Raw genomic sequence first — 144,179 nt, 5'->3', positions numbered from 1 at the left:
TTCTAGGCAGAGTTCCTCTGTCCAGTGTCTGTGTTCTTTTGCCCATCTTAATTTTTTATTTTATTGGCCAGTCTGAGATATGGCTTTTTCTTTGCAACTCTGCCTAGAAGGCCACTCAACGCCTGTTGGAAAGCCATTCTGGTGTGTCTTTGGCATTAATATTTGTGTAATTGTCCCGTTGAAAAAGAAAACTCTATCCCAGGGTTAGGTATCAGTAATAAGGCAGGGTTTCCTCAAACTTTTTATCTGAGCTTTGCTCTTTTCATATTTATTTTGAGCCCGACAAACTCACCAGTCCCTGCTGGTGACAAGGATACCCATAACATGATGCTGCAACCACAATACTTGACAATACAGAGGATCAACAACATTGCATTCACTCCACATTACTGGCCTGTATAACAACGTGAAATGAATGAAGCCTGTATTAAAAAATCCACTTCAAATGATCCATTCATTGGCAACAATCATTGTTAAGTAATACTGCAAGACAACACAAAGAAATTAACTTTGAGGCCTAACTTAAAAACTACAGGCTTGGTTCAAATCCAATACAACACATAGTGAAACCCAACCAAATTTACTGAGCTTGAGCAATTTTGACAAAAACAATGGGTATTTGTTGCCCTGAGAGTTGTGCAGTTGATAGAATCTCATTGTAAAGTTTTTACAACGGTAATGGCTGCCAAAGGTGCTTCCGCAGAGAATTAACTCTGGGGTGTGAAGACATACTTAATCAAGACATCTTTGTATTTATAATTAATAATTATGTAATTTCTATAATTTTTATTGGGCTTTGGAAATGTGGAGTAGGTGTGTACATCAATATAAAAAAAATCTAATTTAATCAATTTCGTTATTTAATTTTAAGGTAGGGTGAATGTGTATTGTGTCTTCCTGTCCTTCTTGGGTCCACACACATCGCAGCACTTCTTCTTGGTGCTACCGGCTGCAATCTAGGATGATGGAATTTTACTAACATCTCACTCACTCACTCACTCACTCATATATATAGTTACAGCAGACCAAGGTAGGATGAGCTCTGGCTTGTTTTTCGTATTGTTCCTACCACCATCAGCTTCCTCTTGAGGAGCTTCTGTCCCAGCTTGAGCGAAGTAAAAAAGGTGCTGCATGTGATGTTGTGGCCACGTGTCACGTCCAGGACAACCCGCAACCCTTGGTTCTTCTCAGGGGCTCCTCCATCTGGCTTCCCTGTATACACTTACATGCATATGATGAAGCAGCATCACAAGCAGCCCAGATCTTGATTCCATATTTTGCGGTTATGTACTGCCTGAAGGCGCAGCGGCCCCTGAATGGCGTAAGCTGCTCATCAACAGTAAAGTTGGGCCCAGGGTTGTAAAACAGGGGAAGGGGGTCCTCCCACTTGTCCCACACTGACCTGATTGCAGCTAGCTTGTTTCTCTGCCGCCGAGCTGGTCTGGTGTCTCGGTTATCAAAGCAGATAATCTTGGAAATAATGTGGAAGTTTTCCAGAGACATTGTTGCACAGTAAAGTTCTCTGCCTGTTTCTTCATCCCACAAGGGTTCTGTGGATTCCCCATTGGATGTGAAAACACCAGCAAGGATAAGAATCCCAAAGTATGCACGTAAATTAGTTTGGTCCATCTCCTTCCATCTCCAAAAACACACCTTCCCTCCAAATTAGTGCAGTCCAGAATGATTTTCTGGATGATGTCTGGGATGAACAGTTCAAAAGAAGACTTTATGTCCTGTACATGAGTATCCGCCATCCGCGTCGGTCCTGGTTGCATCCTTATCACATTGGCAGCCATGCGGCGTGGCTCATTACTTGGGCAAGAAGACCATTCAATTTCAAAAGATTTTGCCATCTATATTTCTCCTCCTGCAGGCTGCTGATGAGCTGGTTGCTGACTGGCTGGTCCTGGGGCTGGCTGCTGATGAGCTGGTCCTGGGGCTGGCTGAGGGTCAGTCTCATCCTCTTCTTCCAACTCACTGTCAGACAACGAATTGACAGAGATATGATACTCATATTCAGAAAAGTCTTCAACTTCCAAAGTGGAAGACGCTCGTTCCACACTAGCTTCTCTCTCTGCAAAAGTTATTTCTAAGGCCCTCTGAGCAGAGATAATTTTTACCATACTGATTGATTGTGGTAAGGTGTCACACCCTGATCTGTTTCACCTGTCCTCATTATTGTCTCCACCCCCTCCAGGTGTTGCTTGTTTTCCCCAGTGTATTTATCCCTGTGTTTCCTGTCTCTCTGTGCCAGTTCGTCTTGTATGTTTCCAAGTCAACCAGCGGTTTTACCGTTCTCCTGCTTTTTGCATTCTCCTTTTTCTAGTTTTGACCCTTGCTTGTTTCTGGACTTTGTACACACCTACCTGACTATTCTGCCTGCCTTGACCACGAGCCTGTCTGCCACTCTGTACCCCCTGGACTCTGATCTGGTTTTGACCTTTTGCCTGTCTACGACCAATCTCTTGCCTACCCCTTTGGATTAATAAACATTGTAAGACTCCAACCATCTGCCTCCTGTGTCTGCATTTGGGTCTCGCCTTGTGCCTTGATAGTAAGGAGTCACACATGCAAAGATGTTTATTTGTTGTGTCCCTCCCCCAATTTGCACCTGGCTGGGGTAGAGTGTGAGAAAATACAGAATAATAATAAGAGTGCAAGAAAAGCATGAGACAGGCAGGGAGACAGAAAGGTTAATGGTGCTAAGTTGAAACAGCAGGCCCAGGGAGGAAGACAGAGTGAAGGCACACAGCAAACCCTTTTGTTTCATTTTTACATGTTTATACCTACACACACACTTTCCCACACTTTTATTACCCCCGGGTCCAGTGGACCCGAACACCACATGTAAGATACATGTGTAGGGGGGTGCACACTCAATGAAAATGTGTTATTTCACGTTCTTCACAGAAAATGAGCCAAGGCCAATAATTAATTGTATAAATTTTCTTTTAGTAAACATTGAAAATGAGTCCCACAGACCTGAACACCACACAAGGGTTAATCAACATCATCAGCACCCAGGGAGTAGTTGTTGGGGGTTAATTACCTTGCTCAAGGGCAGAAAGGCAGATTCTTTTCACCTTGCCGGGTCTGGGATTCAAACCAGCAACCTTTCAGTTGTTGGCCCAACTCGCTTAACCGCTAGGCTACCTACCACCCCTGGGTGGGGGTGAGTCCTCATAATGGAGGCTAACTCTAGGCCAGTTACAGAGGGCATCATCAAGGCAGGTCTCAGAGATCTGCAACTGTCCAGGTCGTAAAAAAGGAATTTATGACCTTCTGATTAAAACATACACAAAACATACAGGGAAAAGGGAAGTTTAAACTGTAATCAAATGGGTAGGGGTCCAGGCACTCCAGTACAGATGGGAAAGAGTGTGTATAAGGTCTTGGAGAGTGTTTTGAGTTTGTCCCCCGAAATCACACATGAAAACTTAAACAGCCTCTTTATAGAGTGCAACGCAAGCCAAGAGGTAAGCAGATACGATGGATTTCCACAAAGTTAGTAAACAGAAAACGCTGAGGCTTGGCTGAGTTTAACTCATATATGTTTTGACTGTTTGTGTGTGTGTGTGTGTGTGTGTGTGTGTGTGTGTGTGTGTGTGTGTGTGTGTGTGTGTGTGTGTGTGTGTGTGTGTGTGTGTGTGTGTGTGTGTGTGTGTGTGTGTGTGTGTGTGTGTGTGTGTGTGTGTGTGTGTGTGTGTGTGTGTGTGTGTGTGTGTGAACATTTTTAGAGAAAGGGGAGTGAGGATTCCAAATACATCCCTTGACCTCCAAAAGTTTGGGCCTTTTTGACAATTTCCTTTGGTGTGGACCCAAATAAAACGTTGAAATGTGAGTGTTTGTGAGTGTAGTTTCCATTGCTTCATCCACTGAGAATTAAGTCGTCTTTGTGCTTGTGTATGTGCGTGTTTACTCTCTACTCTGCTTCAGGGGTCGAAAGTGAAGAGGAGCTGTTGAGATCTAGGTATTATGAAGGATTAATACATTTCTCTAAGTTGGAGGTGTTTATGAGCTACATCAAAGTGTGCGTAGGACCAGATAGTCTGGAGTTAGTGTGACTGACTGACCCCTATGTGACCCTCTGTGTGTGATCCTCCCTTAGTTACCCTGAGAATCACCCCACTTACTCACTGAATAGATTTATCACATGAATGATTAAACTAATAAAGAGCTTGATGATAAGTGGTTTAGTTGAATCAGGTAGGTTACTCCTGGTCAAGAGCAAACATGTGTGAGCTCCCGGGATGCAGAAATCCTGCTGTGTCTAGTCAAGGGGTGTCAAATATAAGGCCCCATTTAGTTTAGATGTTTTTTTGGGGCGGGGGTGGGGGGGATCAGTATACTTAAACATTTTCAATATACTCTCTAACCAAATTGAAACTGTGCAGGAATGATAATGGACCTACATTTATAAAGTTTCTCGACTGTGTCCAGGTCGCTAATAATCATAGAAATTAAAGCTAGACAGTCAGGGAGTATCGAAAATTCCAAAAGCGATGGATAGAGGACCAACTTTTTCAAATTTTGACAGCAAAGAAATATAACCAATTTTCAGTACGGTCCTCTGGACCTTGTTGAAGACTGAATGCGTCCCCTGGGGCAAAATGAGTTTGTCACCACTGGTCTAGACAATTCTGTAACTCTGTCTACATAACCACTCACCACCACACTAAGAGAAAGCATACATTGGGATAAATTAACTCTAGATTTGATTATGAAAGGCGTGTGTGAGGTAAGTTCTCTATTTCCTGTCCAGTTGGGCTGTTCCTGCTAGAGACATGATTCCAAGCAGGGCCATGCATTTCCTGCTCACGCTCAGTGTTCTTGTCATCAGAGGAAAACATTTGCCACCTTCAGAAGGTTTTCACAACCTTTGACTTTTTAATATGCATAACAAGTCACATAATAAGTTGCATGGATAAACTTTGTGTGCAATAATAGTGTTTAACATGATTTTTTAATACCTCATCTCTGTACCCTACACATACAATTAACTGTAAGGTCCCTCAGTCGAGCAGTGAATTTCAAAAACAGATTCATCCACAAAGACCAGGGAGGTTTTCCTATGCCTCACAAAGAAGGCCACCTATTGGTAGATGCGTAAAAAAAAGCAGACATTGAATATCCCTTTGAAAATGGTAAAGTTATAAATTAAACCAGCAGCATACCACACTGCATACCACTGCTGGCTTGCTTCTGAAGCTAAGCAGGGTTGGTCCTGATCAGTCCCTGGCAGGAAAACCAGATGCTGCTGGAATTGGTGTTGGAGGGCCAGTAGGAGGCACTCTTTCCTCTGGTCTAAAAAATATCCCAATGCCCCAGGGCAGAGATTGGGGACACTGCCCTGTGTAGGGTGCACTTTTAAACGGGTGTCCTGACTCTCTGATGTCATTAAAGATCCCATGGCACTTATCGTAAGAGTATGGGTGTTAACCCTGGTGTCCTGGCTAAATTCCCAATCTGGCCCTCAAACCATCACGTTCACCTAATAATCCCCAGTTTACAATTGGCTCTTTCCTCTCCCCTGTAACTATTCTCCAGGTCGTTGCTGTAAATGAGAAAGTGTTCTCAGTCAACTTACCTGGTAAAATAACGGATAAATAAAAATAAAATAAAAAAATTACACATTGGATGGTGTATCAATACACCAAGTCACTACAAATATACAGGAGTCCTTAGTAACTTAGTTGCCGGAGAGGAAGGAAACTGCCCAGGGATTTCACCATGAGGACTTTAAAACAGTTACAGAGTTTAATGGCTGTGATAGGAGAAAACTGAGGATGGATCAACAACATTGTAGTTACTCCACAATACTAACTTAAATGACAGAGTGAAAAGAAGGAAGCCTGTACAGAATAAAACTATTCCAAAAAATGTATCCTGTTTGCAACAAGATGTTAAAATAATACTGCAAAAGATTTGACTTTTTGTACTGAATACAAGGTGTTATGCTTGGACAAATCCAATACAACACATTACTGACTACCATCTCCATACTGTATATTCAAGCATAGTTGTGGCTACATCATGTTATGGGTATGCTTACAATCGTTAAGGACTGGAGAGTTTTTCAGGATAAAAATAAACGGAATGGGGAGAAGCACAGGCAAAACCAGGGAAACCTGATTTAGTCTGCTTTCCACCAGACACTGGGAGATGAATTCACCTTTCAGCACAACAATAACTTAAAACACAAGGAAAAATCTATGCTGGAGTTGGTTACCAAGAAAACAGTGAATGTTCCTGAATGGCCGAGTTACAGATTTAACTTAAATCTACTTGAACATCTATGGCAAGACCTGGAAATGGTTTTCCAGCAATGATCAACAACCAATTTGATAGAGCTTGAAGAATTTTGAAAAAAAATATGGGAAAATGTTGCACAATCCAGGTGTGGAAAGCTCTTAGAGACTTACACAGAAAGACTCACAGGTGTAATCACTGCCAAAGGTGCCTCTAGTATTGACTCAGAGGTTTGAATACTTATGTAAATGAGATATTTCTGTATTAAATTCTCTATAAATTAGCTACAATTTATAAAAACAGGTTTTCACTTCATAATTTTGGGGTATTGTGTGCAGATGGGTGAGAGAAAAAAATATATTTAATACATTTTGAATTCAGGCTGTAACACAACAAAATGTGGAATTGGGCAAGGGGTATGAATACTTTCTGAAGGCCCTGTACATCAGACAACGCTGATCAGAAACAACAATGCTCTGTAACCAGAAGGATCAGCCCCTGTATCCTCTCTCTCTCGCCAATACATGCTGGTAGTATCAGGCGAGTGGCTTTGGTGTAGTGATACTTTCTATGAAGCATTTTAGCACAGGTGCTTCCATTTCTCAGTAGAGTAGCTTCTGGTGTGTTTGAGTTTGCATGTGCATTGTGGGTGTGAGCAAGAGAGAGGAAAAGAGGCTGCGTGTGTATGTGAATTTGTTGGTGTGTGTGGCTCTCTGCATGTAAGTGTGTGTTAGTGTGTGTGGTGCATGGCTCTCTGCATTTTCAGTAAATGTGCATGGTAAGTGCAAACCTCTATTTATTTGTGTGTGCGTGCATGTGTGTGTGTATTCTGTGTGGACTGTGTGCTGCCATATCCGGTTTCGTGAGTGAGGACAAGCTACCCTGCTCTGTCATCAGAGCAGGAAGCTGTGACGGGAATCCTGGACACTTGGGTCACGTGACTGGGAAGAAGGATGCCCACGTCAGAGAGGATGATGGGAAAAGCGTGTCACATACCATAAAGGGGGAGGATGGTATGCCATCAGAGCCGTGTGGTCACTTGGTGGTGGATGTGAAAACACAAAAAAACTCCACTCACTCAAATTAAAAAGATCAGTTACAACACAATAATGAGGGAAGGACACTTACAGTAAACTCAGTTTACTCTGATTGTCCACTCCGTTTCCAGCTCACTTAGTGGCAACTCCCATACATTTAAAGCATATTGGCATCTATGTAATAATAATAAGATGATTATTGTCACATACACCGGATAGGTACAGTAAAATGTGTTGTTTTACATGATCAGCCCTGGAGCAAATGATTTATTTGTATTATTTTTATGTTTAGATTTTTTTATTTATTACATTTCTACTATGTTGTTATTTTTGTATTTAATTTTGTATTATTATTTACTACCATTTTATATTATTATTTGTTATTGTTTATCATTTTATTACAATGTATATTGTATGCATTGTTGCTTTGGCAATATTGACACAATGATTTTCATGCCAATAAACCATCTTGAATTTAAAAAAAAAAGAAGAGGGTTAAGTGCCTTGCTCAAGGGAACATCAGCAGATTGTTTTACTTTGTCCCCTCAGGTATTTGAACCAGCTACCTTTCGGGTTATGCCCCAACACTCTAACCGCTAGGCTACCTGCATGTAGTACTGGCCACCTTTCTCCTCTCCAACCTGGCCAGGTTAATTATATACTGGTATAGCAAAGTCTAATCTTATGACCTCATTATACCTCACACAGTCAGGGAAGCACTTAAGAAAGAGCACAGCGCACAGAAAGAGATTCCAAGAGAGATCAACTAATAGTCATATTGGGATGTCATTGCTTACTCTTCACCTCAGTTGATCAGATGATTTAAGTTGTAAGCAACACAGAATTAGAGCATTTGTTTATCTCCCAGGTATATATATTCAATGTTTGGTGTTTATTTGGTTTGTCATTCAGCACAGATGTGGGTGCAATCAAAAACATCTGCAAGATCTATTCTGATTCCAGCTCACTTAGTGGCAACTTCCATACAGTCAAAGCGTGTAGGCATCTATGTAATAATAATCGGCACTGCAACAGGGTGAAGTTTTCAGGGGTTGAGGGGGATCTTTTTTTAAAAGCTCGCAGTAACTGCTCGCTCCTTGTTCTTTCAACTGGGTTTGCCAGGGACCTGTGCCAAGGGTTTGTGAGGATGTTTTGCAGATGCTTGTCTGAAATCCGATTCACAACATGGACTAAGGTTGGGAACGTTTCTAACAGTTTCCTCTGCACTGCAATGGCCAGGCCGGAATCTGGGAATGGAATCAAACAGGAATTCCCTGACAAGGCCTACAAGGTGAGAGAGATGGGTGGTGAATCATTCACGGATCCAAACAACATGAGGTTTTGGGCATCTGCAGGCCACAACACCGCAAACCCTGACGGCACTTTGTCAGAAAATAGGCGAGCTCACAAGCACAGAATACAACTGGACGAGAGCTTAAGCACCAGTTAGCTTTTTCAAATCTATATTGTGCTTAGATTTCAGAAGTGGATAAGTTACCACATATGGTTTCCATAGTCTCTTTTAATATTTCCATGCAATCCTCCCTGTATCTGAATCCTCTTTGGTAATTTCTTTAATTTTACATATTCCCACATTAGTTTATATCCCAGAACATATTCAGAAGATTAGGTCTTGTGCATGCATGTAAACCAGTGTGGATGAGCAAGCACCTGTCTATCCTCGCCATAGGAGGACTTCTAAAGCCCTTCTTTTGGCAGGGGAATCACTGCATAGCTATCCTGAAGGGGGAAAACATCAGGCCTCAGCATGCAACAACCCCACAGACCAGAGACAATGAATGCCCTGCCAAGCCCCTCCTCCTCTTTAACTCCTCAGATGAATTTCAGAACATGATTGTAACCGAGAACATGATCATGTCCGTAGCTATCAACCCTGGCCGATCATGAAAGGAACCGCATACCAACACAGGAACCGCATTCCAATACACGTCGGACGCATCTGGGAAAATAAAGAATGTGAATAAATAACTCGCAGCTGGAATCAGATGTCCCTCCTCTCTCTGAGATAAAGAGTGAAAAATGGGGTGTGAGTTATTGGACCGCTTTTAAAGGGTCGGCCCTTTTGTAAATATAACTTAGGTTTTCTTAGTATCTGCCAAAGATCAACATGATAATACCCTTGGTATTTTATCTGCTTTTACCTGGTGAAATAAATTATGTATTCATTGTAGCATCATCTACACTGTTAATCATCTTTAAAGGCTCCTTTGCTATTGATCCTTGATGTCTCTCCTTATGGAGCACTAACCTAATGTAGCGGCGTTTCTGGTCCCGCCGGGGAGGGAAAAAAGTGTCTGGGGAGGTTCTCTTCTGCACTGTTGAACCAATCCAGTAAATATGGAGGAGGAGTTAAGATGGAGTGTCGCCTTGTTAAAGTCCTCATTATTCATTTCCCATGAAAACCAGATTTATCCGGTTGTTTTACGAACCCCGCAGAGGGTGTTGGAGCACAGAGCGTGTAGTCATTGGGTCACTATCGCCCTATTGTGGACTGGTAGAGAACAGAATAAGTGCAGGAGTGGATTCACATGGTTCCATGAATTCACATTAAATAAGGGGTTCAAAAAAATTGCATTTATGCCTCAATACAACATTTTATTTTCCATAAACATTATCACTACATGCAAAATAACGACAATATTTGCCATGAGCATTACACTGTTGTGCAAAACAAGTAGGCCACCTTCTCATCACATAATATGAAGATTTCTTTTTTATAAATGTTTGATAACATATTTGGTCCCCTTAATAAAAGTGTTATATGTACACTGTATTCCATCAAACGATATTCACTTAATGAAAAAAGGCAACTTTACCACAACCATACTTCTTCAGCCATCCAGTCTGTTCTGATTTGCAGAGGGAAGTCAACTTGGGCAAGTATATAAGCAACGCAGGTGTGAGATTTACCCATTGAAAAGATGGAAGACAATAGTGATCACCCCCTCCACTCTTCTCATACTGTAGTTAATACAAACACAGTACAGATCTACCTTTCAAAAAGTTTAGGCAGTCGAAGCACTGGAACCAACCATGTTGTGATGCAGACGTTTGCCATCTGATGCTGATGTGGCACCATGTTAGCCAAGCTAACATGGATCCAGTTGAAGTGATTCCCAGCATCAGCATCAGCACCCACTGATCTCAATGGAGGTCCCAGAGGAGAGTGATTAGTCAGTCTTCTTGTTCTGCTCTCTACGGGCCTTTCTCTTCAGTTGCAGGGTCTTCAGCTCTATCATGGTGGAGAACGTCCTGTACACCCACAACGCCTGAGACACACACACACACATGCACAGATCTGTTAACACAGGCCTAGGATCAGCTCTCTTTCACTTGGGATTTAATGGTTGAGAATGACCTTTAAAACTTACAACAATGATGATTGTGTTGAGCAGAAGGGGAATGGAGTAGACCAAAGATATGAACATCCCATTTGAGTCAAAGTACTGGAACTTGGAAAATGACCTGTGAAATTACAAAATAAGTTGTTCCTCACCACACTAACTAAATTACACAAAAAACAGTCAACATATTTTCTCCCAGTATACCATATACTGCAGCTCAATTAGATCTTTACCTCCAGTTCATGGCTGCCACCTCATTCAGATATTCAGCGCTGTACACCATACATACTGTGGAGAGAGGGGAAACAGTAATTCCTGGATGTCATGAATAAATGTTTGTGTATAAAATGTGTAGTGCTTTTCAAAGATACAGATCACATTACATATAACCAACAATATGTTATACAATGCTAGTAGTTGAAACACACATCCACTTACCCATAACCAGGAACTGGCATATTTGCACTCTGTAGAATCTACGTGTCAGGAGAGTTGCGAGGAGACAGACAGCATGGAACCCCAGAAGTCCAATAAGCCACGGCTCAGACCACTGTATCTGCAGACATGAAATTAAACAGTGGTTTAGCTAGCTATCTACATTTCCAAACAACCAACAGCATCGTGTTAGAGGACAGTGGGTTGGCATTGATACTAGCTACTAGATAAGCAGCAAGCTAACTCATAAGCAACATCTGTAATAGTAGCTAGCTAGCACTCTAAATTCACAACAACCAGATAACTGGTCAGACCTATCTTTTTAACTTAATCTATTTTATCTTGTAAGACATTTCTCTATTTTGACTAGCAGAGAAACCAACAAAGATAGCTAGCTCTCAAGCTAAGCTAGCTAGGCTAACTCATCTTTCCTAAGGCAAGCTAGCATCAAAGAGAACGTTCCGAGGAATAAGAAAGACAAACCAAACTTACAGACATCAGAAATGTCCATATTGATGTGATTCGCATATTGCTAAATGCATCGATTGGAATAGAGCTTATATTTTGTGCTTTCTGATCAGTCATCTTGACAAAATACACGTTCACAACTACTGTGTAAACACAAGAAACGAATGCGGAAGAAACGCCCCCTCCGTCGCTGAAACTTGACGTCACCGTTTCTTCTTCTTCTATGATATAGTGGCGGTCCGCAAACAAACGTTAAAGTTGAATGCCGCTACCTACTGTACTGGAGTGTGTGGTCTTCTTCGGTGGGGTTTATCGGTGGTTGGCATCCAACGTCATGGTGCATTACCGCCACCTACTGTACTGGAGTTTGGACCAGAGACAGGGAGAAACTAAATCCTACCTGTCAGCCCATTGCTCTTAAAAATATGACAAAACATTTGAGACTACATCTAATGAAGTTTTACTCAATATACTCTTTAAACTAATTTCCTGTATCCCCTTCTCCCTCATACTAGATCTCAGCCTCTCTCTTTCCCTCTGATACTGCCCACACCGTAGCAATACATGCTCCACGGGCTCTGTTTCCCGGCAATAATCACACTTTCCTGTTGGATGCTTTCCTTTGACATTTAAGGTCCTATTCAACTGGCTGTGTCCCACCCTTAATCTTGTAAAAATTGCTTCCTCTCTTCTGTCCCTTCCTGCCGTCCTCCCCTCCCCGACTTTCCTCTGTACTTGAAATAAATGCCTGCCCTTAGTATGTCTATTCCACTGCTCCTGCCGTCTCTGCACCATCACTGTCCATATCAGCCTTTTTGCCTCTGCCTTGCTCATTGAAACTACAACATCAACATCCCCAATTCTAAGTGCTTGTTTAGCCAGTACATCAACTGCCTCGTTCCCCTCTACCCCCACATGGGCTGGGACCCCTCTTATCTGTACACCCATCTGTCTAATCCTGCCATGAGTTTGTAGCACCTCATAAAGCAGGTCTTGTCTGCTATGTTAGCTAAAAGACTGGACACTCATTAACACTGCACATGAATCAGAGCAAATAACTACTCTGTCTGGCTTGACCTCCTCCACCCACTGCAACGAGCGACTGGAACAAGCTGCAACTAACACTCAAAATTGACCGTTTTATCTCAATATCTTCATTCAAAGATTCAATCATAGCCTAAGAAAGTAGCAGAAATGTGCAGAAGGTAGTTTGAATGGATTTATTGAAGGGAAACAATAACAGTCTTGAATGTTTTTGGCAACATAGTGATATATTTTTATATACTGTACAATGAGGAATTCAACTACAAAATACTAGCCTTCTCCCATTTTTTTAACCATTGCCCCCACCCACAGAGTGTATACACAACAACAATAAATACAATTAAATAAAATAGAATAAAATAAGATAATAGATACTAAACAAAAATGTGAAGAACATAAATCAATCAACTCTAATTAGTACATGTAGGACAGTATGCAAGTGTGTGTGGATGGACTTTGCAGATGTATTTCTCACATGTGCACTACATAGTATTTGTTTTACAGTCTTTCTTTGGAGGGCAGAATTGGCATCTCCTCCTCTTGCCTGCCCCAGCTGCAGCCTCAGGTGGATCAGAACAAGATTCATCCCCCTGAACAGTTTTCACAAGCGCTGCAGAGGTTGCAGTGTGGGGGAGGCACTCCCTTCTTTGAATGTGTGGAGTTATAAGTGCATTTCCCATCTGCTCCAGGAACACGCTCCTCTTGTTCCACCTATCAGGCATCCAGGTAGGGTTGATCTTGTTCCATATCATAAAGGCATTGTATGAGGACACATCAATGATGTTATGGAAGATGACCAGGGGCCAGCGGACAGTCATCCTCCTGCAGCTGTAAGTTCTAATTACCTTGTCCAGGTTGTCCACACCTTTGTTGTGGTTGTAGTCCATGATGATGGCTGGCTTCCTGTACTCACGATCACTGATCTCAGCCATTTTGTGAGGTGTACTCAGGAGGGCCACATTCTTGTTCCTCTTTGGGAGGTAAGAAACTAGAGTGGTGGTGGGGGTGAAGGCAAACTTTGATGAGATGGCCTCTCTCCCCCTTGTTGCGAGAAGTGCAGGGGGCTTGTTCTTTCTAACTATGCCAACCATGGTGATCTTTCTCTACAGGAGCTGCTGGCTGAGTTCAATCAGTAGCACACATAATCTCAATTTCTCATTGTGTGTGTGTGTGTGTGTGTGTGTGTGTGTGTGTGTGTGTGTGTGTGTGTGTGTGTGTGTGTGTGTGTGTGTGTGTGTGTGTGTGTGTGTGTGTGTGTGTGTGTGTGTGTGTGTGTGTGTGTGTGTGTGAGTGTGTGTGTGTGTGTGTGTGTGTGTGTGTGTGTGTGTCTTTGTGGTTTTTGTGGTGTGTAAATGATTGTATAACTGCCGGGTCTAAAATGACTCTAAGACAATTTTTGTACCCTGGTGATGTACAGCTTTCATGGAAATATGAACAAAGGCGATGTTTCACTTATTCTAATGTTGGGGTCACTCTAGGAAAAGTCATCAAATTTCAAGTTGAAAAAAACTAATTTAGTGGGTTTTCTCTGCTGTTAAAACCTCTTGACACTACAGGGGGTGCTGTTTCATTTACATTACATTTACATTTAAGTCATTTAGCAGACGCTCTTATCCAGAGCGACTTACAAATTGGTGCATTCACCTAATGACATCCAGTGGAACAGCCACCTTACAATAGTGCATCTAAATCTTTTAAGGGGGGGGGGGGGGGGGGGGGGCAGAAGGATTGCTTTATCCTAGGTATTCCTTGAAGAGGTGGGGTTTCAGGTGTCTCCGGAAGGTGGTGATTGACTCCGCTGTCCTGGCGTCGTGAGGGAGTTTGTTCCACCATTGGGGTGCCAGGGCAGCGAACAGTTTTGACTGGGCTGAGCGGGAACTGTACTTCCTCAGTGGTAGGGAGGCGAGCAGGCCAGAGGTGGATGAACGCAGAGCCCTTGTTTGGGTGTAGGGCCTGATCAGAGCCTGAAGGTACTGAGGTGCCGTTCCCCTCACAGCTCCGTAGGCAAGCACCATGGTCTTGTAGCGGATGCGAGCTTCAACTGGAAGCCAGTGGAGAGAGCGGAGGAGCGGGGTGACGTGAGAGAACTTGGGAAGGTTGAACACCAGACGGGCTGCGGCGTTCTGGATGAGTTGTAGGGGTTTGATGGCACAGGCAGGGAGCCCAGCCAACAGCGAGTTGCAGTAATCCAGACGGGAGATGACAAGTGCCTGGATTAGGACCTGCGCCGCTTCCTGTGTGAGGCAGGGTCGTACTCTGCGGATGTTGTAGAGCATGAACCTACAGGAACGGGCCACCGCCTTGATGTTAGTTGAGAACGACAGGGTGTTGTCCAGGATCACGCCAAGGTTCTTAGCGCTCTGGGAGGAGGACACAATGGAGTTGTCAACCGTGATGGCGAGATCATGGAACGGGCAGTCCTTCCCCGGGAGGAAGAGCAGCTCCGTCTTGCCGAGGTTCAGCTTGAGGTGGTGATCCGTCATCCACACTGATATGTCTGCCAGACATGCAGAGATGCGATTCGCCACCTGGTCATCAGAAGGGGGAAAGGAGAAGATTAATTGTGTGTCGTCTGCATAGCAGTGATAGGAGAGACCATGTGAGGTTATGACAGAGCCAAGTGACTTGGTGTATAGCGAGAATAGGAGAGGGCCTAGAACAGAGCCCTGGGGGACACCAGTGGTGAGAGCGCGTGGTGAGGAGACAGATTCTCGCCACGCCACCTGGTAGGAGCGACCTGTCAGGTAGGACGCAATCCAAGCGTGGGCCGCGCCGGAGATGCCCAACTCGGAGAGGGTGGAGAGGAGGATCTGATGGTTCACAGTATCGAAGGCAGCCGATAGGTCTAGAAGGATGAGAGCAGAGGAGAGAGAGTTAGCTTTAGCAGTGCGGAGCGCCTCCGTGATACAGAGAAGAGCAGTCTCAGTTGAGTGACTAGTCTTGAAACCTGACTGATTTGGATCAAGAAGGTCATTCTGAGAGAGATAGCAGGAGAGCTGGCCAAGGACGGCACGTTCAAGAGTTTTGGAGAGAAAAGAAAGAAGGGATACTGGTCTGTAGTTGTTGACATCGGAGGGATCGAGTGTAGGTTTTTTCAGAAGGGGTGCAACTCTCGCTCTCTTGAAGACGGAAGGGACGTAGCCAGCGGTCAAGGATGAGTTGATGAGCGAGGTGAGGTAAGGGAGAAGGTCTCCGGAAATGGTCTGGAGAAGAGAGGAGGGGATAGGGTCAAGCGGGCAGGTTGTTGGGCGGCCGGCCGTCACAAGACGCGAGATTTCATCTGGAGAGAGAGGGGAGAAAGAGGTCAAAGCACAGGGTAGGGCAGTGTGAGCAGAACCAGCGGTGTCGTTTGACTTAGCAAACGAGGATCGGATGTCGTCGACCTTCTTTTCAAAATGGTTGACGAAGTCGTCTGCAGAGAGGGAGGAGGGGGGGGGAGGGGGAGGAGGATTCAGGAGGGAGGAGAAGGTGGCAAAGAGCTTCCTACGGTTAGAGGCAGATGCTTGGAATTTAGAGTGGTAGAAAGTGGCTTTAGCAGCAGAGACAGAAGAGGAAAATGTAGAGAGGAGGGAGTGAAAGGATGCCAGGTCCGCAGGGAGGCGAGTTTTCCTCCATTTCCGCTCGGCTGCCCGGAGCCCTGTTCTGTGAGCTCGCAATGAGTCGTCGAGCCACGGAGCGGGAGGGGAGGACCGAGCCGGCCTGGAGGATAGGGGACATAGAGAGTCAAAGGATGCAGAAAGGGAGGAGAGGAGGGTTGAGGAGGCAGAATCAGGAGATAGGTTGGAGAAGGTTTGGGCAGAGGGAAGAGATGATAGGATGGAAGAGGAGAGAGTAGCGGGGGAGAGAGAGCGAAGGTTGGGACGGCGCGATACCATCCGAGTAGGGGCAGTGTGGGAAGTGTTGGATGAGAGCGAGAGGGAAAAGGATACAAGGTAGTGGTCGGAGACTTGGAGGGGAGTTGCAATGAGGTTAGTGGAAGAACAGCATCTAGTAAAGATGAGGTCAAGCGTATTGCCTGCCTTGTGAGTAGGGGGGGAAGGTGAGAGGGTGAGGTCAAAAGAGGAGAGGAGTGGAAAGAAGGAGGCAGAGAGGAATGAGTCAAAGGTAGACATGGGGAGGTTAAAGTCACCCAGAACTGTGAGAGGTGAGCCGTCCTCAGGAAAGGAGCTTATCAAGGCATCAAGCTCATTGATGAACTCTCCAAGGGAACCTGGAGGGCGATAAATGATAAGGATGTTAAGCTTGAAAGGGCTGGTAACTGTGACAGCATGGAATTCAAAGGAGGCGATAGACAGATGGGTAAGGGGAGAAAGAGAGAATGACCACTTGGGAGAGATGAGGATCCCGGTGCCACCACCCCGCTGACCAGAAGCTCTCGGGGTGTGCGAGAACACGTGGGCAGACGAAGAGAGAGCAGTAGGAGTAGCAGTGTTATCTGTGGTGAGCCATGTTTCCGTCAGTGCCAAGAAGTCGAGGGATTGGAGGGACGCATAGGCTGAGATGAGCTCTACCTTGTTGGCCGCGGATCGGCAGTTCCAGAGGCTACCGGAGACCTGGAACTCCACGTGGGTCGTGCGGGCTGGGACCACCAGGTTAGGGTGGGCGCGGCCACGCGGTGTGAAGCGTTTGTATGGTCTGTGCAGAGAGGAGAGAACAGGGATAGACAGACACATAGTTGACAGGCTACAGAAGAGGCTACGCTAAAGCAAAGGAGATTAGAATGACAAGTGGGCTACACGACTCGAATGTTCAGAGAGTTAAGCTTACGTTGCAAAAGAAAATAAATAAAATAAAAGATCTAATTGACTAAAATGATATAGTACTGCTGGCTGGTGAAGTAGCCTGGCTAGCAGTGGCTGCGTTGTTGAAAGTGAAGCTGGCTAGGTGACCTCGACAATTTCTCTAAATTTCTCTAAACTACACAATTATCATGGATACAAGGACAGCAAAGACAACTAGCTAACACTACGCTAATCAAGTCGTTCCGTTGTAATGTAAGTTTCTACAGTGCTGCTATTCGGTAGAAGTTGGCTAGCTAGCAGTGTTAGCTAGCAGTGTTGGCTAGGTAGGAGGACGGCAGCGCGGCAGGCGAAAATAGCTGGCTAGCTAACCGATAATTACTCAAAGCTACACAATTATCTTAGATACAAAGATAGCAAAGAAAACTATGTAGCTAGCTAACACTACACAAATCAAGTCGTTCCGTTGTAATGTAATCGTTTCTACAGTGCTGCTAATCGGTGGCTAGCTGGCTAGCTAGCAGGGTTGACTACGTTATGTTACGTTAGGACGAGAATACCTGGCTAGCGAACCTCAGCGAACCTCGATAACTACACAATTATCCTTGATACAAAGACGGCTACGTAGCCAGCTAAGTAGCTAGCTAAGATCAAACAAATCAAAGATAGCAAAGACAACTGTGTAGCCAGCCAACACTACACTAATCAAGTCGTTCCGTTGTAATGCACTCGTTTCTACAATGCTGCTATTCGGTGGCAAGCTGGCTAGCTAGCAGTGTTGGCTACGTTGCGTTACGTTAGGACGAAAATAGCTGGCTAGCGAACCTCAATAACTACACAATTATGTTTGATACAAAGACGGCTATGTAGCTAGCTAAGATCAAACAAATCAAACCGTTGTACTGTTATGAAAATGAAAATCAGACCGTTGTACTATAATGAAATGTAATGAAAAGTTATACTACTATTGGGTAGACGGTGGACGTTTGCTAGCTGGCTAGCTGCTGGGCAGATAGCAGTGTGGACTACGATAGACGACGAAATACGATAATTACGCAATTATCTTTGATACACAGACGGCTATGTAGCTAGCTAAGAAGAAATTGCTAAGGTTGGACAAATTAAACCGTTGTACTATAATGAAATGTAATGAAATGTAATGAAAAGTTATACTACCTGCAGAGCGAATGCAAATGCTGCAGAGCATTTCAACTTGGACATTTATCGTTCCCAAATTAAACTGCCTCGTACTCAATTCTTGCTCGTACAATATGCATATTATTATTACTATTGGATAGAAAACAATCTCTAGTTTCTAAAACCGTTTGAATTATGTCTGTGGGTGAACCAGAACTCTTTCTGCAGCGAAATTCATGACAGGAACTGCGAAGGTCTGAAAACGAGGCTCTGTTCTCAGATCAGTTTAAAGCTCTGTATGTATCCTATGGGTCGACATGAACTGCACCCGCCTTCCCCTGGATGTCAGTAACCAATGAGAAGTGGAATGGAGTGTCTACGTAGTTCTCAGAGCTTATAAAAGGCCAAGGAACGAAGGGAGCTCTCTTTTCGTCGTTCGTCATTGCGCAAAGCAAGAACTCAGGATGGCATTTTGAAACGCTCAGTTATCGGCCTTAGCTATATCCGTCTGTAATTTAATTCGATATAGGTGTTAGAAACATCATAACGAAGTTATTTTAAACCGAGTTATATCAGTTTATGCGAGTATATTGCTATTTTCGGAATTTACTTAGTATTGCGCTTTGAACATTTGGGCATGTTGTGGCCACATAGCTAATGTTAGCTGCTAATTCCGAAGTTGAAGACGACGTTTTACAACCAAGCAACGATTATTTTGGACAAAGGACCACTTGCCCAAGATTCTGATGGAAGCTCGTCCAAAAGTAAGAGCTATTTATGATGTTATTCCGTATTTATGTGGAAAAATGTAAACGCATTTGTCCGCCATTATTGCGGCACTAACGCACACTGTATGTCTAGTAACGTTAATTTTAAAATTTCTAACTCAGCGGTTGCATTAATAACTAATGCATCTTTCATTTGCTGTCCAACCTGTATTTTTTAGTCAAGTTTACGATTATTTATTGATTAGATTAGGTGCCTTTCCAAGATGGCGCCGGCCAGAATGCATGACCTGTTGCCACTGATCACATTGTATAACCACGATTTGTGCTGCTAAATATGCACATTTTCGAACAAAACCTATATGCATTGTGTAATATGATGTTACAGGACTGTCATCTGATGAAGTATATCAAGGTTAGTCCAATTATATATCTTTTGCTGGATTGTTACGATCGCTAACATTTGCTGCTGGTAAATGCGGTTGTGTTTCTGGCTATTGTGGTACGCTAATATAATGCTATATTGTGTTTTCGCTGTAAAACACTTAAAAAATCTGACATATTGGCTGGATTCACAAGATGTTGGGCTTTCATTTGCTGTACGCTGTGTATTTTTCAGAAATGTTTTAAGATGAGTAATTATGTATTTGACGTTGGTCTCTGTAATTATTCTGGCAGCTTCGGCACTATTTCAGATTGCAGCTGCAATGTAGAACTGTGATTTATACCTGAAATATGCACATTTTTCTAAAAAAACATATGCTATACAATAAATATGTTATCAGACTGTCATCTTATGAAGTTGTTTCTTGGTTAGTGGCTATATATATCTTTATTTGGTCGAATTTGTGATAGCTACTGATGGAGTAAAAAACTGGTGGAGTAAAAAAAGTGGTGTCTTTTGCTAACGTGGTTAGCTAATAGATTTACATATTGTGTCTTCCCTGTAAAACATTTTAAAAATCAGAAATGATGGCTGGATTCACAAGATGTGTATCTTTCATCTGGTGTCTTGGACTTGTGATTTAATGATATTTAGATGCTAGTATTTACTTGTGACGCTATGCTAGGCTATGCTAGTCATCTTTTTTACTGTGGGAGGTGCTCCCGGATCCGGGTTTGGGAGGAATTAGAGGTTAAACATAATGGCGAGTAATTTCTTTACAAGGGTTAAACACAAGGGTTAAACACAAGGGTTAAACCAATCAGATGGATCAACACTCTCCCTATCTTCCTGTAGTCTCTCCAACACTTCTAGATCAACTACTGGAGGCGGGAGTAGCCATGGTGGATTTACAGGAATAGCTACCATTGGACTAAACTCCCTTCTATACAGTCCCATCTCCTTCACCTGGGTATTACCCACCCACTCAAAGCTCGTGTTCTGTCGTCGCTCATGTTCCCAACATGCCTGTAAAATCCCTTTTGCAGGATGAGACACCCCATGTCCCTGTAGGTTGACCCAATAATTAATTGCCAGCTGCTGTCTCCTAATCTGCAATTGCATATCCCCCATCTCCACCTGTAGTGCAACCACTGGGGAGGTCTGAAACTCCCCACTACATATTCTGAGTCCTTGCCCCTGTATGACATCTAGCCTTTCCAATGAGGTCCTGGCTGTCGAACCATACGCTATACTGCCGTAGTCTATTACAGATCGAATCAATGCAACATACATGGTCCTCAATGAGGAACACCCAGCCCCCCACTCCTTCCCTGCCAGACAGGATCAATGCAACATACATGGTCCTCAATGAGGAACACCCAGCCCCCCACTCCTTCCCTGCCAGACAGCGCATCACATTTAGCACTTTCTTACACTTTCCCAGCACTCTCTCAATGTGTTCTGCCCAGGTCAGCCTCGTGTCAAAGTATACCCCAATGGACCTGAAGGCCCCCACCCTCTCCAAGTTTCTCCCATATAACCTCAAGCATACCTCATCTCCCACCTTCCTCCTGGTAAAGAACACTGTCTCCTGGTAAAGAACACTGTACACTTCCTTTACCTTCCTGACTATGTATGGCACATTTCTTCCCCTCTTCCATAAGGCACCATCATCTGCAAATAACGACCTCCCAATATCCGTCCGTACCTGAGTAAACATAATTGATCGTGATTGAGAACAACAGAGGACTAATCACGCTCCACATTGGTGTACCATTATCCACCAGGTAGCTGCCTGATAAAGACTTCCCCACCCTCACCTGGAGAGTCCTTCCAAACAGGAAATCCTTTATCCAGTTGTACGTTCTTCCTCCTAACCCCATAATATCAAGCTTGATTAACAACCTCTCCTTTTACATCATATCAGACGCCTTCTCCATATCAAAAAAGACAGCTACAACAGACTCCTTGTTCACCTGAGCCTTCCTGACCTCTGCTTTTAAGCAGAGCACTGAGTCCGTAGTTCTCCTACCCTTCCTGAACTCACTCTGATGTGGCGATACTAGCCCCCTGCTCTCCAGGAAGTAAGTTAGCTTCTCCATAATCTTACATTCCATAATCTTACATATATGTGATGTTAAAGCTATTGGCCTATAGCTTGTTGGCCTCGTTGGGTCCTTTCCTGGCTTCCGGATTGGTACCACTACTGCCTCCTTCCAACTGCCTGGTAGTTTCCCCTTCTCCCACACTCTGTTGTACAACACCAATTCCTTATCCAATGCATCATCACTAAGATAGGCCAACATAACATAGCACACCTCATCTTTCCCAGGTGAAGTTACCACAGCCTAACCTATTTACCTTTTTCACCTCTGCCATGGTAAATGGTGCATTCATCATTTACATCCTCCCTCCTATCCAGCACTCCAGGATGCTCCTTTCTCTCCCCCTCTTCTGCCAAATCTGCCGAGCTATGCACTTGGACAAACGCTTTGGCCATCATCTCTACCTTCTCCTCATCTGTTACTGCCACATCCTTCCCGATGGTCAACACTGGATAATCCCACTCCCTTCTGACCCCACTCGTCCTCTTAATCATCCCCCACACTTCTCCCACAGGTGTCGCCCTTCCATTGGTGTCACAGAACCGATGCCAACATGACCTCTTTGCCTGACGGATAGTTCTCCTCACCAGAGCCTGTGCCTGCTTATACTGAATCAAATGTTGGATGTTATGCGTCCTTTTCAGTACTCTAAATGCCCTGTTCCTACTCCTCAACATTGAACAACACTCCTCCATCCACCACGGGACTGCTTTCCTCCTCCTCCCTGAACTCTTAGGTATAGCCTCAGTAGCTGCCCTCACTAGCGCTGTTCTCACCCAGTTATTCATACTATCCACATCCACTCTCATATACACCCGAGCTATCACCTGCTCACTCAGCTCCTGAAACGAATCCCACTTTGCCCTTCCCAACACCCACCTGCCTACTCCATCCACTGACACCTCTTCCTCCCTCCAGCCTACTGAGCATACTACGGGGTAATGATCAAATAAAATCTCCTTTTATTTGTCACATGCGCTGAATACAACACGTGTAGCCCTTACAGTGAAATGCTTACTTACAAGCCCTTAACCAACAATGCAGTTTAAAGAAAAATACCTACAAACATAAGAAATAAAAGTAACAAATAATTAAAGAGCAGCAGTAAAATAACAATTGCGAGGATATATAAGTTGAGGTAATATGTACATGAGGTAGAGTTATTAAAGTGACTATGCATAGATAATAAACAGGGAGTAGCAGCAGCGTAAAAGAGGGGAGTGGGGGGCAATGCAAATAGTCTGGCTGGCCATTTGACTAGGTGTTCAGGAGTCTTATGGCTTGAGGGGTAGAAGCTGTTAAGAAGTCTCTTGGACCTAGACTTGGCGCTCTGGTACCACTTGCCGTGTGGTAGCAGAGAGAACAGTCTATGACTAAGGTGGCTGGAGTCTTTGACAATTTTTAGGGCCGCCTGGTATATAGGTCCTAGATGGCAGTAAGCTTGGTCCCAGTGATGTACTGGGCCATACGCACTACCCTTTGGCCGAGCAGTTGCCATACCAGGCAGTGATGCAACCAGTCAGGATGCTCTCGATGTTGTAGCTGTAGAACCTTTTGAGGATCTAAGGACCCATGCCAAATCTTTTCGTTCTCCTGATGGGGAATAGGTTTTGTCGTGCCCTCTTCACAACTGTCTTGGTGTGCTTGGACCATGTTAGTTTGTTGGTGATATGGACACCAAGGAATTTGAAACTCTCAACCTGCGCCACTACAGCCCCTCCTTTTCCTGTAGTCTACAATCATCTCCTTTGTCTTGATCACGTTGAGGAAGAGGTTGTTGTCCTAGCACCACACAGCCAGGTAGCTGACCTCCTCCCTATAAACGGCCAGGTATCTGACCTCCTCCCATTAAAATCCCCACACCACATTACCTTACTTCTATCCTGGCCCTCCACCCTCTCCAACACTTCCAGGTCCAATATCTGACACAGATTATTGTAGTTCACTACCACTGTCACCCCTCCTCTCAACCACACCTCCACCACCACATATTCCTGTCAATACCTTTGTGTAGCATCCTGTAGGAAAGTCCTTGCTTCATGAAGGTGGCACACCCCTCCCCCTACATCTCTGTCTCCACGAACCATTACATATCCCTGTATGATAAACTCCATAGTCGGTTTGAGCCATGTTTCCTGCACACAAATCACATCAGGCTTAGCTGGCATATCTACGATGAACTGCTTGAACTCCTGCCCATTAGCCAACAGGCTTCGAGCATTCCATTGTAGTACTACCACCATAATTAAGATCCAGTAATCAATGACTCCACCCTCGGCTGACTGAGGTAGTCTCAAACCTCTTCCCATGTCAACCCTGTCATACAGCAGCTTTCACTATTAGCTGAATCCTCTTTGTTTTAGACTCTACTTTAGCAGTGCTGTTGATAGCTCATGCTACGAACATCACCAACTTTCTCTTATCATGTATACCATATCGCTGACCACCTGCCCCGTAATCCCCGGTGTAGATGCTCCTACCCATTTCTTCCTTGAACCTGTATCTCCCTGGACCTGGACCACCCTCACTGCCTCTGCATATGACACCCCTCTCTCCACTCTCACTTGTTGCACATCCACTGCCATCTTCATAGCCTCACACCCACTATATGCCACACTATGAGCACCCAAAAAGCTGCAGCTCTTTGGTTGTACACCATCCCCACTCTTCCCATACTCATGCTCCCCTCCACACCCGGCACACCTCTTTTTCTCTTTACAGGCTGTTGCCCAAACCTCTGGCAGTTAAAACATCTTCAAGGCTTCGGTACATACGCCCTCACATAATAACTAATATATTATATGGTTACTTTATTTGGCAGTACCCGGTCCTTGAAGTGTAACAGAATAGACAGGCTATGTACCCTAACTCCACCCCTTGTTGCTTGCAATCTTTGAACATTCACTAGAACTCCTCCTCTCAAGTCGTCGCTTACCTATTTAGTGCCAACACTCACAAGCACTCCTGTTATCACCCATTTAATCCACTGCTTCCCTGCATGATCAGTCCAGCTGCTCGACACCACCTTACACTTCCCTATTTGCTTCACTCTGAGAGCTTTTTCCCTCTGCACCATGTCCTTACAGAACACCAACAAGATCCCATCTCAACATTTTAGCATTGACAACTTCCCCAATCAACTCTTTTACCACAGCTGTCAACCTTATTGGAATCATAGCCACAACTACCCTTCCTCCCTAAACTTTAGAATCACTTTATACTCCTCCTCACCTCCATGCTCCCCTCGTGTCTTATGTTCCCTTCCTCGGCACTTTCTACCTCCGAACTGCCGCTAGCGTTGGAAACTATGTTGGTCTCCTCAAACGTCCTTTTCTGCCTCCTCTCTGCCTCCATAGACCTCTCGCTCCCCTTCAAATCCATACTCCCCTTTTCTCCCGCTTTCTTTTTCTCTTTCTTACTCCCCCCTTTATTTGTATCACTATGCTCCATACTTGCTTTACTTTCTTCTCCATCACTATCTCCTGCCATCTCTGACCCAGTCACAGCACAGCCGTGCCGAACCGTCGCCACACCGAGTAAAGTTTGGTTGTTTGTTTATCAACGATTCATCGCTAGCCACAGCTTTCAGCCTCTCCATCACTTCTCCCTGAGCTCCAAGCCAAGTGACAGCCCGCTGCTTCCCAATCACAACAAAATGTCAGACTCAGAGTCTGTATTGTTGTGTCCACACATAAACCTATCGGAGTGTGTGGTCAATCACAGTTTACAACATTTCGAAATCCTCCTACCTAACTCAATACTTCTAATAGACCCTCCCCCATCCCCAAAATTAGATTTACCAGATGATAAACTACTCAATACAGACAGAGAATCTGAGCATACTATAATTCTAACAGGTTGTATGTCTTCCACCCACTGGAGGGCAACTAATACCGCCAACAGTTCAACTAAGTATACTGACAGTTCATCTGTTAGTCTTCTATATACTGTATCTGCACATCAAATTCAGGAATGTAAACGCCTGCTCCTGTGTACCCACTATCTGGGTCCTTAGATCCATCTGTGAAAAGCCGTAAAAAAACTTCTACCAATTGTCAAACAGTTTCCCGATTTCACTGACTTCTGACCAATCTTTCCTTTTCTCTAGCTAGGTTAGATCAACAACAGGATCTGGGAGTAACCATGGAGGAACATCCCCTATCACCACAGAAGGGCCAGCCTCCAACTCCCTCAAACCACTCTCATCAGCAAGCTTTCCAACTGTCCAACCAAAACAACTGTCTAGTCTACTAGTATATTCCCAACAGTCATCTAGAACAGTAGCAGTGAGATGCTCAACCTCACAGCCTTTCAACCTAACCCAATAAGCGAATGACAATTGTTTACGCCGCTGTGTACTGGATTCTATCCAGCCTTTGAAGCCAAGTCTTCGCCGCTGTTCCATAAACTATACACCCAAAATCAATTGTCGTCCTGATCAGAGCTCTATAAATGTCCATCAACGATTGTCTATCAGCACCCCATTCATAACCAGAGACAGAGCACATAAGATTCACCACCTTCTTACACTTTGTTTCAACATTTATGACATGATTTGTAACGATGTGCGCTGAACAGGTGTGCGCCATAACGAGCAGCCTGGTAAGCTAGAGGCCGGAGAGGGAGCACACGTGACATGATCTTTCCATGTATATTGCTCATTGAACCATAGACCCAAATATTTATACTTAGAAAGCTTCCCATAGACTGTCCATACAGAAACAACTGTATATAATAAGCAACTTTCTTCTTTGAGAGGAACATACAACAAGACTTTGCCACTGACAATTTAAAAACCCCAGTCAATTGACCATCTTTCAACATCCACTATAGCTTGTTGAGTAGATTTGATCACACAAGAGGCATTCCTTCCCCTCTTCCAGATAGCTCCATCATCAGCATATAGGGAAGCCCCAATATCCCTACCTACATTCGAAAACACATTGATAATCATAATGTTGAACAACATAGGACTGACAGCACTGCCTTGAGGAATACCATTGTCTACTCCATAGGCATCAGATAAAATGAATCCTATTTTAACTCGAAAGAGAGATTAAATAAGAAGACCAAAACCTAGTTGCATAATTGCCCACCAATACCAAGTCTGTAGGCCTTCTCTCCACATAGTGTCATAAGCCTTTTCAATGTAAAGTTTTTTCAACTTCATTGATCACCTTTACTAATGCATCCAAAGTAGATCTACCTTTACGGAATCAACTTTGACATTGACTGAATAAACCTCTATGTTCCAGGAAATATGACAATCTGTTGACTATCATCTTTTCCATCAGTTTACCCAAGTTAGAGGTCAGTGTTATTGGTCTGTAACTATCAGCACATAAAGGTTCCTTACCAGGCTTTATAAAAAGGTAATATTACTGCACAGTTCCAACCAGAAGGTATAACCCCCTCACTCCAAATCTTATTAAATAATCCCAGGAGAACATGTATAACCTCATCAGGTAGATGATTAAACATTACATTGCACTGGCTGTATATCCACAGCTTATTAAGGCTAAATGCATCTCATGTATGGTAAAAACAGCATTCAAAGAAGAGTCAACAGTATCCCTTTTCTTATACACATTAACAGGAGCATTTACATTTTCACACCTGTGTTGCTTATATACTTCATCCAAAGTAACCCCACTATGTACCTTATCAAATGTCTTCCCCAACAAGTCAGCTATTTATTTTTCAGTTACAGCCATTTTTTGACCCAGAACCAAAACTGGAATTTGAGTGGACTTGCTTATTCCAGTCATCTTCTTCAACATAGACCATACATCCCCCAGCTCAGTACCCCTGACTATTGTAGAGCAGAACTGTCTCCATGCATTTCTCTTGACAGACTTAATGATCCTACGTACTAAAGCTCTCTTGCTTTGGAAATCAACTAGATTCTCAGGAGTCATATTCCTACGCAACACTCTGTAAGCCCTATTTCTCGAATAGCCACAGTACACTCTTCAGTCCACCAAGGAACCACCTTCCTTTTCTCACACACTTCACTCACTGGTACATATACATTCGCAGACGCAAAATCAGAGGTCACAGAGGCATTACATACATCAACCGTCCTCTAAAGACAACTGTCCAACAGACTTTAAGCAATGATCACCAGACTTTTCCCAGCCTGTTTCATGAAAGCCCCATCTTCTGAATGGTACTCTACCTGGAATAGTACATCACAGTTCACGGTACACCAAATCAGGAAATGATCACTTCCAACAGCAGAATCATTCCTTACATTACATTCACACAGATGCAATAGAGTTAGAAGCCAGTGTGAGGTCCAGGCAGGATGTAACCCCTCTAACAACATCAACTCTTGTACCACACCCATCGTTAAGACATACTAATGCTCTTGTCTCCATCATATATTCCACAATAGTACCATTAGCATCTGTGTGTGTGCTTCCCCATAAACTATTAGGTGTATTGAAGTCGCCGCACCATATCTCTCTAGACCCCAATTCTCCTGATATGTCATCAAACATTGCTACAGATGACAAGGGCTGTAAAAATGTTGTAAATTAATATTGCTACCTGCACTGTAGATTTCCACCATCACACATTCATATTCAGATGGGACAGGTATATTACGATATACAAGACCTTCCCTTAGGAACGTAGCACACCCAACACCCTGTCCTATTGATCTATCAGCTCTGATTGAGCAATAACCAGGATGTAACGATCTTCGTCTGGAGAAAGAGAGGAGGACCAAAGCGCAGCGTGGTAAGTGTTCATGATGAATATTTAATGGAACAAACTGAACACTGAAATACAAAACAATAAAGAAAACGAACGAAAACCGAAACAGTTCCGTGTGGAACACACAGACACGGAAGACAACCACCCACAAAACACAATAGAAAACAGGCTCCCTAAATATGGTCCCCAATCAGAGACAACGACTAACACCTGCCTCTGATTGAGAACCATATCAGGCCAAATGAAAAACCCAACATAGAAAAACACACATAGATAACCCACCCAACTCACGCCCTGACCACACTAAAACAAAGAAATAACAAAAGAACTAAGGTCAGAACGTGACACAGGAATAATAAAATCAAGATGTGGTCTAAGCCATGTTTCTTGAACATATATCACATCAGGTTTGATCTCTAAATCAATTACATATTTCTTAAACTCCTGACCATTAGTAATAAGGCTTCTAACATTTCGCCGAAGGATAGCAAAACCATAACTCTGATTTGCCTAGTTAAATAAAGGTTAAACTCTAATTATCATCATACTGAGACATTTCATCATTAGTATTAATTAGGAGTCAACATATCAACAATCATGGCGACAGTAGCATCTGTTACTCCTAAAAACTCTGTTTCTGCTTCCACAATGATCTTCAACTTGGCAGTTATTCTTTCCAATCGCAGTCAGATTCATAACCTTTCCAATAAAGGCTATAAAGTCCACCTGATTAACTATTAAGGTGTCCTTTGACACAACACATTTGTGAGAACAAGATTTCTGAACAGGTCTGGTATCCGTGTCTGGACCAACATAAACAACATTTCCTACAGTAGGTCTACTTATTCCTGGACTATGCCTATTGTCTCCATCATTCTGCCTAATAGTTCCACCAATCTGCCTTGCAGCCTCTGCATAAGACATATTATGAGTGATTTTATATCTTTGGACCACTCTAGACTTGTTCTGTACCTGGCATCCACCAAATGCGGCATTGTGTCCCCCCCCCCCCCCCCCCCCCCACACACACAATTACAACAGTTGACCTTGACATTGTTTCCACATTCACCATAATCATGTTTCCCTCTTCACTTGGCACATATTTTCTTTCCTTTGCACAGAGCCATTACATGTCCCATTCTTTGGCATTTAAAACACCTTAATGGAGGTGGGACAGTGAAAGTCAGGAAGCCCATCTGTACATTCTTAGGTAAAACCTTCTCAAACATGCATAGTACTGAAAGGCTTTCACTATTCTGCCCCTCTTTCTTAGTGAGCCTTTTGGCTTCAACCACTATGCCCCCCTCTACATTTTATTTTATATTATCAATGGACATACAGTAGATTGCGGAACCCCAGAAATGACCCCTCAGCTTAGCCAAAGCTCCAGGTACATGACTTGTGATTTTCTTCCCATTAAGAGTTTTCATTTTCAGAATCTTCCCTTGCTGAAAATGGTCAGCACAGAATATGAACAGTCTACCATTACCAATGAAGCAGGCTATTGTGACTTCAGCTATCTCTTTCTTAACGGCACTGGTTAATCGAATATGGTGCAGATGAGACCCCGTGGTCACATCAAACATGATTACAACTTTCCACTCCGACACATTACTTTTGTTTTTCACTACCTTCACCCTCTTCACGTTCTCAACACTAGAAGTGCCACCGCTGTCAGCAGCGCTAAATGGAGAAAGCTCAGCACGGCTGCTACTCTTCCTAGGAGTGGCCGTCCTGCAAAGATGACTGCAGGAGCACAGCGCAGAATGATCAATGAGGTAAAGAGGAATCCTAGAGTGTCAGCTAAAGACTTACATAAATCTATGGAACATGCTAACATCTCTGTTGACGAGTCTATGACACGTAAAACACTAAACAAGAACGGTGTTCATGGGAGGACACCACGGAGGAAGCCACTGCTGTCCAAGAAAAACATTGCTGCACGATTGAGATGCTGTGGCATGACCTCAAGAGAGCGGTTCGCACCAGACATCCCAAGAATATTACTGAACTGAAACAGTTTTGTAAAGAGGAATGGTCCATTCCTCTTGACAATTGTGCAAGTCTGATCTGCAACTACAGAAAACGTTTGGTTGAGTTCATTGCTGCCAAAGGATGGTCAACCAGTTATTAAATCCAAGGGTTGACATACTTTTTGCACCCTGCACTGTGAATGTTTACACAGTGTGTTCAATAAAGACATGAACATGTATAATTGTTTGTGTGTTATTAGTTTAAGCAGACTGTGTTTGTCTATTTTTGTGACTTAGATGAAGATAAGATCAAATTTGATGACCAATTTATGCAGAAATTCAGGTCATTCCAAAGGGCTTGCATACTTTTCTTGCCACTGTAGGTACATACACCACCACCCACTTTACTGGTGTGTGCAGCCATTCACAGCCTACCTAAATTAAATTCTTGATATGGTAATACGAATTCGGAAAAAGGAAAATTGCCCTACTAACTATTACCCCTCTCTAAAAAAAAAAATCCACTATTTAATCGTACTCCAGACCAACAGTCTGAGAGGACAGAACACTACCACTCAACACCTCCTGGAAATGTTATGCAGTACTTCTCTGTCGCAGATACCACAACCTCTATTTTCTGTGACTTCCAATCCATTTCTCTAGTACAATTGACAACCATGGCTATGAATGCTAAACAGCCCAACTTACTGAAGCACATTTCTTCCCATCACTCTCTATTGGGCTCTGCCTACTCACATGAATCCTCTCAGTATCCCTCACCCTGTACCCATCTTCCTCTACCACTCTCTTCACTGCTTTGGCATACAACACTTTCTGTACTACTCTAACCCTGGCAAACTCAACCTGCCTTTTTCTAATTGGAAACCGCCAATGTCCAACTCCACGGGCACCCCCACAGCTAACACACACAACTTTCTCCACTGATACTACATATTCCTTCATCTCATGCCCTCCTGCACACTTCTCACACCTAGGAATCTCCCTCCTACACACTGCTGCAACATGCCCATATACTTGACACCTAAAACACTGTAGTATTTTCAGGAAACAAAAGCTCTCATGAGATAACTTACACTTCCTAACTTGACCTTGTTGTGCAAAAGCTCTACATCAAAACTCAGCAGGACAGACAATGTCTTCTCCGTTTCCCCACGCTCTCCACCGGATCTGCGTCGCACCAAACGGTGTGCATCACAGACATTGGGAATCTTCAATTTCAACTGATCCTCAACACTTAATGTCACCCCCGTTATCACTCCTTTCAATGATGCCCTGCTCCAGAGAGCAAAGCAAGTCACATTTCTTGTCCCTAATCGCGTTATGCAGAGCTGCCTCTCCCTCTGGACTGAAGAAACACAATAAATCATCCCTTATCCACTCCGAGTTACTCTCACCAACTGAACGGTCCCCAACCTGTCATCCCATATGGATCAGCCAAAATGCAAGGATCCATTCTCTCCACAAACCTCACTCCCACTGGACCAGAAACATCCTTTTCATCCTCGGGATGAGGCCCGAACTCGGCGGTCCTCTCCGCAGGTAATACATCCAAACTCTCATCATGTTCCATCTCTGAGCTACTAGAGCATGTCTCCCTCTTTTTGCACTTCACGCCAACCCTCCTCACCACACCGCTTCCCTCTACACTCAGCTCCTTCTCGGTGGTCGTCCCTGCAGGTAGGCCCACTTCATCCTGGACTGGCTCAACCTCAGAGTGCTCACCACTACTGTCTGACTCCATTTCGAGATCATTAAGGTTCTCAAAGAGAATGAAGACATGTAAGTCTTACTACTTGGTGTACTCAGGAGATAAATCTCTGATCTTAACAGCACCATTCTTTCGCATCATCGTACCTCCTGGTTCGTCTGCGTTTCAGTCTCCAGCTAACATTGTGGAAAGACCATCAGGTATTCCACCGATGGGTATTCATGAGAAGTTTTATAATATATATAATGCAAAAAAACACAGACATACTCTACAGTAGAGCTATAATACAGCACATAGCAGCCTCAGCCATAAGTTGAAATTGTATTTATTCACATAGAAACGGACTTTCAAAGACAGATATAGGCAATAGAGAGATGCAGTGTGTATTCTTTGGTAGCATATCACTGACATTTTATTCACAATCCATCTCTCTATTTGCACATGAAGATATACTGTACTCACTGTTAACTTCTCGCTGTCAGCTTTCTTTATCATATAAACATACATTTTTCTTTCTATCATATTACATTTAGAAGATATTCTGAAAATATATTATTCTGCTGTAAATCCACTGGGGTTGTGCTATGCCCCTGCTTCTGTTGACTGGCTGGGACAAAAGACAGACTGTCCCCAGTGTGCAGGAAGAGGCCCTCAAGCCTTGATTCAGTTTGCTTTCCTGTTTTGGTTCCCCTTTCCACCCCAACCCCGCTAATTCTTTCCTGTCTCTATCTAAATCCCTTTGTTAACAAGCTCCTGTCCGGTCCTGATTCACTTAATCTGACGCCATAGAGCAAACACACATTCTGTTTGTGCCGCACAATTTTCCTTTTCTCTCTCGCTGTCTCTTTAACAGGCTTTACACAAGGTGATGGTTGCATGGTACAGAAATTCTTTGAGTTGAAAAAGGCACAATGTATATTTGAGAAAATAATTTATAATTGTGCAGTAAGTAACTGTGAAATGTTGTAATTAGAGTTTACAAATATACAAAATATCCCATAAATTTCAAAGTTGTAGTCATTGTAAAAGTATAAAACGTCTGACATAGATATATTTCCTAATCATGTCAACATTCTATCACATAAATGTAATTACAAATGCATCAATGTGCTTCCTACAAAGTTCCTATTAAGTAACTATAAAAAATATAAACAGTTTATTACGTCTTATAAACATGCAAAACCTTACAATAAGAATGAAAGTATTTTTATCATTATTCTACAACAGGATATTGAAATTCTATAATTTCATCATGTAGAGATAACTCTCAATTGAGCGTTTTCAGTGCTGGTTAATTTTGAGACCCTGGGGCCACAGCGATAGAGTCAGTGAACATTAAGAAGAATTACAGATCAATGTGATTGGTCCTCTCAGCCCCTGTCCCTGCCCGCATGAAACTCTGGGACGAGGGCAGCAGCGGCAGTGAGTGGGGTGGAATAGCCTGCTGCCATACTGTGAAGACCAAGCATCAAACACTTCCAGCTGTAGCGAAGGGCCTTGCCGACATTCTGAAAGACAGAGCACACACACAGAGAGCAAAGTCAATAAACGGATCATCAATTAACAACCATCATCAGCAATACAAACCTAATCATCATTAAATGACTCATCCTATCTGCAGATGGAACATACAGTAAGTGTGAGGATGATTTTACAACTTATCAACAGATCTTGAGGACAGAACTAGGTCAAGAATAAGGGATTACGTTATTAAACACATGCTCAGACCGAACCAATCTGCTCCATACTCAGACAATGGGCGCCCAGCACAGCAGGGGGGAAATCACCCCTCCTTTTTATTTGTCTAACTAAAATAAGCAGTGATCCCTGTGTTGAACAATAGGGTACCATGTTTAGTGTTCAGGAAAGGGCTGGCCAGCTGGCGCTATCCCAGAGTGTCTGCACTGGCTGCATCAGGGGATGTTCAAAAACACCAAAACATTTCCCAACCTGTAGTCTTAAAATGTATCACTATCAAGGCCGCAAATAAAACGTCCAAACACCCCTGTCACCTGCAGACCTGTAGCAACTGTAGCATTGATATTAGATGGTTATGTTTACAGTGAATTCATGGAGGCATGTAGCGGCAACCTTGATTTTTAACATGATTCGATGATCTTGTTATTTATAGAAGGCAATCACCCTTTTAATGTTTACTTGTTTCCAAGAAGTTGTCTTACACTCAGGCCTCCTCACATTTTACTATCTACATCCAACATGATTTAAAGCCCAGTCAATAAAATCATAAATTACTTTATCTTTGTGGCTATTCAGACGTTTTAACAGGTAGTGTCCATATACTGTATATAAATAAGGAAGATTGACAGCAATCAATATAACTGATTGGCAGATTGGCAGACTCTTTCCCAGTTATTATAACCTTATACACAACACACACCACAGCATGTGTGTGAGTGATAAAATCTGAACTTTCTAAACAAAGCCAAGACAGATAAGGAAGAAATGACATGTGACTAACTGCCATCAATCAGTTGGAAGGACCATAACACATCCCATACAAAGTACAGGAATAACCAAATGTAGGATTATGGTCACTTACTGCGCCATAATAACACTCCATTTAGTTATTTCTGTGCTTTGAATGGGGTTTGTTATGGTCCTTCCAACTGATTGATGGCATTTAGTCAGCCCTACATTTGGTTATTATTATTGTACTTTGTTTGGGGTTTGTTATTGTTATTAATAGCCAGCAGGCTACCCATATCCATGACCCTTCCAAATGACGTTGATAATCCCTCACCACAATGACAGAGAATCCATTCAGAGCCAGGTGAAGTGATGAGGGTTCAATGACTCTTTGGCAGTGTTTGTCGCAACATTCGCTGACAATCTCTAATGCTTATCCTGTAGCGACATATTTCAGAGGGTTGAGAGGTGAAACTACCTTGAAGCTTTAGGGACCTAGCTGGATCAGAGCTCTTCAGTGATTCAATGAGGCTTAGTCTTGGCTTTGTAATTGACCAGCGAATGTCTGAGCCTCAGCCCATGGGATAGTGCAGAATAGACATCCCAGAGGGAGTGTTGGCCTACTCACCTTGGAGAGGCCGCACACTTTAATTCACAGGCAATAAAGATAAAACACCAGGTAAAAAACTTAGGTGTTATTTTTTTTTAAACTACATTTTGAATCACAGATTAGGAATGTGACCAAAATAGCTTTTTACCACCTGAGGAACATTGCTAAGGTGCGGCCAATTCTCACTCAGGTTGGTACAGAGACACTCATCCATGCTTTTATTATAAGCAGGCTTGACTACTGTAATGGTCTCCTGTCTGGTCTAACCAAGAAAGCCATTAGTCAACTGCAAAACATACAGAATGCTGCAGCACTGGTACTGACCAAGACCAGATGGAGAGCACACATTACACCGGTTTTAAGGTCTCTGAGTTTTAGAATTAATTTTAAGATTCTTCTATAGATTTTTTAATCAATCCACGGTTGTGCACCCCAATACATGTCTGACATGCTTTTAAGTTATGTACCCAGTAGGTCCCTCAGGTCCTCTGGCACTGGCCTTTTAACTCTCCCGAAGCCTAGGACCAAGAGGCATGGAGAGACAGCCTTTAGTTATTATGCCCCCAGCCTCTGGAATAGCCTGCCAGAGAACCTGAGGGGGGCTGAAACTGTGGACATATTTAAAGGAGATCTTAAAACACATCTCTTTAGCTTTGCTTTTCCTTAAGGTGCTTTTCAGTTGTTCAGTTTGTGTCATTCTTTTGTTTTTTTAACTTATGTTTGTTGTGTAGTAAATATTTCAGCTTTTATTTTCATTGTTTTTTGTTTTTTTCCCTGTAAAGCGCATTGCGTTGCATTCCCTGTCTGAAATGTGCTGTATAAATAAAGCTTGATTTGATATGATTTAGAACCTAATACAGCCACAACAACAACAGTGAACCCACAAACACTATTTACATGGAAATGGTTTTAAGAGCTATATTCTTAAACTTGAGTTTCTTGACAGGAAATATTTTTAAGTCAAAGAACTGCACCATGACTGTCTTTTCATGTTTTATGTTATGGTTTAGATATTCCCCTTTGACCCCAAACACAGTGTATCTAGCACAGTGGAACAGACTAACACAGGGAGAGGTCTTAAAACAATCTAAATCTGGAGAGAAGCCAGGCATGTGGGTTGTGGCAAGATAGGAAGATGCAATAAATATATCCACAGTGACGGATTGTATCATTCAACTTGTAGTTCATATTGTGTCACAATACAGGTGGTTTAACAGTAACACAATCAGTGTTGAAATCAAACAGTAAGAAACAAAGTGTTAGAAAATTAGAAATGATTAGAAAACAACAATCTGACAAATGTCAATCACAATAGATTGGTTCGTAATAGCGATTTCTTTCATGAAAAGCCTCTATATTGTAGTCCTATTTCACAATGATCTTTCGAGCTCTATGGTTTGTGTATCTTATTATTGATTTGACATCATTCAGTCATATGATGAATATCAGGCAATTTGATGCAGGTTTGATGGCCTGATGCCATATTGTGATAATTGTATCACGATAATGATATTGATTATGATATTGCCTTGAACTTACCCATATTATGCGCAACTATTACATACTGTGTTGGCAATTATACACTGAATGGGATTCAATAGTTGAAAGTATCTGAAAATGTAACATTGATATTACTGTCTTTTTCCTATTGACAATAGAAACATGTTATGATTATGAACAACTGAAGGTTGTTATACCAGTGTAATTATAACAAAACAGAATACATTTGATTTTCAAAGGTTATGTGCATCATAATGGTTAGTTAAGGATTAATTACCATTGAACAAAACATTGGTTAAAGTTAATCATTGAAGGGGGAAAAAACAAGACCTATTTTTTATAAATATAATAGCACAGAAAATAAATGCAGCAGTAACGTTTTTCACAAAAACTACCTTCTTGACTTTCTTGTATTTTTTCTTCTTCTTGTTTTTCTTTTCTTCTTTTGCTCTTTGCCTTCCTTCATCCTCTTCGACTAGGGGCTCGTACCTCTCCGGTAAAAAGGCAAAATGGATCTCAGTGGCGCACTTCTCTTTCTTTCTCCCCCCATCCTCTACCTGGGGGCCGGGGGTATCATTTGGTGCGGGGGTCTCATGTTGGTCCGAACAGTCTTCTTGTCGGTGATACCTGGATCCTTTCTCCGCTTGCCTCTCACCTAAGGACTCAGTATTATCAAATAACCTCAATACGAGAGATTTGGGCTTCATTGTTGTCTCTCAGGTGGTAGTTACAGTTGTTCTTTGTTGCAGTCATGGTAGAATGAAATCTGTCACTTGCTGCTATGTTGTCAACACAAGGTATGTGCTTGAATGGGCGTGCATTCCATTGGACTGCTGGCACGTTGCCCTTAAAGATGTAGTCAGACTGGTTTGTGCAGGAAGTTGTGTTGCATACACACATGATTTGTCTTTAACCTGCTAATTCATTGTAACATAATCTTGTGGATTAGAACCGCAGATTTATATACTATATAGGCCTAAATTGTGTTAAAAAGCAATACCCATAGCCATAGTGAAATGAGACATATAACGGGCCCATAATGAAGTAAATTGGACCCTCAGGTCCCTGCCTGCCCAGCTACAACGCAATGCCGCCCTCTATCGGGCACATGAAGTAGAAGTAGGTTCAGGTGCATTTCTAGAAACCGATCCACAGTCAGTTTGTGTTTTAATGACAAGAGAGTGGAGCAAAGGTAATATGTAATATGCCCTTGGTGGTTTAGTGGAAATATTACCCTGGTGGTTTAGTAGAAATATGACCTTGGTGGTAAGCAAGTTTCTAGATTTATTAAAGCCTGGTTGGCGCACGACCCACATGACTAGAGAGCGAGCTGTGAATTTGAGAGCTGGTGTCAGACAGTCTAAATATATAAAGTTCTGGAAAACAGTGAACTGAAGCCTCAGGAGCAAGGAGAGGGCAGAGGACACAACAACTCATTTCCTTCAGGTAGGATATTTATTCTTGCAAATTGCTTTAATTATTAAGCCTCGTAATTTTTCATGATATGATCAATGTTTTCTAATGCAGAAATTATATGGGAAAGGACATGTCAGACAAATAAAAGTAGTGAAGTTCTTTCATGGAGAGTGAATGTTTTTTCATTCATGTGCTGTTAAAGTGATTTAATTCCTATATGTTTATCAACCAATTCAATTAAAACACTCTGCCCATACATAAGAATTTGTAAGATACTTATCAGCATTAAATGGACAGAAACCAGTCTCAAAATCAATCAATCAATAGCGTTTATTCTCGAGAGTACTGACCATAGTACAATTTACATCAGGTTATATAATAATAATGATGTCATAGGTTTTAAAATGTCCTTCCTCCTCTCGGATACAATAGCAGTACAGTTAGCGTTCTTATTTTGTCTGCCACCTGTTAGACAATCTGCAACCAACCCAAGGTCTCTCCCCTCCCTGGGTAGAGACAGAATTTCCTGTAAGGAACACATCATTCCAGCCTGTCTGAAGATAACTCCATTCTTTCTAACAAGGAACACATTATATTCAACATTATGATTCATAGGTTCATTCATCCATACAGTAACATAGTAGTATTCTGTTTAGTTATAATTCTAAGTCAAATGTATACATATTTTAGTCATTTATTCATAAAAATCCCGTAACATGTGCCCATAGTCAGTTCAAGAGAACTACGTGAAAGATTTATACAAGTAAACAAGTCCACTTTAACAGTGAGACATAAACAAATGAAATCAGTGTATAAATTATTATATATTTTTTCTACAGGAGTATCAGACGTGGGTATTATGCCCATTTTCATGTGGCAAAAATAATATTTGCTGGATTTGATCTGTAACATACACAATTAATATAAACACAAACATCCTAACTTGAAATAAAGATTCTCAAAGTTGGCATTTTATGCGCTGTGTAAATTCCTGAAAAGCAGTCCTTATTCTTCATGAGAGGCCCAATCGACTTACTTCCAAATACTGTCCATAAAGAGAAACTTTTACCCTGGCCAGTATTTTAATGCAGTCTCTTCTTTATGTTTTTGCAGGAGCTTTCAAAAGAACGGCGGATACAGTAGTATTCCTGGAATGACTATGAACCACGGCCTCTAACAATATTTATTTCAAAGACATCCCAAATTTAGTCTGAAAAAAAAAGATTAAAAACAAAATATGTCTGTTCTAGAATTATTTTCACTAAGTGGCATGTCCATTATGTTTATTACCCTGAATTTAATCATCCTCATTTTCATCATTAATCGAAACACAAACCCTAAGAACTTCCCTCCAGGCCCCAGAGGTCTACCGCTGCTGGGGAACACCCTCAACCTGGACCTGAAGAGACCCTACCAAACCATGATGGAGGTAAGAACCCCTCTTTAAAATCCCTATCAACCTTGATGGAGGTAAGCACCCCTCTATAAAGACCCTATCAGACCTTGATGGAGGTACAAACCCATCCATAAAGACCCCATCAGACCTTGATGGAGGTAAGAACCCCTCTACACAGACACTATCAGTGACCCTGATCTGTTTCACCTGTCTTTGTGCTTGTCTCCACCCTCCAGGTGTCGCCCATCTTCCCCATTATCCCCGGTGTATTTTTACCTGTGTTCTCTGTTTGTCTGTTGCCAGTTCGTCTGGTTGGTGAAACCTACCAGCGTTTGTTACCCTGCTCCTGCCTGTTTCTTGATCCTGCTTTCTAGTTCTTCCCGGTTTTGACCGTTCTGCCTGCCCTGACCCTGAGCCTGCCGCCGTTCTGTACCTTGCCCCGCCTCACTGGATTATTGACCCCTGTCTGCCTTTGACCTGTCGTTTGCCTGCCCCTGTATTAGAAATTAACTTTTGTTACTTCGACACTGTCTGCATCTGTGTCATACTTGAAACGTGATAGTACGATCTGGCATGACTGACCCAGCAGACTCGGACAAGCTCCGCAACGCCCTCTCCTCTCAAGGAGTCACCATTGGAAGGCACGAGGAGTTGCTTCTTGGTCTTATGGAAGTTTTCCAGACCTTGGCCGAAGCCATGACCAAGCATTGAACACATTGCAGGAGCAATTGCGTGGGTTGTCTGTTAGGCAACCTACCACAACAGTAACCTCCTAGCCATTCAGTAACCTGGCTATTAGCAGCGCCACCTCCCTGTCACCCCGGTTTCTCGAGCACTTCGATGGAGAGTCGGGCACCCGTTGGGCATTTCTCACTCAAGAGTTCACTCATCATCAAACTGCAGCCCTCCTCCTTCCCCTCGGACCGCTCTAAGATAGTGTACCTCATCACGCTGATGTCCGGGAGGGCTCTCGCCTTGGCTACGGCAGTATGGGAACAACAGTCGGCGTATGCTTCAGTCTGGAGGAGTTTCTGGCAGAGGTAAAGAAAGTTTTTGATGCTCCATTGTTCGGAAGAGAGGCTTCCCGGAAGTAACTCCAGCTTCGGCAAGGCTCCCTCAGTGTGGCAGACTAAGCAGTGGATTTCCGCACGTTGACAGCTGAGAGTGCCTGGAACCCGGAAGCACTGTTCGACATGTTCCTGCACAGAGTATCGGAGGAAGTAAAGGACGAGCTTGCAGCCCGGTAACTACAGATAAATCTCGACTCGCTCATCACCTTGACCATTCGGATCGATGGGCGACTACGGGAACGAAGGAAGGAGAGGAGATTCGATTTCACTCGTCCGTCCAAGGATTCCACCTCGCCTCCGAGTTATCCCGGAAGTCCCAGACGGCTCTGGGAGTTCCCCCGGGAGCCTCCGAAGACTGCCGATTCACCTCTTCCCGAGCCCATGTACAGTTGAAGTCGGAAGTTTCCATACACCGTAGCCAAATACATTTAAACTCAATTTTTCACAATTGCTGACATTTAATCCTAGTAAAAATTCCCTGTCTTAGGTCAGTTAGGATCACCACTTTATTTTAAGAATGTGAAATGTTAGAATAATAGTAGATAGAATAATTTATTTCACATTCCCAGTGGGTCAGAAGTTTACATACACTCAATTAGTATTTGGTAGCATTGCCTTTAAATTGTTTAACTTGGGTCAAACGTTTTGGGTAGCCTTCAACAAGCTTCCCATAATAAGTTGGGTGAATTTTGTCCCATTCCTCCTGATAGAGCTGGTGTAACTGAGTCAGGTTTGTAGGCCTCCTTGCTCGCACACACTTTTTCAGTTCTGCCCACAAATGTTCTATAGGATTGAGGTCAGGGCTTTGTGATGGCCACTCTAATACCTTGACTTTGTTGTCCTTAAGCCATTTTGCCACAACTTTGGAAGTATGCTTGGGGTCATTGTCCATTTGGAAGACCCATTTGCGACCAAGCTTTAAATTCCTGACTTATGTCCTGAGATGTTGCTTCAATATATCCACATAATTTTCCTACCTCATGATGCCATCTGTTTTGTAAAGTGCACCAGTCATCCCTGCAGCAAAGCACCCCCACAACATGATGCTGCCACCCCCGTGCTTCACGGTTGGGATGGTGTTCTTCAGCTTGCAAGCCTCCCCCTTTTTCCTCCAAACATAACGATGGTCATTATGGCCAAACAGTTCTATTTGTGTTTCATTAGACCAGAGGACATTTCTCCAAAAAGTACAATCTTTGACCTCATGTGCAGTTGCAAATCGTAGTCTGGCTTTTGTATGGTGGTTTTGGAGCAGTGGCTTCTTCCTTGCTGAGCGGCCTTTCAGGTTATGTCAATATAGGACACGTTTTACAGTGGATATAGATACTTTGTACTTGTTTCCTCCAGCATCTTCACAAGGTCCTTTGCTGTTGTTCTGGGATTGATTTGCACCTTCCGCACCAAAGTACGTTGATCTCTAGGAGACAGAACGTGTCTCCTTCTTGAGCGATATGACGGCTGTGTTTATACTTGTGTACTATTGTTTGTTCAGATGAACGTGATGCCTTTAGGCGTTTGAAAATTGCTCCCAAGGATGAACCAGGCCTGTGGAGGTCTACAATTTTTTTTTCTGAGGTCTTGGCTGATTTCTTTTGATTTTCCCGTGATGTCAAGCAAAGATACACATCCACAGGTACACCTCCAATTGACTCAAATGATGTCAATTAGCCCATCAGAAGCTTCTAAAGCCATGACATAATTTTCTGGTATTTTCCAAGTTGTTTAAAGGCACATTCAACTTAGTGTATGTAAACTTCTGACCCACTGGAATTGTGATACAGTGAATTATAAGTGAAATAATCTGTCTGTAAACAATTGTTGGAAAAATGACTTGTGTCATGCACAAAGTAGATGTCCTAACCGACTTGCCAAAACTATAGTTTGTTAACAAGACATTTGTGGAGTGGTTGAAAGATGAGTTTTAATGACTCCAACCTAAGTGCATGTAAACTTATGACTTCAACTGTAACTAGGCAGAGCTAGGCTGTCTCCAGCTGAACGGCTAAACAGGCTTCAGATTAACTTCTTATGGCTGCAATCCCGTTAACGGGATGATATGAAAACAGCCAGTGAAAGTGCAGGGCGCCAAGTTCAAACAACAGAAATATCATAATTAAAATTCCTCAAACATACATGTATCTTATACCACTTTAAAGGTAATCTTGTTGTTAATCCCACCAAAGTGGTGTCCGATTTCAAAGAGGCTTTTCAGCGAAAGCACCACAAACGATTATGTTAGGTCACCACCAACTCACAGAAAAATTCAGCCATTTTTCCAGCCAAAGAGAGTAGTCACAAAAAGCACAAATAGAGATAAAATTAATCACTAACCTTTTATGATCTTCATCAGATGACACTCATAGGACTTCATGTTACACAATACATATATGTCTTGTTCGATTAAGTTCATATTTATATCCAAAAACCTCAGTTTACAATGGCGCCATGTTCAGAAATGCCTCCAAAATATCCAGAGAAATTGCAGAGCCACGTCAAAAAACAGAAATACTCATCATAAACTTTTATGAAAGATACATGTTTTACATAGAATTAAAAATACACTTGTTCTTAATGCAACCGCTGTGTCAGATTTCAAAAAGCTTTACGGCAAAACACAATATTCAATAATCTGAAAACAGTGTTCAACCACAAAAGTAAGCTATACAGTTACCCGCCAAATTGTGCAGTCAACAAAACTCATAAAAACCATAATAAATCTTCACTTACCTTTGCTGATCTTCGTCGGAATGCACTCCCAGGACTCCCACTTCCACAAGAAATGTTTGTTTTGTTCGGTAATATCCATCATTTATGTCCAAATAGCTATTTTTGGTAGCGTGTTTGGTAAACAAATCCAACGTCAGAAAGCGCGTTCACTAAATGCTGACGAAATGTCCAAAAGTTCCGTAACAGTCAGTAGAAACATGTCAAACGATGTATTGAATCAATCTTTAGAATGTTTTTAACATAAATCTTGAATAACGTTCCAACCGAAGAATTACATTGACTTCAGATGAGCGATTGAACAGAGCTCCCTCTCATGTGAACGCGCATGGTCAAAGCATGGTCAGGTCATGGCAGACCTGACTAATTCCCCTCTCATTCGACCCCCCTTCACAGTAGAGGCATCAGACAAGGTTCTACAGACTGTTGACATCTAGTGGAAGCCGTAGGAAGTGCAAACTCATCCATATCTCACTGTGATTTCAATGGGATCTTGGTTGAAAATCGACCAGCCTCAGAATTCCCACTTCCTGTTTGGATTTGTTTTCCACTTCCTGTTTTTCTCAGGGTTTTGCCTGCCATATGAGTTCTGTTATACTCACATACATAATTCAAACAGTTTTAGAAACTTCAGAGTGTTTTCTATCCAATACTAATAATATGCATATATTAGCAACTATGACTGAGGAGCATGCCGTTTACTCTGGGCACCTTTCATCCAAGCTACTCAATACTGCCCCTGCAGCCATAAGAAGTTAAGAGCTGCCTGTATTGCGGGACTACTGGTTATTTTGTCTCCACCTGTCCACTAAAAGACCATGCTCACCGGTAGGAGCAAATACTCTGGTGGGCCATACAGAGAACTTTTCCTCTCCCCTTACTCGCACCCCTTTTCATGTCATGTTGCTGTGGGGGAACCAGTCGAAATCTCTCCTGGTGCTCATTGACTCTTGGGCTGATGAGAGCTTTATGGACGCTACCTTGGCTTCCGAGCTGGATATCCCCACTCAGCCCCTCTCCATTCCCATGAACGTTAGATCACTGGACGGGCGCTCTATACGCTGGGTCACCCATATGCCACCTCCATCAACCTACGTGTGTCAGAGAACCACAGCGAGACAATCCAGTTCCTGCTCATTAAGTCTCCTCAGGTTCCCGTGGTATTGGGATTCTCCTGGCGACACAATCCCCTCATTGACTGGTCTGCCGGTGCCATCATGGGTTGGAGCTCGTTCTGCCACGCCCATTGCCTGAAGTCAACGCAGTCTGCCCCGGGACATCTTCCTGGGTGCTCGGAAGTTGCCCCGGACCTCTCCGTCATTCCCGCGGAGTACCAGGACCTCCGAGAGGTGTTCAGTAAGGCCCTGGCCACGACCATATGACTGCGGGATTGACCTTCTCCCAGGCACCACTCTGCCCCGGGGATGACTGTACTCTCTGTCGGGTCCGGAGACCAAGGCTATGGAGACCTACATTGAGGACTCCCTAGCTGCCGGGTTCATCCATCCTTCTGCCTCCCCCGCCGGTGCAGGGTTCTTCTTTGTGGAGAAAAAGGACAAAACCCTGCACCTGTGCATCGACTACCGGGGTCTCAACGACATCACGGTGAAGAATCACTACCCGCTACCTCTCATCTCCTCGACCTTCGAGCCGCTCCAGGGGGCCACCGTGTTCTCCAAGCTGGACCTACGGAACGCCTACCACCTGGTGCGGATACGGGAAGGGGACGAGTGGAAGACTGCCTTTAACACGACCAGTGGTCACTACGAGTATCTGGTCATGCCATTTAGCCTTACCAACGCCCCTACTGTGTTCCAGGCTCTGGTTAATGATGTTCTCTGCGACATGTTGAACCGGTTCGTCTTCCTCGATGACATCCTCGTCTTCTCCCGCTCTACCCAAGAACACGTGCTCCACGTCCAACAAGTTCTCCAACGCCTCCTGGAAAACCAGCTTTTTGTAAAAGCAGAGAAGTGCCAATTCCATCGCTCCACCATCCCCGTTCTGGGTTACTGTTACGTTCCCCAGTTTCTGTGTTGTGGTTTTGTTGGTATGTGTGTGTTTCAGGAAATGGCTTCCTGAAATTCCCTCAAGCAGCTGATTGGTCGGCCCCCATTTGATGATTGGAGCTGACCCTGCCCTCTCGTCAGAAACAGCTGTCTTCAATTACAGACTCCTTCTGAAGCAATATAAGCCAGTGTTATGTTGCTCAGAAGAGAGCTGAGGGTGATATCCTGTGTTGGTTGTTTCTCAGATAGAGCTGAGGGTTATATCATATGTTGGTTGTTTCTCAGAAGGAGATGATTAGTATGTCCTGTGTTGGTTGTTGCTGAGAGAGAGATTATGGTTATGTTCTGTGGTTGTTGCTGAGAGGGCTAATTGGTATGTCCTATGTTGGTTGTTGCTGAGCGAGAGCTTATTAGTATGTCCTGTGTTTGTCAATAGGACGCCGTTTAAAAAAAATGATTGACATTGTTTGTGTAATTCTGTTTCATTTGTTCCCAGGGGGGAAGGGGAAGGCACCTAGGGAGTGCTTAGGTAAGAGGCCCGCGGGCATACATAACCCGTAGTATTCACTGTCTATGCACACTAGGTAAGACCTGGGCGGACCACCCCCTGTATTTTGGTTAGCGCACCAGGTGGTGCTAAGTTAAGTAGTGGGTAGGCAGGTAAGGTAGGAGAGGGGGCTTTGACATTTACTTTCTTTGCTTTGGTTCCGTTCAGCCCCTTTCCCCCAAATTTACCGTGAGAAGGAATAAATTCCCAGTAAAGGGTCAATTCTCTGCCTTTGTCATCCTTACTCGCACCTACAGTCCCATACCTTTTCACTCCACGGGGAGTTTAGTTGTAGCAGGGTGTTGCGTTCCCTCTTCCTAGAGCCGTACGTAACAGTTACATATTCGCTGCAGGGAGCATACAGATGGATCTCGGGAAGGTGAGAGCGGTGGTGGATTGGCCCCAGCCTACGTCCAGAGAACAGCTGCAACGTTTCCTTGTATTCGCCAACTTTTATCGCCACTTTATCTGGGGCTACAGCACCCTGGCTTCCCACCTGTCTGCACTCACCTCTCCCCAAGGTTCCGTTCACGTGGTCCCTAGCTGCTGACCGGGCGTTCTGGGATCTCAAACACCGCTTCACCACAGCTCCCATCTTGGTTCATCCTGACCTGTCCCGCCTTCGTGGTGGAGGCCGATGCTTCAGATGTCGGAGTGGGGGCTGTCCTGTCCCAGCGGTCTGCCCTGGACCTCAAGTTACATCCCTGCGCCGCCTTCTCCCACCGCCTCAATGCCACAGAGAGGAACTACGATGTGGTAAATCCACTCACTTCATTCCTCTCCCCAAGCTACGCTCTGCCAAGGAGACGGCCAGGCTCAGGGTGCAGCACGTCTTCCGGATCCATAGACTGCCAGTTGATATGGTCTCCGACCGGGGTCCTCAGTTCTCATCCCGGTTCTGGTCATTGGATCGTCAGCCAGCCTGTCCTCCGTGTTCCACCCCCAGTCCAATGGCCAGACCCTACCAGACCTTGTTGGATGGAAGAATCCCTCTGACAAAAAAATACCCTGTTATTCAGCCTCTGTTTGACAAGACAACGGCTACAGCATAGGAGCTGGCTATACAACACAAACATATCTGGAACCAGGCTATGCTTTTTCTGCTTCTTTATCAGAACAATTTAACCCAGGTGCTTTGCTTGAACTATGAGTTCTTGACCACTTCATATCTATCCATCTTTGCCCAAAATGTACTCTCCACTACTCCCCTCACAAAATTCCTGTTTAGGCAATATTAACTGTTAGTTTGTCTCTAAGGATGTACAAAATATCCACGGAACTGGTGCATATTGGAACATGTTGTTGCTTGCATGCCTCGAAGATGATTTTGTTACACTTTAACAGAGATAGGACAAAAAGGAAACACATTATAATGATATATTTCATTCCCATGGGACATGATGTGATATTTGTGTTCCCTCTCACTTACCCCCCCCCCCTCTTCTCCCCAGATGAAGGACAAGTTTGGCCCAGTGTTCAGTATTCAGATGGGCTTGCGTAAGATCGTGGTTCTATGTGGCTATGAGATGGTGAAGGAGGCCTTGGTCACTCAGGCTGATCAATTTGCAGAGCGGCCAGACATCCCACTATACAAACAGATCACCAGAGGAAACGGTACAGGCCAACCCTAACTGACCAAAATCTCTTTAATAGATCAAGAACCACATTATCTGTCTTGATTCTAGGCCCAAGCATGTTTTTATGTCAACCATTCAGTGTTCACAATGGCAGTTTACAGTGACAAGCAATATCTTTTATCTTAACGCAATGGCATGGCATTTTAAGTGGATAACTGCTGGGTAAAATCCATCCCACAGCAAACCTACAGGTCCACATAAAAAAGCAAAGGAATACTTTAGGTACCTACAATTATTCCTTATAACAGAATCTGTGACATTCTGACAATGTATCCTCCCCGTCAAAACAGGAATCATATTCGGCCATGGGGACTCCTGGAGGACCATCCGGAGGTTCACTCTGATGGTGCTCAGGGATTTGGGAATGGGAAAGAGGAACATCGAGGAGAAAATCATTGAAGAGTCAGAAAACCTTGTAAAAAGCTTTGCAGCTCATAACGGTGAGGCCATATTGGATCTGAAGATAAAACTACAAATACATAGATTATTCAACAGCCACACAAAATGCTACACATAGAACAATAAAAAAACACTCTTCAGCACATCATTGAATGAATTAACTTTGATTTTATTGACATTAATTCATGTGTTTTTATGAAACTATTGTGGCTGAGCCAGGTGATGGCTTCCAGACCACCATTCCTCTGAACGCGGCAGCATCCAACATCATCGTCTCTCTGATCATGGGCCACAGGATGGAGTATGATGACCCCATCTTTATGAAGCTCTTGGAAATGAACTACGAAAGCTTCAGGCTGGCCAGTGGACCGTTCATTCAGGTATGATACTACATGACAGTATTTGGGATACTTGTTGTTCCTTTCCGTAGAGGTATTAAAATGCTGAATACTGTGGTGGAAATTCTGCCTTTAACTAATAATGAGGAGAGGCAAAGTCAATAATCAATCAAGGAATTACTTTTATTAAAAACATAATGAGGCTGGTCGCACCACCTACGCAGGTGAAATGGAAAGCCTGCTGTACAAAGAGTACGGAAGCCTTATATAGTCAAGCTATCTTATGCAAGCATCTGCAAAACACGTGATCTTATGTATGTGTGTACAGAAGGAGAGACGAAACTGGGTTACGGGGTACAGACTATAATGAAAAGGTTGTCTCAGTCTGTCGTAACTGAGTGAGGACAATACAGTAGGTGTCAAAGTGACAGGAAGTCACTCCAGACATACTTCCTCTAACAGTAGCTCAACGGTTCCCCCAAGTTGGACAAGCAAGCGTCTTTGAATGTTGGCCCAAATGATGTATGTCCTACGCCCACACACACAAAACACCTTTCACCCAGAAACAGGCTCCAAACAGAACAGTAGCTCTATCACAGGTGTGCAGAATAACACTTTGCCCTGTCTCCAGTTAAGCTAAGAGGAACCAGTTTGTTTTTGTCAACTTTTGGCTGAGCTCCCAGACATCATGGGGTCATACTACACACACAGAACAGTTAGAACAGGCCTCTACTAATACACACACACTATTTTCTGAGTTAGATTCTTTAACCATCTCAAGCCCAATGCCTAGGCTTAAAGAAGGATATTTTAGTACACATGCATTAGTAAGATTTAACAGAAAATGCCCGCACAATACACATTGTCATTGTAACATTGACGGAGTGAGTTGACAAGTCAAACAACTGCAGTGAATTTCTCACATATAAACATGGAATACCCATGCTTGATTCTCCAGCTGTACAACATGTACCCAGTGATCCACCCGCTGCCAGGGCCTCACCACAGAGTGCTGGCGTACCAGGACAACCTGAAGGCCTTCTTCAGGAAGAGTTTCATCCAGCACAGACAGATCCTGGATGAGAATAACTCCCGTAGCTACATCGACGCATTCCTCAACAAGCAGCATGAGGTGAACCCAGGGGTCAATGTCAGTCACACCAACTATGGGTCAAAATGCCCTTTTGTACTTGGAAACCCTTTTTGAGGGGGGATAGAGATGTGCTATAGATTTGCCAGAAATTGATTTGAAATTGCCGCTCCCACAATACAGCATAACTCACTTCCTAATGGTCTCATGTTGTCCCATACCTAATGCCTTTCCTCAACTAAAATATATCCATTAGGAAAAGGATAATCCCTCTTCCCACTTTCATGAGTGGAACCTCCTGTGTTCCGTCACCAACATGTTTGTGGCTGGGACGGAAACCACCTCCAGCACCCTGGCCTGGGCTTTGGTCATCATGATCAAGTATCCTGAAATACAGAGTGAGTGAAACCACGTCATGTCACCAGCCATTTTGGATCAATGAGAAAAATAAGTTAAAAGTAATAGGCTACCATAAAGCTACCACCTTCTCATTCCACGGCATAAAAGTGTAATATGAAACAAACATACAAACTGGGATTGACTAACAAATGTTTAAAATAGAGAAGGTGCATATAAATACAGACAGAGGTGAAATCTCACAAGCCCTCCTTATACTTGGTCTACTTCTTACGTCCTCTCAGGTAAGGTCCATGAGGAGATAGACAAGGTGATTAGTGGTTCCACGCCAAGGATCCAGCACAGGCAGATGATGCCCTTCACCAACGCGGTGATCCACGAGACCCAGAGGTTCGCTGACATCCTGCCCATGGGCCTGCCACACGAGACCACAGCCGACGTCAGCCTCAAAGGCTTCTTCATACCTAAGGCAGACCCACTCACAACTAACTAGCAGACACTAACTAACCTGCACCTTTTAATGAATCAACAATAACCACAGTTAAGCAAGACAGTTGTGGTAAAGCGAAATATACTACCTGTCCCCCATATGGCACCAAACAGCCTTTCCTTGACAATGGCACATTTAAATTTGTGTATGTGTGTAGGGGACCTACATTATCCCACTGCTGAGGTCAGTGCACCGTGATAAGGCTCACTGGGAGAAGCCGGATGATTTTTACCCTCACCACTTTCTCAACGTCGATGACAAGTTTGTCAAGAGGGAGGCTTTCATGCCCTTCTCCGCAGGTAACAGGAGACAGGTTGTGAACGTACGACTGATCATCCTTATGTTCACCAGTTGTAGTAATTCAATAGTGTCCATGCCAATAGCTTAGCATTGCATTGTGTACTACTAGTAGAATTGTCACAAGCAAAAGTGAGTTTACACACTCATCCTCCAATTCCTCTGCCCATCTCTCTTCCCAGGTCGTAGAGTGTGTGTAGGCGAGACTCTGGCCCGCATGGAGCTCTTCCTCTTCTACACCTCCCTCATGCAGCGTTTTTCCTTCCTTCCCCCCATCGGGATGACTGCTGACGACGTGGACATCTCCACCTGCGGGGGCCTGAGCCTCACCGCCCCACCCATCAAAGTACGGGCCCTGCCTCGTTTCCATGACACCTAGGGAATTACCCCAACAGCCTTGTATTTCAGATTTTCCTGTGTTAAGGGCAGTTATCACTTTGAGATGTCAGTAAATCAGTAGGAGACCTCATCTGCCTTGAATCTAAAACACTCAGGACTAACCATTAAAAACATAACTGTACAAAACTAGTTTTGTAAAATGTAACTGTACTGACAATTATTGTAGTCAAGCAATGGATATAAATGTATCAAACTTATCTAGACAATGACAAGGTCATTTCAAAACCTAACAGATGTATAATTTTATTTTGTTAATGTCTGCAGAAACAGAACGATCGACTGAAACAATTTAGCAAACATGACAATTGTTTTAACAATAAAATCTGCACAAATATAACAGGTTGAGCTTCTGTTAGTCACTGGAAAAGCTAATTAAAGACTTCTCAAATCTCTGTCTTGCCATACAAAGTGTATCAAAAGGTGCTATTCCTCGTAACAAAATTAAGTGGGTACAAAGTTAGAAAAGAAAAAAGCATTTACAGAAGTAGTGTTTGGTAAAACATTGCAACACTAACTTAAGCAATAGCAGCATCAATAAATGCAAACTAGGTCATTATTTTTGTGTCTAGAATTTTAACTATAACAACACATTTAACTTAGAACAAATGTGAAACACAGACACATTTAGTGAGGACTTTGTAAAACAGTCTCAGGTTGACCTCTTCCTCACTCCTTCTCTTCCTCTTCCTCATTCCTCTGGCCAAAGGGAAGAGCCGTCTGGCCACGGTCCGGGTCTTTCAGCCGCAGGATCCGGATCAGGTTGTTGACTGGGAGAGAGCTATAGGGAAGACAACCACCAATCAATACATTTATTTTAAGTACACTATTTTTGATAAACTGAATATGCAAATGAGAGAATTAGGCAAAGCCATGATATAAATTAAGCAATAAGTCCCAGGGGGGTGTGGTACATGGCCAATATACCAATGCAAAGGGCTGTTTTAAGCACGACTCAACACGGAGTGCCCGGATACAGCCCTTAGATGTGGTATATTGGCCATATACCACAAACCCCTGGGGGTGCTTATTGCTAATATAAACTGGTTACCAACATAATTAGAGCAGTAAAAATATATGTTTAGTCATACCTGTGGTATACGGTCTGATATACCACGGCTGTCAGCCAATTAGCATTTAGGGCTCAAACCACCCAGTTTATAAAATAGAACAGAGTTGCTTAATGCTTAACACAGGAGGGTGATGGAAGGCTACAATACCTCATGCTCTGTGGGGTGAGGAATATGAACTGCCGGTAACGTTGGCTAGAAGCGATCTTCAACATCATGTCCATGGATATCCTTCGGTTCACCATGTCCTAAAAAGACAGTTACATTTATTGACAGACAGTGTGTCAACAGAACAGAACGATTGACTGAAATAACTGAGCAAAAATATGAAGAACAATGTATCAATCTTAGCCGTCCTCACAGTGTAGGCTACAGAAGACACATGAGCTTAGATTAAAAGTTAATATTTGAAACGTATTTAATTGACTGAGGCAACTCAAAGGGATACTTCGGGATTCAGGAAATTACCGGCAAACCTTTTTTTCTACTTACCCAGAGTCAGACAAACTCATGGATACCATTTTTATGCTAACAATATGCTACCTTCAACTTCCTTCTAACTGCACACAGGGACATAAAAATGGTATCAATCAGTTTGTCTGACTTTGGGTAAGTAGTATTGGACTCTATCTTGAAATATACTTATTCCTGTCACTATATTAGAACGGACTGATCACTTAACATGTATATGTAAGCGGTCAATGAAAGGTGAATAGGTACTGTGTGTATGGAAAGTTACTGAGTGAGAAAGGGAAGGAGAGAAAGTTTATATCTGTTCAAATATGTTGTTGCTGAATATTAATAATGAGCATCAGTCTAGCCTCAGTTCTTGATAATACAGGCCAGCTGCTGTAGAACTAGGTCAAGGAGGGATGTGGAACTCAACTCGATAAGTTCAACAGTTGAAGAGAGAAGAAACCTCTGGGAGGGGGGCCAGAGATCACCCCGAAGGAACAGGAATGAATTGCTTATCTTAGACATCCAAGGAGGTGACTTCTAGTCAACAGGTATAAATATATGCTTGTGTGACTTGTATGTTGTGTTTTGCAGATGAAGAACTGAGTGGGTTGAATAAACTTGGTTTGAGCTTTTCCTAGTCGTCCGTTTGAGTTTCGACTTTGTTTGTTCAGAACCTAACAGTAGGGAAAAAAATGCTTAAATGGCCTAAATCCCGAAGTATCCCTTTAATATGCATTTAAAAATGGTTAAGTCATTCATCCATCCATCTGATGTGGCAACATTACCATGTAGACGTCAAACTCATCGAGGGCGCGGAAGGGGGCCTCAGCGATGGCCCAGAGAGAGAGAACGAAACAGACAGTGGAGAACGAGCGCTCTCCTCCAGACAGAGAGCGCATGTCACTCAGAGCAGCCTTATCCCCCACACCTGGCTGGACCTGAGAGAGGGAGGGAAGATGAGGGAGAAGATGGGTAGAGACAAAGAAGGACGCAGAAAGAGAAGAGTAAAAGAAAGACATTGACAAATGAGAAAGGGGGGTGGAGCAGGGGAATGTGAGGGAAACTTGATTAGGCATACATAGTTTATAACCTAGAACTGCTTTGCATTCAAGAAGGGTACATGAGAAAAGGTATTTCTGTGCATTAAAACTGTAGTGTATTCTTACTGAGATGGATAGGGTTTCGTTCTTGTGCTCGAACATCATCTTCCCTATATAGCCTCTCTGTGACAGCATGGAGTCAAAGTACATCTTGCAACGCACTGAGAGAAACCTAAAAAGAGATACATAGTGGGAAGGAAAACTATTTAAAAACAAATCCATAGTGCAACAGCTTTGCTTTTCCGCTAAATCTAACACCACATCGATAGATCGAGATGGCCTCCCTTCAGTCTTTCAATAACTATTTCGCATAGCTCTATAACAGACATTGATGCTAGCAGTACCATCCAGCTGTTCTGTGATCTCTTATGAGACAGTGAGTGGTGTCAAATAACAGAGCTGATATTCAATTGACAGACAGGAAGTAAATGGTGGATCCAGCTACCTCCTCAGCTCTGTGTAGACTCGGTGTCTATCGTCCATGATCTTACAGAGGACCTGGATGAAGCGCTTGAGGCACTTCACCTGCTGGTTAATGTTACTGTAGTTCTCCAGGGCTTCTTGGTATTGCCTGGATGGGAGAAGAGGGAGGAAGGCAAGCAACATTTACCTTCTGCCCTTAGATTACCCATTAGTCATTTTCATATGGACAGCCCTATTATATGTCAAAACATACTATATAACTATATTTAACAATTTATAAACACACTATATAACAATACCAAAGTAACCAAAATATATATCCAAGAACTCTTAGGGAATCAACCAAAACCAAGGCAAGTGGGAGGGGGGGGAAATCTGGTTGTATTTTGAGTGGAACATCCCTTAAACGTTTGTGTGGGGTGAAGGGTCAGCGGTGGCGGAGGTTACCTGATGACCTCTTCGCGGTCTCCCTGCTGGTCCTGCTGGGTGCTGATCTTCAGCTTCAGACGGCTGATCTCGCTGTCCAGACTCCTGGCTGTCCGACGCACCTCGGACCGCTCTGGACAGATCTCTGTGGCCTTCACTACAGACGCCTGGGACACAGGAGGGTTAAGACAAGGAACACACACATTAAGCAGGGACACACAGGAAGTAAGAGACAACATACACAGAAGATGGCCCTAACTAGTCAGCTTACTGACTCCTCCCAGACGTACCGTGAGCTCCTGCTCCTTGAGCTCCAGGCTGGCCTTCAGGGCCTGTATGGTGTTGATGTGGACCTTGCGTTTGTCCTCGTAGTGTTTCTTATGGTGCTTGCTCTTCTCCACATCCTGGTCGCCCTTACTCAGCTCCTCCTGAAAAAACAAGGGGGAAGGAGAGATGTATCGCCATCTATTGGCTTTAACTTTTCTCTGTTTAATCTGTGTGTGATTGATTATGTCTATGGAGACCCTGTATGGAACAAAATTGAGGACATGGGTTATCACTATTTTACGTCCTTTTCACTCTCCTGGTTCATTCCTTGTTTGCACACCAAACTTCCCTCAGTGTTAATAGAAATTGAAGTCCATATTGATGTGACTGACCTTGATGGGTTCGGCCTCCTCGGCCACGGTGCTGATGGAGTCTTTGTGCTGGCGGTACCTCTGCTCCACCTCCTCCCAGGAAGTCTTCAGCTGGGCCATCTTTCTACGGGCCTCCTCGCTCTCCGCACGACCTGCTGAAATCTTATTGTTGATCTCCTCCAGCTCCTCCTCCTGAAGGCCAGAGTGTGACAGGAGAAACAGGGGGTGTGTGTGTGTGTGTGTGTGTGTGTGTGTCGTGGAATGTGAGTGCATCAGTTTGTGTATATCATATCAGTTGGAATGCGAGAACAAGGGAACGAGATGTTCATGAACGACATTAGCTAAAACTAAATGTTAAAATATTGTCCATGTGCCTAGACGTGTGTACCCACCAGAGGCTTGAGGTCCTCAGACTGGGGTTCCTCCACATTCTGCAGGTCACTGATCTCCTGCTGCAGCCTCCTGAACTTATCCTAGAGGAGAGGAGAGTTGTGACTTAGTAACTCCACATCAAGACTAATCAGAGGTGAACCATTGTGCTCTCCAAAATAATTTCTAGTTGGATCCATGGTACGGCTCTGGAGAGAGATGCTGTTTTGTCACAAAGGCCAGCTTGAGCAAGATGCTAAGATCTTAAGAAGTGCGTGTGTTTTACTTTGGCCCTCTTCCTGTCGTCGTAGGCCCGCTTTAGGAGACCGTTGTTGTTCCTGATGTCCTCCTCCACCCTCTGCTTCTGCTGGCTGAACCGATCCAAGTGGGCCTCCTTGTTCCGCATCTCTTCCTGCAACTGCCTGAGTGAGATACATGGAGATATTGAGAAAAGGGGTAGAGGGAGAAAGGTAAACCACAAAATTTAATTGAGTCAGAAAAACAGAGCAGCAGAAACCTTTTCAAAACAAATGGACGTCTCACACACACACATTACCTGATCTCCTCCTCTACGTCTCTGCTAAGGTAGTCACACCTCCTCTGGTCGTTGGAGTAGTAGCGGTTGTTGTAGCACTGGTCTCCCTCCTTGGTGAAGGCCTGGTAGCAGTTTCTAGGGGGCTGCCTGCCCTGCATCACTCTGCGGGCCTCTGCAGGACTCTACATGGTAGTTACAGAAAGAGGGGTTAGAACCACAGAAATGGAACATTTCTCCCTTCTGTCCTAAAGACTACTGTTTTCTACAGGAAGTGGATTGAAGTTCATTCATGTTGTTTTTGGCATGCAAATCAGTTGTTACATGGGGATAGTTCAAGTATTTCATGTTTTAGCTTATTATCGGCTCAAACTTTAAAAGAGTGAACTCTCCCTTAAAGAAGGTGACACTGAAAACAAAGTAAAGAATCATAATTGCAGTCCCTACTGGCCAATCCAAGGTGACATCATGACATTTGAGTGAACTCTAACTATGGTGGCAGTAGATTCCATGGCCCTACCTTGATGAGCAGAATGGTCTCTATGCCCCTCTGGTCAATGAGGCAGTTGGCAACCACTGGGTCCTCGATCTCCAGAGACTGTAGGACTGACGGGTAGTCAGGGTGGTTCACAGCCCTGACACACACACACACACGACAGAAAACATGTTGGTTACAGAGAACAAAATTAACCCTTAGAGAGGTACAAATAAGCCTGTATATAAGCCCAGCTAGCCTGAAGCGAGGTGTGGTAGGTAGCTAACAGCCATACCGCCTACTGGTGTCATGGACCCTGTTGATGAACTGGCAGGTGATGATCTGGGGTCTCCTACCCCCCTGGTAGTACCCTCTCATGAGGCCCTGCAGCAACTTCTCGTCCTCGTGGTTGTCACAGGTGAAGGCCACCATCAGGCTCCCCAGACATTTCTCCACAGCCAGGGCCTGCTCATAGTCCTTCAGACGGATACAGTACCCTGCATGGGGCACACCGGGAGAGAGGACATTGGAAAGAGCTTTATTTTAACCAATGACAAGGTTACACAAATAACATCCAGAAAGGACAATTAAGAGTAAGATAAGATAAGAGTTTCGCTTGCATGGAAATGCACACACACAGGTCTTACCCAGCGGTCCCACTGGTTTCTTCCTGAACTGGCCCTTCCTGTCAGCGTCCTCGATGGCGGCGAGCAGCGCGGGCATCTTCTCCCCGAAGCGGCGCAGGCGGTCGGAGCGGCTGCCCTCCATGGTCTGCAACTTCCTCCTGATGGCCTCCATAGACCTCTTCAGGTCCTCCTCCTCTCGCCTGAGAAACAGAGACAAACAGACAGGGTTAGGGCTCCTTTCTGCACCTGTTCAACAGCTTTCTTCCTTTCCACATTTTCCTGTTGTTTTTTAAAATTATGTTTCACTGTTTTTTTTATGGCTTCATGGCACTCGCCCTTAATAAAACACAGTTGATATGGTTGAGGAGTGGATATGGTTATATTTCAAAACAACCTCAGCCCTCTCATATGTGTATATATATATACACACACAGTCGTGGCCAAAAGTTGAGAATGACAGAAATATTCATTTTCACAAAGTCTGATGCCTCAGTATCTTCAGATATTTTTGTCAGATGTTACTATGGAATACTGAAGTATAATTACAAGCATTTCATAAGTGTCAAAGGCTTTTATTGACAATTACATGAAGTTGATGCAAAGAGTCAATATTTGCAGTGTTGACCCTTCTTTTTCAAGACCCCTGCAATCCGCCCTGGCATGCTGCCAATTAACTTCTGGGCCACATCCTGACTGATGGCAGCCCATTCTTGCATAATCAATGCTTGGAGTTTGTCAGAAGTTGTGGGTTTCTGTTTGTCCATCCACCTCTTGAGGATTGACCACAAGTTCTCAATGGGATTAAGGTCTGGGGAGTTTCCTGGCCATGGACCCAACGTATCGATGTTTTGTTCCCGAGCCACTTAGTTATCACTTTTGCCTTATGGCAAGGTGCTCCATCATGCTGGAAAAGGCATTGTTCGTCACCAAACTGTTCCTGGATGGTTGGGAGAAGTTGCTCTCGGAGGATGTGTTGGTACCATTCCTTATTCATGGCTGTGTTCTTTGGCAAAATTGTGAGTGAGCCCACTCCCTTGGCTGAGAAGCAACCCCACACATGGTCTCAGGATGCTTTACTGTTGGCATGACACATGATGGTAGCGCATACCTTTGCTTCTCCGGACAAGCTTTATTCCGGATGCCCCAAACAATTGGAAAAGGGATTCATCCGAGAAAATGACTTTACCCCAGTCCTCAGCAGTTCAATCCCTGTACCTTTTGCAGAATATCAGTCTGTCCCTGATGTTTTTCCTGGAGAGAAGTGGCTTCTTTGCTGCCCTTCTTGACACCAGGCCATCCTCCAAAAGTCTTTGCCTCACTGTGCGTGCAGATGCACTCACACCTGCCTGCTGCCATTCCTGAGCAAACTCTGTACTGGTGGTGCCCTGATCCCGCAGCTGAATCAACTTTAGGAGACGGTCCTGGTGCTTGCTGGACATTCTTGGGTGCCCTGAAGCCTTCTTCACAACAATTGAACTGCTCTCCTTGAAGTTCTTGATGATCCAATAAATGGTCGATTTAGGTGCAATCTTACTGGTAGCAATATCCTTGCCTGTGAAGCCCTTTTTGTGCAAAGCAATGATGACGGCACATGTTTCCTTGCAGGTAACCATGGTAGACAGAGGAAGAACAATGATTCCAAGCACCACACTCCTTTTGAAGCTTCCGGTCTGTTATTCGAACTCAATCAGCATGAGAGCGTGATCTCCAGCCTTGTCAACACTCACACCTGTGTTAACGAGAGAATCACCGACATGATGTCAACTGGTCCTTTCGTGGCAGGGCTGAAATGCAGTGGAAATGTTTTGGGGGGATTCAGTTCATTCGCATGGCAAAGAGGGACTTTGCAATTAATTGCAATTCATCTGATCACTTTTCATAACATTCTGGAGCATATGCAAACTGAGGCAGCAGACTTTGAAAATTAATATGCGTGTCATTCTCAAAACTTTTGGCCACGACTGTATGTATGTATGTAAAAACACACACACACGTTATTTTTTTCCCTTTATTATGACTATTTTCTACATTGTGGAAATGTCTTCCACATTTAACCCAACCCCTCTGAATCAGAGAAGTGCGGAGGGCTTCCTTAATCGACATCCACGTCTTCGGCGCCCGGGGAACAGTGGGTTAAATGCTTTGCTCAGGGGCAGAACGACAGATTGTCAGTTCTGGGAGTCGGTCCAGCAACCGACATCAACACTATGAAATACCACATATGGAATCATGTAGTAACCCAAAAAAAGTGTTTAAAAAAATCTAAATCTAATCTTATATTTCACCTGGAATGCATTTCAATTAACAGGTGTGCCTTGTTAAGTTAATTTGTGGCTTTTTTCCCCTTTTAATGCGTTTGAGCCAATCAGTTGTGTTGTGACAAGGTAGGGGTGGTATACAGAAGATAGGGCTATTTGGTAAAAGACCAAGTCCATATTAACAGCTCAAATAAGCAAAGAGAAACAGCCTATCATTACTTTAAGACATGAAGGTCAGTCAATTAGGAACATTTCAAGAACTTTGAAAGTTTCTTCAAGTGCCGTCGCAGAAACCATCAAGCACTATGATGAAACTGGCTCTCATGAGGACCACCACAGGAAAGCAAGACCCAGAGTTACCTCTGCTGCAGAGGATAAGTTCATTAGTTACCAGCCTCAGAAATTGCAGCCCAAATACATACTTTACAGAGTTCAAGTAACAGACACATCTCAACATCAACTGTTGAGAGGAGACTGCATGAATCAGGCCTTCATGGTCGAATTGCTGCAAGGAAACCACTACCAAAGGACACCAATAAGAAGAAGAGACATGCTTGTGCCAAAAAACACAAGCAATGGACATTTGACAAGTGGAAATCTGTCGTTTGGACTGATGAGTCCAAATGTGAGATTTTTGGTTCTAATCGCCGTGTTTTTGTGAGACACAGAGTAGGTGAACGGATTATCTCTGCATGTGATCTCTGCATGCTTCCCACCATAAAGCATGAAGGTGGTGGTGTGATGGTGCTTTGCTGGTGACACTGTCAGTGATTTATTTTAAGTTCATGGCACACTTAACCAACATGGCTACCACAGCATTCTGCAGCGATACGCCATCCCATCTGGTTTGAGCTTAGTGGGACCATCATTCGTTTTTCAACAGGACAATGACCCCAAACACACCTCCAGGCTGTGTAAGGGCTATTTGACCAAGGAGAGTGATGTAGAGCTGCATCAGATGACGTGGCTTCCACAATCACCTGACCTCAAACCAATTGAGATGGTTTGGGATGAGTTGGACCGCAGAGTAAGGAAAAGCAGCCAACAAGTTCTCAGCATGTGGGAACTCCTTCAAGACTGTTGGAAAAGCATTCCTCATGAAGTTGGTTGAGAGAATGCCAAGAGTGTGCAAAGCTGTCATTAAGGCAAAGAGTGGCTACTTTGAAGAATCGCCAATATAAAATAGATTTCGATTTGTTTAACACTTTTGTGGTTACTACATGATCCCATATCTGTTGTTTCATAGTCTTGATGTCTGCACTATTATTCTACAATGTAGAAAATAGTAAAAATAAAGAAAAACCCTTGAATGAGTAGGTTTGTCCAAACTGTTGACTGGTACTGTATATACAGTTGAAGTCGGAAGTTTACATACACCTTAGCCAAATACATTTAAACTCAGTTTTTCACAATTCCTGACATTTAATCCCAGTAAAAATTCCCTGTTTTAGGATCACTGCTTTATTTCAACTGATCTAAGAATGTGAAATGTCAGAATAATAGTAGAGAGAATGATTTCTTTCAGCACATTCCCAGTGGGTCAGAAGTTTACATACACTCAATTAGTATTTGGTAGAATTGCCTTTAAATTGTTTAACTTGGGTCAAACGTTTCAGGTAGCCTTTCACAAGCTTCCCACAATAAGTTGGGCCCATAAGCTGGGCCCATAAGTTGGGCCCATAAGCTGGGCCCATAAGCTGGGCCCATAAGCTGGGCCCATAAGCTGGGCCCATGAATTTTGGCCTATTCCTCCTGACAGAGCTGGTGCGACTGAGTCAGTTTTGTAGGCCTCCTTGCTCGCACACGCATTTTCAGTTCTGCCCACAAATGTTCTATAGGATTGAGATCAGGGCTTTGTGATGGCCACTCCAATACCTTGACATTGTTGTCCTTAAGCCATTTTGCCACAACTTTAGAAGTATGCTTGGGGTCATTGTCCATTTGGAAGACCCATTTGCAACCAAGCTTTAAATTCCTGACTTATGTCCTGAGATGTTGCTTCAATATATCCACATCAATTTCCTTTCTCATGACGCCATCTATTTTGTGAAGTGCACCAGCCCCTCCTGCAGCAAAGTACCCCCACAACATGATGCTGCCATCCCTGTGCTTCGGGCTTGCAAGCCTCCCCCTTTTTCTCCAAACATAACGATGGTCATTATGGCCAAACCGTTCTTTGTTTCATCAGACCAGAGGACATTTCTCCAAAATGTACGATCTTTGCGATGTGCAGTTGCAAACCGTAGTCTGGCTTTTTTTAATGGTGGTTTTGGAGCAGTGGCTTCTTCCTTGCTGAGCAGCCTTTCAGGTTATGTCGATATAGGACTCGTTTTACTGTAGATAGATACTTTGTAGCGGTTTCCTCCAGCATCTTCACAAGGTCCTTTGCTGTTGTTCTGGGATTGATTTGCACCTTTCGCACCAAAGTACGTTGATCTCTAGGAGACAGAACGCGTCTCCTTCCTGAGCGGTATGATGGCTGCGTGGTCCCATGGTGTTTATTCTTGCATACTATTGTTTGTACAGACGAACGTGGTACCTTCAGCCGTTTTAAAATTGCTCCCAAGGATGAACCAGACTTGGCTGATTTCTTTTGATTTTCCCATGATGTCAAGCAAAGAGGCACTGAGTTTGAAGGTAGGCCTTGAAATACATCCACAGGCACACCTTTAATTAACTCAAATGATGTCAATTAGCCTATCAGAAGCTTCTAAAGCCATGACATCATTTTCTGGAATTTTCCAAGACGTTTAAAGGCACAGTCAACTTCGTGTATGTAAACTTCTGACCCACTGGAATTGTGATACAATGAGTTAAGTGAAATAATCTGTCTGTAAACAATTGTTGGAAAAATTACTTGTGTGATACACAAAGTAGATGTTCTAACTGACTTGCCAAAACTATAGTTAGTCAACAAGAAATTTGTGAGGGGTTGAAAAACTAGTTTTAATGACTCCAACCTAAGTGTATGTAAACTTCCGACTTCAACTGTATATGCATAGTCACTTTAACTATATATTCATGTACATACTACCTCAATTGGGCCGACCAACCAGTGCTCCCGCACATTGGCTAACCGGGCTATCTGCATTGTGTCCCGCCACCCACGAACCCCTCTTTTACGCTACTGCTACTCTCTGTTCATCATATATGCATAATCACTTTAACCATATCTACATGTACATACTACCTCAGCCTGACTAACCAGTGTCTGTATGTAGCCTCGCTACTTTTATAGCCTGTTGTTTTATTTCTTTTTTTACCGTACTTTTTTTACCGTTGTTTTATTTCTTTACTTACATATTGTTCACCTAATACCTTTTTGCACTATTGGTTAGAGCCTGTAAGTAAGCATTTCTTACACCTGTTGTATTCGGCGCACGTGACAAATAAACTTTGATTTGCAAACCGTAGTCTGGCTTTTTTATGGCGGTTTTGGAGCAGTGGCTTCTTCCTTGCTCAGCGGCCTTTCAGGTTATGTCGATATACAACTTGTTTTACTGTGGATATAGATACTTTTGTAACTGTTTCCTCCAGCATCTTCACAAAGTTCTCCGCTGTTGTTCTGGGATTGATTTGCACTTTTCGCACCAAAGTACGTTCATCTCTAGGAGACAGAACGCGTCTCCTTCCTGAGCGGTATGACGGCTGCGTGGTCCCATGGTGTTTATACTTGCGTACTATTGTTTGTACAGATGAATGTGGAACCTTCAGGCGTTTGGAAATTGCTCCCAAGGATGAACTAGACTTGCGGAGGTCTACAAAAGAAATTCCGAGGTCTTGGCTGATTTCTTTTGATTTTCCCATTTTCCCACTGAGTTTGAAGGTAGGCCTTGAAATACATCCACAGGTACACCTCAAATTGACTCAAATTATGTCAGAAGCTTCTAAAGCCATGACATCATTTTCTGGAATTTTCCAAGCTGTTTAAAGGCACACTTAGTGTATGTAAACTTCTGACCCACTGGAATTGTGATACAGTGAACTATAAGTGAAATAATCTGTCTGTAAACAATTGTTGGAAAAATTACTTGTGTCATGCACAAAGTAGATGTCCTAACCGACTTGCCAAAACTATAGTTTGTTAACAAGAAATTTGTGGAGTGGTTGAAAAACTAGTTTTAATGACGCCAACCTAAGTGCATGTAAACTTCTGACTTCAACAGTATAAATACAAAATAATATTCCTACTTCTGATATGGCTGTCACATAATGTTTACATTAGACTACACCCTGAGAGTATTTCATAAGCCCTGTTAACACTGTGGCATGGCTCCAGACTCCTATGATGACACTACAGCGCGTGTGTGTTTGTATGTACGTTGTACAGCCAAGTCTTATATACAGGCCTGTATATAATGGAGTTTCCAGTGCCTACATCATCTTATCCAGCTCGTCCTTGGCCCGGGACACAGCCTGCTGGAACTGTTCCATCTGCTGACCTAGGGTGGAGTCCTGGAAGTTCAGAGTGTCCAGGTCTGTCTGCAGCTTCTCCATGCGCTCAACACGCACCTGGGTCTCCGCACCAGACGTCTGGCTGATACTGTGGGAGGCAGAAAGGAGAAAAAAGGGAAAGAAATCCCGTTTGTGACTGTGGAAAACATTCAATGACTTTTCCCATGGCAATAAAAGTTGTATTTTGAAACTGAAAAAGAGGTAGGAAAGGATCCGAGGCACTACCTCAACTTGAGCTCATTAATTCTCCTGGAGAGCTGATCCTTGTCCTTCTCCAGGTCTCTCAGGTTGGTCTTGAATCTGTGTACACTGGCCTGTAAGAGAGACACCACTAAGATGAATCAACAACTAGTGAACTAGAAAAGAGCTCCTTGTTATCGAGCTCTCACATATAGTTAGTGTTGAGCTCTGAGCTGGAAGCTGTAGTTTTTCATTGTGCTGCAGTTGTGATTATGGAGATGTTATGGTTAATGATGTTAAGCCTTATCTCGGTCACTTGCTAAACCCCTGGTATTTAGAAGACTCTGGGGTATTCGGGGGTATAGTAACACTCATCACTGTTCTCTCACCTGGGCTGTGTTGAAGGCCTTGCTTCTGCTCTGAGCCTCGTTCTTCAGTTGAGCACTCTGTGGCTCAAGCTGCTGCACCCTCACAGTGATTGCCTCCAGTTGCTCCCGGATACCCTTGTACTTCTTCTCCGCCTCCACCACCTTGGCCTGGACAGGAAGTGAGGTCATAAAGAACAATCATCAGCAATGACAAACAAGGGAAAATAGTCACTTTGACCTTAAGTAATAGCTGCATTTTTCCTTAATGTGAAGGAAACACACACCAAATTCTTATGGCTATAAAAATAAGAGGGTGATGTTAGTTACCTTCCACTCGTCTACTTTCTGGTCGTATTTGACGGTGGACCTCTCCTCTGATTGGAGCTTCTCTCTCATGGGCTTCACCTCTTTCTCCATCTCAGACACCTGGCGCAGGACAGAGCAAAAGAGATTTTTACATCAGATTGATTATGTATTTAGCTGGGTAGCTAAATCTGCTACACTGTATCGGTTGTGCATGACCCCTGATAAATAAACAAATAGATTTTTAGATTCATATTTTGAAGGTATGCTGCTTCCCCTCACCAGAGCCCAAGCCATCTGATTCTTCAGCTCCTCCAGTTTACTGTGCATGTCGTCCAGCGAGGCCAGGCTTTTGACCCGGTCCTCTTTTTCCAGGTACTTCCTCTTTAACCCCTCCAGACACTGAAACAGAATGATTCACACTTAAAAAGTGCTACTTTATAACAACTCCATTAAGATCTCTTGGTTGTTCATGGACAAGACTTTGCACATCAGAGCTTGAATTCTAGCTTTATAAGCCCCTGTAATCTTTCAGTAATAAAAAATAAACCCACTATGGGACTACATGCTGCAGGGCTGATTGGATAAAAGCATTCAAGAGACTTCGGATGGGTGATTTCATAACACACCAGACATAAGCCAAGTGGATTCGTACCTCCTCGTGTTTCTCAACAGTGTCTAGAGTGACATTTTTAGTCGTTATGATATAGGTGTAATCCTCTTTCATCTGCTCAAGCTGTGTGGCTTTCATAAAGAACTGAGGAAGAAAAGCAAAACACTTAGTCACTAACAAGGTAAGAGCAGTCCTAAAAGGTAGGACTACATTGAGCCATTTCACCCTCATGCTATTTGACACTGAAAACCAGACTGACATTTAACCACTTCCTGAGAATGCAGCAATAAGACGTAGCAGAGATTTGATACCTGGAACACAGGCTGGCAAGATGCATGCTATTACCTTAATTTACACCATGTCCTTCACAAATACAGAATTTCATAAATGAAAAGATTCAAGTATATCAAACTGACTCTGTACTTATCCCCTTCTCCTTTGGAGTGCAGAAAGTGCTTGCTCATCTCTTGAGTTAACATAGATACAGGGTTATCCACCTTCAGAAAAAAATGATTATACAAAATAAATCAATAGTTATTTATCACAGCAACAGTGTTTCCAATCTTTTCATACAGTCTTGCAGGTGGTCAACAGAAGTTGTAGTACCTGGATGTTAAAATGATCCAGAATGGCCAAAAGTTCATCCTTCTTCGCAGACACAAGATGACCTGCAAGACAAAGTACATTCTTATGTGCTCATACTGCATCTACTGCTCAGTGAATAACTTTTTGAAATATAGCCTAATGTTAAGATCCAGAATAAACTATGTAGATTGATTTTAAAGGGACTTTTGCACTAAAGTGTCAGGCACATATCTCAGATCCATAGGCCTGTTTGAATGAAGGGCCCATTTACAGAGTGTTAATCCATACATTCTTATTACATTAATTACCTGCTTTGCTCTTGAGCTTGTAGGTCCTCATGCCCTCACGGGTTATCTTGAGGTCTACTATGATAGCCTGGCCGAACACTTCTGGCTTGTAGGCATCCCTGCCCTTGTTACGCAGTGTTATGGAGATGTCAGCTGAACTGGGAGAGCAGAGGGACACAAACAGGGTTGCAATATGACAGTAGGATAAACGTGGCACTTTTGTATGCATTATCAAAATGGGGCAGATGGCATAGTTAACACATTAAGGAGCGGGAAGTCTGTAGCCACTGACATTTACGGTTTGTCACAAACTCTTGAATCTCTTGGGACATGTTTTATTGTATGGAAATTCCTAAGGGAAATAATAGTTACTCTTGTAAGGATGCATGTTAACACTAATCTCCATTTACAAAGGTTTACTGCCTGAGGTAAGTGACCATGCTTCTAACAGACATCTGGAACCAGTCTTTCAAGGCAGAAATAGTCCCCAAAGACAAGGGAGTGAGTAAATACAATCAGGGAACACAAGTACCTCTCTCCTTCTTTCACAAATCCCTTCAGGGAGGACCCTCTGTTTGTGGTTGTAGCCTTCCCTCCCAGGCCCACCATAAGAGCTGTGAGGACAGCACTCTTTCCACCTGTCCGTCGTTTAGAAACACAATATCAGACACAGACCCATGGCACTGAAATCTTAGAGCATCATCATTGGATCAATACTGAAAAACTGAAAGAAACATGCAATAGAGTAACAGGTGGAGATACTATACAAACAATCTATAATCAGTCGACAATTAAACCATCTTGAGAGTAAAAATATATATATATTTTTTTTTTAAGAGTCAGAAAGAAGAAGTGGTGGAACTCACTTCCATTGTTGCCGACGACAAAGTTGACATTGGACCCAAACGCAAATGGCCCCAGCAGAGAGTGGCACATAAAGTTCTTCAGGGAGATGCTCTCCACTATGCCCACCTCTCCAACAGTCTGCAACAAAACAAAGCAAAGATGTTACAGTAAATCCTAATGTTTTAATATGGAGGCACAGTAATGTTTCAGTTACATCATGTCATTGATTATTTCCCTTTTAATAAAATATATATAAGCAGATTCTGCAGACTGTCAGTGTTGTCACTCCTGCTGTTGTGACTGAAATATGTCAGGCAAATTGAGAGTGAAATAGGCTCAATTTGCCTGACATATTTAAAATCACAACAATAAATGACAACTAGGCTTGGGCAGTATACAGTATATACAGTGCATTTGGAAAGTATTCAGACCCCTTCCCTTTTTTACACATTTTGTTATGTTACAGCCCTATTCTAAAAGGGATTAAATTAAAACAATTCCTCAATCTACACACAATACTCCATAATGAAAAAGCGAAAACTGTTTTTTTGTAATTCTTGCACATTCATTAAAAATAATACCCGGAAATACCTTATTTACATAAGTATTCAGAACCCTTGCTATGAGACTGGAAATTGAGCTCAGGTGCATCCTGTTACCATTGATCATCCTTGAGATGTTGCTACAAGTTGATTGGAGTCTACCTGTGGTAAATTAAATTGGTTGGACATGATTTGGAAAGGCACACACCTGTCTATATAAGGTTTCACAGTTGACAGTGCATGTCAGAGCAGAAATCAAACCATGAGGTCAAAGGAATTGTCCATAGAGCTCTGAGACAGGATTGTGTCAAGGCACAGATCTGAGGAAGGGTACCAAAACATTTCTGCAGCATTGAAGGTCTCCAAGAACACAGTGACCATCATTCTTAAATGGAAGAAGTTTGGAACCACCAAGACTCTTCATAGAGCTGGCCACCTGTCAAAACTGAGCAAACAGGGGAGAAGGGCCTTGGTCTGGGAGGTGACCAAGAACCCGCTGGTCACTATGAGAGAACTCCAGAGTTCCTCTGTGGGAGAACCTTCCTGAAGCACAAGCATTTCTGCAGCACACCACCAATCAGGCCTTTATGGTAGAGTGGCCAGATGGAAGCCACTCTTCAGTAAAAGGCACATGAAAGCCAGCTTAGAGTTTTCCAAAAGGCACCTAGGACTCTCCGACCATGACAAACTAGATTCTCTGGTCTGATGAAACCAAGATTGAACTCTTTGGCCTGAGTGCCAAACGTCACGTCTGGAGGAAACCTGGCACCATCCCTACGGTGAAGCATGGTGGTGGAAGCATCAAGCTGTGGGGATGTTTTTCAGCGGCAGGGACTGGGAGACTAGTCAAGATCGAGGCAAAGATGAACGGAGCAAAGTACTGAAAGATCCTTGATGAAAACCTGACAGTGCTCAGGACCTCAGACTGGGGCGAAGGTTCACCTTCCAACAGGACAAACAACCCTAAGCACACAGCCAAGACAACACAGGAGTGGCTTCGGGACAAGTCTCTGAATGTCCTTGAATGGCCCAGCCGCAGTCCGGACTTGAACCCGATCGAACATCTCTGGAGACCTGAAAATAGCTGTGGCGACGCTCCCCATCCAAACTGACAGAGCTTGAGAGGATCCGCAGAGAAGAATGGGAGAAACTCCCTAAATACAGGTGTGCCAAGCTCATTGAGTCCTACCCAAGAAGACTCGAGGCTGCAATCGCTGCCAAAGGTGTTCCAACAAAGTACTGAGTGAAGGGTCTAAATACTTATGTAAATGTATATTTCCTGTTTTTTTTATACATACATTTCTAAAACCCCCCTTTTTTTTTGCTTTGTCATTATGGGGTATTGTGTAGATTGAGGAAAACAATACATTTAAATCAATTTTTGAATAAGGCTGTAACGTAACAAATGTGGAAAAAGTCAAGGGGTCTAAATACTTTCCGAATGCACTGTACCGTGGTATTTTAGTTTGGGGCACCGTGCAACGCCACTGCTTATAACTAATAAAGTAAAATAAAGGTTAAATAAAAAAACTAAGTTAACTAAGATGTGCCAAATAAATTATCTAGATCAGGGCTGCAGCTATGCATTTAATTTGCTAACTTGTTAGCTAAGTGGCTAGTTTACAAGATCAAGTGTCTTGGTTACAGCTGAGACGATCAAGATCCCTGCTGCCTAAATTTTATTTATTTTATTTATTTTTTTACATTAGGAAAGAAATAGCGCCCCTTGTTATGGTACAGAAACGGCACTGTTTGAAGGTATAAAAATCTGAATATCGCACAGGAGCACAACCCTAGACTGACAGTGACAACTCCAGAGTCTACTCTTATAAGGGTCTCAAATAAATTAAATGTACAGTAGCTAACTTAGATACCGTATGTGATCCTAATGGCACAGGGGGTTGGCTGGGACCCACTTCATTATTTTCATCATAAACCTCTGTGGGTCTGACTCTCTTGTGTGGGCTCTCTCCAATTGAGTTGCTCTTCCTCTTAGACATATTCTTAGACACCCTGTATAACACAGATCATAGAAAACCATCGTTAGAAATATAACAGTTAACTAACTAGAACTTCTTTGCTAACTAGCTAACGTTAGCTACACTTAGCTAGCTAGTAAGTTACTAATATTAGCTCATAGAGATGGATAGAGGACTCATCTTTGTGTCAGTGAGATTTAAAGTAGATAATTGTATTCTTCACGATTGGCTGAACCCTCCTGATGAACCTGATTGGACATGATTCCAAAAGGGTTACCAGGAGGGATCAGCCAATGAAGTTGGAAGTCCCACCCGGTTGACAACATTAAAATGGTGGAGGCGCTGCCCCAATGCTAAGATGGCATTTTGGCCACTAGAGGCCTCTATCATTCTCTATGCGTTAGCTAGCAACCCGGTAACATTAACTAGCTAACGTTTGCTAATAAATACATTCTTACCTGTGAAGACCTCTGTCGGTAAATTAGCAGGCAAGGTTTTTAAATAAACATATCCACAAAAGGGACTTTAGTAGCTAGCTATGCAATGCTAATATGCGAATTTTGGAGGTAGCTAGATATCGAAAGACATACAGCTTGTATGTAAAGTGACCCTATCCACTCAGCTGTTCACTGGATTCCGCGCGCAACGTCAAAAAAATGAAGGACAGCAGCGTGCTGCGCCATCGATGTCGTCTCGCGTGTTTATTCGCTGACACTACCACCGGAAGTAAGGAGGTTGGATTCGGAAGCGTGTTTGTTTTAGCAGGAAGTGCTGCTAAATTAAAAAGTAAAGGGATCAACAAAGTGCCTTTCTTGTGAAATACTGCACATTGATAATTTTTTTACTTATAAAAAGGTAAACAACGATTTTCGCGATGGGTGTGCACGACCTGTGGTCCATTCTGGGGCCGGTTCGGGAGTCGGTGCCGTTGTACAGCCTCACCGGAAAGACCCTGGCCGTGGACCTTAGCCTGTGGGTCTGCGAGGCCCAGCACGTCCAAGCAATGATGGGGAAAGTCACCAAACCTCACCTCCGGTAATATGTGCAGATTGCCAAATGCACATGTTTTTTTTATTCAACTCTGACACTGAGGCATAGGCATTCAAACCTGATCCTATTTCACATTATGTACCTGAAACAGCCGACCTTATTACTAATTTGCACTATATATGTGCACGATACATCAATCGGGCGACTTACTAATGGTCTGCTGATTCCAAATGAAATCCCTTTTATGCAGAGGAACAACAACTGCCTGGAATGACAATTATGGATATTATTACTCTCTTTCAGGAATCTGTTTTTCAGAATTTCCTCTCTCACACTGATGGGGGTAAAGCTAATTTTTGTCATGGAGGGAGAGGCCCCCAAACTCAAAGCAGAGACTATGAGCAAGAGGACAGACATGAGATTTGGGGGGTTTGACAAGTCAGCCCCTAAAAAACAAACTACAAAGACCACCAACAGGGGTCGCTTCAATGCTGTGCTGAGAGAGGTGGGTGGCTGGGATGATGTGCAACAGTCAGATCCAGTTGTTGAGAAGTAGTGGCATTTATCACCCTCATTGAATTAAAGCTGTGTGTGTGTGTGTCTTTCTGAGTGGCTGTGTGTGTAGTTTCGTATCCATACAATATGTGTAGAGAGGCATAAGTAAGTATTATGCGTGTGTTTTTAAGAGATAATCTGTGTGTACCCACTACCCATCTCTCTCTTCCCTCCAGTGTGCAGAGATGCTGGACTGTCTGGGTGTCCCCTGGGTGACAGCAGCAGGGGAGGCTGAGGCCATGTGTGCCTTTCTGGATGCCCAGGGCCTGGTGGACGGCTGCATCACCAACGATGGGGACGCTTTTCTCTACGGAGCGCAGACCGTCTACAGAAACTTCAACATGAACACCAAGGTAATGCGTTTGTTTATTTAAATTAGGTATGTAACATATCATTTGTAAGGGGTGTGACATTGAAGAGAGAAGTATTCAAACTTATGATTTAGTTAATGAACCTCTAGTGGATTCATCCAATCTCTAAATGCTGTACTTGTAGGTTTCTGTTGTCTAAATGCTCAAGAAAAGAATCCCTGCTGTATCATTCCCGCTGTTGTAGGATCCACAGGTGGATTGTTACAGGACTTCTAGGGTGGAGACAGAGCTGCAGCTAGCCAGGGAGACGCTCGTGGGTCTGGCCATTCTTCTGGGCTGTGATTACATTCCTAAGGTATAGGGGAGGGGGACTGCTAATGTCTAGATCGGCTTCTAGGGGTGAAAACATGCATATATACTAAATTACTTTTTTGTTTTTGTTACTATGACATGTTTTGTTTTTTTACCACAAGGGTATACCAGGAGTTGGGAAAGAGCAAGCTCTAAAACTCATACAGACATTGAAAGGACAAACACTTTTACAAAGGTAAGAAACTAAAAATATAAAACATTCCTTTTTCTTTCACCCTCCAGCACACTGATTTAAAAAGTAGAGAGACAAATAGAGAAACATAAACCGTCTGTAATCCAGTAGTTTTAACTAGATCTTATGCAAACATGCAAACATACACTCCCATATGTATTTATTTGGACAGTGAAGCTATAACTTTTATTTTGGCTCAATACTTTAGCATTTTGGATTTGAGATCAAATGTTTTATATGAGGCAACAATACAGAATGGTCATGATGAAGTCTTATGCAAACATGTATATGATATAACAGTCTATGCTTATCCTGTACCGTCTCCTCTTCCATGACAGATTCAGCCAGTGGAGGGAGGAGGGTGTGGTTGCGCCAGAGTGGGTCCTAAAGAAGGTCCCTCACTGCCATTTGTGTCACCATCCTGGTGAGTTACTTTGGCCCTCCGTCAAACTCACTTTAGCCCCTCGTCCTGATAAGAAGTGTAAATCGGGAGGGAGGGAGGGTGGGGAGGGGAGGGGTTTCCCAGGATGACGCGACTCGCATGTGGTTGATCAAGACCAACTAAAATACTGTGATGATGAAGGCACTTACATGTGAGACGCTTTAGTTTGCTATTACGTCTTCAGCATTGTAGCGCCAAAGTAAAGTTAGTGTACTTAGTCGAGATCAGTATTAAATGTCTCTTTATGGTTGATCAAAGGTATCTGCTATGATTATCTGGGGCTGTAGCCTATCAGTCCAGTCACCCTGAATTGACCTCTGATTTTGTCTGTCACTCCTTTTTCTGTTACTAACCATCTCCTAACTAACAAACTACTACTACTATGTTATGTTCTTCTCTATCACACTCTCTTCATTCTCTCTCTCTCTTTCTCATCATACTCTTTTATCTCGTTCTCCTTCTCTCTCAGGGTCAGCCAAGGCTCACGAGCGCAGTGGCTGTGTGTTGTGTGACAGCAAGCACTTCTGTGAGCCTCAAGACTATGACTACCAGTGTCCTTGTCACTGGCACTGCTGTGAGCAGACACGACAGGCCTCTTCAACAGATGCCAGCATCAGGAAGTGAGACCCTGTTTGCACCAAATTCACTCATTCCTATAATATACATATTTATAGGTTACAATATTGATTTTAATTGAAAGGGGGAACAAATATTTCTTGTTCCTTTACATATCTGAATATGGTGTTGATTTGTTTTCAGGAAAACACTGGCAAGTGATAAATTCCCTTTTACAGAGGTAAAGTAAATACAGTTATTATCTTAAGTTATTGAATCTGTGTAATATCATGTATAAAGTATACAAGACAAGATAAGGATGTCATTTCCTGTATGGACATTTTGCATTTCAGATCATAAATGAATTTCTGGTAGACAAAGACAAGCCTGTCCACAATTTCAAAAGGAGGAAACCGAACATGCTATTAATGCAGGTAGTCATTCAAAAATGTACTTTGATTAAAATAAGTGTTCATTTTTAACAGATGCAATTAATACATCATGTATTACCTAATTTATCTGTTAGTCAAAACTTGTAATATATTTTTTTGTCTTCTGTGATCCAGAACTTTGCGTACAATAAGATGGAGTGGCCTAAGCACTATACCAGTGAGAAGGTTCTGGTCCTGATGACGTACACTGAGCTGATGAACAGAAAACATGGAAGAGCGACGTCGTCTCTGATAAAACCTCTACGGTACGGTCCCATTCACACTCCAATGAACTTCTCTGAGTGTAAAAAATGGAAGTTGCTCACTGTGGCTATAAATGTTTCACAATATTACATATTAAATTGTATTTTAAAATCCTCCCTGTTAACAGTATATGGAAGCCAAGAGTAAGGAATGCAATCGCCAGCTTTGAAATCATCTGGAGTAAGCCAGGTCAGTTTGAACAAATGAAACAGTCCTTCCTATGAAGCCTTCCATTTTCAAAAAAAATTATGTTTCTGAATGAGGGGTCATTGCAGATGTTCCTTCTCTTTATATTATCAGCATTGCCCCCATTGTTCTATGATAGTTCCCGTGTTTTTTGTATTGTACTCTCCAAGCCAACTGAAATCACAGTTTTCCAAACCTCTTATTACCATGTACCTGTTTGATGTACTGTATTCCTGTTATGACATCAGAGTTGCGTCAGTAAGGATTGGGGTGACAGTCTGTGTTGACCTATGCAGAGTCTCTTTAAACCTGGCCTTCTCTGCCTGTCTCCGTGTTGTCTGTTAGTGACTTGTTGTGAGGTGGGGTTCAGAGGGGGGTAGAGGTGACAGAACAGCCACAACACCATCAGGTGCTAAAATGGCTTCCTCCCGGGCTGGGAAAACTGTCATATCAAAGTCCCCCCCCCCCCCCCCCCCACTAACAACCTCATCTGATATTTCAGTCCTCTATGGGCCTGAGCTAACTACTGAAATACCATCCCCAAATCTGTATTATTATTATTTTGAGGGGGGTGGGGTTGGCATCTGTATGGTGATTCAGCAGACGATACATATTACACGAAAGAGTGGATCAAATTGTAATGTTTGAAATGTTTCACATATTTCTCGTCTGTAAAATGTTTTGTCATTTTGTTTCCTCCATGATATCCTCCCTGCAGATCACTATGTGTTTTCTGAGGACCACCCTGAGGACAGCCAGGACGAGGTGAGGACGGTGGAGGAAGAGGCTCTGTTCCGCCTGGCCTACCCACACGTGGTGGAGCTGTACCTCAGGGAGAAGGCTGAGAACAAGACCAAGAGTAAGGTCAACATATTATGGCTGGAGAACATAATGTATTCTGCTTACATTTAATTCAGATTAAATAACCTTATGTTATTGATATGAAAATTCAATGAATGTTAATTAATTTAAAATGATTGACATTCTGATATGATATTGACTGACAATAACATATTGATATACTTTATTGACGTAAAATTATACCAAGTTTTTAAAACCGTATTCAATTTGTTCTTGGGGAGAAACGGGACGCCCCTAAACTTAACAGGCCCAACGACTGCTCACCACTTAGTTCAGACAGGGTGTGGATCAAAGGCACCTGGAGCTTTGCGATGTTTTTCAGAGTCTCTCTTATAGAGCCTCTGACACCTGGACATGCAGAGTATGGCAGCTCCGCTCCCTCACATCAAGGCTTTGATGCACCAGAGGTGTCTGTCACACAGAAGCTGCTGTCACTTTAGACAGGTTGGGGCTGGCTCCCCCTGTAGCTCAGAGCTGTAGAGCAGGGATTCCCACAGTAGACTGGGTAGCCCCAACCAAGGGTACTTGGACTTGAGGAGACACTGTTATGGTGGATTTTGTATCTAGCCATTTTGTCTCTTTTATATTTTATGTATTTTATTTTCAGAGAAGAAACCAAAGGGTAAGAAAGATCACTGTGATGTTTCTGACCTCCTGGCCAAGATGTCTTTGCACAGTTCCACTGCTGACAACAACACCCAACAACCCTCTGCTGCGGCAGCAGCACTGACCATTACAACAAGTAACAACTCAGTGTTGGTCCTGGAGGGTCCAGAGTCTCCAAAAAAGCATCTGGATCCTGGTAAAGACCATCCCCGCTTAGAAGTACGTCTTGGAGCTCAGACACAGGAAGTGATGTCACCTCCGTCTTTCACTTCCTCTGGGAAGATTCCAGAAGCAGCGGCCTCTCCGTCTGTTTCCATGGTGATGGATGCTCTTCACCTGAGTGACATCGACTGGGAGTCATTCACGTCCTCCCCGCCCCCGCAGGCTGCTGGCGCTCGCACTGCCACTGACCCCAAGTCACTCCAAACCACAAATGATAGTGTCGAAGAAACTATCACAAAACTGGGCCCCTCTACTGATCTCAGAGCAGCAATGGCCGTACCAGGGCCATGTTATGCAGAGTGTTCGCTGAGGGACAGGGTCCTAATGAGAAACACCTGCAAGTCTGTGAACATGGCAGACAATGATGATGTCACCACCATACACGTAAACTCCCAGTCAGCAGCACCCCTGGATTTAATTGATTCTAACAAGAGTGGCCCCAAGCCAATGGCACTGATACCCATTAAAAGCAGCAATGATTCCAAGCCATCAGAACAGCTGCTGGTGTGTGGCAAGAAAGCCACACTTGTTGATAAGGACCAGAGCATTGCATTGCCCCATAAGCCTCGACCTGCTCATCACAGCTCAAAACCTATCTCATTGAACTCAACACAAACAGGCCCAGTCACAGCAACACAAACACAAGGGGCTAAACAACATGGTGCCGGTGAACCAAAGTCTCCACAGAAGTACAGATTCGTAAAGAAGGCCATATCTTCTTCCGCTCTGCCACAAAGGAGCCACTCTAAACCTAGCGACACACAGCCTGGTCGGGATGACAGGAACATGAAGTCACATCAACAAACCAAGAAGAGTGTGTGTGCCAGTGTGTGTTCATCGAGTGAGGACAGTGACACAGAGAACCAGTGTCGGGGAGGAGGGCAGAGCAGGGCCAAAGTCAAACCCAAAAGCAGGCCCAGGTGCCAATACCTCACAGACTACTCACTGAAACCCACCTCCAAACCCAGCACCTCTACAAAGGCAGCCTGGGACACAGTGACAGCCCAACCCCTCAGGCCTAGAGCTGTGTCTGCCAGTATGGGTGAACAACCAATACTAGGCAGCTCTGTGTCTACCATAGGGAAGTGCCAGGATGTTCCTCCAATTAGAGTTGATGACATTGTGTTCATTCCAAGCCCTGTTTCCCCAGTGACTATGTCTGATGGTGATGACTCAGTGATTTGCAGCAAGAGCCCACTGCCATTGGCAGAGAGGGTGAAGCTGAAGTTCCTGAAATGAGTGATGTGATATACCAGAGGTGTTAGGACAGAGAAAAAGAAATACTATTTCCTAATATTATTATTTAATAGTATTCTATCAAAACTGTATCTAGTTTGTTAAGAAAGTGTATTTTTAACCTTTGATATTGGCCATTCCTTTTGTCTTCTATGTACACAATTGTAGTTTTCTGCTGCTAAATCTTTAATGGACTTACAGTAGGAGATGGAGAAATATTTTACTCGTGCAGTTAGGGAGAGGGCATGTAGAAATGCTCATATGTTCTGTGATAAAGTTTTATTTTTATAAAACCCTATACTTTTCAACGTTTCTCAATGTTTTTCTGTATTTATTTTGAATATCCCACAGCTCTCATGTAATGATTGGACTACTAAGGTACTGATGCAAATGCGCAAAATGTAAAACAGAGTTTGGACAACAAGGCTCTCCAAATGGAAGAGACAATCATTGACCATATAAAGGTACAATAACTTTTATACCTTCGTTTGCGCAAAAGTCGAGCTTTTGTAAGCGAATGAAAGTAGCATCACCGTCCTAATAACCACATAAACTTCCCGACGTGTTGCTTCCTATAGCAGGCAGAGGGGCGCAAAGGTTCTCGCCCGTCAGTGACCCACCAGCAGTAGAGCGCGGTTTTATGACCTGGCCCGTTTTGCTCCCCCTTGATCATTAGTGAGCCGTTTACACACCTATTCAGACATGAAAGAGCTGCCAGGTTAGTGTGTCTTACCCAGCCCCGATGACAGCTGCATCCTCCTTGCTCGTGCGTATTGGCATGCATCGATTTCAGACAGCAGGACTTTATTGGCTAGGCTAATTTGTTGATAATACTTCCTCCTAATGTACAAATATAAGTCATTTCTAAACATTTACTTAGTTATTCTCTGCAGATTTAGCTTCACGTTGCGTAAAACTGATATTTCTTTCAGGTTTCACTTTCTATCTGTCATTGTCTACCTCACACAGACACAACATTAGCACCGTTATATACTTAACAAAAATGTAAACGCAACAATTTCCACGATTTTACTGAGTTACAGTTCATATAAGGAAATCAGTCAATTTAAATAAATTCATTAGGCCCTAATCTATGGATTTCAAATGACTGGGCAGGAGCGCAGCCATGGGTGGACCTGGGAGGGCATAGGCCCACCCACTTGGGAGCCGGGCCCAGCCAATCAGAATAAGTTCCCCAGAAAGGGGCTCTATTATATAGACAGAAATACTCCAGAAGTTTCATCAGCTGTCTGGGTGGCTGGTCTCAAACGACCCTGCAGGTGAAGGAGGTCCTGGGCTGGCATGGTTACATGTGGTCTGTGGTTGTGAGGGCAGTTGGACGTACTACCAAATTCTCTAAAACAATGCTGAGGGTGGCTTTTGGTAGAGAAATTAACATTCTATGGCAACAGTTCGAGTGGACATTCCTGCAGTCAGCATGCCAATTGCACGCTTCCTCAAAACTTGAGACATCTGTGGCATTGTGTTGTGTGACAAAACTGCACATTTTAGAGTGGCCTTTTGTTGTCCCCAGCACAAGGTGCACCTGTGGAATGATCATGCTGTTTAATCAGTTTCTTGATATGCCACACCTATCAAGTGGATGGATTATCTTGGCAAAGGAGAAATGTTCACTAAAAGGGATTTAAACAAATGTGTGCACAGAATTTTAGGGAAATAAGCCTTTTGTGCAGTTGGGAAAATTCTGGGATCTTTTATTTCAGCTCATGAAACATGGGACCAACACTTTACATGTTGCCTTTATATTTTTGTTCAGTATAAAAAAAAGTATTTGTCTGTTTATCTTCTAGATGTTGGAGTACACCTAGACACACGTTGCCCATCCTGTTAATGAGGTGTGAAAAGCCCAGATGTAACAATCTCCTTTCATTCCTTCATTAGAGAGATCACATCAAACTGATAATTGTTGTCGTGCCCATCTAAAGAGCCATTTCCCACAAAAGAAAATCTAATTATTTTTCATTCTGTTACACGTTATCCGTCTATTTCACCTTATTGGCACCTCGGTGACAACGAACGACGTCCTTCGGGAAAGTCACATTTTAGCACTTGAGTTTTCTTTGAACTTTCGCTTCAGCTGTGAACTCATAAACCACAGAGAGCTGCGTCCATATAAAACGGTTTCTCAAGCCGCTTTTCAGAATTTGCTCTCCACGGAGCTGCGGAATAGCCTATCATTGAGGTCACCGTATGGAGAGCGTGTCTGAGGATATTGCTAACATGGATTGTGACATTGAAGTTGTTACCTCAAAAATGCTCTCTGAATGGGATTGGAAGACGCAGGAAAGGGCTTTTGGGAACGGGCATGATTCTCTTGAATCCACATCACCAGAATCATCATTCGATTCAATGTGCTCTTCGCCCGAGATGTCCTCCAGCTCAACTGGGCATCAGAGCTTCGGAAATGTATCCTATGGCTTAACAGGACACAGCCCAACCCCGTGCGCAACGTTGAAACAAACCAAACCGAAGATGTCGACCAAGAGACGCATGAAGGCGAGCGAGAGGGAGAAGATGCGAATGAGGAGCCTAGCAGAAGCTTTGCACCAGCTCCGCGACTACCTGCCTCCAGATTACAGTAAAAGGGGACAACCTCTGACCAAAATTCAAACTCTCAAATACACCATTGAGTATATAAATGAACTTTCGGACATCCTCAACCACGCGTAATGATGTGCTAAAAGATGGCCACGTTTTAAATGATGCGTAACGGGGCCAAACTATTTGGTATTAGGTGTAGACCATTGTCAAACCTTTTGTGTTTGGAAAACTATTTTTGGTTTGTTCATTTTGATATTGGTGCATTGTGGATGATAAGTTAATTTCTCATATTGTATTTAGAATTATTCTGCCCCTCATCTGATGTAAATAATTGTTATTCTGTGGGGACTTGACTTGACCATGTAATTTTCTTGTATGTGAATAGGCTATTCTTGTTTTACATTATTGACATGAATTAAACAAACATTATAAACAAAATGTACGTTTGGGGCCAGATTAATGTTATTTTCTTTTAACTCTGTGATATCCATCATCTTCAAATACTATGGACAGGTTTCAAACATATATTTGAGGTTAGTATTATGCCAATATTATCCTATATATTTGCAATGTTTTCGTCAAATGACACAGGCAAAGCATAGGTCTGCATGACATACACTGACGATACAAAACATTAAGAACACCTGCTCTTTCCATGACGTAAACGGAACAGGTGAATCCAGCTGAAAGTTCTGATCCCTTATTGATGTCACTTGATAAATCCACTTCAGTCTGTGTAGATGAATGGGGGGGATACAGGTTAAATAAGGCTTTTTAAGCCTTGAGACAATTGAGACATGGATTGTGTATGTGTGCCATTCAGAGGGTGAATGGGCATGACACAAAATGTAAGTGTCAAGTGTTTTGTGTCAAAAACTGCAACGCTGCTGAGTTTTTCATGTTCAATAGTTTCCTGTGTGTATTAATAATAGTCCGCCATCCAGCCAACTTGACACAACTGGGAAGCATTGAGACAACATGGGCTCGCATCCCTATGGAACGCTTTCGACACCTTGTAGAGTCCATGCCCCAACGAATTGAGGCTGCTCTGAGGACAAAAAAAAGGCGGGGGGGGGTGCAATTCAATGTTAGGAAGGTGTTCCTAATGTTTGTTATACTCAGTGTGTATATATATCTAATCTTTAGTCTTTGCTTTCTGTACATTTCACCAAACATTGGTTGGAAATATAAATGTTTCCTCTACCAATAACAAGATGCAAATTCCAAAGCGGGTATTACAAGAACAGCGGGTTTAGCCAATCAGAAAGCGACTCTATTTCCTGTGGGCGTGACTCTCGCTACAACGTATTCTTGCCAAAAAATCTGAGCCTTAGATGTAATCGGTTCCGCTGATGCCGCCATTTCAAATCGAAATATAGGGACAGGGTATATATAATATTTTTTACATTTTTTATTTGCAAATCTTTTTATATTTTCTTTTTATTTAGAGTACGTATCTATATTTAGTTGTATTTCTGGACCTCAATAGTCTTCATAACCAGTAAGGTAAGCCATTGCTTCTGCATATTTTACAGCAACATCATTCTATTTATTAATTCCAGACCTCAGTATTTATCTAATATTTCCATCCAGATTTGAACAACCACTGCACCTATCTGTTTCGTTATAATTGTGATTCAGACAACCTTATCGAAGGAACGATTATAGACATGGGAAAGGTAGCCGACTTTCTAATCAGCTTTTGTTGATAAATGGAGGATATTTCCCTGTTTATATCCTCACCAAAGCACCAAGTGGTGTGAGCTTTCCACAGATGATGGTACTGTGCTTTTTAATTTTGTGAAGTCGTGCAGAAGGAAAATTGTGCACTATTTAAAATAAATAAATAAAGGCTATACACATTTTTCAGTAGGAAGCAAAAATAAAACATAAACCTTCGATTAATATTAGATTCTCATGGTCACAGTCTTGATGGTAGTGGGTGTAGGTAATGGCATTTGTAATCAGCTGCAGCTATGTTTAGTATATTTCCATGACGTTTGTCAGGACATAGCCTCCTAGGCAATGTCAGCTATTGCATGTAAACAATGACAACCAGTTATGTAGGCTATTGTTGGAAATAACACCATGTTTATTGACCCGTGGCAGTTTATTTTGAGGGTCAATGAATTATAATAATTGAACTGCTAGTATTGAATTGAAGGAGTTGCCTTTGACAAATGTTGTTTCCCTAGGTGTCCATAACCTGAAGTTAAATTGATATACAAACTTCTTATAGTATCTTAAGAATGCATCTTTATATATATATATATGTATGTGTGTAATTTAAGCTGGGTGCTCTCCAAATGAGGTGGTGCTGAATAACTGATGATAACTCAACTGTAATTTTGATAGCTGGATATCATTTGTGTTTGCAGGATAGATTAACAGATTAATAAAGAATTTATAAGACATCAGGATGAATTTCCACACAAATAAATCAGAAACTCCATTATTATCAGCTTTATATCTCCCACAATTGCCACAGTATATCACAAGCCTCTGGACAGAAAGACCCCATATCTTTCATCTTGCCTCCTTGAGGTATATTCTAAAATGTCACCCCACAATGCAGTAGTGAGATTCCTCACTGTATGTTGGTGCAGGCTGTTCTGGAGCTCCAGGCATGTGGATTGTCCATCAGCTGTGTTGTGGTTTGTGTGTGTTTGTGTATGTGCCCCCTGTCTTCTGCCCCATAGCCTACCCCATCCCCCACTCATGCCTTTCCCCCACTCCAGCCTTGCAAGGGTGCAGGTGCTACATTTTACAATAGGCCCAGGCCTTGGCACTATAAATAATCTCTCATGACCGCCAGCTTTGGCCCCAGCTTCACTCCATGCAGCCACCGTGCCTAACTCCTAAAGCTCTCATTGGCTTAGGATTCACTCTCTCTGTGTTCGTTTGTGCATGCTCAGTCAGTCAATGCCCAGCCATAAACTGGCACTCTCTCTACGAATGTCCAGGTTTAGGTTTCAACCATTGACTGAAAGGGATCACGACTGAAGTAGGGAACTTTCAAGCTCTTTACTCCCCCAAAGTCCATAAACACAAGCCTTAGTATGGATATCTAGAAACTTGAGACTCTTTTCTATCCAATACTATTAACAATATGCATATTGTAAGAGCAGAAATTGATTAAAAGGCCGTTTGAAAATTTGCGCATATTTTCCAGTTTTTCCAATTCGCCCCCTATAGCCCAAACAGGTTAATCAAAGTCTTATTATTGGGGGTTTCTCTGCTATACTGAACATGGATCATGGTAACTCATCATGTCAGAAGTGACCCAGAATGCTCTTGTGCTGTACTGTGTTCTGTTGCTAATCAGTCCGCCTCTCCCCATCTTCAGATCTAAGAGAGAAGCTGACATTTGTCCACATCATGCTTGATTACCTTGTAGCTGTAGGCAACACTTAATTGATCTTTTCACTTATTTATTTAGTTTTAGTACTGAAAAAAATCAGTTTGTCCTTTTTTCTTCCTCCAGTGTCATCGTGATTTCTTCATTCACTGAAATCTGTTAGTTATACCTCTCAAATGTGACTTAGCAGACAGAAATATACAATAATGTTTCACGCATTGTTTTTTGCCTCTTATATTGTTATTTGGCTGATTCAAAGGTTCATTTACATAATTAAACAGGACGTTCTTGTGGTCTGTGTGTTGCTTCAAATATTTCAACACATGTCAAATTAAAAACACAACAAAAATACAGTTTAGTACCATACAGTAACATTTCATTTGTAGTAATTTTTGTGGTAATAATGTTTTTGAGATGATGAAGAGGTATGTATTTAGCAAGCATGTATTTTCTCTTTCCAACCTTTAGAAATGTTATTCCTCCCAACAACAGTGTTGTAACCACCGCATCAGCTACAATAGTTTAATTAGGAATGTGTGAGACTCCTGTAGGGTCTCTATTGTGTAGAAGCTTGTGTGGCCTATCGACATGTGATCTAATTTGAACATGTTAAAAGGCTGTCACTCTGAACAGACGGTAGATTACATGACAGCTTAAAGGCGATGACGTCCCCAAAGCGTTGTTGTACGATCGATTTACACACAATATCAAAATTACGATAGGTTGTATAATGTATAACATACCCAGAATGTATGGGGCATCTGTGTATTACATCCCATGTGAGGAGGGGTCATAGGCTCAGCTCAAGGCTAAGCTTCCAGCTCAGGTTGAAATGTTGAACTTTACGCAAACCTAGATATACTGTACTGCTAGCCATGTCGTGACTATGCTCATAAGTTAACATCAGCTGTTATAACTGTTATAACAACTGTCATGTCAATGTTATGACAGTCTTAAAGCTCTTTAAAGCAGCGTTTAAGACTGTGTAACCAAATTTCCTTCAAAGAAGACTGTGGTAATCATTGCTTTGTAATCCACTACATATGATGTCTTTCTTTCCTTGTGTTATCAGATGGACGCAGATACAGAGCAGGTGACGGACAACACAGAAACTTCCCAAGATGCATCTGAGGAGCCAATATCAGAAAACAAATCCAGGTCGGTCATGTGACTAGATCTTCTCAGGCTGCTATTGATCAGTCATCGTTACCATGTAGAATGTAACACTACATTATGTCCCTTTCTTCATCTCTACAGGGGTCGTGGTGGGTTCAAAGGGCGTGGCCAGGGGTTCCGGATTGGTCGAGGAGGCATGCATGGTGGGCGGGGCCTGATGATGAAAGGATTTGGCCCACCCGGACGAGGCAGGGGGGATAGAGGACGGGGTGGGGACATGAATGGGTTTGGACCCATGAGGTAAGGAATTGATGCTTCTGTATGCATGGGATGGTATCAGTGTTGTTTCAAAGCCAGGGAGCTGAATGAATGACAGGTATTCACATGCTATTTCTGGAATACATTTTCACATTTCTATTGTTTTTCCCCAATTTACATTTTTACATTTAAGTCATTTAGCAGACGCTCCAATGCGTCTGACTCACACCAAATGACTCATTCTCCCATGATGCCTCTATATGCCTGCAGGAGAGGGATGGGGAGGATGCGGCCGTACCCAGACATGAGGGGCAGGAGAGGAGGGAGGGTCGCTCTGATGGGGAGGGCCGGGCCTATGGGGAGGGGCGGTCTGATGGGGAGGGGCGGTCTGATGGGGAGGGGCGGTCCGATGGGGAGGGGCGGTCCTATGGGAAGGGGCGGTCCTATAGGGAGAGGCGGACCTATGGGCATGGGTCCTCCTCCACCCCCACCCATGCACCTGAGAGGCCCCTACCCACCAATGCACAGGTAAAGCCTACCAGCCACATACGAGTCATTCAGTAGATAAGTTGCCATTCATAATGTTATCAAGAGTGTTCATCAGTTCATTATTGATAAACAATCATAAATCAAATCATATAATGTCCTTGTTGTTAGTTGGTGTTTTTAACTTGCCCTTGAAATCACTGAACCCTTCCCACCATAGACACGGCCCCCCTCCTCCTCCCCCCCTGGGCCACCCTGGTTTTAGAGGGCACCCACCACACCCCAGAGGAAGAGGCATGTCCCCCGGACCCCCACGCCACTTCCACCCCAGGGGCCCCAGAGGGTAAGATGTTTATTAACATGTACATCAACCACTCACTCCATTCCTCCCTCCCTCCTTCTCTACAACTGTTATAACACATACAGCTTGTCTCCTCTTTCTTCCCTATGTCCTCTAATTTCCCAAACTCTTTGTCTCAATTGATGTGAATCACATTTAATGCCTCTTCTTCGCGCTTAGCAATGGTACGGTTAATCAAATAGCATCAAATGGTGAATAACAATGGAAAAAAAGGTTAAGGAAACATGAATAAATCCTAGTAAATCTTAAACCCTGCTCAAAGTTTTGGACCCACAGTTTTAAATAGTGCATGAAAGAGATTTGTGATCAACACAGTGAGTAGCTGAAAGGGGGAGAGCCTCCAGTGCAGTGGAAGAGATGAGAGGGGGTACACACTGCTATCAGAGTGTACACCCTGGTGGCAGAGCACGAGAATCCAATGTGTGATTTTATCCTTTTACACAGCTACCACAATGGACCAGCTTCTCCTCCTCATCATCCCCCACCTGGCAGAGGCCAGAGGTGGCCAGGGCCCCCTGGTGGCCGACGGTTTTAACGCAGCCTGCCCTAAAATAATACAGTAACAGAGAGCTTTACAGTCTATAGCAGCAAGCCTACTGGGCTGGGGTGGCTAAACTGAGCTAAGAGCACCTTAATATGTGTCATAAAAAGAAGACCCCTTTTTAAACATCCTTATGGAACACCCTGTAGCCAAATATCTGGATATTGATATCGTATACCAGAGGAGAAGATGTGAATCAACAAGTGGACACTTAAATGCCTCAGACCTTAACAGTACATAAAGGCATTCTCACTTTCATTGTAACTTTTGTTATTAGAAAAAAATGTGCTCTTGGTATTAGGACAAAGTTGTATAGTATTGAGAGAATGAAAATATGATTAAAAAAAGAGTCCCAAAGGGATGATAAGTGTTGATATTCAAATCCCTTAGATGTCATGTGGTCTTGTGGTGGTCACTCTGTGAACCTTAAGGAATATCTGACACTAATAAAAAGAGAAATGACACATTGTGTGTGAGTGAGAAAGAAAAGAAGGTGAGAAAGAAAGAAAGAAAGAAAGAAAAAAGAAAGCAATGTGCAACAGCCCTCAAGCACCAGTTACTAGCACTAGTTTCTTACACCTTGGACCTCCCTAACTTTCCCTTTTGTTACATGGATATACTTTTGTATTACAACTTCACCAAGCAGTACACAACTACAGCAAAAGCTGTTTAGACTCACATACACATTCTTAAGTGAAAGACAATATTTTTCATGTCAAGTATTCATGATTATTTTACGTGACATTTTTATATGATTAATGTGCAGCTATTTTAAGTTAATGCATATTGCTATTTGGAACAATTCATGCTTGTGTTCAGCAATCTATATTGTGGAATGACTAAAGAACTTAAATTAATACTATATTGAAATAATATAACAAATATATAGTATATATACTAGCAGCATTTACAGTATATTTCAAAGCAAATTACGAAACAAGTAATTGCTTCAGTTTAGTCTAAGATACTTACTATTCAGTGTGTTAAGTTTTGAAGTGTTATCATACGTTATACTTACTGTAACTGACATAACTTTGTGGATTTGTGGATGTACTTTTGGAAAACAGTAACAACTATGACGTAGTCGTGAAGGAAAAAAATAAAAGTAAAACTTAACTGAACTGCTCTTTTTATTGTTTTTTTAAAGTCCAAGTCTGAGAGTCAACTTGACACAACATGACTGTAATTTAATAAAGAGAATGGACAACAATGTTATTATACTATAAAGTTACACAGTGGCTACACTGCTGTTGTTATGGTAATGGTACCACTCAGACAATTGCTGAGTTATCACTGAAACACAAACAGCACATTATGAATGAATTTGCTTGAATCAGTTTTAATGCAATTGATATTTTTGCTGCACACATACACATATATAATGCAACACTGATGCATACCTTGACATGAATGTAAGGTCACATTGTCATATTTGCTAAGATGAAGTTGGAGGACCAAGAACTCTTATGGGAAAGTCTTAACTGTAAAAGTGAAAATGGGTCAGGAGAGTTTGGAAATGATCACACAGAAAGAAAAATATTTTATAGTCACGCTGAGGGCTGAAAGCTACAATAATGCACACCATAAATGACTTGAGAAAGCAGTGCAACTATGCAGTAATGTTATTCCGAAGAGCACTATATGCAGTAGAAATGCCTTTGACACATGGAACACTGAATGAGCCAACAAACCCAACCAGGTGAGATTTGACCAACGGACATTCCACTCTAGAAATGTACCGTACTGAAATGTTTCCTCCGTATCAATAACAACTTCCAGACAGAATTCCAATGGTAGTCTGTTTAAAAGGAGGACATTATCCCCCATAGGAGTTGTAATCGGCCAAATTCACAATGTAGAATATGCTTTAGTCTCTACCATAGATCCCAGAGGAGGACAAGGGATTGAGTGACACAAGCACATCCCACTGTTCTATATCTTTGATAAACGTTTTACATAAAATATTTGTTCTCTCTTGATTGTCATTAGTTAATCTACCCCAGTCTGTTGCAGTTGCATGTAAAGGTGCAACACCGACCTCATACATACAGTACACTTGAAACTCAAACGAGATCAAGCACAGTGTATTATCAACATATTGTTATCTAATAAACACTGTTTTACTGGTGCCACAATTCGAGTCATTAAAGATGATAAACACACAGATATTACAAATAAAGTGAATAATCCAGTTGTTATGGATTTATGCTGACTTTGTAGTTTTTACATGATACAATGCCTAGATACAATGCAGAGGTAATGCAGACAGTTAGAGAAAGGTAATGAATATATGCAATCATATGGATAGACATTTATTATTAATGAACAGTACATAATGCTGACAAAACAAGCATATGGCATTACTTCTGAAAAGCAGAAAAAGTGCATACTCAATGAGTCCATGTAGACACAGAGCAGGACCGCGCAGCACCTAATCCAGTACACACACAACAGTGGTAGCTGCTGAGGGGAGGATGGCTCGTAATAATGTCTGGAACGGAGCCAATGGAATGGCATCAAACACATGGAAACCATGTATTTAATAACATTCCACTAATTCCGCTCCAGCCATTACCACGAGCCCGTCCTCCCCAATTAAGGTGCCACCAACCTCCTGTGACACACACTGTGCTTCAGAAAAAAACAGTAGGCAGGTGTTGCACCTTTCCCCCTCTGTACATCTCTATCCCCTTCCTATGAACCAATGCTTCTCTGCTGCCCTCTCTCCCACCTCTCTCCCAGTCTTCTTTTGGAATCCCCTCTGCTTTTAACAGTGATAATGACAGACTGACTGTTGTTGTCTCCAGAAGGGGGGTTTAGTGCTTCGGAAGGCAGCAGACCCCAAGAACTCCCCCACCCCACCTCTAAATTGAGACTCCTGGTGTCCAAATCCCTCCCCTCCCTCCCTTTGAATCTTGGAGATTCTCTTTTACAGGATGGAAATGGAGAGAAAGTCTGGAAACCGTGGTCAATCTACATTCTTTTGAAGCAGGTGAGGCAGAAAGGAAAAGGGAGAACATTGCCTATTGTTTCTGTTGTCTTTAGATGTATTTTGTAATACAGCAATGAATTGCCTTTTTAGGTACAACGCTATGGTATATCTTACATCCAAACATGAATGTACATAAAGGACACTGAAGCACACAAAGAGCCATAAGCTAAGGTATGTTTTTAGCAATATGATAATTATGGTAATAATGATTACCATATGTAAATTACAGGGTTTAAGTGGGTTTTGTTAAGTGTTGATTATTACGTTCAGTCAATGAGGGTGTCGATTAATCGCGGCCGTGTAGGCATGTTTTGCATCGGCTGAAAGTAGATTTCATGGGATTTGTAACCGGGCTGCCTCCCGGGCGTGAGCCAGGTGCCCTGTTCAAAGCCCACGGCGCAATCGGCTCGACATTTAGTGAATTAATTAATCACGTGTAGTAATTAGTAGGATTCTGGGTTTTCCCATGCAAAAGTGATCGCTTTGGATAAAAAAATATTTATCTGCCATCCCAATGAAAAATAGTTAGAAAATTCAAACATTTATTTTATGTAAAATATGTATGTTTCTGGACGATGCACCATGCTGCCTTGTTGACAAAATTATTGAGCTGCACAGATTACTGTTCGAGTTCAGAATGGCGCTCCTCCCTCCCCGCTTTCGCTCGATGACGTGCCAGGCCATTGCCCGGTGCCCTGCGGCTCCACATTATCGTAATGGCCTAATCGTCAATAGATGATTTAAAGGCCCAAAGCAGACGTTTTTATGTCAATATTAAATTATTTCTGGGTAACAATTAAGTACCATACTGTAATAGATTTCCATTCAAATTGACAAAAATAGCTTTTTAGCAAAAACTATTTCTCAAGCTAAAATTTAGCAAGGACTGTCTGGGAGTGGTCTTAGTGGGGAGGGGGAAACTTAAAACTAGCTGTTATTGGAAGAGCTTTGGAACTCACTTTGTTATTGGTCAAGTGGAAATATGTAACTTTTTGGGCGACGACCAAATTCACATAGAAATGTGAGTTATAGATCTATCATTCTACTTGAAAGCAAGTCCAAGAAGCGGTAGAGCTGTTGTTCTATGTGAGCTATTTCTATCCTTCCCATTCTTAAATGCTGTTTTTGTGTCTTTTACTTTTGGTTTTGTACATGAGCTTAAAACAGCTGAAACAATATTTTTGGTTTTGGAAAGTATATTCACAGCGGTTTAGATTGTACTATCTTATACTACATTAAAAAAAATATAAACGCAACATGTAAAGTGTTGGTCCCATGTTTCATGAGCTGAAATAAAAGATCCCAGAAATGTTCAATACACAAAAAAATCTTATTTCTCTCAAATGTTATGTACAAATGTGTGTACATCTCTGTTAGTGAGCATTTCTCCTTAGCGAAGATAATCCATCCACCTGATCATTACACAGGTGCACCTTGTGCTGGGGACAATAAAATGCCACGCTAAAATATGCAGTTTTGTCACACAACACAATGCCACAGATGTCTCAAGTTTTGAGGGAGCATGCAATTGGCATGCTGACTGCAGGAATGTCCACCAGAGCTGTTGCCAGAGAATTGAAAGTTAATTTCTCTATCATAAGCCGCCTCCAACATCATTGTAGAGAATTTGGCAGTACATCCAACCGGCCTCACAACTGCAGATCACGTGTATGAAGTCATTTTGGCGACCGGTTTGCTGATGTCAACATTGTGAACCGAGTGCCCCATGGTGGCATTGGGGTTATTGTATGGGCCTGCATAAGCTACGGACAACGAACACAATTGCATTTTATCGATGGCAATTTGAATGCACAGAGATACTGTGACGAGATCCAGAGGCCTATTGTCATGCCATTCATCTGCTGCCATCACCTCATGTTTCAGCATGATAATGCACAGCCCCATGTCACAAGGATCTGCACACAATTCCTGGCCTGCATATTCACAAGACATGTCAACCATTGAGCATGTTTGGGATGCTCTGGATTTACGTGTACGACAGCGTGTTCCAGATTCTGCCAATATCCAGCAACTTTGCACAGCCATTGAAGTGGGAAAACATTCCACAGGCCACAATCAACAGCCTGATCAACTCTATGCAAAGGAAATGTGTCGCACTGCATGAGGCAAATGGTCTGACTAGTTTTCTGACCAACAGATCTGTATTCCCAGTCGTGAACTCCATAGATAAGGGCCTAATGAATTTATTTCAATTAATTGATTTCCTCATATGAACTGTAACTAAGTAAAATATTTGAAATAATTGAATGTTGCGTTTATATTTTTGTTCAGTACAGAGCCTTAGGAAAGTATTCAGACCCCTTGACTTTTTCCACATTTTCTTACGTTACAGCTGTGTTCTAAAATGGATCAAATATTTTTTCCCCCTCATCAATCTACACACAATACCCCATAATTCCAAAATGTGTATAGAAATGTTTGTAGATTTATTACAAATAAAAACATAAATACCTGATTTACACAAGTATTCAGACCCTTTGCTATGAGACTCAAAATTGAGCTCAGGTGTATCCTGTTTCCATTGCTCATCCTTGAGATGTTGCTACAACTTGATTGGAGTCCACCTGTGGTAAATTCAATTGATTGGACATGATTTGGAAAGGCCTGAATGCCAAGCTTCACGTCTGGAGGAAACCTGGCACCATCCCTACAGTGAAGCATGGTGGTGGCAGCATCATGCTGTGGGGATGTTGTTCAGCGGCAGGGTCTGGGATACTAGTCAGGATTGAAGGAAAGATGACCGGAGCAAAGTACAGAGAGATCCTTGATGAAAACCTGCTCCAGAGCGCTCAGGACCTCAGACTGGGGCGAAGGGTCACCTTCCAACAGGACAACAACCCTAAGCACACAGCCAAGACAATGCAGGAGTGGCTTCAGGACAAGTCTTGAGTGGCCCAGCCAGAGTCCAGACTTGAACCCGATTGAACATCTCTGTAGAGACCTGAAAATAGTTGTTCAGCAACGCTCACCATCCAACCTGAGAGCTTGAGAGGATCTGCAGAGATTGGGAGAAACTCCCCAAATACAGGTGTGCAAAGTTTGTAACGTCATACACTCTAAAAAGAAAAGGTTCCTGGAGTATCCTTTAGGGGTTCTTCAAATTGAAACTGTGGGGGGAACCTCTAAGTTCTTCGAAGAACCCTTTTAAAATGGTTCTTCAAAAGAAACCCTTTTAATGAATCCTCAAATAACCTTTTGAAGTACCTTTTTGGGTACATTTTTGAACTCCCCCTTGCCCTATTATTAATAATAATACACATAATAATAACACAATATTTCAGTTGTCGGTGTTTATTAATATTTTAGAGGGAAAACAGAATTTAAAAATCTAAATAAGAGGTAAACGCCCAGCCGAGCCCCAAGTCTAATGGGTATATCCTCCGGCATGTTGATGTTAATGTGTTGATGTTCTCCGTATCCATAGCCAGATTTGGCAGTGCACGGTGATCGAACAGGTTTCCTGTTATTCTCCTCAGAGTTGTAGGGAGGGTGAAGTGTGTGAATCCCAAAAATTGCAATTATACAGATTTAAAAAAAAATGCACATGGCAGTATTCATACCTTGGTTTTTATGATAAATGTGAATGGGAAAATTACTTTTCACTTTTGATAATGGTTTTTATACAAATACCTTGTAAATAATGTAGAGGCCTCTGGGATTTCCATTGAAGAGATAAGGGAGGCTGCTGTGACCAAGTCCTATCTGGTTTTAGAGAAAACAAAATGAACTGTAGATGATACATGTGATCTGCAAAACATACCAATACCTTTGTGTGCCTCCTGGTCTGTATACCTGCAGACTCAGACACACACAAAAATGAGCAGTTCAGTCATCTGCACCCAATGCAGCTATAGCCTTTAATATATTCTTACTTCGTTGTTGGATAATATCCATTGAATTGTGTCCATTTTCTGTTTTAGAAAATGGACAAAGTGTCAAACACTGCCATTTGTACAAATATGAAAAGATAGATGGTATGATCATAACAATATAAATTTAGATCATTCAAGGGAGAAGCCTTACCTTACATTGAGGAGATCTTAACATTTTTCAGTTAAGTGCCTGCACCTGCTGTCATCTCAAATTCAAATCCAAATCTTTCAGTTGGGCAGTTAGTTGGTGGGGATTCTTGCAGGAACCTAAGTTGGTTGCTCAATGAACCCCACCTACTTTTGGGTTCTTGAAGAACATTTTGGGGGCATTTTTCAGAGCCAAGAACCATAAGGTTCTTCAAGGAACTTTTAGGATCATAGAAGAACCCTTGCTGTACCCCTAAGTTTTAGTGTACCCAAGAAGACTCAAGGCTGTAATCGCTGTGAAAGGTGCAAAAGGTGCTTCAACAAAGTACTGAGGTGAGGGTCTGAATTACTTACGTAAATATATGTTGTTTTTGTAATTATACATTTGCTAATTTCTATAAACCTGTTTCTGCTTTGTCATTATGGGGTAGTGTGTGTAAATGGATGAGGGGGGGGGGGGGGGAATTATTTAATCCATTTTAGAGTAAGGCTGTAACATAACAAAATGTGGAAAAAGTCAAGGGGTTTGAATACTTTCAGAATGCACTGTATATGAGTTTTAGCAACCAGGAAATGGCAGATTGATTTCTACATAGTGCAACTTTAACCAATTTACTGCATGGTAATATCACCATGGAAAGCCCAAACCTCCGCCGATGCAAACCTGCTGATTAGAAGGTCCTGTGTAGATTGTATTTTCGACCAGCAACTATCAGGAAATAACACAGATCACATTTTTACAGTGTTAGTTACATCAACTGTTGTACAATATGATACAAAACACAAGAAAAACTGAATTTCGACTGCACTGGGCCTTTAATAGATTACCACCAGTCCATAGCCTATGTCAGTACAAATGATCAATATGGCACTGAAATATAAAATATACATACTTGACATAAGGACAGCAGAAAGGACCTTAACGTTGCCCGAGTCAACTGCAGCAAAGACTTTAAAGCGATCCAAGCTTCCTCACTCATCTCCACCCAAGGTTGAGATGACTCAGAGGCTTAATATGATTAATGGCTGTGCGTTGTCTTCTTACGTATGACTCATCTGGATCCAGGGGTAGGGGCCGGATCAGAGGTTTTTATGTAGAGCAGCCAGAGGAAGTGACCATGTTGATTAAATGAAGGGAATTTTACTAGGACAACTGCTTATATAACATGAAGCACAGGCCTTTCATTTGGTCAGAATAAGGAAAGGATCTGAAATTCATAATCAGTAGCCATTGTGGTGAGTATGTTAAAAATATATATTCTAATTCAATGCAATCATTTCCAGTTTGTGTATTGCTGTTCTTCAATAAACATCTCAATTCATTTTGTGTGTTGGCCTTCTATACTGATTACAGAACGACACAAAGCAAACCAAATCAATACTTATCAAGAAAGCCAGTCTGCTATGGTGCATACGTTACATCCAACATAATCCTTCTTTATCTGGCAAATAACTCTCAAAATATCTTAATTGATGTTGTGAAAGCAGTTATGAATCCGACTGACTTGCACATGGTACCAGTATTCCAAAGAACACATCGTCAAACAAAGATAGACATGATAATTAATAGTTTAATAACAAAACATACATAACATACATCTTGTAGTCTTTTGGAGTACAGAAATTTGGACATTACAAGAAAAAGAAAGCCAACTAAAATGAGCAGCATAAGCTTAACTCAGAGAGCAGATGACTACTGACCATCTCTCTGGACTGAGTCAGTTTCAGTTCTTGCTTTTGTGGAGGATGCCCTGATACGGAGTCACTGCTTGTTCATGAGGGTTGGCCTGAGCTAGGGGCCGCACAGTTACACTAACTATTTGTTCAGAAGTTGATCAGATCATCTATGCAGTGCCTTGCTCTGGCTGACCCTTGTCAACAAGCATATTCTCTGGACCGGTCTCAGGGCTGGAGGTTCTGTCGTCTTGATTGGGTGCTGAGATAAGCAGCTTATGTATGTGGCTGGGCTTCTCTTCAGTTGGCGGGTCATTCCACATAGGTTCCAGGATATGCTCTGGAACCTTCTCCATGGAGGTCTAAAGATAGACAGATATTACAACCAGAAGTGGAGTCGTACTTTCAAATTTGAGTGTGTGTGTATATAAGAATGCTAAATACTTTATCATATCCAAAACAGATTAAGGCATATGACTGATCTTATTACTGATTACATAAGACGGCATAACAAAGCAAAAAAAATAAAAAATGACAAATTGTAGATGGTTGACATTGTGGTTGACTTAGCTATACCATGGAACCTATTCAGACCCTGCATATTTCAAGACATGGCATATGGGGTTGTAGTGAAATACCCAATGGGCTGGACGACTCTTTTCTTCTCACTCATCTTGAAAAAACATTTATTTAAAAACGTGGGAAAATCAATCAATCCACCATCATTAACACAATGGAAACATCTAAAGATGTATTATTGAAATAGCATGGGCGAAGGCCATGTGGCAAACAATAATGGAGGCACTAGGGATGGGGTGTGAGCATGTGTGTCTGGGCAGAAGAAATGTAGACGTTTTTTGTGTGCGTTTGAAAGTTATTCATATTTTTATTTAACTAGGCAAGTCAGTTAAGGACAAATTCTTATTTACAATGGACGGCCTTTATTATGTGTATGTTTGTATTTGGTGTCGGAAAAAAGGGGACACAAATGTAAAATAAATTTGTAGAAAGGAAAATCTACCCAGGACCTGTAACATCTTCTCAATCTTACCTTGGTCACCTCCATGGCCACACCCTCTGGCAGATTCCTCTGTATGTATTCCAGGTACACCTGTGCAGTAGATCCAGTCACACGAGAGAGCTAAGGGAGAGAGATGAAAAGGGGATGTAGACATACCACTGACCCCCTGTATCAGTCCATTGAACCTTCCCTATAGCCATCCATCTCATCTTGAAATAAACCCTATGAATCCATTGACTCTTCAGGAGTTCAAACAGAATCAATAGGAGTGGAAACAATCCCCAATGGTATGTTCTAGTTCTGAAAAAGATGAGGGTAGAGGCATTTGTTGGAACTTAAGGGTGGAAGAAGACTGTTTGCCTCACCTCTATGCAGCGGTAGTGCGTCCTCATTTCGTACTGGACCCTGTGTTTCTTGAAGATGTGGACAGATTTCAGAAGTGTCAGCCGCTCAATGTTCTTTGGAGGCTCAAATCTAGTGCAAAAAGAAAATAGACAGCCTTTTGAGTGAGTATTGTCCCACAGTGAGAAAACAAAAACATTGAGCATCATCAAAGCAGATTGGCACTGCTATCTAAATGTAAAAGTAGGTTAGAGATGCTCTGTGCTCATTTAGTCAAAGGACAACTCAGAGATGGGAACATAATAAACTGATGTGACAGTAACAGCTTAACACCCCTTAATGTCAACTCACACTTTGCCCAGAGTGACTCCCAGCTCTTTGGCAGCCAGGATGGCGAAGAACTCATAGCTGTCCAGGACTGCTTTGTCATGGCCCTTCACCAGCACAGACACCTTCTGGTACAACTTGTCCGGCTCCTCTGTGACAATCACCTGGAAGGAAAAGAGAAATGTGTAATTTACTAGATAAAAGTTCAGCAGAATAGTGTTTGTCATCCATGCTCTATATAGGGTACTCACTTTTTCCTGGCCATGTGATCTGACAATGAAAACTCAGGGTCCTAGTTATAGACTAACAGTGCATCAAGGCGATGTAGACAAGGTGTTGAAGGAGTAAAGCCGAAACCACACAGAGACACCGTCAAGGCTATTGGCACAATAGTGCTGGGGGCATCAAGGCTAGTGGCGCTGTACTGGGAGTGTCAAAAATAAAACAGGATGACTCACAGATGAGGGAAGAGAGGAAGAGAAGGTTCCAGTGTGGAGGCAGGCTGCAGGCAACTGGAGAGGGCTGTTGTAGGAGAATGGAGAAGGTGAAAATGGAGTTGGATTAGTTAGCTATAGGATTGACAAGTAGTAAACGCTCACTATATGGATTTTACACTTGAAGACTATAGCTAGAAAGCTAGTAGCTGACTAAACGCAACTCCATAGTGAATAAAGTTTCTAAAGAACTCCGCCAACAGAGTTGAGTAGAGACCAGGCTTTGTGGAATTCAGTTCTGACTACATTGATTAGCCCAACCAAATCAAAGTTTATTTATCACGTGCGCCAAATACAACAGGTGTAGACCTTACAGTGAAATGCTTACCTACAGGCTCTAACCAACAAAAACATGTATTAAGTGAACAATAGGTAAGTAAAGAAATAAAACAGTAAAAAGACAGTGACAAATAACAGTAGCGAGGCTACATACAGGCACCGGTTAGTCGGGCTGATTGAGGTAGTATGTACATGTAGATATGGTTAAAGTGACTAGTGACTATGCATACAGTGGGGAGAACAAGTATTTGATACACTGCCGATTTTGCAGGTTTTCCTACTTACAAAGCATGTACAGGTCTGTAATTTTTATCATAGGTACACTTCAACTGTGAGAGACGGAATCTAAAACAAAAATCCAGAAAATCACAGTGTATGATTTTTAAGTAATTAATTTGCATTTTATTGCATGACATAAGTATTTGATCACCTACCAACCAGTAAGAATTCCAGCTCTCACAGACCTGTTAGTTTTTCTTTAAGAAGTCCTCCTGTTCTCCACTCATTACCTGTATTAACTGCACCTGTTTGAACTCGTTACCTGTATAAAAGACACCTGTCCACACACTCAATCAAACAGACTCCAACCTCTCCACAATGGCCAAGACCAGAGAGCTGTGTAAGGACATCAGGGATAAAATTGTAGACCTGCACAAGGCTGGGATGGGCTACAGGACAATAGGCAAGCAGCTTGGTGAGAAGGCAATAACTGTTGGCGCAGATATTAGAAAATGGAAGAAGTTCAAGATGGCGGTCAATCACCCTTGGTCTGGGGCTCCATGCAAGATCTCACCTCGTGGGGCATCAATGATCATGAGGAAGGTGAGGGATCAGCCCAGAACTACACGGCAGGACCTGGTCAATGACCTGAAGAGAGCTGGGACCACAGTCTCAAAGAAAACCATTAGTAACACACTACGCCGTCATGGATTAAAATCCTGCAGAGCACGCATGGTCCCCCTGCTCAAGCCAGCGCATTTCCAGGCCCGTCTGAAGTTTGTCAATGACCATCTGGATGATCCAGAGGAGGAATGGAAGAAGGTCATGTGGTCTGATGAGACAAAAATAGAGCTTTTTGGTCTAAACTCCACTCGCCGTGTTTGGAGGAAGAAGAAGGATGAGTACAACCCCAAGAACACCATCCCAACCGTGAAGCATGGAGGTGGAAACATCATTCTTTGGGGATGCTTTTCTGCAACGGGGACAGGACTACTGCACCGTATTGAGGGGAGGATGGATGGGGCCATGTATCGCGAGATCTTGGCCAACAACCACTTTCCCTCAGTAAGAGCATTGAAGATGGGTCGTGGCTGGGTCTTCCAGCATGTCAACGACCTGAAACACACAGCCAGAGCAACTAAGGATTGGCTTCGTAAGAAGCATCTCAAGGTCCTGGAGTGGCCTAGCCAGTCTCCAGACCTGAACCCAATAGAAAATCTTTGGAGGGAGCTAAAAGTCCGTATTGCCCAGCGACAGCCCCGAAACCTGAAGGATCTGGAGAAGGTCTGTATGGAGGAGTGGGCCAAAATCAATGCTGCAGTGTGTGCAAACCTGGTCAAGAACTACAGGAAACGTATGATCTCTGTAATTGCAAACAAAGGTTTCTGTACCAAATATTCAGTTCTGCTTTTCTGATGTATCAAATACTTATGTCATGCAATAAAATGCTAATTAATTACTTAAAAATCATACAATGTGATTTTCTGGATTTTTGTTTTAGATTCCGTCTCTCGCAGTTGAAGTGTACCTATGATAAAAATTACAGACCTCTACATGCTTTGTAAGTAGGAAAACCTGCAAAATTGACAGTGTATCAAATACTTGTTCTCCCCACTGTATATGATAAACAGAGAATAGCAGTAGCCTAAAAAGAGGGGTTGGCGGGTGGCGGGACAATGCAGATAGCCCGGTTAGCCAAAGTGCGGGGTCACTGGTTGGTCAGGCCAATTGAGGTAGCATGTACATGAATGTATAGTTAAAGTGACTATGCATATATGATAAACCGAGAGTAGCAGCAGCATAAGAGGGGTTGGTTGGCACACAATGCAAATAGTCCAGGTAGCCATTTGATTACCTGTTCAGGAATCTTATGGCTTGGGTGTAAAAACTGTTGAGAAGCCTTTTTGTCCTAGACTTGGCACTCCGTTACAGCTTGCCATGCGGTAGTAGAGAGAACAGTCTATGACTGGGGTGGCTGGGGTCTTTGACAATTTTTAAGGCCTTCCTCTGGATTGCAGGCAGCTTAGCCTGGATGGCAGGCAGCTTAGCCCCAGTGATGTACTGGGCCGTACGCACTACCCTCTGTAGCGCCTTGCGGTCGGAGGCCGAGCATTTGCCGTACCAGGCAGTGATGCAATCAGTCAGGATGCTCTCGATGTTGCAGCTGTAGAACATTATGAGGATCTGAGGACCCATGCCAAATCTTTAGCTTCCTGAGGGGGAATAGGCTTTGTCGTGCCCTCTTCACAACTGTCTTGGTGTGTTTGGACCATTCTAGTTTGTTGGTGATGTGGACACCAAGGAACTTGAAGCTCTCAACCTGCTCCACTTCAGCCCCGTCGATGAGAATGGGGATGTGCTCGGTTCCTCCTTTTCCTGTTGTCTCCTTAGTCTTGGTTACGTTGAGGGAGAGGTTGTTATCCTGGCACCAACCGGCCAGGTCTCTGACCTCCTTCCTCCCTGTAGGCTGTCTCGTTGTTGATCAGGCCTACCACTGTTGTCGTCTGCAAACTTAATGATGGTGGAGTCGTGCCTGGCCATGCAGTCGTGGGTGAACAGGGAGTACAGGAGGGGACTGAGCACGCACCCCTGGGGGGCTCCAGTGTTGAGGATCAGCGTGACAGATGTGTTGCTACCTACCCTCACCACCTGGGGGCGGCCCGTCAGGAAGTCCAGGATCCAGTTGCAGAGGAAGGTGTTTAGTCCTAGGATCCTTAGCTTAGTGATGAGCTTTGAGGGTAATATGGTGTTGAACGCTGAGCTGTAGTCAATGAATAGCATTCTCACATAGGTGTTCCTTTTGTCCAGGTGGGAAAGGGCAGTGTGGAGTGCAATAGAGATTGCATCATCTGTGGATCTGTTTGGGCGGTATGCAAATTGGAGTGTGTCTAGGGTTTCTGGGATAATGGTGTTGATGTGAGCCATTACCAGCCTTTCAAAGCACTTCATGGCTACGGACGTGAGTGCTACGGGTCTGTAGTCATTTAGGCAGGTTGCCTTTGTGTTCTTGGGCACAGGGACTATGGTGGTCTGCTTGAAACATGTTGGTATTACAGACTCAATCAGGGACATGTTGAAAATGTCAGTGAAGACACCTGCCAGTTGGTCAGCACATGCCCGGAGCACACGTCCTGGTAATCCGTCTGGCCCCGCAGCCTTGTGAATGTTGACCTGTTTAAAGGTCTTACTCACGTAGGCTACGGAGAGAGTGATCACACAGTCGTCCGGAACAGCTGCTCTCATGCATGCTTCAGTGTTGCTTGCCTCCAAGCGAGCATAGTTGTGATTTAGCTCTTCTGGTAGGCTCATGTCACTGGGCAGCTCGTGGCTGTGCCTTCCTTTGTAGTCTGTAATAGTTTGCAAGCCCTGACACATAAGACAAGCGTCAGAGCCGGTGTAGTATGATTCAATCTTAGCCCTGTATTGACGCTTTGTCTGTTTGATGGTTCGTTGGAGGGCATAGCAGGATCTCTTATAAGCTTCTGGGTTAGAGTCCCGCACCTTGAAAGCGGCAGCTCTACCCTTTAGCTCAGTGTGAATATCGCCTGTAACCAAGGTCAATACTTAAAAAAAAAAAAAAATTATAATTAAATGTTTACCCTCTGTAGTTGTGTGCCTTTGTTTGCTGAAATCCCGCATTTTTCAATAAACGTTAATTTAAACCGACTGTTTGCTCGTTTCTGTTTCTCAAAGATGGCAAGTCAGTGCAAATGTGCACGTCTCCGATTACTTAGGCCAAGAGCTCCAAATTCTCATTCACCAATCAAATATCTGATGGTGTGTCTATCAAACAAATTTCGCATTCGCGCTGATTTATCTTCAATAAATTTAAACGAGCAGTCGGTGGTTGTATTTGACGTTTATTGAAAAAGTATGGATTTCAACAAATGATGGTCAATACTTTAAAAAATGTACAATGGAGTTGAGTTTAGTCCGCTAGTTAGTTAGGTACATACCGAAATAATGTAGATCTCCAATGATATCTGCAAGCGTTCAATCCTATTGATCCCTGTAAAGACTGGTAAAATTGTTATTAGCTAAAACTGTGAATTAACAAAACATGATCAAGGTAGCTAGCTATGGTCCAGGTTGTTAGTAAACGCCCTAGAGCAGAGCTGGCTGGCTAACTAAGTTCACACGCAGAGGCAGAATCTGTGCGATAAGCTTCGTGTATTAGAGAAATGCATGTGGATAACCCATTAATAACGACAACGCAGACTGTATACTTAATCTTAAGTATAGTAAATACTGTACCGATTGTGAAACTCCCACGAATATCCTTCCGAAGGTGCGAATATTTCGACCGATTACCACGGGGGCCGCCATGATTTTTGTGGGGGCGGGACAGTTATCTTCTTCAGTGACAGACAGACCAAGAAAGCGGTGAAATGCTGCCTCCCTCGGAATCGGAGTAATAACAGGTTTAATCGTTTTATTTTGTTTAAGTTATAGGTACATTTAGCCATCTAATTTCTTCTAGAACCTACCTTTGTGCTATTTTGCAAAGAAAATATTATCTTACTAAGTCATGCCACATGCTATGGTCTGCCAATAAAAAGTACTTTTCTCAAATGTTGTTCCATATATTCAAGCAATTCAGAAAATGTAGATTGAAGATATTCGTGTCTCCTATATTAGCTCTTTTTATCTACAGAAAACGAGGTGTAGCGGACCAAATCATGTATGTCACGTGATACAGTAACCCGGGCCACGTTCAGTTGCCAAACGTTGTCAAACGTTGCCGATAGAAATGCCATGAATAGACCTGATGCGATCCCTCTACATAGAGATTATATAACATTGCTAGAGGGCCTCGGTCATAAACTCTCAAAGTTCCAGAATGGATTGAAAATGGCAGCCATATTGGTCAGGGAGAAATCCAAACCAGTCTAATTGGAATGAACGGCAGGTCTTCATAATCCTGATTTCACTTATGCTGGGGGGAAAAGTAAGGCATCTGATATATCAGAAATTGTGTCATAGATTTATTGTCAACCTAAAATATTGTCATATAATTATAAATACAGTTTATACAACTTTTATATCAATGTTCTGTATAAATAGCCTCTAAAATAGGTAAACAGTCCATAAATGTAAACATTTTTGTTTTCTTGGAAAACTGTAAGTGCTATTATATGATACAATATCAGTACTTGTTGCACTTAGAACTTGTCTAAATCCTATCATCAAGTGATTTCAGCCAGTGATTTTCAGGTTGTGGATTCACTGCACTTTTTGAATGGAATGTTAACATATTGGCAGTAAATTAAAACAATTAATTTAAAACTGGCTGGTTAGCTAGCTAACCAACATATAGTGCAGAGACATTCTTCAAATTCATTATTTTACACTATCTTATCACAGCACTGGCAAACCATGTTTGACCAACTTCCTGACCAAAATGGCTGAACTTTATCCCGTCATAAGAAGGTTAATGAACATTCTATTATTTCATAAGAAGGTTAATGAACATTCCATTATTTTCATTCCTAATTATATGTGCCACTACGTGTCTGAGGCCTATTTGTTCTACATAGCCTATTTCTTTCTGAACGTTCCAACACGTTGGGTCCTACTGAACGCGCCCCAGCACAGGCCCTGCCCTGTACATTCAGCAACAACACAAGACAAGACAAGGGAAGGGAGACGAGAGGTAAGCGGTTTCTCATTGTCCATTGATATTTATCCAGCGATATTGACGTTAGGTCTCACATGATTTTAGCAGACTGACAACGATACCTACTCCCTTGCTGTTATTGCAATTAGCCACACAAACGAGTCTTTTCAAAACAAAACGGCTAGCTAGCTAGTTTTCTATCGGGCTACTGACTAGCTAACGTAAGCTAACTAGCTAGCCAACCAATTTACAGTGAAGATGCCGATGCTAGTGGTTGGTAACGTTAGCTAGCTAGTTTTGTGATTTGTAAAATGTCCAGATAAAATGGGACAATGCCGGTATTTCTGTCTGTGGCTTACTAGTTAACTAGGAAATTAATCATTTAGTTACCCGCTTTAGGTATGTAGTGAATAAGCTGCTAAATTGCTAGCTGGCTAATGCAAATGCTGCCAATATTTAGCAGAATGGATTGATATTATTATATGGTCACTGTTATTTAGCCCGCTATTCGCTAAGGTTAGCTAACGTCACTGATTGGGCTGTGCTGCCAAAAGACCAAAGTATCAAATACTTGTATATAAAGAAATATCCCCAGTTTATGGTGCTAAACCAACTTGATTCTGGAAACTAACGTTAGTTAGCAGGGGTTTATAAGGGTATGCTATTTATTGGAAATCGAATAGCTATGTTGTGGATAATTATGGCACTGAGCTGTTAACTAGCTGATGTATCAATATATATGAACATAGTCTGAATCAATGATTTGTAAACCGAACGGGATGGCCAATACGTTTGACAAAGGAAGGCTCCAATGTTGTGCCTCCCATCGAGTTGCTTCACAGATCACAGCCGAACAATATTTGTCGTTTTTTTATTGTCCTTTCTTTTGCGTCGTGGTCTTTATGACCATTCGCCATGCATTCTCGCGCTCTTGATTTCTATCTCAGATTTATCTCTGAGTCTCAACACTGTGAACACAAACGGCGCATTTGGGCTGGTCTTGGCATATTTATTGCTGCTGTATTTTCTCAGGGGTATCAGTTCTCCTTGATCTTCTCCTTGATCACCCAATATAAAATGTTTATTTTTCTCAATTTTTCACAGCACTCCTTGACGGGATCCCCGACATAGATTGGAAGGCAAGCTGGGTGACATAATGATGTTGCTGGGAGAAGCAGCACTCCCACGGGTTGGGGTTGACAGCTGGGGTTTATTCATTACAACAAGTCTTTTGCAAAACGTTTATTAAACGGACGCAAATGTAACGTGGAGGGCCCTACCTGCGTTTGTCCAATAGAAACTCTCGTTTTAGTTGCAAAACATTTTGTTTTGGACTCATGATTACAGCCCTGATGTGAGGAGTCCCATTTCATACATCGCATGGAGAACAGTTGTTCGGTTCAGCAGTGATGCCACACCGAATTGGACCATATTCAGAATAATCGGATGCTCCAGATTGAAGCAGTGGATGGTTTGGAATTGAGATTTGATGCCTGCATTCTATGAGTTTTTTTTAGTGCTCTGACATTTGCCTTTTGACATGCACTCAACAAATTTGTTTCTTACAGGGCTAATCAAGGCTCCAAGAATGAATGTTTTTTAAACTTATTGCATAGTTCAAAGTTGTTGGAGGAGCTTTGTTAAGTTGTTAGTTTAGTTGGCTTTGAGTTGCCAACTTGTTCCAGCACTGTAGCCTACGACTGCAAACAAAGGAAAATAGGTTTTCTTATCCTGTGATCGGATCTACTGTAGTTATAAAATTCCACTTCATGTTAAGTAAAAAAAAATGTGTTCATGGATAACATTTGGTAGTACGCAATGTATAGACCAATACTTTAATCTTTCACCTCCGTGGTCAATACTCATGGAGTCAGTATCACATTGACAGGACTTACTGATTTAACAAATCGAAATGACCTGAATGTGTGCCTTTGAACTTTTATGCAATCTTCTACGAAATCACCACTGGCCAACCATGTTATTTAGATAATTTGGTGATCAACAACTGATCAGACTATTTTCTTAAAAACGTATGGGAACAAACACCTAAATAGACTACCAAAACGTCAAATAATATGCAGCGTCTGTTCCACGGCGCCGACACGAGTTTGCCTGCAGCGGAGTGGAAGCGCTCATAGCTGGACCACCATTCTTTCCAAAAGGCGCGACCTACAGGATTCTTTTACCTCATCGTGGAACGAGTTGCGGTCGGCAGGCATGTTCGCCGCAGTGGAGCATGGCCCCGTCCTGTGCAGCGACTCCAACATACTCTGCCTGTCATGGAAGGGCCGGGTACCCAAGAGCGAGAAGGAGAAGCCGGTGTGCCGGCGGCGCTACTATGAGGAGGGCTGGCTTGCCACAGGGAATGGGAGAGGGGTTGTCGGGGTAACGTTCACATCCAGCCACTGCAGAAGGGATCGGACTACCCCACAGAGGATCAACTTCAACCTGAGAGGACACAATAGTGAGGTAATAGACATGTTTATTTTGTGATTATAAATGTGCACATTGAAGTAATGTTAGTATAGAATCCTAAATGTCATAAGTATTTAGAATATTTTTTATCTTGCTTTTCATGATTTCTAACATCTAATAATACATTAGACAGTTTGTCTGTTTCATATCATTCAAATGTTGAAGTCTGGGTAAAGTAACATTGTATTACCAATTTAATTACTCTCATATACGGTATTGTTAGTCAGTGAGCTGGTATTACTGTGTTTCCTGTGTAAAAGAGAGGAGAGTGGCTGTTGGTTACTGTGGTTCAGATGGACCAAGCTGCTGTGTCAGTATTCCACAAAGCAGCTGACTAGAGCGGAACCCTACAGTGACTGAAGTATTGACTGACTCCCGCAAGAACTGGTCCCGAGCGTGACCACAGTCCCACAAATGTTATTTTAGCCATATGTGACGCAGCTCGTTTGGCAGCCATGGTTCCAGCAATTTTACACCCTATAGGCAATATCACAATGAGCAAAATGAGCCCAAGAAATAGGTTAAATTATCAGAGTTTCTCATGTGACCCATTTATATCATAATATAGGCTATCTGTATTACTGGGCTATATCAGAAGTCTTTATTATTTTAATATTTTGTAAATATTTTTTTAGTATCTTTTTGTTAGTTTTTTTGTTGCCCTTTTTTCTTCCCAATTTCGTGGTATTTAATTGGTAGTTAGTCTTGTCTTGTCTTCGCTGCAACTCCCGTACGGACTCGGGAGAGGCGAAGGTCGTGAGCCGTGCTGCCTCCAAAACACAACCCAGCCAAGCTGCACTGTTTCTTGACACAATGCCCTCTTAACCCGGAAGCCGGCCACACCACTGTGTCGGTGGAAACACCGTACATTTGGCGACTGTCAGCGTGCACTGTGCCCGGCCCGCCGCAGGAGTCGCTAGTGCGCGATTGGACAAGAACATCCCTGCCAGCCAAACCCTCCCCTAACCCGGATGACGCTGGGCCAATTGTGCGCCGCCCCATGGGTTTCCCGGCTGCGACAAAGCCTGGACTCGAACCAGGATCTCTAGTGGCACAGCTAGCACTGTGATGCATTGCCTTAGACCGCTGCACCACTCGGGAGGCCCAAAACTAGTTTTTCTCATGGCTCTCTCTTCCTTCTGCAGCAGACATTTGGTGAGCAGTATGTTTGAAACATCGAATCTCAATAAAATCACAGTATTTTCATCTCAATACATATCGCATCGGCACCAAAGTATCACGATAATATCGTGAGATCCCTGGCAATTCCCAGACCTATACAATATTGTGTGCTATTTCTTGGAAAATAAATACATGTGACTCTATGACAACATAATGATGTTTGTTTCTAACATTAGGGCTGCTAAATCGGGCTTCGTGTTTTGTTTCCGTGCCATGATACTAACGATTATTGCGACTACTGGAATCGTCCCAGCCCTACTAAATTATAGCTTAATCATATTTAGGAAGTTCATTTTCTTAGAAAATAACTGCCCCGTGCTTCTCTGGCCATGCATATATCCCAGTCTATTTAATAGATAACAGACACTCACCTGATCTCGCACGCCCAACTAGGAGAGGTATGGCTACTGAACTTGAAGCAGCAAGAATGATGAGAGCAGACACTTGCACTTTTTCTTACTTTTTGCATAGCCTATAGCCTACCCTTTAGGCGCTGGAAGATTTGCAGGCAGAGACAAATAAATGGGTTATCAATATTTATTGCACCTCTACTCACGTTGGTTGACTGCCCTCCACTTCTTTCCATTTATATATATTTATTTCTACACACTGGTGAACTGCACTGCAGCCTAGTCATGACATAGGGCGGTGGCAGGTAGCCTAGAAGGTAGCCTAGGGGTTAGAGCATGTATTCCCAAACTGGGGTACGCATAATGCCGCTGGGGGTATGCCAAATAAAAATGTGATTCACATTTATAAAAAAATATATATATATTTAAATGATTTGTATCGTTTTACCAAAAAAAATATTTTCATTTTCACAGTCCATTTATATTTTCCAACGGGGCTATACATTTGGGTGAGGTTTTTTCTCCCCTGAGCAGCCTCGTTTCATTTAAACCATCTAGTGTTCAGCGAAATAACAACACAATGTCAAATACAGGTAGCCTAGTCAAATAATTAACATCCAATCACAGTAACCGTTACTCTCTCGCGGGAATTCCACAAACGGTCCATATGTAGCCAAACGTAGCTTCTGCTCATTCCGTTTGCTCGAAAATGGTTTTAAAAAAACTAAGGACTGGTCCATAGAGACACATACCAGCTCTACTGGTAACGTTACTACTGCTACTACCAGCAGTACTACACCTGCACCTGTTGACGACACAAGTTGTTCTGCTTCCACGAGCACATCCAATGCTTAGCATCAGTAATTCTACATTTGTTTTTAGCCCAGCTAGCATGGACACTGACAGTTGTGAATCTGATGCAGTCGAAGAGCTACTGCCCCCTTACCTGGGAAAGCACCGAACAACAGACAGGGACGTTGGACGATTGAAGAGGTGCAAATATGATGAGAACTACATTGATTTGTGGTTCACTTATATTGGAAGTAGTGACTTTCCTCAGCCACAGTGTGTTATATGTGTTAGTACTTTTGCACATATATCACAACTTGATGAAACAAAACATGCCAATTTGAAAGATAAGCTACAGGAGTTTTTTTGAACGAGAATTAAGACGACTTTCAAGTAGTAAGACATGTATAAAAGCATCAGATACCATTAATAAGAAGGTGCTAGAAGCGTATTATATGGTGAGCTACCGAGTAGCTAGGACAGGCAAGCCCCATACTATTGTGGAGGACTAAATTCTTCCTGGGACAATACTGGGGGAAAAGGACAAAAAAACTATACGGACAATGCCTTCATCAAACATCACTGTTTCATGACGCATCAGTGACATGGCAAGAGATGTTTTGAAACAATTACTGCTTCGCATACAAGCCAGTGAATTCTATGCGTTACAGCTGGATGAGTCAACAGACGTGGCGGGCCTGGCACAGCTCCTGGTATATGTCCGTTACGTTTATGGGGGGTCAATTAAGGAAGACATCCTCTTCTGCAAACCACTGGAAACCAGGACAACAGTAGAGGATATTTTTAAAGTACTGGACAGCTTTGTGACATCAAATGGACTTAGGTGGTCGAGATGTGTTGGTATCTGTACTGATGGTGCAAAAGCCATGACAGGGAGACATAGTGGAGTGGTAACGCAAGCAGTTGCTCCCCGATGCTACTTGGGTACACTGCAGCATCCATCGAGAGGCTTTTGCTGCCAAGAGAATGCCTGACAGCTTGAAAGACGTTTTGGACACTACAGTGAAAATGGTTCACTTTGTTAAAGCAAGGCCCCTGAACTCTCGTGTATTTTTTGCGCTATGCAATGATATGGGGAGCGACCATGTAATGCTTTTACAACATACAGAAGTCCACTGGTTATCAAGGGGCAAAGTATTGACACGTATAAAATAAATAAAATGAGAGACAAGCTTAGTTTTCTTTACTGACGATAATTTTCACTTGTCTGACTGCTTGCATGATTAATTCTCACACGACTGGTGTGATGTTTTTTCTCGCCTGAATGATCTGAATCTAGGATTACGGGGACTCTCCTCAACTATTCAATGTGCGGGACAAAATTGAGGTTATGATTAAGAAGTTGGAGCTCTTCTCTGTCTGCATTCAGATTTTTTTTGTGTGCAAATTAACTCAAGCTTACGGACAATGTCAAATGTGATATAGCGAAGTACCTGAGTGAGTTGGGTGCGCAATTATGCAAGTACTTTCCCGAAACGGATGACACAACTGAATTTGTTATCCCTTTCATGCCCTGCCTCCAGTCCACTTACCGATATCTGAACAAGAGAGCCTCATCGAAATTGCAACAAGCAGTTCTGTGAAAATTGAATTTTATCAGAAGCCACTGCCAGATTTCTGGATTGGGCTGCGCTCAGAGTATCCTGCTTTGGTAAATCGTGCTGTTAAGACACTGATCCCCTTTGCAACCACATACCTATGTGATAGTGGATTCTCAGCCCTCACTAGCATGAACACTAAATACAGGCACAGACTGTGTGTGGGAAATGATTTAAGTCTCACACTCTCCAATGCAACCCAACATTGCAGAGTTATGTGCATCCTTTCAAGCATACCCTTCTCATTAACCTGTGGTGAGTTATTCACAATTTGATGAAGAAATACGGTTTTATATGTAAGATGGCTAAATAGAGCAAAATTATTTATTATTATTTGTGCCCTGGTTCTATAAGAGCTCTTTGTCACTTCCCATGAGCCGTGTTGTGACAACTCACATTATGTTTAATAAATGTATAGTGTGTGTGGCAGGCTTACAATGATGGCAAAAAACACGTTTGAGAGTGCGCTGACCCTGGTGCTAGAGGGGGTACGCAGCTGGAGGTTGAATGTTTGAAGGGGTGCGGGACAATAAAAAGTTTGGGAACCACTGGGTTAGAGCATTGGGCCAGTAACCGAAAGGTCGCTGGTTTGAATACCCGAGCCGACAAGGTGAAAAATCTGTCTGTCACACTTAATCCTAATTTGCTCCAGGGGTGTCGTACTACTATGACTGACCCTGTAAAACAAAACATTTCACTGCACCTATCCTGTGTAATCTAATCTGCGGCGACAAAAACATTCTTTAATCCCAAAGTTGTCTGTCTGACCGCCCGCTCCCGCATGCAGCCTGAAAAATGTTGACCGCGCTGCAATGATCTATGCCGGGGCCCGTGGGAATGCAGCCATCTAGCTCCAAGTACCTGAACTGACACAATGTTTTTTATGAGGTTATTGAATTAGGTTTGCAATAGTTGTGTGTTTTTAAGGATTTTGGTTGATTGTCATTTTACCCACTTCCAGTCATGTTCATTCAAGTACATGTTCATCCGAAACAACAGTTCCCCCTTTCACACTTTCCCTAGTAATGAAGTCTGTAATATCCTTCCCCAGACCATATTTCATATAAAGCAATAAATACGCATATGCTTTGGGAAATGTAAAATCCATAATTTGGTAGCTGGGCGCATAATTCGGTGTCTCTGACAGTGTGGAAATTAGTTTGCCTAATGAATTCTATCAGATTAGGACGAATGTGCTTACTCGCATCACATCAGCGCTCTGGTGAGTAGTGAAGAGAGCAGAGAACCGACTCCCATGACCAACTGACCAGGGTCTCCACTCTATATTTATGCGACTGGCTGCTGGCCTGAACAGGAAAATCCACTTTATCAGCAGTTATGGGAAGGGCATCTGTGCCGCTGTACTTTGTCAGCATGGGTAATGATGTACCTTCGTGTTAAATAGGACACCTCACAGAATAGAATAGGCCAAAATCTAATGTGAGCTCAAACAGAACAGCCAAGGTCAATAACTACGACAGACAAGATTAGATTGGTCATAATCACCAGAGCAGCGACAGTTACGGGTAGTTTAGTCCTTCAGTGTTTTCTGCGATTTGAATGGATGAGTTGTTTGAATCCTGGACAGGAGTGGGTCGTAGGGAATAAAGAGAAATGCTTTTAAAGACATGCTCCGGTACTTTGGCGACTAAAAGTGTTTTTTAAATCTCCCTCTTTGGACTGGATGTGTCAATGTGTAGTTCATACATGCGTAATCTACGAGCAGAATTACTGTTTTACCTCAATTGGCCACGAAATCCCTAGTTTGAAAGCAACTTTTCTTGAAGCTGTGCTGTGCCATATTCCCCACATTTCCCCTCATGTGGGCCAGCCCCTAGCAATTTGAGTTCTAGCCAATAAGCTTCAGCCCCTTGCATTTGAGTGACATCTAGCAAGAAGCCTGCTCAGCGTTATCCAATGAAGTTGCGGGGCAGGTCCAATGCCTCAGTGGACACAGCAGAGCGAGAAAGCCACGAGATGGTGCACATACAATGCCTTCAGAAAGTATTCACACCTCTTGACTTTTTCCACATTTTGTTGTGTTACAGCCTGATACAGACGTCCTTCCTAACTCAGTTGCTGGAGAAGAAGGAAACCCCTCGGGGATTACACAGAGGCCAATGGTGACTTTAAAACAGTTGCAGAGTTTAATGGCTGTGATAGGCAACTAAGGATGGATCAAAAACATTGTAGTTCCTCCCTTAGGGATGCACAATATATTGGTGAGCATATCGGAATCGGCCAATATAATCTAAAAATGCCAACATTGGCATCGGCCTGATGTCTGTCTAGTTTAACGGCGATGTGAAAATCCGATGTCAAAGCTGATGTGCATATCTATATAACGTAAGTAGATGATGTGATGACACCACAAAACAAATGATGCTACACAGAACAAATGACGCTAATGTAATGACGCTACACAGAACAAAAACAGAAAAATACTAAGGGAACACTTCCAACAATTAAACAAGAAGTTGAGCAGTCACCTGAAAGAGTAAGAACATTTTGGCGAGACAACTCAAAGGTGAAATCCATTGATGCCAAGATAATGGAATTCATTGCCCATGACAATCAACCGCCCTCTGTCGTGGATGATGTTGGCTTTCACCGACTGGTCGAGCCCCGATACACACTATTTTTCAGATGTTGCCCTACCGGAGTTGTATGTTTCAACAATACTGTGCATCTATGAGCTACTTGCTATGGGCGTCACTGCTATTAGCTTCACGACTGACATTTGGACCAGCCCCATGAGCATGCTGAGTCTGACAGCACAGTGAGTTGATGAGGATTTCATACTGAGGAAAGCCATATTGCATGCTCAAGAATGTGCTGGTTCTCATACCACTGCTGCCATTTCAATTGCATTTGAGAACATGTTTGAAACTTGGAAACATGAACACACTCCTAGCGCCATTCGAGAAATAAGCTCATCAACTGCATTTACAGCAGACGTGATACCCTCTGTCATGGCATTGAAACTCCTGAACAACAACTGCCGACACAGACCGTGGGGTTAACTTACAAAAGTACTCGAGGCTGTGAACAAGAGATTCGGTGACATTCTCTCTGAGCCTCTTTACTGTGTCGCGACCATGCTCAATGCTAGGTACAAGGACTACTACTTTGATGCAGACAAACAGGGTTTACGTGAAATGTTACATACACAGCTGGATAAGATGGAAACGGACACAGTGACAGTGCGCACCGAGGAAGAGGACCCACGACAGAAGAGACCATGGACAGACAGAACTAAATCTTCACTGCTCGACATGTATGATGAAATCCTGGTTGAGAATGAAACAACTGAACAAATGAACAACAAAACAGCACAGAAAGTTAGTGAAATAAATAGGTTTTGATTATGTTTTACTGGTAATGGGGACATACGTAAATGCCAACAAAATATATATATTTGGTGTGTAACCTTTTATTTAACGAGGCAAGTCATTTAAGAACAAATCGTTTTTTACATTGACGGCCTACCCCGGCCAAACCCGGGACGACGCTGGGCCAATTGTGTGCCACCCTATGGGACTCCCAATCACGGCCGGAAGTGATACAGCCTGGATTCGAACCAGGGACTGTAGTTATGCCTCTTGCACTGAGATTCAGTGCCTTAGACCGCTGTGTGTGTGTGTTAGTTAACTATTTAACTGTACTAGAATGCTTAAAAGGCAGCAATTTTTTAAAATATCGGTTATCGGTATCGTTGTTTTTTTTGCAAGGAAAATATTGGATTTCGGTATCAACCAAAAATGTAATGTCAGTGCATCCCTATCCTCCACAATACTAACCTAATTGACAGAATGAACAGATGGAAGCCTGTACAGAATAAAACTATTCTAAAACATGCATCCTGTTTGCAATAAGGCACAAAAGTAAAACTGCAATAAATGTGGCAATTTTTAAAAACTTTATGTACTGAATACAAAGCATTATCTTTGGGGGAAATGCAACACTGTAACTAGTGCCCGCAACCTGGTTCAGGTTATCAGTTAACCTACAAGGGTAGTTACAAACAGCACAGGAATGAAATCATTATCATGTATTGATCACATCTTTACTAATGCTGAAGAAATGTGCTTTTAAAGCATTATCCAAATCCATTGGATGATCACAATATAGTAGCCATGTCTAGGAAAACAGAAGGTCCAAAGGATGGGCCTAATATAGTGTTTGTGGTCATACAAGTTTTGTAGTGATTCCTATGTTGTTGATGTAAAGAATATTTATGGTCTGTGGTGTGTAATAAGGAGCAACCAGACACTGCACTTGACACATTTATGAAATTGCTTATTCCAGTTACTAATAAGCACCCACCCATTAAGAAAATTACTGTTAAAAACTGTTAAATCCCTGTGGATTGATGAGGAAAAACATTGTGTGGTTGAGAGGGATGAGGCAAAGCAATGGCAAATTAGGTCTGGCTGCACAACCGATTGGCAAACTGCATGTTGAGAAAGCATGTGACTAAACTGAATAAAAAGAAACGACTACACTATGAAACAGAAATGACATAAAGAATGATAGTAAAAAGCTTTGGAGCGCCTTTAAATAAAATTTGGGGCAAAAAGGCAAACTCCGCTCCATCATTCATTGTATCAGATGTTTCATCACAAAACCCACTGATATTGCCAACTATTTTAATGATTTTCATTGGCAAGATTAGCAAACTTAGGCATGACATGCCAGCAGCAAACGCTGCTGACACTACACATCCAAGTATAACTGATGAAATTATAAAGCATTGTAATTTAGAATTTTGTAAAGTGAGTAAAGCCAGTGTGTCTATGTAGGCGGATGACTCAACACTATACACATCAGCTACTACAGCGAGTGAAATCACTGCAAAGCATAACAAAGAGCTGCAGTTAGGTTCAGAATGGGTGGCAAGGAATAAATTAGTACTAAATATTTCTAAAACTAAGAGCATTGTATTTGGGACAAATCATTCACTAAACCTCAACTGAATCTTGTAATAAATAATGTGGAAAGTGACTTTGGAGTTGAGATGACTAAACTGCTTAGAGTAACCCTGGATTGTAAACTGTCATGGTCAAAACTTGTTGATACAACAGTAGCTAAGATGGGGAGAAGTCTGTCCATAATAAAGCGCTGCTCTACCTTCTTAACAGCACTATCAACAAGGCAGGTCCTACAGGCCCTAGTTTTGTCGCACCTGGAGTACTGTTCAGTCTTGTGACACAAAAAGGGACCTCGGGGAAAATACAATTGGCTCCGACAGGGCAGCACGACTGGCCCTTAAATGTACACAGAGAGCTAACCATAATAATATGCATGTAAGGTTCAAGGTGGAGGAGAGATCGACTTCATTACTTTTTTGTAAGTGTTGATATGCTGAATGTACTGAGGTGTCTGTTTTTAAACTACTAGCACACAGCTCGGACACACATGCATACCCCTCAAGACATGTCCTCAAAGGTCTCTTTACAGTCCCAAGTCCAGAACAGATTATGGTGAGGCGCACAGTACTACATAGAGGCTTGGCTACATTGAACTCTATTCCACATCAGGTAACTGATGCAAGCAGTAGAATCAGATAAAACATTTAAATAAAAATATATATACACCTTATGGAACAGCGGGGACTGTGAAGAGACACTCAGACGCATACACATCAGACACTCTACACACACATATGCATGGATGTTGCATTGTAAATATGTGATAGTGAAGTAGTGGCCTAAGGTAACACACAAACACATCACTAAGTATCACTCTTCATTTTTTCGAGCATGGTGGTGGCTGCATCATGTTATTGGTATGCTTGTCATCGGCAAGGACTAGTGAGTTTATGAAAAAAAACACGTAATATAGCTAATGCCAGACAAAATTGTTTAACGGATTTTCCCTAGAAAAGTGTGGCGAGCGAGCGCATGTTTTATTTTTTAAAAATTAAACAATAAATAAAAACAATTAAGTGGATTAGGAATAACAGTGCTTTACCACATTGTCCCCGACACTTGTGCAGGCCCTAGGCCTAATGTGAGCTTCAAGAGTTATATTATTCCATGTGAAAACCTACACTATTTTTCTTAAAAATAATTAAAATGTTACAATGTTATAACCATGAGAAATTAAACACAGTGGGAAGTATAACTTGTGACAGTTAATTTATTCCTGATAACATTTTTTTTTAAAGTTCAATCTAATCTCGTTATTTAATGTGATGTATAGGGTAATAGAGTAGACTATTAAAAAAAATTATATCTAATTCAAGAATGATTGCCAAATAATTGTAATCAAATTAAAATGTTGAAGTATAATAATGAGTTCATTACCTGAATGCATATCTATAGCCTATAGGCGTTAACAAAATATTCATAGAAATATGATTAGGCCTCTCATAGACTAGGCCTTGTAGAAAGAGGGTCAATTAAGTTAGGTCTGCCAAATTAATGTAGCATTGGAAAAAATACAAATCCAGCCATAGGCTATACTCTATCATCAAAAAATGTTTTTGTATAACATGCTCAATTAGAAGCAAATCTATAAAGAGCAAGCTTGACTAAATTCCAGCTCAGTAACTTTGCTCACGACATCCTTCTTGGATTGTCTCGTCTGGCTTCCACAAAAAGCCCCCACTTTGGAGCCAGTCGGTCACATCATTGTGGAGCTGCTGATCTGCATGAAGTGTGTGCGTGCGTGCCACTGGCGATGTACTTTGCTGGACATGCTAGCTGTTTTCGGCGGTGCATCATCACTTCAAACGCATTCCGTTTAATTTAGATTTTTGCGGGGTGTGGAGGAAAATAAGGTGGGTCATACGTTAAACAGTAATTCTACTTTGTCCAGCTTAAGCACAGGCAAAATCCTAGAGGAAAACCTTGTTCATTCTGCTTTCCAACAGACACGGAGACATTCACCTTTCAACAGGACAATAACCTAAAACATAAGCCCAAATGCTCAGTGTTGCTGAGTGGCCTAGTTACAGTTGACTTAAATCTGCTTCAAAATCTATGGCAAGACTTGAAAATAGCTCTCTAGGAACCAACTTGGTAGAGCTTGAAGAATAAAAAAAATTAAACAATGTATAAATATTGTACAATCCAGGTGTGCAAAGCTCTTAGACTTACCCAGAAAGACAGCTGTATTCGCTGCCAATGTTGATTCTAACATGTATTGATTCAGGGGATTGAATACTTAGCTAATCAAGCTATTAATTTTGTTTAAGTTGTATTTATTTTTTTATCTGTAGATCATTGACAAAAAATGAGAAATACATTTTAACCCCACCTTGTAACACCAACCAATTTGGAAAAAGTAAAGGGGTGTGAATACTTTCTGTAGGCACTGTATGTGGCGTGATGCACTTTACAGGGACCACTTTTGGCTCGTGAGTCAGTGCTACTTTCAGAACTACTGGCTAAAAAGTATGCAAAAGTATTGGAGAATCTCTTTAAGCTGGCAGGAGAGGAGAGGCTGCAGGAGAGCTCAGTGGCCCCACCTACACACCTATTGTTAGATTTAAGAATATGAGTGTCTGAAGAAGTCATGTCAAGGTAATGGCAAAGTCGTCATGTTTTTCCCACCTCCTAGATTTAACGTTTGTTTATTTACCCTAAGCTAGGGGGGCGGAGAGAAGTAGAGGTGGGAGTGGAGAGGGGGATAGAGGGCCACGGAGTGGGAGATAATTATGAAAGGTTATAAGAGTAGGTGTTAGAAGAGGGAGGTGCTGAGGGCGAGAAAGGGGAAGAGAGTCTGTTTGCAGGCCAGAGAAAAAGCATCAAGATCCAGGGATGAGACACTTGCTCTGGAGATTGCATCAGTTGTGGCTTGAGCACAGGCTCTGTCACTTCAAAGAGAGGGAGTGAGGGAGATGGAAGTAGAAGTCTGTGCAGGGCAGTTTCTGTGAGAGAGGGAGAAACCAAGATAGTGATAGTTGAAGGGAGATGTAAAACAGACACACAGGGAGATGTAAAGGGGTAGATAATGTGATTATAAACCTTATTTTGCTTTATTTCTATTGGGCTGTCTCATGTGTATGCTAGGTCCTCAGTCCTCTCATATCAGCTTGATTTTGGGATGTTCCATGTCCACCTCATTGAGTGTCATCATGGGATGTGTTTATTATGGAGTAAGATGGATTCATCTAATCTGTTCTAACACTACCATCTTCACTGCAAATCCATGTTGAACCAAAACAAAAAGCCCAGATTAGTACAAATAGACAAGACCGTAAAACAGCTTATTATTAGCAGCGACACTCTGTCTGCTTTGAGACTAATTTTAAAACACAATTCAAAAGAAGCAGCGCCTTTATTGTGGGAGTGTCTGTATTTTAATATAAAAATGATAAAAATAGATGTTATGACTGTCAATCTAATTTCAATGTAGCAGTAGGCCTATAATCCCAATGGGAGTCCTATCAGTCCTTCTGATGACAACACAGCCTTGGCTTTTTGTTCTATTTTGTGTGTGTTTTGTGTTTTATCTTATGTAGGAACCTTAACAGTGCCAATCTCAAGGGGACCGTTTTACTTTTGGTGCTAAAAATAAGAAATTAGAAAAAAATCCTTTGTGGGCCGTCACTGCAGACTCCGAAATGAAGGTTTATGGAGGCACACCAGGCTGCAAGGTGTGTGTTAACTTTGTGGCATTTGAAGTGTGACACCATCTCAAGCCCCTCTGCAGCAGTAGACAAGGTGCAGACACACACACTCACACACACCTCCCAGTACCCATGGGTTCAGTCTGGAGTCTGTTTTTCAACATGCCTGCCCTGAGCCCAGTGTTATGTAGTGTGATTGCATGTTTCAGACCGACCAAGCATTCTACAGAGAGACATACATGACCCTGGGGGCACTGTTACCTATACTACCAGACACTGGGGACACTGCTTCCTCTGCTACCTGTTTACCAGCCTCTTCACTGCACAAACTGGTCTTAGTTTACAGATCTGAGGTCATGGCAAAAACTGTCTACAGAATAATGCTGGTAACAGAATGTTTATATTTGCAACCTGAATAACCTCAGAACATCTCTCTCTCTCTGTGCCTTTGCCCTCTCTTCTTTAGCCTTTACTATGGTATGATACACTAGATGGGTCTAGTTCATACAGTCTTAATCGGTCCTAATGGATGCATGGTAGTGATGGGGAGGGAAAATTATATGATATATCGATATTTGAGGCAGATGTATTGATAAAACAAAAGTTGTATATATATATTTTTATACTATAGCTAGCTGGCGCTAGACGACTGTACCTGCTCCAAAACGACGGTATTTTTCATTCTATAGCTTGTTCTCCATCTTCTTTTTAAATAGTTAGCCAACATGTTTTCAGCACTTTTTTCTGCTGCTTTTTCCATGACATAGCTTTCAGTTGGTTAGTCTATGATCCCTTATTGATGTCACTTGTTAAATCCACTTCAATCAGTGTAGATGAAGAAGAGAGGCGATAGGTTAAAGAAGGATTTTTAAGCCTTCAGACAATTGAGACATGGATTGTGTATGTGTCATTCAGAGGGTGAATGGGAAAGCCAAAAGATTGAAGTGCCTTTTGAATGGGGTAGGGTAGAGGGTGCCAGACGTACTGGTTTCTGTCAAGAACTGCAATGCTGCTGGGTTTTTCCACGCTCAACAGATTCCCGTGTGTCTCAAGAATGGTCCACCACCCAAAGGATATCCAGCCAACTTGACACAACTGAGTTAACATGGGCCAGCATCCCTGTAAAACGCTTTCGACACCTTGTAGAGTCCATGCCCCAACGAATTGAGGCTGTTCTGAGGGAAAAAGGTTGTGCAACTCAATATTAGGAAGGTGTTCCAAAACAATATGTTTGGAACATCAAATTGCAATAAAATAACAGTATCGAATCACAATACATATCATATTGCCATCTAAGTATTGTGATAGTATCGTATTGTGAGGTCTCTGGCAGTACCCTGCTTTAAATCAAGGTTTATATCTGCATACAGTCATACCATTTCATATTGCGGGCATAGACTTGGCTGCTTTTCAGACTTTAGGGGGGTTTATGTCTCTAGCTCTGCCTATCTTTTCTTTCATGCTTCTCTCTCGGTTTCTACCTGCTTTCTGTGACTTTCTTGTAGCACCCCATTCATGTTCCTCTGACACCCCTCTCTCCTGCTTACTGCCCCCTCCTTCTCTTTCCTCCCATAATCTGTCTTCCTCTTTCCGGCAGCTCTCCCCTCATGTCTTTTGAGCACCCCTCTCTTTTCTACATCCCTCTAGGGTTGGGCGATATTAGACATGATAGACATCAGTTGTAGACGGTGACGACATCATGAATTGGCAGGTGATGGTGACAGACGGTGGTTTAGCCTATTTGAACTTGGTAGCGCACAAGTGACGTTCCGAGTAATTTGCCTATTCCTATTTGCTGTAGCCTATTTCAATAAATATGTTTTAATATAGCCTACAGAACACAAGAGAGGAATGTAGGCCAGACAGAGGGGAGAAGCCCACCAAAGCAGCGCAAAATGTCCAGTCAGAAAGATATTGTTTCTCTCTCTGTCTGATGCATGGGCATTAGGCTATAGCCTAAACCTTATAAGTATTTATTTTTATGTAGCCTATGTTCCCTTCTCTCCTTCATTTGATATGAATATGACTGAAGGCTGCGCTTCATTGTTTTATGAATAGCTTTCTACAGATCAAACAAGGAATGTAACGGCATTCCATCTCAAAGTAATTTGAATAGCCTAAAAAGTTAAGTAGCCAGAGCAATAAAAATGAGACAAATCAAACAATATCAAAAGCTGATAGAATTTTAATTTTTTTACAAGTTTAAGCTTAAGAAAGAAATGATCCATGCGAGGGTGAAAGCCAAATGGCCAATAACCCATCCTCATTACTCCTACTGGCCTATCATACTAGCTTTAAGACATGTTGAAGTTATGAACAGTAGCATATTTCCAAAATATTCTAGCCTATGAAGGTGTTGTCATAAAGTTGCATTAGATTTCGCGCTGTAGCCCAACTGTCGTTTTAGCTGAGTCTTTGTTAATTATTGTTATTCTTTTCACCAACAATTTTTTTGGGGTGGGCAGTGGCCAATGGGGTTGAAAGAATCATATATCTCACAATGTTTTATGGGTACATAATCACAATAGGAGAAAAGTTGACATCGCCCAACCCTACATGCCTCTACCTCTCTGTTTTCACTCCAGAGCCTCTTCAGGAAGGAAGAGAGTGAGTGACCCTGGCTTCAGTGGCATGTCCTGTGTTTGGTGTCACAGGCCAGCGTGCTTAGTGACCGCTTTAGCTGCTAATCTATCCCTGGAGAGGACGTTGTTATGCAATTCACATTCGTCTCTTCTCAGGTGCAGGGATATGTGTGTGTGAAGGGGGTCTTGCCCGCCTATGCAGTGATAGCGGAAACCCTGCCAACTCCATGGTAAAACCAGGCAAATCCCACTAGTCTGCGAGTGGCTACTCTAATCATCCTAACCTTCCATTAGGACCAGTCATCTGTGTCATATTATCAGATATCGATATTTAATAAAACCCCTACTCAAAGCTCCATCTTCCCATAAAATATCTCCATACCTACCCCGAAGTCCTGTCCTGGTGTCTGGCCGCAAATCACCCCCCCTCCGCGCCCCTGCGTTGGTCCTAGCGCAGCGTTTTTCTCTAATTGAGTTCCGGGTCTGATTTAATGTCACGTCAGACCCTGAGACAGAGGAGAGCTGGAGTTGGGGGAAAGGAGGAGTGTGTGTGTGTGTGTCCCTCTCCATGTCTGCTCTGTCTGTATTCTGTAAGACGCTTGACTGCGTCTTTACTTTTATAGTGTGCTGGCTGATTCAGGCGGTCTGTCCTTAGTTCCCATCACAGAGAGGGTCACTGAGGAGAACGCTCTTCTGTCACTGAGTTACAAGGTATTGGACAACCACCTCTTTAACATGGTTTGTCTTTGTTGTGCAGTGCATGTCTTTTTTGCTGTGTGTAGGCCTAAATATTGCCCAGATGGGTGCTGATTGTAATTATCTAAATGTTGCTGAAAACCTGAACAGGATGTTAACACATGCCCAGAGAGTTGGATCTGATATAGGATCAGCTTACGCTCCCCCAATCCTAATAATGACCATCAGGGGCAAAAACATTATACTGATATTAGATCAGCTCCTAAGGGCAATGACATCTTCCCACCCCCTTTTTTTGACCTCAGAACAGCCTCAATTTGTCAGGGCATGGACTCTACACGGTGTCGAAAGCGTTCCACAGAGATGCTGGCCCATGTGCCTCCAATACTTCCCACAGTTGTGTCCAGTTGGCTGGATGTCCTTTGTGTGGTGGACCACTCTTGATACACACGGGAAACTTAAGTGAAAAACCTAGCTGTGTTTCAGTTCTTGACACAAGCCGGTGCCCCTGGCACCTACTACCATACCCAGTTAAAAAGCACCTACATTTTGTGTCTTGCCCATTCACCCTCTGAATGGCACACATACACAATCCATATCTCAACTGTCTCAAGGCTTAAAAATCCTTCTTTACCCTGTCTCCTCCCCTTTATCTACACTGATTTGAAGTGGCTTTAACAGGTGACATCAATAATGGATCATCGCTTTCACCTGGTCAGTCTGTCATGGAAAGAGCAGGTGTTCTTAATGTTTTGTACACTCAGTGTACTCCATTTGGCACAGCTGGGTAAGTTTGTTCTCACTTTGTTCTAAGATGCCTTTTTGCACATCAGCAGAACCTGCCCTCATTTCCATTTCCCTGTATAAAGAACACTCCCCTCCACCTTGAGAACCTTGGATCCAGCAGACCTTTGTCCACACTCCTCTCCTCTACTGGTTGTACCAGTCATAGAAATAGAATGAATAGGACGGCTTGGAACCTCTAACCCTGGCAACTTGAATGGGAATGCCTGTTCTATTCATTGTATTTCTACGGTACAAGTGTCCTCTCCCCTTCTGCTGACTGGGCTGCTTGGGCTATGCATGGTACAGTTGTCCCTTTATTTGATTTGCCACCTCAGTGAGGCTGGCCGGGTCCTCCGTGGGTCCCTGCTGGTTCTCTGCTGGGTCCCTGAGTCACAGGCAGGGGCCATTCAGGGTCCAGGGCCACAATAACACTCACTGCCAGCCTGCCAATTGTCAGCTGCTGCTGCCAACTTTCCAGGTAAAAGTGGTCAATGGCCTGCAGTTGTCAGGATATTAGTGTTAAGGGGATTTGAACTTAGCGCCTCTCTGTTACCTGAATGCCATTATTAGTGGGAGAGGCAAAGTGTTTTTTATTTAATGTTTTTATATTTTGTGAACAGACTTATTGAATGTTAGCTACTGTGAGCTTCAAAAGTATTGGGACAGTGACATTTTTTGTTTTGGCGCTGTACTGCAGCACTTGAAATTATACACAGTCTGTACTTTAACCTCATAGACAGTCATCTTTCATTTGAGGGTTTCTTTCATCCATATCGAGTGAACCTTTTGACAAATTACCGCACTTTTTGTACATAGACCTCCCGTTTTTAAGAATAATGTTTCGAGACACTTCTACATTTTAATGTGGATACTGCCATGATTACGGATAATCTGGAAGGAATTGTGATTAATGAGTGAGACATTTATAGACGAACAAATATCATACCGCCAAGACAGGCTGATTTCTCACCATTACAATAACAAGGGAAGTTAGCATTTTTGGGGGGGGTATGATATTTATACTAAACTTTTGACAACTTTAATACACTTGAATTTGTCATATTACTTTTGTTCCCTTAAAATGGGGGGGGACTATATACAGAAAGTGCTGTAATTTCGAAACAGTTAAATACCCTCAAATTATAGCAGACATTCTGCACTTTAACCTCAGTCATTGTATCATTTCAAATCCAAAGTGTACAGAGCCAAAACAACAACGTGTCACTGTCACAATACTTTTGGCGCTCACTGTATATATCCTAGTAGTAATATTCATATTATGTGGCTGTACATTGGTAGAGTATGCCCATTCCTGCCCTTTAAATGAGAATCCTTGTAAGGGCCCCGGGACAGGTTAAAGTTAGGCTACTATGCTGGTTTAGCCTGTATCTGGGGCTGTCCTGTATTAGTGTGCTGTTTCCCTGGGCCCTGTGAGTTCTGTAGCTGCCAAGTCTGATCCTGTCTGTCTCCATATGACGTCTGATCCCCTAAATCGCTGCGTCACGGTGCGGTCCAGGCACTCAGCTGTCCCCCTCGGGCCGCCTGACCAGCTCACACTAATCCCCCCCCCAGCCCCACACAGGGCTAAATACGCACACTCACGCTCTCCCCTATTGTGTGTGTGTGTATACAGTACCAGTCAAAAGTTTGGACCTACTCATTCAAGGGTTTTTCTTTATTTTGACTTTTCTACATTGTAGAATAATAGTGAAGACATCAAAACTATGAATTAACACATATGGAATCATGTAGTAACCAAAAAAGTGTTAAACAAATCAAAATATATTATGTTTTAGTTTCATCAAAGTAGCCTCCCTTTGCCTTGACAGCTTTGTACAATCGTGGCATTCTCTCAACTAGCTTCATGAGGAATTATTTTCCAATAGTCTTGAAGGAGTTCCCACATGCTGAGCACTTGTTGGCTGCTTTTCATTCACTCTGCGGTCCAACTCATCCCAAACCATCTCAATTGGGTTGAGGCCAGGTCATCTGATGCAGCACTCCATCACTCTCCTTGGTCAAATAGCCCTTACACAGCCTGGAGGTGTGTTTGGGGTCATTGTCCTGTTGAAAAACAAATTATGGTCCCACTAAGCACAAACCAGATGGGATGGCATATCGCTGCAGAATGCTGTGGTAGCCATGCTGGTTAAGTGTGCCAGACAGTGTCACCAGCAAGCACCCCCACACATCACACCACCTCTTCCATGCTTCACGGTGGGAACCACACATACGGCGGTTGGAACCAAAAATCTCAAATTTGGACTAATCGAACCAAAGGACAGATTTCCACCTGTCTAATGTGCATTGCTCGTGTTTCTTGGCCCAAGCAAGTCTCTTAACTTCTCACGAGTCAGCAACCCTGATCCGGTAGCACCCCCCAACTCACCCCACTGATTAGCACAGATAGCATAGCGTCACAAGTAACTTGTAGCATCTAAATATCATTAAATCACAAGTCCAAGACACCAGATGAAAGATACAGGTCTTGTGAATAAAGCCACCATTTCAGATTTTTAAAATGTTTTACAGGGAAGACAGAATATGTAAATCTATTAGCTAACCACGTTAGCGGAGGACACGATATTTTTACCAGGCAGATTCGGCTAGGCGCCCACGTCCAGTTCACATGCACAACAGATATGATATAAAATCGTAAATTGGGTCTTACTATGGCTGATCTTTCATCAGAATGTTGATCAAAGTGTCCTTTGTCAAGATGAGTCGTTGGTTCCGTTCAGAAATGTTCTTTTCCCACTGCATTTAGCACAGGTACCGGCCGAGTGGCACGAATTTCTCAAACGTAAATACAATCCGACAACGGTACACCGAAAAACCCCCGGAAAATTCAAATAATCTGATTAAACTATATTGAAAAAACATACATTACGATGATATGGTCACATGTATCAAACAAAATTCGACACGGAGATAGTTTGCATACATAACGCCAGCAAAACAGTACACCAACGCAGCTCAAATTCGAGCGATTCAGTAAACCGGAAGTTGTCGGTCACGCCAAAGAATTGGGTCCTATTTCACGTCAGTCCCAGATAAACAAAGAATTTCTCCTCTGACGTCATCTTGACAACCAGAGGAAGGAGAACGAGGTGTGTTTCTGGTCATAGGGGGCACGACCATATATAGGCAGAGCTTTGAAGCCAGCATAACACATCTTGATTTTATGTTCTTGGTCATGGAAAGTGCTGTTGAATGACTTCTGTATCACTCAGAGACAAAATTGAAACGGATTTAGAAACTAGAGATTGTCTTCTTTCCAATGGTATGATTCATATGCATATAGTAAGAGCAATGATTGAATAAGAGGCAGTTTAATCTGTAGAGCAAATTATGCTAAAGCGAAAATATTACCTCCAGTATTCTCAAGAGGTTAATATTGGTGTCCTTTAGTAGTGGTCTCTTTACAGAAATTTGACCATGAAGGCCTGATTCACGCAGTCTCCTCTGAACAGTTGATGTTGTGAAGCATGTATTTGGGATGCATTTATTTGGGTTGCAATTTCTGAGGCTGGTAACTAATGAAATTATCTTCTGCAGCAGAGGTAACTCTGGGTATTCCTTTCCTGTGGCGGTCCTCATGAGAGCCAGATTCATCATATCGCTTGGTTTTTGCGACTGCTCTTGAAGAAACTTTCAAAGTTCTTGAAATGTTCCGGATTGTCTTAAAGTAAGGATGGACTGTCGTTTCTCTTTGCTTATTTGAGCTGTTCTTTCCACAATATGGACTTGGTCTTTCACCAAATAGAGCTATTTTCTGTAACGCATTAAGAAGGAAAGAAATTCCACATTCACTTTTAACAAGGCACACATGCTAATTGAAATGTATTCCATGACGCTTTTTGAGAGAATGCCAGGAGTGTGCAAAGCTGTCATCAAGGCAAAGGGAGGCTACTTTGAAGAATCTAAAACATAAAATATATTTTGATTTGTTTAACACTTTTTTGGTTACTACATGATTCCATATGTGTTAATTCATAGTTTTGATGTCTTCAATATTTTACTACAATGTAGAAAACAGTAAAACTAAAGAAACCATTGAATGAGTAGGTGTCCAAACTTTTGTCTGTTACTGTATATGTGTGGGTGTGTAACCAAAGCTGTTATCAAGATCTCTGTATTTGTATTTCCTCCCCATCTAATCAAGGGGTACAGGCCTGTGCCCCTGACTACTGCAGTAATAGATTGTATAATGCAGGCCGACATACGTTTCACTCCAGTGAGGTTGTAGACGGTGCAGTGGCAGCAGGCTATAGGCCAAAATAAAATGGTTGGACTAGTCTTTAGAAAAACAGTCTGGTTATTTATTTTTTCATCCCTTGTCTGTGTAGTCTGGTCATGCCTCTACAAAGTGTCATCATCACGGTGAAAACCTAATGAGCTTTCTTTGCCTGCCCTGAGGCCCCCACATCACCTGGTGACTTTGTAGCCTGATGATGGATAGGGGTCCTTTCAGCTGTGTGTGAATGGCCTGCCCTACAGAGACCTATCATTATAAGGACCTACAGTTCTATCTCCAGCCCTAAAGCAGCAGGCCTGGTCTCATTGTGCTGTGGCTCCCCTGTGGGTGTGTACTGGGGACAGGCCTATAGTACTGCAGGAGGATTTATGTCAGAGTGAGTGGGTGGGAGAGCACTGTAAATCTAGCGTAGTGGACCCCTTATTACTCAGGCTTTAGACTGTGAGGAGAGGCTGTAGAAGGGATGGGTGTTCAGATGCTCACCTTTTGTGCCCAGCTGGAGGTGGAGATGATGGGTTTATGTATGTACAAATAGATACTAACAACACTGTGTTTGGGAGGGCTAATGACAGCTGGTGAATACATCCTTTTTGAAGGTGTGTTTGACTGAGTACAGTGCATTTGCTTGGACAGGAACTTAATCTGCACATTGTGTAGATCTGTTTTATAATTTTGCCTATCTTGTCTCTCAGTTGTATCTGAGCGGAGGTCATGACCCCAGAACAGGTTATGTTTTCAACTCTGACCTGTGTACACAGTGTGTTCTAGTGAAAGTGGTTCCTGTGCTATTTTGGAGTGCAGAGAGTGATGGAGAGAGAGAGAGAGAGCCTAGCGGGGTAATCTAGGTCTGAGCCCATAGGGGAGCTGATCTGATGGGCGTGCAGTCAGTGTAAGCCCTGATAAAGCCTGTTTGTACACGTGTGTGTGTTTTCCACGTGCTTTGGGTCTGTGGAGAGGTGCACCAAGCATGGGATTATACCTCTGGGAATAGGCAGTCACGCTACAGAAGACCAGACAAACAGGGAGTGAGAATGGGAGATTGAGGTAGGGAAAGAAGTGTGTTTTAGATGCATTGAGAGAGCGAGGGAGGATGGCAGAAAGTGGGTGATGCGGAGGCAGATGAAGAGAGTAAGAGAAACAGACTAGAGGGAGAGAAAGACAAGGATTAGAATGAGACCAAAGCAGACGCGCCATCGGTCGCACGTTCACCAACCCTCCTCCTCCTCAGAGTTACTACCTAAAGGTCAGAGCCGTGACGCAGATACAGTGCCGTACGACTCCGTCTATTCAGTGACATCTGGGTCAGTGCAAAAGCCCATATATCTGCGAGTCACTGTTGCCAGTGGGATCATCCATTTTGACTCTGTGGTCATCAAGCTGCACCGCTCCTACTCACGTCTACTAACGCTCTCATACTCGCTCCATCTCTTTCTTTCTCGCTCTGTCTTTCTCTCTCCCTCAAACTCTTCCCCCTTTCTGTGAGCGCTTCAGCCAAAGTAGCTAATCAGGCCCCACTCCATCATCATCACCCTCCCATCCTTCAGCCCTCTCTCCAGATTGAGTGAAGTTCTGGATGGGGGCAGGTGGGGTGCAAATGGTCCCTCTTGCTTAGAGTGTTCATGAGTATGGAGTATAACTTGAGAGTTAGCTTGTTGAAGCGTTTTAAAGAAGACAGACACTGAAGTTGTTCTGCCTCGCTCTGCTTCTGAGTGGCTCAGCATGATGAAAGGAAGTGGAAATTGATAAAAACTCATTATCTAAGACACTCAGGATATTAGGACTTGTTTTACGTCACTGGTGAAATTAGACTAACACACTTTCTGATTTATTTTATTCCAGTGGCTCTCTGGCGAAATGGTGCTCATGTAATTCTGAGTTCTCCTGTCTTGTGGTGTGTGTCTCAAGGTGGTGCTGGTGCGATGGAATGAGCCCTTTCAGAAGCTGGCCACTTGTGACACAGACGGAGGGATCTTTGTGTGGATCCAGTACGAGGGCCGCTGGTCTGTGGAGCTGGTCAACGATCGCGGGGCTCAGGTGGGATACACTATGGGCCAGTTTCCTGGACACAGAATAAGCCTAGTCCTGGTCTAAAATGGTACCCTATTCTCAAATAGGGGCCATTGGTAGTGTACTATATAGGGCAGTGTTTCCCCATCTCCAGTTCTCCAGTACCCCCAACAGAACACGTTTTTGTTGTAGCCCTGGAAAAGCTCACCTGATTCTACTCATTGAGGGCTTGATGACAAGTTGAATCGGGTGTGCTTGTCTGGGCCTACAACAAAATGTGTGCTTATATTTTATGTCATTTAGCAGATGCTCTTATCCAGAGGAACTTACAGGAGCAATTGTGGTTAAGTGCCTTGCTCAAGGGCACATCAACAGATTATTCAACTAGTCGGCTTCGGGATTCGAACGCTCTTAACCACTAGGCTACCTGCCGTTGCTAGGCTACCTTCTATTGGGGGTACTCGAGGACTAGATTTGGAAAACACTGATATAGGGAATAGGGTCCTATTTCAGATGCAGCCCTGTGCTAAAAAGCATGGTCAATGGAAATTCTTCATTGAGTACAGTATCTGACCTGTCCTCTCTGCAACCCCCCCCCCCTCCCCTTTTCCTGTAGGTGAGTGACTTCACCTGGTCTCATGACGGTACCCAGGCTCTCATCTCTTACCGTGATGGCTTTGTCCTGGTGGGCTCGGTCAGCGGCCAGAGACACTGGTCATCAGAGATCAACCTGGAGAGCCAGATCACCTGTGGTATCTGGACCCCCGATGACCAGCAGGTAACTAGTGTGGTGGCATATTTCTGCTTTACCAAATGAGGAGAGTTACAAACTTCACACATCAGTCAGAGTTATACTTAACTACATCTTTACTAATAAGAGCTTTGCAATAGCTTTTTTGACTTTCAATGATGCGCTATCTCTAATGAACCATTGAAAGTACCAACAGAAAAGTACAAAGATCTTTTATAGTCAAGATGCACCCCTCTCAACCTAAATGACGAACCACAGATCTTAGGAACAGTTCACAAAGGTTAAGATTTGTATGAAAGATATCTATAAAACATAGCAGACAGTTACTGCTGTGTCAACAGTTTTCATTGTAAAGACCAGTGTCTGGCCCTCCTACTCCAAACTGGAACCATCTCTCCCTGGTACGGTATAGAACAGAACCATTAGCTCATGTTCTCTGGAATGCTCTTTAGGTTTTATGACCCAAAGACATCGTAAATCTCCTCTGTCACTGTTATCTCATAGAGGCCCATTTTGAGTAGAACACACATGCAATAGTTAACAGAATATTCTATTCTGTCGAATAAAACAACCATTATAATGCAATACAAGCATTATAACATAATCTTGCATTTTTCCACGACATTTCCCCCATTTTGAGAATCTTCTAAACTTAAAAGAATATTACAGAATTTAAGAACATTCATTCACATAGAAAATACATATATTCTACATAAACCAAAAATCACAAAACAATAACTCATTGCATGGGATTCCTGCACATGACCAGCTTCTACAACACTAACTCAGCCTCATTCCAAGAAACTCAGCACTGTCTCTTATTTCAATCCCCAACACATTTTCTAAGCACTCTAGCAATTTGTCTGGGAAGGTTATGATCCACAGTCACCTGCACGAACCCACGAAGAAAAACAAAAAATACATACAGTTTATGAGATTCAAAGCTATAATTTCCATAGACGGTGAAAAGCACATGTTTAATGCATAATGCAGTGCATGCAACAATGGAGTTTAATAAAATAAGCTTTAGTTATCTATCACACTCCAATGGATCAGAATAGTATGTTGGAAATTACTATTTCCATTCCAGAAACTAAAATTAGCATATCTTGTTGTCCAAATCCAGGTAAAGACTCCTAGTTAAAATAAAATGTATCCTCTTGGTGCCTAATGAACATGACCCAAGATAAGCATCATGATTACACTATTTATAAGGCAATGCCTAGAGATCAAATAGATTAGGATCATTTTCACTCTCCAGATCAGAGTTCACCCATCTCCATTCACCATGGCATGCTTATAATAGTTTCAACATCTTTAGTTCATAACAACAATCCTTCAGTTTTAAAAATCATTCCATTTCCAAATAAAATCATAGTTAGAACCCAGTTAATTATCCAACCAAAATTTAGAATGACATTGCTCAGTGATTTCAAACTCAAAGTAAAAAAACTCAATTTAACACACATTGGCAGAATGTACATTTATATTAACATCCAGAATAATTATTCCATAATTCTACTATTAACATTTTCATCACGATTATAATACAGATCAGTATCTCAATGCATTCTTAATCTAAATTACTATAATTGTATGTGGTGTCGACCTCTACAATCAACCTGATACCCCAAAAGTCTAAACACATTTTTTTTTTTTCACCGTTGACCAACCCCCTCCTTCAGGCACTGATTCTTCTGGCGTCCTTTTCGTTCTTCTTCAGATAGCTTTACAGTTCAAAGTGGATGGTACATGATAATGTCCCAATTTCAATGTTTCACCTTAGACACCATCACCTTTACCACCCATTATGTCTTGTACATTCATCAACCAGTATACCAGCAACATAAGAGAAGTTTAGAACATATTTCTCTCCATGCTCACTCCACATGGACTCCTCTCACACTCCTGAGAGAAACATGAGAGAAAAGCAGTTGATAGCTTAGATCGGATACTGTACACCGATTTCTGGCTCGGCTCCTTTCTCTCGGTAGAAGTGGTTCGGACAAGGCCTTATTCAACGCCTTTGTCACTTTTCTTCAGCCAGTTAGAGGGGGTTTTGAGGTACACACACTGTTCGGTCCAATTATCTCTTCCATGCATTAAGTCTGTCACTTTTCACGATAACCTCGAAAGAACAGATCAGAACAACAGTTTAGTTCAGTTCATTAACTACATGATAAATTATTACTTTTACCAATTATTCTTAATACAAATGTCTAAACATATGTTAAAGAGAATAACAACACATTCTATTGAAACTATTCTTTCAAATTGGCTTATACTCCCCATCACACTGTCAACTCCATCGTAGAGCCAAAGGATCAGGAAGTTAGACCTATAACCCATCGGGAATAGAACAGAACAAACAACACAACAATACACTCCTTCACATATCACTCAAGGTGTGTAAACTTCAATCCAAAACCTCAAAGAACTGAATCCAAAACCTCAAAGGACTGTATCCTCCCCCATTTTTAACACATAACTCTCCATGAGAGTAATGTATAAAACAACACTACTACTGGTCAAAAGATAAAACAACATTTCAAATAACCTAATCAAATTAAAATCACTACTCTGAAAAACTCCACAAAGAAAAATGATTTTACCCATATGGTCATAGGAAAATAGACTTAAAGCAGACTACCCTTAGTCAAAGGCAATGACCTCTCCTTCACATTGGTCCAAATTACAAATATGGCTAAGAACTATAAAAGAACTCCACAATAATTATCAATTTCACGAATTACCTTGAAATCAGTATTACAAATGACCTTAAATTCATTATCCAAATGGCTTTCCAATGAGGGTGATCAAGCCACAATGAAAAGTCATGATACGGGTCATAGGTCATACAAACCCTTCAAAGAAGTGTTTCTTACTATATTAGACAAATAAAAAAAATTTAAATAGTCAAACATTTCCTACATGTTGTATCCCAGGTTCCCAGAACATTCCTTTATCAAAAGAATTCACATGTTTAATTAAAACTCAGAAGAAAAAAAATTCCATGTGCATGTGTGCCCCTTTAAGATACCTTAGCACTAAGTGAAATGGAAAACTCTCCAAACCCAAAGGAAATTTAAAAAAATCAAACATAGTATTTTAAAAACACCAACATATAGTCATAACAAATGTGTGTGTGTGTGGGGGGGGGGGGGTGTATTTGCAAACCGTAAGGTAAGAACAAACAAAACATTTCCAGGCCTTTTCAATGTGGTAGTTTACGGCCTCAATCTCACTCACTCTCCCCAAGATTATAGTCCCAGGAAACATTTCAAAGAGAGACAATGAAACACCCATTTTCCCAGAAAAAACACAAAATACTTCTTAGCATTCATTATACTACACCGATTCAGAAACCCAAAAGTTAACTTATAAACACAACCTAATAATAATGATAATTCCACTGTACCTCAAATCATTAGTTTTAATCTACATCAATGTATATGTATGCTTAATTGAACATACGATTATCCTGATATCATTACTATCTAAATGTAATTATTTTTTCCTCTGTTGCAAATGTAGTACATTTCTCAGCGAAGGAATCAGTGAAATTCAATCCTAGGCATTTAATAAAATGTTGTTTGAGACGTGTTCTCCCATGGCTCCTTTAACATACATACTTTAGGTAACTTCCATCCGTCCCGGAAGAAAGAATCCTACTCAAACACATCAGATAATACAATGTTTAATTAAGCAAAATCAACACCTAAAATAAACAGTAAACAATAAACAAACCCATAACCCCTTTCCAGCAATCTAATCATTTCAACCTGTTGATATGTTTAGTAAAAACGATCCTGATTTTTAACAAATCTAAAATCTTTCAAAAGTTGGCGCTGTCTCATCAGCGTAAAGATTAAAACTAACTTTTTTCCACTCATATCTACAATGTTTGGATTCACCAAAGGTCAATACTGTTCAGCTCGTACATTAATGATCTTCCTTCTGTCTGTACAGGGTCTGAAGTTCCAATGTATGCAGATGATACAGTGATAAATGCATGCAAATAACAAACAACAAGCTACACAAGAACTCACTACTGTAATGGTTCAGATGACAAAGTTGCTCAGGGACTCATGTTTGCATCTTAATAAATAAAAAAACACAGTCTGCATGTTCCTCACAAAGAAAACAACTGATGCCCCTGAGACAGATGTCTATGTATCAGGGGAAAAGCTCCAGGTGGTATCTGATGCCCCTGAGACAGATGTCTATGTATCAGGGGAAAAGCTCCAGGTGGTATCTGATGCCCCTGAGACAGATGTCTATGTATCAGGGGAAAAGCTCCAGGTGGTATCTGATGCCCCTGAGACAGATGTCTATGTATCAGGGGAAAAGCTCCAGGTGGTATCTGATGCCCTGAGACAGATGTCTATGTATCAGGGGAAAAGCTCCAGGTGGTATCTGATGCCCTGAGACAGATGTCTATGTATCAGGGGAAAAGCTCCAGGTGGTATCTGATGCTCTGAGACAGATGTCTATGTATCAGGGGAAAAGCTCCAGGTGGTATCTGATGCCCCTGAGACAGATGTCTATGTATCAGGGGAAAAGCTCCAGGTGGTATCTGATGCCCCTGAGACAGATGTCTATGTATCAGGGGAAAAGCTCCAGGTGGTATCTGATGCCCCTGAGACAGATGTCTATGTATCAGGGGAAAAGCTCCAGGTGGTATCTGATGCCCCTGAGACAGATGTCTATGTATCAGGGGAAAAGCTCCAGGTGGTATCTGATGCCCCTGAGACAGATGTCTATGTATCAGGGGAAAAGCTCCAGGTGGTATCTGATGCCCCTGAGACAGATGTCTATGTATCAGGGGAAGAGCTCCAGGTGGTATCTGATGCCCCTGAGACAGAGGTCTATGTATCAGGGGAAAAGCTCCAGGTGGTATCTGATGCCCTGAGACAGAGGTCTATGTATCAGGGGAAAAGCTCCAGGTGGTATCTGATGCCCTGAGACAGAGGTCTATGTATCAGGGGAAAAGCTCCAGGTGGTATCTGATGCCCTGAGACAGAGGTCTATGTATCAGGGGAAAAGCTCCAGGTGGTATCTGATGCCCTGAGACAGAGGTCTATGTATCAGGGGAAAAGCTCCAGGTGGTATCTGATGCCCTGAGACAGAGGTCTATGTATCAGGGGAAAAGCTCCAGGTGGTATCTGATGCCCTGAGACAGAGGTCTATGTATCAGGGGAAAAGCTCCAGGTGGTATCTGATTTTAAGAACCACGGCATCATACTTGATTCCAACCTCTCTTTTAAAAAGCAAATAAAAAAAGGTAACTCAAATAACCAAATTCAACCTAGCTAATTTCCAAAACATATGAAATTGTTTAACTACAGAGGTAACAAAACTATACTTCAAATCTATGATACTCCCCCACTTAACATACTACCTGACTAGTTTGGCCCAAGCTTGCTGTTCAACATTAAAACCCATTCAGTCTGTCTGCAAACAGGCTCTCAAAGTACTTGATAGGAAACCCAATAGCTATAGAAAGCATAAGCTCCTGAGTTGAAAAAATCTTATGCAATACACTGACGCCTATCTTGTATTCAATATTCTAAATGTCCAGGCTCCCCCTCCACTCAGTACTTTTGTTAAGCAGAAAACACAAACCTTATGGCAGCAGATCCACAAGATCCACCATGAGAGATGACTGTATAGTTCCCTTAAGGAAAAGCACCTTTAGTCAATCTGCTTTCAGTGTGAGAGCTTCCCATGTCTGGAATACCCTGCCATTAGACACACACAACTGTGATTAATGTGCACTGTCCCTGTAAAAATAAAAATTAACTCAAACTGCAATCCACTTTAATGACCTGACATTGTTCCACGTAATGGAAACAGATTATATTGTTAGAATACATTAACTTCCTGCTCAAATTCACTGGTGTTACCTAAACAATCAAACCAAGAATCAATAATCATCAGAATACATTATCACAAAATGTTTCCTTATTCACACCTGAATCACTTACAGCCCAACATATCCCAGCGCTCACAACCAACTCTCCTATTTTTTACCAGTGGGTAAAAATATAACCCCTGCTCAAACAACATTCTGCCTTACCTCTATCGTAAGATTAAAACCAAACTTTACAACTTACTCTTCTCTTTCGGCTTCACACTTATGAATTGTCCAAGACTTTAAAAATAACATGTACAGCGCCAAATTTATTCATTCGATTTAGGTAACTGTCTCTAAATTTAATACTAAACCAGCTATTAAAACGTTCAGTTTATATCTTAAACACTAGCGATCGTATCTTTCCAGGCAAAACATACCAATAGTTGAATTACAATCAGAAACTCAGATTTTAGTCAGTGCATTGGTGCATAGGCTGGGAAACGAACACGGGCATCCCATGTGGCAGGCTAGAATTCTACCACTGAACCACCAATGCTATTTAAATGACTAAGACTCCCTGCAAATAAACCCACTTTACAATTGTCTGTAGTCGTAAAATCAGGCACGTACTACCGAGACAATTCCCAGAAAATAGCCCTAATTTAAAGGTCCAAGCGTTACTCCGGCGATGATTCTCACATGCCAAATGAATAGATTAGCAGTCAAAGAGTAAAATCAACCTTTATTGACTAGGAAACAGATCTTGCGCATTTTAATAAAAGTAGATTGTTTTCTCATGCAACGTATTTCAATTACTTTACTACATCACATTAATCACGCAACGATAATTAGTTTGATGGATACCCTAGGCTTTGTACGACATAAGTTACGTTGAGATTCCATCTTAATTCGCTCTAACTTTATGAAAAATGGTTTATTCAATAAATCCAGCAACTCCTCTCATACTGGGAAGAAAAAATAAAACCGTTTCAGACCTTAAGGGCAGTTTTATTTCAAATGTTGTACCCAGACGGAGATAATCCAATAAGCATTTATAGTTACATCGTTAGGGTAAGATAACCAAAAGTGGACACACTCTAATCAGTTTCTAGAGCACAATTGCCCAGATTTTTTCCGACAGTTTAATAGTGCTTAAAAGCTCATCTTTATCAAATTATCCATTAAAGATACCAACTCAAAACCTAAATTGTATCTAATTATATTGTCAGCATTACTTTATCAAATCTCTAGTAATCGATTATGCACACATACAATTTATCATATTTTCATATATTCACAGAATCCATATAAAACGTAAGAAGTTCTTAGGTACTCACACAGAACTTTAAGGATCACCCACACAGGATTGGTCAGATACTCCCACAGAACTGGTCAGATACTCCCACAGAACTGGTCAGATGTCCACACAGAACATCAGAACATAATTGAAAGGTTACCCACACAGTCAACCTACCGCGCTCACACAGAACGCTCCTACAAAGATTACCCACACAGGATTTCACACTCTGTCTATATGTACAGGGAAACCCATAATGTAATCAAAATATTACCTAGTGGTTCCAAAACAAAATACTCACACTCCAGGCTGTGTAAGGGCTATTTGACCAAGAAGGAGAGTGCTGCATCAGATGACCTGGCCTCCAATCACTCGACCTCAACCAATTTGAGAAGGTTTGGGGTGAGTTGGACCGCAGAGTGAAGGAAAAGTAGCCAACAAGTGCTCAGAATATGTTGGAACTCCTTCAAGACTGTTGGAAAAGCTTTCCAGGTGAAGCTGATTGAGAGAATGCCAAGAGTGTGCAAAGCTGTCATCAACGCAAAGGCTGTCTACTTTGAAGAATCTAAAATATATTTTGATTTGTTTAACACTTTTGATATTGTTTATTATTACGGTAAGTACCCTAGATTAGAAAAGTTTGAAATGAAATACGTTTGCTAATATGGCTACAACCATCAAACTAGGAGTAGTAGTTTAAAGGATAATAAACTGATGCACTTTAATGTTATAACCGTATCGTTCTGTTTAACCTGTCTAGGACTGGCGGAACCCTGTTCCGCTAGCGGAACCCCTCGCCAACAGCCAATAAAATTGCAGGGCGCCAAATAATACAAATCAACAGAAATCTCATAAATCAAATTTCTCAAACATACAAGTATTAGGCACCATTTTAAAGATACAATTCTCGTTAATCCAGCCACAGTGTCTGATTTCAAAAATGCTTTGCAGCGAAAGCTCCACAAACGATTGTTAGGTCACCACCAAGTCACAGATAAACCCAGCCATTTTTCCCGCCAAAGAGAGGAGTCACAAAAAGCACAAATAGAGATAAAATTAATCACTAACCTTTGATGATCTTCATCAGATGACACTCATAGGACTTCATGTTACACAATACATGTATGTTTTGTTCGGTAAAGTTCATATTTATATCCAAAAATCTTATTTTACATTAGCGTGTTAGATTCAGTAGTTCCAAAACATGCAGTGATATTGCAGAGAGCCACATGAATTCACAGAAATACTCATAATAAATGTTGATGAAAATACAGCTATTATACATTAAACTTTAGATACACTTCTCCTTAATGCAACCGCTGTGTCAGATTTCAAAAAAACTTTACGGAAAAAGCATAATCTGAGAACGGCGCTCAGAGCACAAACCAGCCAGAGAAATATCCGCCATGTTGGGTAGTCAACATTATTCATAAATAGCATTAGAAATATTAACTTACCTTTTATGATCTTCATCAGAATGCACTCCCATGAATCGCAGTTCCAAAATAAATGCTTGTTTTGTTCGATAATATCCAATTATGTCCAATAGCTTCTTTTGTTAGGGCGTTTGGTAAACAATACAAAAGCGCGATCTGGTCCATTCGGACGAAACGTTCAAAAAGTTATATTACAGGTCGAAGAAACTTGTCAAACTAAGTATAGAATCAATCTTTAGGATGTTTTTATCATAAAAGTTCAATAATGTTCCAACCGGAGAATTCCATTGTCTGTAGAAATGCACTGGAACGAGAGCAACCTCTCAAGTGAAAGCGCGTGACTGAGAACGAGGCTGTAGGCAGACCCCTTAGTAAAACAGCTCCCATCCGGCCCCCCTTCACATGAGAAGCCTGAAACCACGTTCTAAAGATGGTTGACATCTAGTGGAAGACCTAGGAAGGGAAAAATATCCCATATCCCACTGTGTATTCGATAGGGGTGAGTTCTCAAACTACAAACCTCAGATTTCCCACTTCCTGTTTGGATTTTTTTCTCAGGTTTTTGCCTGCCATATGAGTTCTGTTATACTCACAGACATCATTCAAACCGTTTTAGAAACTTCAGAGTGTTTTCTATCCAATACTAATAATAATATGCATATATTAGCATCTGGGACTGAGTAGGAGGCAGTTCACTCTGGGCATGCTATTCATCCAAAAGTGAAAATGCTGCCCCCTATCCCAAACAAGTTAAGCAATAAGGCCCGAGGGTGTGTGGTATGTGGCCAATATACCACGGCCAAGGGCTGTTCTTATGCAGGACGCAGAGTGCCTGGATACAGCCCTTAGCCGTGGTATGTTGGCCATATACCACAAACCCCAGAGGTGGCTTATTGCTATTATAAACTGTTTACCAATGTAATTAGAGCAATAAAAATAAATGTTTTGTCATACCCGTGGTATACGGTTTGATATACCACGGCTGTCAGCCAATCAGCATTCAGGGCTTGAACCACCCAGTTTAGAATTATCGTTATTGCATCTATTCCGGCAATTTAGTACGACATGGATTTTTGGCCATGTTGCCCAGCTCCAAGTCAGACTCACTGCTCGTCTACATGATCTGTCTTAGGGAGGTGTTTTTTGTTGTTCTCTGTGCTCTTACACAGACAACAGCTCAGTTCGACAGTCAGCTCAGTTTAGTTTGTTGGAGAGTTTGTTTCTGTCTCTCCAGCTGATCATCTCTCTAGCGCTGCGCTTTCATTATTTTTAGTAGACAGAAATATCCTAGACTAGATTCTAGGACCTAGACACATGTCCATTGTTTGCTGTAACATATGGACAATAAAAGTTGTATTCTATTCCAGATTCTAGGACCAAGATGACTTAACCATTGGTGTCCCTCCCTGGTTCTGTGTAACTGTGTTGTCATCTCTCCCCCTGCAGGTATTGTTTGGTACTGCGGACGGCCAGGTGATCGTGATGGACTGCCACGGGCGCATGCTGGCCCACATCCTGCTGCACGAGTCAGACGGCATTGTCAGCATGTCATGGAACTACCCCAGCTTCCTGGTGGAGGACAGCAGCGAGAGCGACACAGACTCTGAAGACTACACACCACCACAAGGTACACTGCTCTTACAATCCTTACCCAATCTACGCCCCAGTTACACCCCTTAGGCCCTAACCCACACACCTTTACAGATACAGTCTACCCCCCTTCCCAAACCTGAAAGGCACAAATCCCCTCCCTCCAGAATCCTCTGTTTATTCCCCCCTTCAAGCTAAAGTAACAGGCAGCCTAGGGTCACAGCAGGCACTCTACTCTCAATCTGTTGTCTTCCTGTCTCCTCATCAGGGTTATGCTTTACTAATCTGGCAGGACATAAATACTAGTACACAGCATGAGAGATTAATCCGCCATAGAATACAATTTTAATCTGTAATAGGTTTAGGTTCGTTGATAAGACACAATGCCTGTTGGGAGCAGAATTCCAGGGAAGCGTTGGGTCCAGCTGGGTACCTCCCTCTGTGCAGATGAAAGCAGATGTGTGGCCATCTGTTCTCCTCTAATTTTTCCTCCTCTCTTTCTCAAATTTTACATTATATTTCTCCTCCAGTGACCTGCTATGCCCTGTTTTAAGAAAGGTCAAATGGGGTATGATTGAGAGAAGTGACCCTGAAGCAATATAACCCCAACTTCCAATTTTAGGAAACGTGTATGAAAAGTTTGACATGCTTCATAGTTTATTTATAGAATGTAACTTTTTAATTATTTGATCACATGCATGTCATTTGTGACACTCACTTCACATGCACACTGCTTTGCTGCTTTTTTCCCTGTGGGCCAACTAATTAACGGTAGGAAATGGGACCGTGATCATTGGACTGCATCGAGCTCAGTCTATTAAAGCAGTCCACTCCCAGACTGTGGGGGAGTAGGGGACAGGGACTCAAAAGGCCACTAAAAACAAACGAGTGTGACCGAGAGGAGGGAGGGAACAGATAGACGTAGAAAGAGGGAGGGATAGAGCAGAGTAAGGAGTGAGGAGAGTAGAGGACACAGTGGGCGCGGGGAGGACGTGTGTGACATTGGGCTGATCTTTGTCACAGGAAATTCTAATAGCTGACTTGGTTTTGGGGACGGTGGCGGACAGCTGTCAAAGTCACACATCACCGGACCCCTGGTTGTGCATCACACTGCCACCCTAGTGACCGCCAGTCTGGGCCTTTGTCATGGAAACTGATTTATGGATAATATGGCTCCAAATGTCATTTTTTATATGGTGGCTCAGTGCAGCCCTATCAAAAAACGAATGGAATTCTGAGTGAAGTTCCAAAACCCATAACCCCAACCATATGGCTTTCAGGTCACATAGAATTAAATGTTACCTTCAATTCAGTCTTTTCACTGCAGTCATTTACATGTGGCTCTGTGCCATGGCAAAATTATTGCCGCCACGTGGGGAAAAAATAAATATGCAACATTAAATATTTCTGCGACGGTACAATTTGAAGATGCTAGAACAGTCCACATTTACTTTTTGTCTGCAAACAAAACGAGTAATGAATAGAAAAATCAGACTACACTAGAGTAGAATAGCTTCTGTTTACCTATTTGGCTTGTATGTTATATGCGAGAGAAATATTCCTCTTGAGGCTCATTCAAGTTACGAGTGCCATAGGGAGGGAAACATGCATTCTAACAAGCAGTCAGTGCACAACAATTCTTACTATTGCGGGGGAAACAGACGTTTTAATGGCCTTTGTTAAAAAGAGGGGGATCTTCCAGCTTTCCATTCCTACTTTATGTATTTCTTAACTCCTAAATATGGGCGAACTGCACCATTTTAAACCTGGTGTTTTTAGCAGAGGCGTGGTTAAGCACATTACTGCTCTGCAATTCGCTGTGAGTGCATAGGGGAGAGTGAGGCTAAATGCAACCCGGGTAACTTGGTGTAGAATGCCACCCTACCTAAATATATATATATATTTTTTTAAGTAACTTAAAAAATTGTGACGAGACATATTATATTTCTTTGTTGAGCAAGAGTAGTGGCAACCAGGGAAAGTGTTGTGGGGGAAAATTGTGACATGGAAGTAGTTTCTGTGAGAAGTACAGGCATGGGGCGTGTTACCCCGTGTTTTTTGGGACATTCAATTCATCAATAGGATGCTAACCAGTTATAATAAACTCAGCAAAAACAGAACCGTCCTCTCACTGTCAACTGCGTTTATTTTCAGCAAACTTAACGTGTAAATATTTGTATGAACATAAGAATCTTCAACTGAGACAGAAAATGTAATAACGTGTCCCTGAACAGAGGGAGGGGGGTCAAAATCAGAAGTAACAGTCAGTATCTGGTGTGGCCACCAGCTACATTAAGTACTGCAGTGCATCTCCTCCTCATGGACTGCACCATATTTGCCAGTTCTTGCTGTGAGATGTTACCCCACTCTTCCACCAAGGCACCTGCAAGTTCCCGGACATTTCTGGAGGGAATGGCCCTAGCCCTGACCCTCCGATCCAACAGGTCCCAGATCCAACAGGTTCCAGACGTGCTCAATGGGATTGAGATCCGGGCTCTTCGCTGGCCATGGCAGAACATTGACATTCCTGTCTTGCAGAAAATCACGCACAGAACGAGCAGTATGGCTGGTGGCATTGTCATGCTGGAGGGTCATGTCAGGATGAGCCTGCAGGAAGGGTACCACATGAGGGAGGAGGATGTCTTCCCTGTAACGCACAGCGTTGCGATTGCCTGCAATGACAACAAGCTCAGTCCGATGATGCTGTGACACACCGCCCCAGACCATGACGGACCCTCCACCTCCAAATCAATCCCGCTCCAGAGTACAGGCCTCGGTGTAACGCTCATTCCTTCGACGATAAACGCGAATCTGACCATCGCCCCCTGGTGAGACAAAACCGTGACTCGTCAGTGAAGAGCACTTTTTGCCAGTTCTGTCTGGTCCAGCGACGGTGGGTTTGTGCACATAGGCGACGTTGTTGCCGGTGATGTCTGGTGAGGACCTGCCTTACAACAGGCCTAAAAGCCCTCAGTCCAGCCTTTCTCAGCCTATTGCGGACAGTCTGAGCACTGATGGAGAGATTGTGCGTTCCTGGTGTAACTCGGGTAGTTGTTGTTGCCATCCTGTACCTGTCCCGAAGGTGTGATATTCGTGCTGTGCAGGTGTTGTTACACGTGGTCTGCCACTGCGAGGACTATCAGCTGTCCGTCCTGTCTCCCTGTAGCGCTGTCTTAGGCGTCTCACAGTACGGACATTGCAATTTATTTCCCTGGCCACATCTGCAGTCCTCATGCCTCCTTGCAGCATGCCTAAGGCATGTTCACGCAGATGAGCAGGGACCCTGGGCATCTTTCTTTTGGTGTTTTTCAGAGTCAGTAGAAAGGCCTCTTTAGTGTCATAAGTTTTCAGAACTGTGACCTTAATTGCCTACCGTCTGTAAGCTGTTCGTGTCTTAACGACCGTTCCACAGATGCATGTTCATTAATTGTTTATGGTTCATTGAACAAGCATGGGAAACAGTTTTTAAACCCTTTACAATGAAAATCTGTGAAGTTATTTGGATGTTTATGAATTATATTTGAAAGACAGGGTCCTGAAAAGGGGGAGTTTTTCTTTTTTTGCTGAGTTTATAACATTTAGGATCTACCTAATGATTAGCCCATTAGGGTAAATGCAAAAATTGGCAACCCCATGCTTCAGCCTATTTATTTCTAGCCACTATGCTGCATCAGATGAGCTACAGGTAATAATGTTTATTGCTAATAGCATACCTGATAATATGGACCATGCAAAGGCTATGTGCGTGGTCCAATATGTAAATCATTTTACCAATATAGCTAGGTTTCCATCCAATTTGCGACAGATTTTTATGCGAATATTCGATAATCTGCGTTAAACAATATGTACATTTTCCCACCAGGGATGTGTTTCTATCAAACCTACTTTTTGAGGATAAATGGCTGTGCGTGATCAGGTAGTGCACATAAAAATAACTTGCCATTAAATTCCCATATACCGAATGGAAAAATACAAGTTAAATCGCATTTTCAACTCTTCAGATGGTTTTGTCAGGAAAAACTGTTGCTTTATATAACTAATGTGCTACTCTGGTCTTGGCTCATGCTCTCTAGCCAACAGCTCACAGATACTGTGTGGGTAGGCTACCTACATTATGAGATTATTGCTAACAGTGATATTATTTATTTGTCAAACGGTAGGCAAGCATCGATCATCATGTCACCAGAATAAGACCCTCGATATTTATTGGAGCGTCAAGCTCATCACCTTATACATTCACTACCCTGTAAAGTTCATTATAACTTATTTCATATGTAGCCTAATAAACTGCGTGCTTTCCCCAATTGTAGTGGGTGGACCACACAAACATATCATCGTATGACAAAAAGATCCCACCACGTTGAACGAACAAACAAATTGTCTGTCGGCATTTATAACATTTTATCGGCATTTCATGTTTCCATCAGCCAGGTCGTGACTATTTTCATGCATCAGGTAAATCATCCGCATGAAATGGTTGGATGAAAATATGGTTTATGTTATTGGGCTCATTTCGGGAAGTGGAAATTGTCATTTAAATGGTGTCATCAGAATTTATTTTTCATTCATTTGGAGTAGAATATCATTTTTTAAAAGTCACCAGAACTGAGCTTCTCAGTCCTACATAAAAATTATCCAGGGGCCCCGTGACTTTCCCCCCCACTGCTTCAAATTTTCCATTTGAATCATAATTTTACCCTAATTCAATGGCTCTTGTCGAAACCAACTCCCCTCATCCCTCCAATGGCCTGGAAGCAGTACTGTACAGCCACAAGGTTACCAGTTTAACCAAGGGGCCGATATGTGATATAACTGTTTTAATAGGCCTTTGTTAGAAAGACTCTTGTGTTACACAAACCTGTCTGTTTCCTGCATCTCCCCTGGTCTTTGGTTTGGTAAGAATTTATTTGGTGGAACACCTCTCAGCCTCATTGGGAAGTGATGTGCATGATTAGCAGCTCACATAACGGCCTCCATTTTATGTGCACTGTTTTTTTAATGTTTTTTTTATTGCGTCTCGTTGGTTGCATCAATGCCTGGGCCAGCCTCCCCCGGTGATGTGTTTAGAGTCTGGTCAGTCGGTGTGTAGTAAAGTTCAAAAGTGCTTGCCTTAGCTGGAACGGTAATTATGCTCTAATTCACTCATTTAAAAAGTCACTGGTAATTGATTGGCGCTGAGAAATGATCTGCGGGAAGGGCAGGCTAGCGAACGACTCTCAAGGCGCTGGTTGAAGATGCCAGGCCTTCTACTGCTGCTGTCTGACTGCCAAGATTACATTGACATATTTGCTACACCATGACACTGTAGCATTACTTCTAACTAAACAATACAACCAGTACATCACACACTGTTTAGTACAGGGCTGGGTTTCCCAAAAGCATTGTAGCACTTAGTTTCAATGGCATTAAGATGATCTTAGTGCCACAATGTTTTTGGGAAACCCAGCCCAGGTCAGTTTCATAGCGTAGCACAATGCGGAGAGTAGGATGGAACCTTGACATTTTTTCCTGACAACGTGACCTGATAAGTTCCTCATGTTTAGTAAAACCTGGTCCTTCATCACTGATCGTATGTTCACATAAACCATGGACTAATACAGAACAGTCACGATAGTTGTCCTTAGTCCCTTTGAGGCACCCAAGATTTACATGGTGTACAAAGCAGCGGTGGCTGTGTTTTATGAAGGT

The 144,179-nt window shown here is 42.5% G+C and overlaps 8 protein-coding genes across 10 annotated transcripts in view; 5 read left to right on the top strand and 3 right to left on the bottom strand.

Annotated features, from left to right (window-relative positions):
• Nucleotides 1-9,881: 9,881 nt before the first annotated feature.
• Nucleotides 9,882-11,774, bottom strand: tmem18 (transmembrane protein 18). The gene is made up of 5 exons (XM_071413124.1): nucleotides 11,579-11,774; nucleotides 11,090-11,207; nucleotides 10,885-10,939; nucleotides 10,679-10,772; nucleotides 9,882-10,576 (listed from the first exon to the last, which is right to left on the bottom strand). The coding sequence occupies exons 1-5, from the start codon at nucleotides 11,669-11,671 to the stop codon at nucleotides 10,478-10,480; spliced, it is 459 nt and encodes a 152-aa protein (XP_071269225.1). The 5' UTR covers nucleotides 11,672-11,774; the 3' UTR covers nucleotides 9,882-10,477.
• Nucleotides 11,775-37,832: 26,058 nt separating this feature from the next.
• LOC139582788 (cytochrome P450 2K6-like) lies at nucleotides 37,833-51,209 on the top strand. Its single transcript, XM_071413122.1, has 10 exons — nucleotides 37,833-38,094; nucleotides 39,178-39,493; nucleotides 47,262-47,424; nucleotides 47,738-47,887; nucleotides 48,066-48,226; nucleotides 49,143-49,316; nucleotides 49,531-49,672; nucleotides 49,916-50,100; nucleotides 50,279-50,420; nucleotides 50,601-51,209. Exons 2-10 carry the CDS (start codon nucleotides 39,302-39,304, stop codon nucleotides 50,795-50,797), a joined length of 1,506 nt encoding a protein of 501 aa, XP_071269223.1. The 5' UTR covers nucleotides 37,833-38,094; nucleotides 39,178-39,301; the 3' UTR covers nucleotides 50,798-51,209.
• Nucleotides 51,035-70,071, bottom strand: LOC139582786 (structural maintenance of chromosomes protein 6). Of its 2 annotated transcripts, none has more exons than XM_071413119.1 (27): nucleotides 69,807-70,071; nucleotides 69,244-69,382; nucleotides 66,848-66,965; nucleotides 66,514-66,619; nucleotides 66,003-66,139; nucleotides 65,716-65,777; nucleotides 65,526-65,606; nucleotides 65,152-65,253; nucleotides 64,779-64,898; nucleotides 64,521-64,619; nucleotides 64,215-64,361; nucleotides 63,871-63,959; nucleotides 63,569-63,733; nucleotides 56,954-57,132; nucleotides 56,602-56,803; nucleotides 56,352-56,466; nucleotides 55,856-56,016; nucleotides 55,586-55,721; nucleotides 55,323-55,403; nucleotides 54,952-55,122; nucleotides 54,583-54,720; nucleotides 54,314-54,459; nucleotides 53,889-54,014; nucleotides 53,510-53,615; nucleotides 53,129-53,281; nucleotides 52,035-52,132; nucleotides 51,035-51,595 (listed from the first exon to the last, which is right to left on the bottom strand). In XM_071413119.1, the coding sequence occupies exons 2-27, from the start codon at nucleotides 69,367-69,369 to the stop codon at nucleotides 51,484-51,486; spliced, it is 3,276 nt and encodes a 1,091-aa protein (XP_071269220.1). In that variant the 5' UTR covers nucleotides 69,370-69,382; nucleotides 69,807-70,071; the 3' UTR covers nucleotides 51,035-51,483. The 2 variants fall into 2 exon arrangements, with proteins under 2 accessions (XP_071269220.1, XP_071269221.1); XM_071413120.1 differs by having other exon boundaries at nucleotides 69,286-69,382; nucleotides 69,807-70,021.
• Nucleotides 70,072-70,076: 5 nt separating this feature from the next.
• On the top strand, nucleotides 70,077-76,863 carry LOC139582787 (flap endonuclease GEN homolog 1). Its single transcript, XM_071413121.1, has 13 exons — nucleotides 70,077-70,383; nucleotides 70,642-70,843; nucleotides 71,070-71,246; nucleotides 71,449-71,559; nucleotides 71,678-71,751; nucleotides 72,087-72,172; nucleotides 72,660-72,810; nucleotides 72,950-72,986; nucleotides 73,099-73,179; nucleotides 73,312-73,442; nucleotides 73,568-73,629; nucleotides 74,345-74,485; nucleotides 75,095-76,863. The coding sequence occupies exons 1-13, from the start codon at nucleotides 70,223-70,225 to the stop codon at nucleotides 76,552-76,554; spliced, it is 2,874 nt and encodes a 957-aa protein (XP_071269222.1). The 5' UTR covers nucleotides 70,077-70,222; the 3' UTR covers nucleotides 76,555-76,863.
• A 143-nt stretch (nucleotides 76,864-77,006) lies between these two features.
• On the top strand, nucleotides 77,007-79,551 carry msgn1 (mesogenin 1). Its single transcript, XM_071413123.1, has one exon. It carries the CDS (start codon nucleotides 78,763-78,765, stop codon nucleotides 79,240-79,242), a length of 480 nt encoding a protein of 159 aa, XP_071269224.1. The 5' UTR covers nucleotides 77,007-78,762; the 3' UTR covers nucleotides 79,243-79,551.
• A 922-nt stretch (nucleotides 79,552-80,473) lies between these two features.
• On the top strand, nucleotides 80,474-85,699 carry LOC139582785 (collagen alpha-1(VIII) chain). The gene is made up of 6 exons (XM_071413118.1): nucleotides 80,474-80,619; nucleotides 83,544-83,629; nucleotides 83,729-83,887; nucleotides 84,116-84,373; nucleotides 84,552-84,674; nucleotides 85,137-85,699. Exons 2-6 carry the CDS (start codon nucleotides 83,544-83,546, stop codon nucleotides 85,225-85,227), a joined length of 717 nt encoding a protein of 238 aa, XP_071269219.1. The 5' UTR covers nucleotides 80,474-80,619; the 3' UTR covers nucleotides 85,228-85,699.
• An 8,119-nt stretch (nucleotides 85,700-93,818) lies between these two features.
• On the bottom strand, nucleotides 93,819-101,239 carry mrps10 (mitochondrial ribosomal protein S10). 2 transcript variants are annotated; one of them, XM_071413115.1, is made up of 7 exons: nucleotides 100,876-101,239; nucleotides 100,578-100,639; nucleotides 96,088-96,151; nucleotides 95,654-95,793; nucleotides 95,326-95,434; nucleotides 94,991-95,080; nucleotides 93,819-94,301 (listed from the first exon to the last, which is right to left on the bottom strand). In XM_071413115.1, exons 1-7 carry the CDS (start codon nucleotides 100,945-100,947, stop codon nucleotides 94,110-94,112), a joined length of 729 nt encoding a protein of 242 aa, XP_071269216.1. In that variant the 5' UTR covers nucleotides 100,948-101,239; the 3' UTR covers nucleotides 93,819-94,109. The 2 variants fall into 2 exon arrangements, with proteins under 2 accessions (XP_071269216.1, XP_071269217.1); XM_071413116.1 differs by having other exon boundaries at nucleotides 100,578-100,630; nucleotides 100,876-101,015.
• A 916-nt stretch (nucleotides 101,240-102,155) lies between these two features.
• tulp4a (TUB like protein 4a) overlaps nucleotides 102,156-144,179 on the top strand; it is a 59,742-nt gene continuing 17,718 nt past the window's right edge. The window contains 5 exon segments of the mRNA XM_071413114.1: nucleotides 102,156-102,274; nucleotides 103,343-104,707; nucleotides 127,459-127,587; nucleotides 128,177-128,338; nucleotides 138,348-138,528. Of these exon segments, the coding sequence (XP_071269215.1) occupies nucleotides 104,456-104,707; nucleotides 127,459-127,587; nucleotides 128,177-128,338; nucleotides 138,348-138,528 (724 nt within the window). The 5' untranslated portion in view covers nucleotides 102,156-102,274; nucleotides 103,343-104,455.

The sequence above is a fragment of the Salvelinus alpinus genome, chromosome 8 (assembly GCF_045679555.1).
Source record: "Salvelinus alpinus chromosome 8, SLU_Salpinus.1, whole genome shotgun sequence".
In the NCBI taxonomy this organism is placed as follows: Eukaryota; Metazoa; Chordata; class Actinopteri; order Salmoniformes; family Salmonidae; genus Salvelinus; species Salvelinus alpinus.
The sequence above is the reverse complement of the archived record's forward strand: the minus strand, read 5'-3'. Positions and strand labels throughout refer to the sequence as shown.

Coding starts and splice junctions, on each gene's coding strand:
- LOC139582787 (XM_071413121.1), top strand. CDS start 70,223: ATGGGTGTGCACGACCTGTGGTCCATTCTGGGGCCGGTTCGGGAGTCG. Junction 70,844..71,069: donor TCAATGCTGTGCTGAGAGAG/GTGGGTGGCTGG, acceptor TCTTCCCTCCAG/TGTGCAGAGATGCTGGACTG. Junction 72,173..72,659: donor CCATTTGTGTCACCATCCTG/GTGAGTTACTTT, acceptor CTTCTCTCTCAG/GGTCAGCCAAGGCTCACGAG.
- mrps10 (XM_071413115.1), bottom strand. CDS start 100,947: ATGGCGGCCCCCGTGGTAATCGGTCGAAATATTCGCACCTTCGGAAGG. Junction 96,152..100,577: donor TGGAGATCTACATTATTTCG/GTATGTACCTAA, acceptor CTCCTACAACAG/CCCTCTCCAGTTGCCTGCAG. Junction 95,081..95,325: donor CGCACTACCGCTGCATAGAG/GTGAGGCAAACA, acceptor TCTCTCCCTTAG/CTCTCTCGTGTGACTGGATC.
- LOC139582785 (XM_071413118.1), top strand. CDS start 83,544: ATGGACGCAGATACAGAGCAGGTGACGGACAACACAGAAACTTCCCAA. Junction 83,630..83,728: donor ATATCAGAAAACAAATCCAG/GTCGGTCATGTG, acceptor TCATCTCTACAG/GGGTCGTGGTGGGTTCAAAG. Junction 83,888..84,115: donor AATGGGTTTGGACCCATGAG/GTAAGGAATTGA, acceptor ATATGCCTGCAG/GAGAGGGATGGGGAGGATGC.
- tmem18 (XM_071413124.1), bottom strand. CDS start 11,671: ATGACTGATCAGAAAGCACAAAATATAAGCTCTATTCCAATCGATGCA. Junction 11,208..11,578: donor TATGGACATTTCTGATGTCT/GTAAGTTTGGTT, acceptor TCATGTCTGCAG/ATACAGTGGTCTGAGCCGTG. Junction 10,940..11,089: donor ATGCCAGTTCCTGGTTATGG/GTAAGTGGATGT, acceptor CTCTCTCCACAG/TATGTATGGTGTACAGCGCT.
- LOC139582788 (XM_071413122.1), top strand. CDS start 39,302: ATGTCTGTTCTAGAATTATTTTCACTAAGTGGCATGTCCATTATGTTT. Junction 47,888..48,065: donor AAGCTTTGCAGCTCATAACG/GTGAGGCCATAT, acceptor TGGCTGAGCCAG/GTGATGGCTTCCAGACCACC. Junction 49,673..49,915: donor CAAGTATCCTGAAATACAGA/GTGAGTGAAACC, acceptor ACGTCCTCTCAG/GTAAGGTCCATGAGGAGATA.
- msgn1 (XM_071413123.1), top strand. CDS start 78,763: ATGGAGAGCGTGTCTGAGGATATTGCTAACATGGATTGTGACATTGAA.
- LOC139582786 (XM_071413119.1), bottom strand. CDS start 69,369: ATGTCTAAGAGGAAGAGCAACTCAATTGGAGAGAGCCCACACAAGAGA. Junction 63,960..64,214: donor AGGCCTTCAACACAGCCCAG/GTGAGAGAACAG, acceptor TCTCTCTTACAG/GCCAGTGTACACAGATTCAA. Junction 63,734..63,870: donor ATTAATGAGCTCAAGTTGAG/GTAGTGCCTCGG, acceptor TGCCTCCCACAG/TATCAGCCAGACGTCTGGTG.